At 44.5% G+C, this 110,084-nt stretch overlaps 1 protein-coding gene across 1 annotated transcript; it reads right to left on the bottom strand.

Moving 5' to 3' along the window:
- Positions 1-8,414: 8,414 nt before the first annotated feature.
- RABL6 (RAB, member RAS oncogene family like 6) lies at positions 8,415-107,568 on the bottom strand. Its single transcript, XM_073599958.1, has 16 exons — positions 107,432-107,568; positions 102,720-103,159; positions 80,158-80,292; positions 74,583-74,630; positions 68,606-68,661; positions 68,175-68,266; positions 64,127-64,267; positions 61,582-61,687; positions 52,106-52,209; positions 47,879-48,204; positions 44,029-44,182; positions 35,945-36,142; positions 24,234-24,453; positions 17,384-17,549; positions 13,738-13,793; positions 8,415-12,217 (listed from the first exon to the last, which is right to left on the bottom strand). The coding sequence occupies exons 2-16, from the start codon at positions 102,847-102,849 to the stop codon at positions 12,023-12,025; spliced, it is 2,127 nt and encodes a 708-aa protein (XP_073456059.1). The 5' UTR covers positions 102,850-103,159; positions 107,432-107,568; the 3' UTR covers positions 8,415-12,022.
- Between the last annotated feature and the right edge of the window lie 2,516 nt (positions 107,569-110,084).

Below are 110,084 nucleotides of genomic sequence, written 5' to 3' on the forward strand. Positions count from 1 at the left end.
AGGCGCCCCCCCTTCTGTCTTTTTTTTCTCCCCATCCATGAAGGATCATTTTAAAGACAGCTGACTTTGGAATAAACCATTTAGGGGCCTTTATTCCTTTACTTCCCACAAAGTGCAAGTGACCACTCTAGCGATAGGTGGTCAACATCTAGGGGTGAGTGTACATCCATATGGGGCACCTCTGTCTGAACACTGAGTATTGAAGCACAGATTATTTATCAGTAAGGCTGACTTTTTTTTTTCTTGATATATTACTGCAAAGGTTGAGGAAACGCAACATTTCAGTAAAAGACACACTAAAGTGAATTTTAGGACAAACAACACAATATTTATTTATTTATTTTTTATGTAGATAGCAGTTTTAGCACAGCACAGTGTTACACCTTCTGTTTGTTTGAGGCTACCATCACATATTATATCGAGGGCAGGAGATAAGCCCCCACTTAAGTAAATTGTAGCATGTTTGCACTTATGTATTAGAGCCTATTTTAGGATTAGCGCAGCACCATTCCCGCTTGTCAGCTTACGTCTATACCAGGGGCCAGGCTGGACCCCATTCGGTGCAAGCTGCTTTTCCGCCCTTACTATTTTTTACTACCACCGCATGGTAGCGCAGGAATAATATACTTTATATGGCAAACAACACAATAAACTAACAACATTTTTGGTAAAATATAAAAGACGACGTTGCACCGAGTAAATAGATACCAAACATGTAAAATCTTAAATTTGTGTGCACCCGTGAAATGGCGACATACTTCAGTACCCTATATTTTCTATAGGCAACACTTCAAAAGCCTCTATAGGTCATCAGTTTAGTGTTACGGAGGATATCTTATGCTAGAATTATTGCTCTCAATACGGTATGTGCGGCGATATGTAACATGTATATCACAATCAATGTTTTCACATGTAGGCACCCCCGCCCCCTGTGTTTACGTTCGTACATGCGTATATGTGGGGGCCCTCAAAAACGTTTTGGAGGGGGGGGGAATTAATGTGCTTGGGTGTAACTTTTTTTTTTTTTCATCACATAGGGGGCAATAAGTCCCCTATGTAATGATTTTTTGTTGACAGGTTCTCTGTAATGAGGCATGCAGGATCTAAAAGACCCTGCATGGTCTCCCCATGCGCCACTGAATGTATTGCAAATGCAGATGGCATTGCAATACATCCCTTCCCGGCTATGCTAGCTGGCTAAAATGACAGGGTGACCCTGACATGACATCATACACATCGCTTTCCGGGTCACAGCAAGAAGGGGAGGAGAGTGGATGTGTGTCTACTGTTCTCTCTCCCCTCCACTGCGGGGGTGCTGGTACCGGGGGGGGGGGGGGTGTGTGTAAGCAATCAGGTGTCAGCACAGTGCCCAAATGCTTCCACCTGACCCGACCTGCCTGTCAGTGTTACACACAATCTGGGGGCTGCAGCCCCCAGATTGCGTGTAAAACCCCCCACTGTTAGGTCTGTACAACGCAGGGAAAGGGTTTAAAAAAAACTCATACAGATGGGTGCCCCTCTAGGAAGGGTGCCTGTAGGCACATGCCTACAGTGCCTATTGGGGAATCAGACCCTGGCTGTACCCTCTGACACACCTGGTTAGAGAATGGGATGCTGCAGACACCTATGTGACCACAAGTATTAAGTGTCCTGCACACAACTATTGTATATTATGGTATCAGGAAACAGGAACCAGACTACTCAACGGTAAGTAAAGTATGTATGTAGTCACAGATTTGAGAGTAAATAGCAACATACACATCAATGAGTAGGTAAAAAAAAAAAAAAAAGTAAAAAGGACCAAATCAGCAAAAAGACATGAAGTCCTCAAGAAGGTACTGCCCATTGGAAGTAATGGGGCATGAACTTCAGTCCCCACCAAGCTTTTCTACAGGGAGAGCAGGAACATTGCTGGTCAAAATTCTAGTATAGAGTCAGTGCAGTCCAGGCAGAGACAGCGAGAGGACCATGCTGTGGGGTGCCATCCCACAAGAGAGAGACTCTGTGTGAAGGAAGGCAAGATGGTATAGAGCAGTGATTTTAGTGTGAAGGGAAGGAGCAACTGCCAGGATGCAGACTATGCTGTGTTGCCTACCGGAGTTGCTATGGGCAACCCAGGGTGAGCTGACACCTAGAGGGACCACTGCTGCCGTGTCGCAGGGTCTGGTGAGAGGGCCTTGTGGCCATTACTTACTTCTGCCACTAGAGACTGAAACCTTAGGAATTACCTAAACAGCTACTTTAGAGCTTCATAACTGCCTGCAGGCCTTACTGTCTACAAGCACACCAGCGGTTATTGGGCCCCAATGATTAGCCAGCTGAGAAGTTGGGACTAAGGACTGCCCCTTACTGGTTGCTACCCAGAGTCCTTTTGCCCCTTTTTACTTAATTGAAGAGGTACCTTTAACGGAGACGCAGCACCAACCTCAGCCAATCCCTTATAGAGTGCACTCTAATCCAGTTGTAGTATCCCAACCTACATTACAGTTAACTTTTACTTGCACTGCTTGTTGTTGATTTTCCTGATCCCCATATTGATCCCAGTTTAGTGGTATAGAACCCGATTACTTTGGTATAGTTATTTCTCTGTCCAAATTCACCCGCTGTGTGTTCATTTATGTTCAAACTGCCATTTATTCTACCTGATATGAATAGAAAAGGTGTATTTATCACTAAGGAAGTCTGTGTCTATTTTCTGGTAGTAACCCACAGCCAGGTTAAAGGTATTTATACTTGTGACTCGGCTTGCTCTTGAATGAAAAATATTTTATTACTGCAAGGTACAGAGTATATGCATTAGCTACCGAGTCGTCAGCCCTTCTGTTCTGAGCATTTACCTAGGGGAGTTGAAAGCCCTGGCTTGAGCACCAGACTCAAGTCTATGGGCTTAGATATCAGCAGTGGAGCTGGGGTAACCTCCTTTCCCTTTCTCTATTCATACTTGTGTCCTTATAAGTGCTTGCAGCGATTTTTATTCAACCAGCTGTGTCAAAGGGGCTGAGGTTGTCCTTTAAGTCAAGGTGCAGAACAGAGAACTCAAAATTACCAAGCTGCTCCTGGGTGGATAGGGCTAGCCTTATTTGAACATTTTTATGGAAGTGAATGATTTGTCCAGTACAGTGTACAGCAAATCCAGACTGACTACAGGGCACATCAGGCATTTGCCCAGTGGGTCAGGGCTGCATGTCCTGGCAGGAACTGCCTGTTGGTGACTGGGCCATGCGGCGGGAGGTGGGCACTTGCCATGGCTGCCGTAGGATACAGTAGTCTCTCGGCTCTCCTGCCCCGGAAATGGTGTCATCCTGTCGGTGGGGTGGGAGGAGCTGGAGATGTGCACAGAGAGCCGAACACGCAGGCTGAGTCATGCCTCTTCCCTGCCTAAGGTGTGACTGTGCAGGGGAGGCAAAGAGTGGGTGGGGTACCGTGGTTGGAGAGGGGGGCATGCTGCGGTGGGCACTGATTGCTGAGGACACTGTGGTGTAGGGGGCACTGTAATCATTGCGGTGCCCCTTTGCAGTATGGTCCCCTTTGTGTGGCAGTGCCCCTTTGCGTTGCAGTGGGTGTCCCATCGCTGGACGCCCTTCCCCCTTGGGTCCCAATCCAGGCCTGGTGTACAGAATAGGCGTATTGCCATGCTTGGGAGGCACAGGTGCACTAAACAAAGGAGGTCACAGTTATTGGATCTCCATAAACCTACATCTGTGGAGACTAGAATCATTTAGGTCAATTCAAAGGGGCAAGACGGATAAATGCACTATGTCTAGAAGAGCATTCATTCTTTAACCTCTTGTTTCCCACGTAATGCATATGTGCGGCAGAAAAAAGGGTTGGCCTTACCGCCTGTGTGTCAATGGACAGCTGAGGTCTTTGTGGTAAGCGCACCACTCACTGCATGCTCGCAGCACAGTGACCGAGCGGTCAGGGCTCCTTATCTCTAGAATGATTGAGAGTCGGCGAGACCGGTTCCTGATCAAGCGACCACTGTGACAGCCCACTATAGTCCCCCCCTGGGCCTAAAGACTCTGTTAAAGGGGACGCCCAGGAAGGGGTTGGAGGTGCAGGCTCTGGAACAGTATTTTGCTCTCTTTTTCAGAACTGCCCCATGCACGCGTGGGCTCATGGGGTGTTCCAACATCTGCTATACACTCTGTAGATGTACGGTCAGTGACAGGTTTGTGTGACGACCATAGCAGCAATTATATAGGTTACATCATTATTTAATAGGAAACCGATGTGTCTAATTACACCACGCACAGCTCCCAGCTAATTAGACACTTCCAGAAACTCTCGTCTTGTTCCTGGCCCTAGAGTGAAGCCGCTCAGAGCTATTGAATCAGCCCTTGTCGGGGGCTCGGTGGAATTGTCGATATTGTATAAAAACTAGTATTTTCCAGCGAAACTAAATTTAGAGACAGTGGAAGGAGGGGTGTTCCCAGACCGAGAGAGAATCCAATGTTTCCATAGCAACAGGTTCCTCCAGGCTGCCGCACAAATACATAAAGCAAACCATGCCTATTTATGAGGACAATCCTAGTGCATGGGGTCCCCGGCCAAGAGCGCCAAGGTGTCACCAGGCGGTAGAGAGACTCCATTTTAGTTCAGGGCAGAGCTGCGGAGCAAAGGATGCTGGGACACGTCCTTCACACCTGCATTCTGTAACATGGTTAATTAGGAGTAATGCTGTGTGAAAAAATCTTTTAGATGACTCACTAGAGTTAATAAGCAGAACAACCTATAAAGATAATCGGTTTTCTGCCACGTTATGCATTAGCTTTGTCCATGTAGCTACCCAATAAAGCTGAAAGCCAGGAATTACACTAAAAACACCCTGCACTAGGAGGGTTAAAGATCAGTTAAGTTTAGGGCAGCATTTCCAATCCTTTTTTTCAGTCACAAAACCCTTTAAGGCAGCGATTGTCAATTTACGAGCTAAAGGGGGCCCTAAATGCGGCCTCTGACATCACCAGAGGGCCACACATAATGTTCAATAGTTGTACTTGACAGGACTGACAGAAACAGCAGACCTAATGGAGAAATTGAAGATCAGAGAATGTGGGCATGCTACATTTTTGCTAAGAAATAAACACTCAACCACGGTGCTCCAGGAGATAAGGTGTACAATGCTTCTTCAGGTGCAGCCCTCCACCGATTGGGAAATCTATAATCAACTGCAAGGACACAACGCCTCGTGCATTACCACCATAAAATGTATTGAATTCTAAATAACAAACACAAAAGATCAGCTCTGAGGAAGGGGACTTGACTCCTGAAACGCGTTAGCTTTTCCATCTGGTGTTTTTGCACTGAGACTTACAAGCTTAATGATCTTTTGTGTTTGTGAGTATCCATTTGTTATTTAGTACATTTTTTGGTGGTAATGCACAAGGAGGTGTGGAGGTGTGTGTGTGTGTGTGTGTGTGTGTGTGTGTGTGTGTGTGTGTGTGTTTGTGTTTGTGTGTGTGTGTGTGTGTGTGTGTGTGTTTGTGTGTGTGTGTGTGTGTTTGTGTGTGTTTTATGCTACATTTTTTGCTGGGGATATGCTACAGCAGTCAATATGAAACAGGGAACCTGTTACATGAAGCTAGTACAGATCAACACTATTAACCTAATAAATGTTCCCACTACAGGCTGTGGAGGTCTGGGGGCAGCACAACATATACCAAAGGGCTGAATGCAGCCCTCGAGCCACAGGTTGTGCATCAGGGCTTTAAGGGATCTTTTACACTGCCATCATTACCACCCCTCTAAAAAAAAAAAAAAAAAAAAAAAATGATCAGCGGTAGATGACTTTTCAGAAGCATTTGACTGGGGTTTGGAGGTAATATGTCATCTCCTGGATGCCCGGTTTAACCCATTGAAAACATGCATGACTGCTTTGCAGGGGAGGGGTAGCGGCACAGTCCTGTTCACTTGAATGTATCCCAACTGCCAGTGGTGGTGCCAAACACAACCTATGGTATAATGTTTGCTGCGCCAAACCAAAATTGCAGCGGTGTATACAAAACCGGTAAAAGTATTCAAAAGCTTGAAGCAACCCGACCTAAAACATATGAATTGTACTTGTACTGTAACTCTAAACCTACTCTGATCTATCCAGCCCTGTAAAGAAAAAAAATCACTATACTTATCTGTTCTGCAGCTGCTCTGATCTAGTCCCAGGCTGAGCTGTTAGTGTGCAGGAGAGGCAGCCGACAATGAAAGCCCCATAGTAAGTCTATGGGTGACGTCACTTCCCAGCTGTTGTCGGCTTTCTCCTGCTCAAGACTGGACCAAGTCAGCTGTATAACAAGGAAGTATAGATTTTTTTTTTTTTTTACAGGGGTAGATAGATTAGGCTCAGAATGTGGGTGAGAGTAGGTTTAGAGCAGGGGTCCTCAAACTATGGCCCACGGGCCGAATACGGCCCGCCAAGGTCTTTTACCCGGCCCTCCCGGCCTTTCGGGCACTGGAGCCCCCACAACGGTCCGCCCAGAGAGATGCTTTCCCTGCAGACCCCGCTTCATAGGGGGAAACAGTACCAATTTCGGGCACTGTCCAGAGTGGGGGCGGAGACACAGAGAGCCTGCTCCAGCACGGGAAAGCTTCACAAGGATTCTCCTCGCGGCTGCCTGTTCATAGCGGTAAGTCCCGCGGTGCTCCTCTCACTAATCCCCATGCACTGGACAGGTCAGGCTGCATTACTTGGCACAGGTCAGGCTGCATAACTGGGCAATGGAGAGGCTGGCTGCATTACTGGGCGCAGGTCAGTCTGCATTACTGGACAATGGAGAGGCTGGCTGCATTACTGGGCGCAGGACAGGCTGCCTTGCTGGGCGCAGGACAGGCTGCCTTGCTGGGCGCAGGTCAGGCTGCCTTGCTGGGCGCAGGTCAGGCTGCCTTGCTGGGCGCAGGTCAGGCTGCCTTGCTGGGCGCAGGTCAGGCTGCCTTGCTGGGCGCAGGTCAGGCTGCCTTGCTGGGCGCAGGTCAGGCTGCCTTGCTGGGCGCAGGTCAGGCTGCCTTGCTGGGCGCAGGTCAGGCTGCCTTGCTGGGCGCAGGTCAGGCTGCCTTGCTGGGCGCAGGTCAGGCTGCCTTGCTGGGCGCAGGTCAGGCTGCCTTGCTGGGAGCAGGTCAGGCTGCCTTGCTGGGAGCAGGTCAGGCTGCCTTGCTGGGAGCAGGTCAGGCTGCCTTGCTGGGCGCAGGTCAGGCTGCCTTGCTGGGCGCAGGTCAGGGTGCCTAGCTGGGCACAGGTCAGGCTGCCTAGCTGGGCGCTGGTGAGGCTGCATTGATTCGGCCCCCCAACAATCTGAGGGACAGTGGACTGGCCCCCTGTTTAAAAAGTTTGAGGACCCCTGGTTTAGAGTAAGGTTTTGCTTTTACTTCCACTTTAATATCTAGCTAGACTGAGCTACTAAGAATTGCCATACAGCAGCTTTAGCCTCAGTTGAAATATTTTACCTGAAGCCCAATTTTGAAAAGAGCAACATTTTTGTTTGCTGCCTCATATTTGGGCTACTGGTCTTGGGTTCACTACCTGGAGATTCACTGACCTGGAATAAGGATGTAGGGCTGGAGTGCAAACATCACTAGGTGCGTGCATGTTCCAGGGCAATGGATTCTTGGGTAGGGCAGTCAGGATCATGATGAGCAACACCTATAAGTCTATCTTCACAAGCTCACTTTACTGTATAATTCTGTATAATTCTTTCCTTAAAGAAATATGGGGGGCAACTTCTGAAAATATTTGTAAATAGGTGTTACGAAGAAGCTCTGGGATCGTTTTCTTACTTTGTGAAGTTCCTGCACAGCGCGGCCATCTGAAGCCAGTGTCCTTTTTCCTGGATTCTGCGCATGCTGGCTACCCACAGCATGCACCTGCCGATCTCACGCATGTGCAGTACGGTGCAATCTTGGTCAGCTTGACGTGGCTCTGCTCCGGTAACATTTAACATTGGCGTCTATGGAGAATCTTGGTCAGCTTGACATGGCACTGCTCTAGTGCCATATCAAGTTGACCAAGATTTTCCTTAGAAGCCAATGTTAAATGTTATTGAAGCTGTGCCATGTCAAGCTGACCAAGATTGCACCGAACATGCATGAGATCAGCAGGTGCATGCTGGGTAGCCAGCATGCACAGAATACAGGAAAATGACACTGCGGCTTCAGATGTCCACACTGGAGATGGCCATGCTGTCCAGGAACTTCACAAAGTAAGGAAACCATGCGGCACAAATAGAAAACTGGGCATAGTTTTTAGCATACCTTTGTTACCCCTAGAATACTCATGCCTCGTGCAATGTATTTTCTTCTTAAAAGTCATATTTCGGCCAGAACTCCGCTTTAGGCGCTTGCCTTGTCACTTCTATGATCTGTACAGTTTTTTTTACTTGAAAACTATGGAATCAGATTTGAATAGTAAGAAAGAAAGACACCAGACATTACACACAATGTAGTTGATTTATTTTGCTCATTGCTCAATGACATACAGTTGCTTTGACACCCAGGACAGCTCTAGGCTGTGGATGCTGAAGCTATCAAAAGATGAACAAAATGGCTACCTTAACTCGATCCACGATTGCACCATGCCAAATCGCAACCATGGATCAAACCCTGGGACCAAATAAACTCAACTTTTTATGAAAATAGAACTCTCCTTTTCCACTGAGATTAATGCTATGTTCAGAATTCTGTATCAAGAACATTGTGAAAGGGAATACACACTTATACAGTCACCTGCCACCATCACCAGGGCCTGAAACATGTCTGAAGGAGAACAGTCTGTGCTGCCAAAAGTGACCAATCACAGGAAGGATCCAGTTGCTAGGGACAACACGTATATTTTCCTATCAGACCCTCTGACATAGGTTGCCCACTGTGCAGTTTTGCTAAGAGGTTTTGTTCCTCAAGCTGGGTCAATAAGACAGCATCAACTTCAATTGATAAAAAGCCTATAAACACAGCAATATGATAGGGGAACAACTGTCCAAAATGAACATAAAGAAGTGTAAAGAAGTCTCTGAGAGAAGGCGGAAGATATAGGAAAACTCTAGCCAGCTACAATAGGAAAAACATATTAAGGAATTGTTTAAAGGATTTGTATTACAGATATACCTGTCCCCTCCTCACCCATTGTAGAACATAAAGAGGGTGTCAACATTTTCAAAGCCCGCCGTTCTGTCGACTTCATGTCACTACCCCACCTTCTGCTTGCTTTTTGCACAACTAAGTAATGCCCAACCCAAAGTCTGTCTTGTGTTTGCCCATTTAAGTGCCCTTTCTTCCTGCCCATCAGCTTTAAAGCCACCATATACAGGCCTTTGATCACATGGGAGCTCCTTTTCTCCCTATATATGTCAACAGTAATGCAAAAGCAGCATAGGAGCTAAAACTCAGGGATAAAGCTCCTATGAAGGAACTCTAGTTAAACCACAGGGGTTGATTTATTAAAACTGTAGGGTGAAAAATCTGGTGCAGCTGTGCATGGCAGCCAATCAGCTTCTAATTTCACTTTTATTAAAACTGGAAGCTGATTGGCTTTTAAGCAGAGCTGCACCAGATTTTGCACTCTCCAGTTTTAGTAAATCAACCACTAAGAGCATTCCCAATGCAAGCAGAATCACCTGAAAGCCTGCTGCATTTGCCCAAGCCTTCACAAAGTGGCCACTTCCACTGCAAGACTGATTTTAACTTTCAGTTGGTGTGCAACATTTCAGACTATTTGTTATATGTCCCTGGAAGAGTTTGAGCAGGGACTTGATAATGGCCTGCATTACCTACAGTAAAACAAAATGAAGGTGCTGCCTGCACACAAGTCATCGCTCGAGAAGCTGAAAAGACTTCTAGTAGCTGAAGTCAAAACAAAGAGAAGTAGTAATGTGTGCCTCACACCTCTGTGATGGTGCCCTAATGAGCGCGAAATCGATTAAAAAAATGAGCTACATTCCATCCAATAATTCTGATATCCACAAGTGAGCAGTTTGGTCATTCTTCGCATATCTCCTGAATAGTAAGGGCTGCATGTAAAACCACGGACTGGCTGCAGCTTTTACAGATAGGCAGTGGCTACTATAACTGGCTGAAAATACTTTTATAACTCTTAATTTTTACAGCTCTTTAACAGAGGATGTGACAGCAAAGACAAATATGGAAAATTATATTAACTAAGGAATACCAGACTTCAGCAGTTTTGGAATGTTGGCTATTCTCCATAGACTCAAGCTGAAACGTGGATTACGGTTGAGTGGATTATGCCTTTAAATAGACTGATCTAATTTAAGTGGTTATAAAGTCTCTAGTTTCTTTACCTTCCTGCATTGTATGCAGGAAGGTAAAAAAAAAAAAAAAAAAAAATAACCTGTGTTCAGCAGCGCCCTCCCAGCCCCCCTAATACTTACCTGAGCCCCACCCTGATCCAGCGATGTGCACGAGAGCGGCGGCTCTCCTTGCTCTCTTCCTGCTCATTGGCTGCCACTACTATCAATCACGGCCAGCGAGCCAAAGAGAAGAGAGCTGGGGGTGGGGGGGTTAAAGACCACATGGAGAAGTTACTCAGGAGCGAGCCGTCTTGGGTGCCACCATAACAAGCTGGTTGCTTTGGGCACAGGAGAGCCAGCGTCAGACCTGAGAAGAGGATCAGTGCTGCTCTGTGTAAAACCACTGCACAGAGCAGATAAGCATGACATGTTTGTTTTTAAACCAAGCCTTTAATATCACTTTAAGGCCAGGGGATGCCCTGCTTATGGGCCAATAAGGGGCTATCATCTACTATGATTTGGGTTAAGAACAAGCAATGGTGGTAGTTTTAGATGGAAGAAAGACAATACCAGAACGCTAAGGAAACTGGAATGAGCTAACAATTTCAAACAACCGGAATGAACTTAAAAATTCAGGAAATGTTGTGGTTCTAAAAATTTAAATTTGGTCACCAGTAAAAGTATCACTTCAAACGCACATGAGGCGAAAACAGTCAAATGTAACAAGGGACAAACAACCACAGGACCGCACCACAAAAACAAAAATCGAGAGAAGGAAAAAAAGAAAAAAAACAAACACAACACAAAACCCTATAATTCAACGGCTATCCCACACCATTGTGAATTAAAAAAAAAAAAAAAAAAAAAAAAAAAAAACCAACCAATAACTCTCTGCCTCCCCCCCTTGAAATCTTCATCCAACTGGGAAGAGCCTGGAAATATTGGTGGCAGATAAAAATGTCTGCCCTTGATGTCAAGAAGAGTTAACGAGTACCGCCTGCAGAATGGTTCAGTCTCCGGATTTAAATGCACTTCCCTGGTGAAAAGAACAAAACAAAAAAATAAAAAAAGAATAACACCTAAATTAGGGAACGTAGGAGAACTGTGGCCTTAAAAAGAAAGGAGTGACCTACAGAAGTAAACTTGTTGCAATAAAAACTAATGTCAATTGTGGATATGCTGTGGTCGGACACATGCTGGTAAAAGTGACTTTGGCCCTTCCAAGGACCACCAAAGCTTAGAACTATTCAGAACCAGGCAAGTTCACTAGTGAGACCGCAGTGTTACATGGAAGTGCAAAGAGTTTTCAAGCAGCATGTAGTATAGTGCAGAACAGCCAATGTTGTGTTTTTGGTTTTTAAAAGTATATGATCACGGACAACCAACCATTGACTCCCATTAATAATCTCTGCTCCCACTGATGCCAACCATTACAGATCCAGGCAACGTTCTCATTGGTTTTGTCCATGAGAAGAAAGAGAATAAGGTCTTTTTGAGTGGGCAATAAAAATTGGTTCCTCCTGAGTGTGACTGCCACTCGAGCGTACACGTTCTTCTCATTAGCCGAGCTCTGGGTGAGGTGATATGATCCATGGAAGAGGAAGATGAGGAGAAGATGAAGCAGTCTGGTTGATAAAATGGTTCTTCTTCACCCATTAACTCTCGTACTCCCCACTGGGGGGTGCCATCATACAAAAGAACAAGGTTGTGCTTGCTCTAGAATAAGTATGTGGTGAGGGAGGCAGAGGATCAGGATCCATGAAGGAGCATGAGCACACATCTTGATGGACCACCTAGAGCTCCTCATATTCCCCACCTGAGCGTGGCAGACTTGGAGCTGCTCCACCAAGAAAGGCCTCCAGTTCATCAAAGTCATCTTTTTCCTTTGTCTTCTTAGATTTTTTCTTTTTCTCCTCTTTCCCCTCTTCTTTGTCTTTGCTTTTCTTGTGTTTACTTTTTTTCTTGCTAGATTTTTCCTCTTCTGGAGCCTGGTAATATAAAAAAAAAAAAAAAAAAAAAGGGATCTTTATTATTAGCAAAAGACTTGCTCCCCACGGTAATAAATGTAAAGAGAAATTTCAAACACCATTATAAAAAAAACAAAAAACGAATCTATAGATAAATGAATTGCAATTAGCCAATTATACAGTTGAAACACAAAACGGAATCTGTTTAAATTCTGCTCCAAGTAGTTGTAGTTCAGAAAACCCCTACCAGACACCACAGCAAAGTACTGCACTGCACAAGACCTCTGCAGACTACACTGCAGTTGGACAATATAACCTGGTCTAGGACCCACTCCAGCCTTTGATTGGGTAATCCATTCAAAGCAGCAGCACAGTGATGAGATTACCACTCTGTGCTCTTCTCCAGAGGACAGTGTTGCATGAAGATGTAGCACAGGAGTCTCCAAACTTTCAGAACAAAGGGCCAGTTTACTGTCCTTCAGACTTGGAGGGGGCCAGACTGTGGCCAGTGGGAATAGAAAATGCCCTGGTCTCAATGGGGTTAAAGAATACCCCATCACTGGTATTCGTGCGAGCAATATTACCCATAATCGGTGTCATTAGGAGGAATAGTGCCCCATTGTTGGTATTAGGGGAAGTGATAGTGCCCCATCATTAGTGTCAGTGAGAGAAAAAAAGGGCTCTGAAGTTGGTGTCAGTGGGAAGAAGTGTCCCCATCATTGGTGTCAGTGGGATGAATAGTGCCCCATTGTTGGTGTCACTTTTAGTAATAGCGCCCTGTTAGTATCAGTGACAGGAATTATGCCCCATTGTTGGTGTAGAAGGAATAATGCCCTGTATCAGTGGGAGGAATAATGTCCCAAGGTCCTGATAAATGCAAGCAAAGGGCCACATCCAGCCCCAGCCCCCCACCGGCCGCAGTTTGGAGACCACTGCTGTACAGTCCTAATTGCCTCACCCCTGCTAGACAGGAGTGGTCGGGCACAAGTCTGACTGCACAGAACTGATAATCTTTTGGTGAGTCAAACTGTTCATATATGTAGTACAAATTTCTATATATATATATATATGGTAGCAGTCCGAGGCTTGGCCAAAAGTGGGCCCGTCACTGTGGGCCCATTCTACCCAACAGCTTAGCCAAAATATTCACTCTCCTCAAAATGTTATATGTCCAAATCTAATTCTGTACATCCTAACTAAATAAACCACAGAAATCGTTCCACCAGACTATGATTTATATGGCTTTGTATAATTTTATGCTAAACAAGCACACAGGGATACTCTCATCCTGCCACTATATTTACGTCTGAAAATGGAGGGCTACATTTGGATGTAATTTATAGAATGAAATCTGCTTGGTCTAAATCGGAGTGGCAGGTCAGTAGAAGTTGATGACAGGTCTCAGTGATGGCAGCTTGTTAACTGTCTTCAGTCTTCCATAACAGTGACAAGAATCCCAGTAAGTGAAGGCAGCAAGCTGCTCCAGAGACATCATGATTTACTCAGAATGAATGCTCTATTTCATTATCAGGTTATATCACCTCTTTGCTCTTCTTCTTCTTTTTCTTTTTCTCTTTGCTTGTCTTACTCTCTTTATCTAGGAGAGAAGATTCAGACATGGATCAGCTCCACTATATATTTACTGTACATACACACACACAAACAAAATCTGTCATTTATTAAAATGTTCATTTGTAAAACCTATTTTTTTCCAAAGCTCTATGTGATCGCTAGATAGCAATGCAAACGCTGCTTGCTTTGCAGCACCCTTTGGCTTATTGAAACGGTTTGAGCTTTCTAATAAAGGATGAGTCACAGCTGTGGTGGCTCACTGAGTATTGTAAACTCTTAAACGAAGGAAGGATGATTTCAAATGTAAGGCCTAAAGCAGGGGTATGTAAGCATTTTGTCTGCTGTCATTTTTTGTATTTGGTACTAGCTGACTTGGCTTTTTGCTTATGTTTTTTTCCCTACCTCTTCAGTCTGGGTCCATGGGGTTTGGTTTGTTTGCGCTTGATGTCTGATGGTTTTGGGTATGTGGCTAAGAGGCTATGAATGCAGGTGGACAGGGTTGAGTGGCACTGTATTGTTTCATAAATGGGGTGTTTTGACTTTGCAAGTTTGGTGGCTGGGGTGTGGGCAAATGTGTATGTGTTGTGGTGTGTATGTATGTGCGTGGGTATGTGTATGCATGTACAGGAATGTAAAGGAATGTTGTGCGTGCAAGCGCATGTTTTATGTGTTGGTGTATATGTGGTTGCAGTGTGTATGTACGTGCAAATGTGTCTGATGGATGTTGGTGTGGGTGTTGTGGTTGGTGTGTGATAGTGCGGATTGTCACGAATGCATGTATGGGTGGTTTGGACATGGTCAGGATTATGTGGTTATTATGGGTGGTGGAGTATGGGGCATTTGAGATTTTGCTGGGTTGGATAGAAGGTAGGATATGCTTGGTAGAATTATAGTTTGGTGAGTGAAATTATGAGGAAGTTATGGTTGCATGCGGTACATGGTCTAAGTATGATGGAGTTTTTAGGGGGACACTGGGGAACCTGGTGTAATGCAGGCAACTCTGGGGACCCTGATGTAACGTGGAGAGACTCTGGGGACCCTGATTTAATGAGGGGCTTTGGAGACCCCAATGTAAGGGGGGACTCTGGTGATTGATGCAAGTCTGGGGAGCCTCTGGGGACCCTGATTTAATGGGGGGCTCTGGGGACCCTGATGTAATAGGGAGGCTCTGGAAAACATGGTGTTATGGGGGAGAACTCTTGGGACCCTGATGCAAGGGGGGGGGGGGGGGGGGGGGGGGCGACGACACTGAAGACCCTGGTGTAAGGGGGGGGGGGGGGGGCGACGACTTTCGGGACCCTGATGTGAAGGGGGACCCTGTTATAAGGGAGGGCTCTGGGGATTCTGATGTGAAGGGGAAAACTCTAGGGACCCTGATGTGCGGAGGAGAGGACCTCTGATGCAAGGGGGGGGGGGGGGGGATTTTGGAAACCCTATTATAAAAGCTTAGTCTGTATTTTCTAATAGTAGTAGTTAGTGAAGGTGCAGAAATTGGGGTGATCTGAGTTGGGAAGGTGCAGGAATAGGGGTGATCCAAGGTGTGCAGGTGCAGGAATTGGGGCTGATCTGAGGTGTGAACGTTCAAGAAATTGGAAGCAAAAAGCGAATGTAGGTGTGGCGCTGCTGGTTTAGGTTATTGTGTGTGTGTGTGTGTGAACCTAAAACATACAAACAAACAAACATGGTGCTAAAAATAACTTATAAGCAATCACACTTATTCAAAACATGGTATGTGAACAAATGAGAAAACTTAATAAAAGTATGAGGCCCGATATGTGATATAACCTTAAGAGTCCAATTAGTATTTGCTTTCAATTGTACTACACCCTCTGGTAGTTGTTTTGCCAGATAGTTATAAAATGGTGTAGATTGCTACTCTTAGGTGTTCTTCTGAATAGAATTGGTTAAATATACGAATGGAAATCGCAGTTTTATATCACATATCTATGCACCTAAGCTGAACATGAAAAAATATTTATGACTAAAGTGCTTTGTGCTAAATTAAATTATAAGTGGAAAGTTGTTTTTTTAGTGACATTCAATAGAAAACACAATCCTATATACATATATATATCATATACCGTTGCATTATAACTTCCAAGTGCAAAGAATGTGCTGATAATAAAGTGACTTGTGCTTAAAAATATTTGAACAAAGTGACTTGTGCTTCATAAACCCAGTGCTCGCTGGAAAAGACAATATATGCGTTTTCTTTAAGACGAAAAGTCTTTTTAAAATATAGTTCAAAGGGAGGTAACGTTGTTTTGTTTTTTAAAACCACTTTGTGACAGTGCTTCTAAACCGTGCTCTTATTATGCTTGCACTCACCGGATCAAAACACCCCAGCAGGGGTATAGGCAGTCACAGTGTCTGCCACTGTGCAGCAGCCCTGGATGTTCCCGGTCCGTGCTTTAAATGTTGGTTTACCGGCTTGGGGAACACAATGTTACTAAACAAGAAGGAACGGAACAGCGTATCCAGGTGGAAAAGGCTATAATGCACCCCCAGTTCAAGAAATTGGGACTGATCTGTGAAGGTGCAGGAATTGGGGTGATCCGAAGTGTGAAGGTGCAGGAATTGGGGTGATCCGAAGTGTGAAGGTGCAGAAATTGGGGTGATCTGCAGAAGTCCTTGGCTGGCATATTTATTTCAACCTTATCTTACATGCCTTGCAGCACACATCTTTTGAATCAAGGGTAAGTTATCATTAATCTTTGGATACTATTTTTCAAGTAATTTTTTCCTTTTGGTCATTGAGAGTGTGAAGTTGACTTTTATTTTTTGTTTTTTGTTTTTTTTTTATAACCAGCACTCTCAATTTTCTTTAAAATTTTTTTTTGGCACTGTGCTCAAAAGGTTGCCTACCCCTGGCCTAAAGCCTGGTACACACGGGCTGAACGTCAGCAGATTCAATAGAAACTGGCCGACATTTGGCCTGCGAGTATGGCAACCAGGTCGGCTTCTGTCAAAGTCTCATGACCAAAAAAAGTCTGCCAAACGGCTCCCGGCCAGCGCTCTCAGCCAAGGGCTAAGAGCGCTGACTGGAGTGTTCTGGCAGGGGGCTGTCCCCCTGTCAGAACACAATAGGTGAGGTAGCTGTACTAACATCGGATTGTTAGTACAGCAGCTCTGATTTGAGCTGTCAGGTTTTTTTTCGTTCAACCCAGTGTGGTGTGTACCAGGCTTAAAAGTTCACCTTTTGTGACATGTTACACCCATATTCAGGGTGTAACATGTACCATGTTACGAATGAACCGGCCCCTGCACCACCCTGATCTGACAACTAGTGGGGATCATCTATGAGCACTGTGGTAAGTCATTGAGTCCTCCTATCACAATGTATCAGCCTGCACATACGAGGTGCGAGCAAGCTGATACACTGACAGATTTGCATGAGATCTACTGTTAGCTGGTGCAATGCTTTACATGCTCCTGCAACAAATAATAATAAATGCACTTTTTTTGCTTGCAAAAAAACATGCATTATTTTTTGTGAAAAGGTTACCTCTTTAAGCCAAATGGCAGGTCTAATGAAATGTTTGTGGCACTTGATGCGGTCAGTTAGAATAAATGAAGGGCATGCATAATGCACGAAGCAAGCAGCTTCCATCTCACCTTCCTCGCTGTCCTTAGGCTCTTTGTCCTCAAACCCTAAACCAAACAGATCATCTTCTCTCATTTTAAAAGCGACTGTTGGAGGCTTTACTGGCTCAGAAGGACGAGAGGACATGGTCTCTTCATTGGAGCTGTCTGACATGTTATTCAGCACTGGGAATGAATCCTGAAGAAAAACACAAAGCCAATAATCAAACCTCTTTCTTTTCAATATCAAAGCTGAACAGAGATATATGAGATACAAATTTACATATATTTTCATTTATTTACTCACAAATATATTGATTTTTTTTTTTTTTTGTAAAACTAGTGCAAGTATCTCAATTTGTCATAATATTAGCCTCTTGCAATTCACTGTATTAATTTTATTACAGGTACTTATAGAGCGCCGTCAATTTATGCAGCGCTTTACATATTATACATTCACATCAGTCCCTGCCCTCAAGGAGCTTACAATCTAAGGTCCCCAACTCACATTCATACATACATATACTAGAACCAATTTACAGTGGCTTGCGAAAGTATTCGGCCCCCTTGAACTTTTCAACCTTTTGCCACATTTCAGGCTTCAAACATAAAGATATAAAATTTTTATTTTTTGTGAAGAATCACCAACAAGTGGGACACAATTGTGAAGTGGAACGAAATCTTTTGGACTTTTGAAACTTTTTTAACTAATAAAAAAATGAAAAGTGGGACGTGCAAAATTATTCGGCCCCCTTGCGTTAATACTTTGTAGAGCCACCTTTTTGCTGAGATTACAGCTGCAAGTCGCTTGGCGTATGTCTCTATCAGTTTTGCACATTGAGAGACTGAAATTCTTGCCCATTCTTCCTTGCAAAACAGCTCGAGCTCAGTGAGGTTGGATGGAGAGCGTTTGAACAGCAGTTTTCAGCTCTTTCCACAGATTCTCGATTGGATTCAGGTCTGGACTTTGACTCTTTGACTTGGCCATTCTAACACCTGGATATGTTTGTTTGTGAACCATTCCTTTGTAGATTTTACTGTATGTTTGGGATCATTGTCTTGTTGGAAGATAAATCTCCGTCCCAGTTTCAGGTCTTTTGCAGACTCCAACAGGTTTTCATCCAGAATGGTCCTGTATTTGGCTGCATCCATCTTCCCCTCAATTTTAACCATCTTCCCTATCCCTGCTGAAGAAAAGCAGGCCCAAACCATGATGCTGCCACCACCATGTTTGACAGTGGGGATGGTGTGTTGAGTGTGATGAGCTGTGTTGCTTTTACGCCAAACATATTGTTTTGCATTGTGGCCAAAAAGTTCGATTTTGGTTTCATCGGACCAGAGCACCTTCTTCAACATGTTTGGTGTGTCTCCCAGGTGGCTTGTGGCAAACTATAGACGAGACTTTTTATGGATATCTTTGAGAAATGGCTTTCTTCTTGCCACTATTCCATAAAGGCCAGATTTGTGCAGTGTACGACTGATTGTTGTCCTATGGACAGACTCTCCCACCTCAGCTGTAGTTCTCTGCAGTTCATCCAGAGTGATCATGGGCCTCTTGGCTGCATCTCTGATCAGTCTTCTCCTTGTCTGAGCTGAAAGTTTAGAGGGACAGCCAGGTCTTGGTAGCTGCAGTGGTCTGATACTCCTTCCATTTCAAAATGATCGCTTGCACAGTGCTCCTTGGGATGTTTAAAGCTTGAGAAATCTCTTTTTATCCAAATCCGGCTTTAAACTTCTCCACAACAGTATTACGGACCTGCCTGGTGTGTTCCTTGGTCTTCATGATGCTCTCTGCGCTTTCAACAGAACCCTGAGACTATCACAGAGCAGGTGCATTTATACAGAGACTTGATTACACACAGGTGGATTCTATTTATCACCATCAGTCATTTAGGACAACATTGGATCATTCAGAGATCCTCACTAAACTTCTGGAGTGAGTTTGCTGCACTGAAAGTAAAGGGGCCGAATAATTTTGCACGCACCACTTTTCAGTTTTTTTAATTGCTAAAAAAGTTTAAAAAATCCAATAGATTTCGTTCCACCTCACAATTGTGTCCCACTTGTTGGTGATTCTTTCCAAAAAATTAAAATTTTATATCTTTATGTTTGAAGCCTGAAATGTGGCAAAAGGTTGAAAAGTTCAAGGGGGCCGAATACTTTCGCAAGCCACTGTAGATATAGCGACAGACCAGATTGAAAGCCAATCATACGTGCTGCATGCAAATGTATTGACAAGGTAGTTATTAACTTTTGTATCACTTGCCCCTCTTTATTTGTGATGGAACTGTTCCCTTTCCCTTTATATTGTAAAGCATTGCACAAATTGTTGGGCACTATATAAGCACCTGTTCACACATAAACGTGCATTAAAATGCTCAAAAAATAGATGTATATTGCCTTCCACTGATGTGTGTTTACGTGCATGTTTATGTGCAATACATTGCTATGCATTTTGCAGGTTCCGTTTCTGATTTGTGGAATGAGAGAAGGAGTGAGGGAGGGAAAATGGAGAGAAAGATGAAGACATTTTCGTTTTGGAGAGGCATTGGCAAGCAGGATGTCCAGCACATAAAATTTTATTGAACCTAGTGTTCAAGCATATACAAAAGGTTGCATGATGTAGCATTCCACGATTTCCTTTCGGGCTCACAAGTGCACGCCCTTCATCAGAACACATGTGATCTGGAATGATACATCATGTGACGTTTTGTATATGCTTGAACAATCAGTTCAATAAAATTTTATGTGCAGCAATCCCTTGGATTTTTCTTTATATATGGTCAGTGGGATGCTTTCCTCATCTATGGTGAAGAAAAAAAAAATATATATATTATATATATATATATATATATATATATATATATATATATATACATATATATATACATATATACACACACACACACACACACACACACACACACACACACACACACATATAATCTCACAAAAGTGAGTACACCCCTCACATTTTTGTTATTTTATTCTATCTTTTCATGTGACAACACTGAAGAAATGACACTTTGCTACAATGTAAAGTAGTGAGTGTACAGCTTGTATAACAGTGTAAATTTACTGTCCCCTCAAAAAAACTCAGCACAGCAACAAAAGCGAGTACACCTTTAAGTGAAAATGTCACAATTAGCCATTTTACCTCTCCGGTGTCATATGATTCGTTAGTGTTACAAGGTCTCAGGTGTGAATGGAGAGCAGGCGTGTTAAATTTGGTGTTATCGCTCTCACTCTCTCATACTGGTCACTGGGAGTTCAACATGGCACCTCATGGCAAAGAACTCTCTGAGAATCTGAAAAAAAGAATTGTTGCTCTACATAAAGATGGCCTAGGCTATAAGATTGCCAAGAGCCTTAAACTCAGCTGCAGCACGGTGGCCAAGACCATACAGCTTTTTAACAGGACAGGTTCCACTCAGAACAGGCCTCGCCATGGTCGACCAAAGAAGTTGAGTGCACGTGCTCAGTGTCATATCCAGAGGTTGTCTTTGGGAAATAGACATATGAGTGCTGCCAGCATTGTTGCAGAGGTTGAAGGGGTGGGGGGGGGGGTCAGCCTGTCAGTGCTCAGACCATACGCTGCACACTGCATCAAATTGGTCTGCATGGTTGTCATCCCAGAAGGAAGCCTCTTCTAAAGATGATGCACAAGAAAGCCCGCAAACAGTTTGCTTAAGACAAGCAGACTAAGCACATGGTTTAAGATGAAACAAGAAAAGCCGCACCGGGTGAGCGAGTCTCTGGTTAATCCCCACACACACACTAGTCAGGTGCTAGCCCAGCTCGCATGCTGTGTAACATAATGAAAAAGATTCTGGATGGCTGCACTTTCAAAAATCCTTTTTTTGCAGCTTCATATGACAAGTGGTTGATAGATGGAGCAGGGGACAAAGAGGTAGACGCGTTTCGCGCAAATGTTAGCGATTAGTCATTACCTAGTGGAACTAGTTACCACAATCATCTATATACTGCTCTAATGTGTCATCATTAGGTTACAGGAGAACTAACCTAATTAAAATTAGTACTCAGCTGGTGTTACTTACACTCAAATCTGATGTAGAGAGTTTGGTACAAATCCAGTGCCAGAAAAAATCTGCTACATCAATTGAACTCGGAGCAAATTCGACACATCAGTCAAAATCATTGTATAGTAACAACATACACAAAATAATAGAAAACATGTATATATGTATACACACAATGAAGTTGATGTTGAGAACAAATGATTTTAAAAGCAAAGTGTTAGAACATCATGAGGACCGATACTGGCATATTCCCAAAGTATGGGAGATAAACGTATTTGGTTCAGATGGTGACAAGCGTGTGTGGCGGCAACCAGGTGAGGAGTACAAAGACAAGTGTGTCTTGCCTACAGTGAAGCATGGTGGTGGGAGTGTCATGGTCTGGGTGCTGCCTGCACTGGGGAGCTACAGTTCATTGAGGGAACTATGATGCCAACATGTAGTGTGATATACTGAAGCAGAGCATGATCCCATCCCTTCAGAGACTGGGCCTCAGGACAGTATTCTAACATGATAATGACCCCAAACACATCTACAAGACGACCACTGCTTTGCTAAAGAAGCTGAGGGTAAAGGTGATGGACTGGCCAAGCATGTCTCCAGACCTAAACCCTATTAAGCATCTGTGGGGCATCCTCAAACGGAAGGTGGAGGAGGGCAAGGTCTCTAACATCCACCAGCTCTGTGATGTCATCATGGAGGAGTGGAAGAGGACTCCAGTGGCAACCTGTGAAGCTCTGGTGAACTCCATGCCTAAGAGGGTTAAGGCAGTGCTAGAAAATAATGATGGCCACACAAAATATTGACACTTTGGGCCCAGTTTGGACATTTTCACTTAGGGGTGTACTCACTTTTGTCGCCAGTGGTTTAGACATTAATGGCTGTGTGTTGAGGTATTTTGAGGGGACAACAAATTTACATTGTTATACAAGCTGTACACTCACTACTTTACATTGTAGCAAAGTGTCATTTCTTCAGTGTTGTCACATGAAAAGATAGAATAAAATATTTACAAAAATGTGAGTTACTGTGTGTGTGTGTGTGTGTGTGTGTGTGTGTGTGTGTGTGTGTGTGTGTGTGTGTGTGTGTGTGTGTGTGTGTGTGTGTATATATATATATTCATTCTACCAGAGGCCCTATAGAATAAAATGATGGGTGTTGCAATTTTGTATGTCACACTGTATTTGCGCAGTGGTTTTTCAAACAATTTTTTTTTGGAAAAAATACACTTTAATAAATTAAAAAACAAACAAAAAAAAAAAAAACACAATATTTACCCCAGTTTTTTTTGTATAATGTGAAAGATGATGTTATGCTGAGTAAATAGATACCAAACATGTCACGCTTTCAAATTGCATCTGCCCGTGAAATGGCGGCAAACTATGGTGCTTAAAATTCTCCATAGATGACGCTTTAAGTGCCTTAAAGAGGAAGTAAACCCTGGTGGGTTTTACTTCCCTTTCTTCTTCCCTGCAAAGTAAAGGCATAATGTGCTTAGTATGCATTGCATACTAGCGCATTATGTGACACTTAAATGCAAATGAAGCATGTGTCGTCCCCGCTGCAGGCGAGGATTGCTATGGGGGCACCCGAGCCAAGTCACAGCTCCGTGTGTCCATTCAGACACCGAGCCCCGACCCCCCTCTCCCCTAATTGGCTAACTGACTTTGACAGCCGCAGGAGCCAATGGCGCCGCTGCTGTGTCTCAGGCAATCAGGAGGAGAGTCCCAGATTGCTAAGACACTCGTAGACATTGCTGGACAGAGAGGGACCTCAGGTAAGTAATTAGGGGGTACTGGGGAGGCTGTTACACACAAAAGGTTTATTATATTAATGCATAGAATGCATTAAGATAAAACAAAACTTCTGCCTTTACAGCTTCTTTAAGTTAACAACACTGAAAATCTTTTCACAATGGCATCTGAAAATCAGTGAGATATATTAGGCAGCAAGTAAACATGTCGTCCCTGAAGCTGATGTGTTAAAAGCAGCAAAAATGGGCATCTCAGTTTGTTGGTTATGGGGCTGCGTAGCTGCAGACCAGTCAGGGTACCCATACTGACCTGTGTCCACATCCACAAGCCTCTACAATGGTCACATGAGCATCACAACTGGACCACAGAGCAATGGAAGAAGGTGGCCTGGTCTGATGAAACATTTTTTTTTTTTTTTTTTTAACATGGTACCATGGGATATGTAGTCCTCGGCAATCAAACATAAACCAAAGGAATAAGCAGAGAAGAAGCTGCAAAGCATGCAGGGAATCCAGAAAATTGTGGAAAGAGACAACAAGCAGACAGGCAGCACTCACAATATAAAAGGAGATTTTTCAAGTAAGATTATAATGGGATTGTCAATTAAAACTATTGTTTGTATTGCTATTCCAATGCTGATAAAATTAGAATGTATGTTGTGACAGATCTTGTTTAAAGCTGAAAGCTAAACCAACAGAAATATGAAGGCTGCCTACCATACTGAAAATTATGCTAGAAGCCTCAACATTCCTCATTTGTAACTACCTCCTGAACGTAATGGTGATCCTCTGACTTCAAATGTACAACCCAGGACAAGTATGCAGCCTGTAAAGTCCAAACATTTGGTATACATAGTTCTGTGCCAGTCACTCAGTAAGTACTAAACCTACTGAAACTCTGACAACCAATCATTTCCAGACCAAATTACCAATGCCCCCCTTTTCCCCCCACATAATACATTTCAGGTGCTTTAAAACAAAAGGGTGTTTAAATTATTACAGTTAGTTTGCTTAAGAAAGTCTGTTCCCTGCCAGAATTCTGCAGAGATGGACCCTTGGAAGCAGTGGTTTAGCCATTCTGGCTCCATCTCACCTGAGATTTGGGAACATGATTTGAATCTTCACTATCAAAATCTGGGTCATCCATAACAAAGGAAAGCATTTGTGTGGCGATCGGACCCTCCTGGTCACTGTCTGAATCCTCTTGGACCTTGACTTTTGCTTTCTTGGATTTGCTAGATGCCGGTGCAAGGGTGAGGGCTGAGACGGGCTTCTCGGGGTAAGTCTGAGGTGCTGAGACTTTAGAGGGTTTCCTGAAATATAAAAGAATTGCACAATGACCAAGTGGCATAACAGCGAAGCTGAATCATTTTAGACAAAAAGAAAAAGAAAAAAAAAGAAAGAAGAAAAAAAAAAAAAAGTTGAGGAGATGGACAAAAATTGTTCCCCAAGGATTTTGAATGCAGACTCCCCTATTGGAGATCTTCGGCTCTCATCTCCTTGTGCCTTTGGCCCCTTTTGGACTTTGGCATACGGGAGGTAATGGAGTGGATTAAGATAGCCGTTTGCTGTTCTTGGGAGAATTAGAGACCTAAATACTAGCTTGTGTGTACTCTGCTCCTGTGATTTTCAAACCTATAGGTCTGCTTGTGTACTGGTTATTTAAGTACGCACCTCCAACTTATTTGATAGCATTTGTCGCAGACCTTTGTTTTTTTTCTCCTTGTTCGGTGACTTAATTTAATCAACCCCACTACCTTATAGGAACTGTTGATGTTGCATTTTAGATTTCATTGTGAAGTGGTACTATATTTGGAATTTCTCCATTGTGCATCCTTATTTGTCTACTAAAACGTTTGTGCAAAAAAATAAAAAAAATAAAATTGCTCCTCAGTTACAAAGCAATTAATCAGATCGAGGCACCTAGTTATCAGGACTAAAAAGAAAAAAAATTAACATTTTAAATAAAATATATTTATAAGTTGGGGGAAAATTCCATATTTTATATAACTTATGTATATATGAGATATCTCTCTCTATACACATACATATACACAGACATTTTTAGGAAGTTGATTCCAAGCCATTATAAATTTCCCTTTAATATAAATTGTTGTCCAGCTAATGTGCATGGTGAATAAATGTAGAATTCTGGATTGCTATAAGAGATCATTACTGCCATTTCCTGTGTCCAGTGAAGATTTAAGAGCCGACAAGATGTTGGTGCAGTAGTACAAGATATTACCAGCTGGCAGGACAAACGCAGCAATAAAATTCTTTTAGTGAATTACTATGATCAATACTGTACTACAATAAAGAATGCAGCTCAAAGGTTGTCCTAAAGAGACCTGCAGTCAATGCAGGAGGTTATGCTCTCTGTGTATCCATAGAGCTATTACTCCTCGATCGTGGCTGTGGATAGGAAGGGATGTGCAGATGCCTTTCACTGCAGAAAAGAAGGAAAAGCCATTCTGCAGAATAATGCTACAACAAATCAGTGAAGCGTCAAAAGTATATTGTACAATATTTTGAAGGCGTTTCTCCATAGCTGCAAACCTTTACTGTTTACAGATAAGTTGTTTCCTGAAGCATGAACAAGCTGTCTCTTAAAAATAGGATTTTTTATTACAGCTTACCTGTAAAATCCTTTTCTTGGAGTACATGGGACACAGAGCCATGATGTACTCCAAGAAAAGGATTTTACAGGTAAGCTGTAATAAAAATCCTATTTTCTTTATCATACATCATGGGACACAGAGCCTTAAGTAATTACTTAATGGGATGTCCCATAACAACGCCACATGAGGGGTGGGAGAAAACAACCCGCAGGGTACACCCAGACTTGAGGATCTATACTGCTGGCTGCAGCACACTGCGCCCGAAGGCGATATCCTCATACCTCCTTACAGTCACCTGATAAAACTTTGTGAATGTATGCACTGAAAACCAAGTTGCGGCCTTACAGATCTGAGCCATGGAGGCCTAGTGACGCACTGCCCAAGAAGCACTAACCGACCTGGTAGAGTGCGCCTTAACTTAAAACGGGGGAATCTTACCCCCTGAATCATAAGTTTGAATTATCACTTGCCGAATCCACTTAGCGACAGTGGATTTCAACGCTGCCTGTCCTTTTTTAGGACCCTCCGGCAGAATAAATAAGACATCAAGTCTTACGAATCTGAGCAGCAATAGATTTTCACTGCTCTTACCACATCAAGACAATGTAGTGATCTTTCTTCCCTGGAACATGGTTTTGAAAAAAACGATGGCAGGACAATATCTTGGTTCAGGTGAAAACCTGAAATTACTTTTGGCAAAAAACATGGACGAGGGCGTAACACCACTCTGTCCTCATGAAAAATCAAATATGGCTCTTTACAGGAAAGAGCAGCCAATTCTGAAACCCTCCTTGCTGAGGAAATAGCAACCAAAAATACCAACTTCCTTATCAGAAGGACTAAGGGAATATGTTGTATTGGTTCAAATGGCTGTTTTTGTAACACAGTCAAAACTAAGTTTAGGTCCCAAGGGTTCAAGGGAGGTTTGACGGGCGGATTAAGCCGCATCACCCCTTGTATAAAGCCCCGGACTAAAGAATGAGTAGCAAGTGGTCTTTGAAATAAGACGGATAAAGCTGAGATTTGGCCTTTAATAGTATTTAAGGTCAATTTCATTTCTACCCCTAATTGTAGAAAGGAAAGAATTTTTCCTATGATATATCTCCGAGGGTGCCAACCCTTGGATTCACACCAGGAAACATAAGCCTTCCAGACTCTATAATATATAATTCTGGCAGCTGGCTTCCTTGCATTGATCAGGGTAGAGAAAACTGACCCAGAAAGCCCACGTTTCTTTAGAATGTGGGTTTCAATAGCCAAGCCATTAAATTTAGAGACCGTAAGGAAGGGTGGAATATCGGTCCCTGAGAGAGCAGATCTGGCTGTAGTAGGAGGGACCATGGGCCCTCCACTGTCATCTTTACGATTTCTGCGTACCATGACCTTCTGGGTCATGCTGGTGCCACCAGAATTATCGGCTTTCTTTCCAGCTTGATCCTGCAAAGACGAGGCAGCAACTGAATAGGAGGGAATGCATGGATCAGTGAGAACTGATCCCATGGGGTCACCAACGCATGCGAATGGATCCCTTGTTCTGGCCACAAAGTTGACCAACTTCGTGTTGAACCTGGATGCTAGAAGATCCACGTCCGGAGTCCCCCATCTTTGACAAACGGGCCCGAAATATGTTGGGGTGAAGAGACCATTCCCCTGGGAATAACTGCTGGTGACTTAAGTAGTCCGCCTGTCAATTCTCTACTCCCGGAATGAAGATTGCCGAAAGGCATGGAACATTCCTTTCTGCCCAAGTTAGAATATGGCTCACCTCTCTCTGCGCTGAGAGACTTTTGGTGCCCCCTTGGTGATTAATATAGGCCACAGCTGTGGCATTGTCGGATTGAATCCTGACAGGCCAATCCCGTAACCTGAAAGTCCAGGCCTTTAGAGCTAGACGTACTGCCCGAATCTCTAGGATATTGATGGGCAAGATTCTTTCGGTTCTTGACCACTGTCCTTGGACAGTTGTCTTTTCTAGTACTGCTCCCCAGCCGGAAAGGCTGGCGTCTGTCGTTACTACTTTCCAGATGACTGGTCTGAAGGATTTTCCATTCAGCAGATTCTGGGTTAATGACCACCAAGTGAGGCTTTGTGCCACTCTTGGGGACAGCCACATTGGTAAGACTAAAGCTTGAATTGTTTGTTCCAAGCAGACAGGATACTGTTTCGCAACAGTCTTGAATGGAACTGGGCATAGGGAACTGCTTCGAATGAAGCTACCATGGTTCCTAGCAACCTGCAGAAGCGAATGGAGGGATTGCCATTTGACCTGACCCTCCGCACCAGCTCTCTTATGGAATTGATCTTAGCTTGAGGCAAGAACACCCTTTCCTGGGCTGTGTCTATGATTAGACCCAAGTACTCCAGCCTTTTTAGCACTATTAAGGAAGATTTCTCTAGGTTGAGAATCCAACCCAAACTTTTCAGATAGTTGGTTGTAGTGCGTACGCTTTGCTCCAAACGAGACGATTGATTTATAAGTAATAGATCGTCTAGGTACGCTACAAATGTTATGCCCTGTGCCCTTAACCTGGCTAGAGGTGGAGCCAGCACTTTGGTGAACACCCGAGGCGCTGTGGCTAGCCCGTAGGGCAGGGCTACAAACTGGAAATTCTGCTGTTCTAACTCGAACTGCAGAAACTTTTGATGAGCAGGAAATACAGGGACATGCAGATATGCATCCCTGATGTAGACGGACGCCAGAAGTCTCTTCCTAGAAGGATAGAAACTACCAACTTGATTGTCTCGATGCGAAAGGAGCGGATCTTCTGGAATTGATTTAGCTTTCTTAGATCTAGAATGGGTCTGACGTCTCCATTTGGTTTTGGTACCATGAAAAGATTTGAATAAAACCCCAGACCTTGCTCTTTTGTGGGTATCTGTATGATCACCCCTTGAGATAATAATCGGTCTAATGCCTGAAACAGAGATTGTTTTTGCTCTGGATCTTTGGGAATGCTTGATCTTAGGAAACAAGACGGTGGAAAGTCCCGAAATTCCAGCTTGTACCCCAGTGTTACTGTGGAGATGACCCATCTGTCCTGAATTTCCTTTTTTCAGACTTCTGAAAATTGCAGCCCAAATACTTGTACCCCAAGTATTTCCTCTAGAGCCTGACTGTGGAGGCCGTCGCTACTGCCTAGAGGCGGAAACCCCTGGCGCAGGGGAAAGAGCACATTTAAATGAATGGCGTTTATATTTCTTTTGACTGGTAAAAAAGTACTTTTCCCAGCAGAAATTGTCTTGATATATTTATCCAAGTCTTCTCCAAATAGTCGCTCCCCATGAATGAGGAACCCAGTTAGGAGGTTTTTACATGGTGTTTCAGCTGACCAATTTTTCAACCACAGGATTCTGCGCATATGTACAAGCATAAGCGTAAGGTGGGATGCCTGGTGAATAGTCTTTAATGGCATCTATGGCAAAACATAATGCCTTAGGTAGTTCAGCCAAATTCTGAGCTTGTTGTGTAGGAAGCTCTCTAAGGGCCTGTTTTTTTTTTTTGTAAATATTTTATTATCTTTTTATGTGACAACACTGAAGAAATGACACTTTGCTATGATGTAAAGTGGTGAGTGTACAGCTTGTTACACAACAGTGTAAATGAACTGAAAACGCATGAAAAATGCACTGGACCTCAGTATAGTGACACAAAAAAACAAACACACACCTGGAAACGCATCAAAAACACACCGGAACGTCAAAAACACGTTAAAAACGCGCATGCAGAAAAGCATCTGGAACGGATCCGGAGTGTGTTTTTGTGGGGTGAACCAGCCCTAAACCAGTAGTAAACCGCAGCATTGGGGGGGGGGGTCCCCTGCAAGGCAATTACATAATGTGCTAGTATGCATGGAATACTAGCACATTATGAAATACCTTAGAACGAAGCCCTCCATTGGTGCGCAGTCGCTGCTGAGGGTTCCATCTCCAACCGGGCTTCCTTCCGGGTTAGCAGGCTACGGCAGCTTGAATGGTCGAGCCACGGGTATGCTGTTCCTTCGGAGCGCATATAACGATGACATCACCGGCTGCTGCACACTGTTCATCCATGCAGCGCAACTGCCACATCCACGATGCATTATACAGGAAAGGTCATCATTCGGGCTGTAGCTCTCAGCATGGTATGCCAGCGTCCGGGTCATCAATTTGTGCCGGTTAATGGAGCACATCCTAAAGAAATGTTTCACTTTCTCAGCTACCTGCCTATTTGCTGTGACAGCATGCTGGCTTTTTCTCAAGTCTCAGCGGAGGAGTTCTCAGTCTCCATGTAACAAGTAGTCAATAGACGGATGCAGAGCTCATTGGGAGTCGTAGTCACGTAGGATTCATTACCAACTATCTGACATCACGCAGCAATTCTTCATCAGTCATTGAAACAATGAAGTCAAAGAAAGGTTTAAGCCCAGCTCTGTGTCCAGGAGAGTTCTCTTGCACCTGCAGGCTGGGGGAGGAGAAATACGAATCTTCTCTTCAGGTGCCGCTACTCCGGTCAGCGTACTTTGGAAACTCGTCTAAGGGCCTGTTTAAATTGGTCCTTTAGGGATTGGCAGATGCCTATTGTGGCGACTGCGGGATGAGTGACAGCACCTGCTATGGAAAAAGCAGATTTTAGCAGGCATTCCAACTTCTTATCTGTTGGATCCTTAAGCATCTGTGCATTGTCTACAGGACAAGTTAAGTTATTATTCACATTGGAAATCGCAGCGTCAATTGCTGGTACTTTCCATCTTTTGGAGAATTTCTCCTCCAGAGGATAGAGAATTGAAAACCTCTTAGGAGGGAGAAAATGTTTATCCAGTTTATCCCCAAAAATAAGCTGTTCAAGTAATGCATGTGCAGGAAATGCATGCAAAGGATGGGAAGGTTTTAAAGAATTTAAGGAAGAAGCCAAGTTTTCATGAGACTCTGTTAGAGGCAGCATGAAAGTGGAACGAACCATTTCTATAGGAGATTGTATCCTCTGCAGAAGAATCATCGGTTTGTTTCTCTTCCTAATCGATTGAGGGTAAATGTAAGAGAACTATTAGTTCCCGTTCGGTGCACACTCGCGCACATACGGACGTCTGCAGATGCCTGTGCCTATCAATGTGCATGCGCGGCGGACTGCGTGCACACGCAGGAGCGCACCCATAACGCCAATTGGCGCCAGACAGCCTATTTAAAGAAGTGCTCTGACCCCAGACCGTTGCGGACTGGTCTTCAGCTGTTCTCTGATATCTGAATCCTGCTATTATACTGCTTGATACCTGTTGATGAACCTGGCTTGCCTAGACCCTGCTTCTGGATCCTGTTCCTGATCCTAGCTTCCCACTGGACTCTGCTTCTGCCTGCTGCCTTGTACCTCACTGCCCGCCTGTTACTGGACTCGGCTACCTTTGAGACCCTGCTCCTGCCTCTGGTGTTCCCCCTCATCATTCTTCAAGTGTCTGCAACCACGGTCCTGCGACCCGCTGCGACCTCTTGCTGCAAGTCTACCAGGAACCTTACATCAACTAACGTTCCAGTACCACTGTTCCAGCAGAGTGCCTCTTTAATCCCAGCTGATCCTTGGTGCAAGACTACCTATCCTGATCTGACGGTTCTCCTGCTCGTCCAAGATCGCATCCTCTGCCACAAGTCTCCGGGTCCACATCTGCAGGCAATCGTGTTCCTCCTGGCCCTCGGTTCCCTCTGTTCCACTTCCAGCGGGACCTGGGCTGGAGATACAAGAGAGGCCGACCTCGTCATTTCAGTCTCCACCCAGGTACGTGACAGTAAAATCTCATCATGTGCCCACTGTTCCCCTTGCAAAGCTGAAGCGGGGAAGGGGGACCTAGTACGCTTCCTATCCATCTGAATGGAGGATGCGATTAAAGCCGCTAATCTTTCTTTCAGACCCTGAAGGGAGGAGGAAAAGGCATCTTTAGTCATGTATACAGGTGCTGAGATGTGAGACGCAGCAGCACCATCAATTTGCTCCAATGGCTCACCCTGAGTTGCCATAATTGGTAATTCAAATGACAGCATGGAAATACAGCTAGAAATCCCAATGCCTGGGGGTGAAACCTTTACGCTTTTGTGGTGTCTTTTTTGGCAGGCATAGTCCTAAGTACAAAAACAGAGGCGCTATACACATTGCACTAAATCGCTGAAAATAGTCATGACTTTCAAAGCTGCTATAAAGTTCAGCCTAGTGCTGGAAAAAGAGTGTCCTTCCTGTATGAGGAATGCCAGTTTTGCAACCCATACGTGTCCCACAGCTCGTGTGTCCCTGTGTGCAGGCAGCTAGTTTTCTCCTCATCAGCAGAGAGACTGACACAGCTGTATTTATCTGCTATTAGCCTGCCGTGCGTCCTAGTGGACGTTTCACGGCACCTGTGTTGGGCCCCGCCCCCTCCGAAAAAATTCTGCCCCCTTTTTTATTTAAAATGTTTCCGGTGCCTGAGGGGGCAGGAGGGGCGGCAGAGCCTCCTGCAGTGAGGCACAGACATGTGTAAAAATACAGCCACAGTAGCAAACCTTAGCAGTAAAATAGCGGGACCCTCCGCATCCCCCCTTCTGGATGGATCTGGCTTCTTTTTATGGAGGAATTTACATCCAGCATGGATCCCTCCTGGAGCTCCTCAGAGCACTTCTTCACTCGAGACCAACACCTTAGACACTGTCGAAAAAACTGATCTGCTCCTGGAAGGAGGAAGGGTTATATAGGGGAGTAAACTTCCTTTGATTGGGTTTACCAATGTCAACACCTGAAGGTGGCCTATAACCCATTAAGTAATTACTTAAGGCTCTGTGTCCCATGATGTACGATAAAGAAATAACAATAATTGCTTTCCACTTCCAGTTCAACATACACTCCCAGAATGTGTAAGTTGCATAAATATGAAGCCGGGTACCAGGATGATACAGTGATGGAAAAAAGTATTTGGTCCCCTGCTGATTTTGTACGTTTGTCACTGACATAGAAATGATCAGTCTATAATTTTAATGGTAGGTTTATTTTAACAGTAAGAGACAGAACAAAAATATCCAGAAAAACTAATTTAAAAAAGTTAGAAATTGATTTGAATTTTAATGAGTGAAATAAGTATTTGACCTTTTCGCAAAACATGACTTAGTACTTGGTGGCAAAACCCTTGTTGGCAATCACAGAGGTCAGACGTTTCTTGTACTATGCCACCAGGTTTGCAAACCTCTCAGGAGGGATTTTGTCGCACTCCTCGTTGCAGATCCTCTCCAAGTCATTAAGGTTTCGAGGCTGACGTTTGGTAAGTCGAACCTTCAGCTCCCTCCACATATTTTCTATGGGCTTAAGGTCTGGAGAGTGTCTAGGCCACTCCAGGACCTTAATGTGCTTTTTCTTGAGCCACTTCTTTGTTGCCTTGGCTGTGTGTTTTGGGTCATTGTCATGCTGGAATACCCATCCACGACCCATTTTCAATGCCCTGGCTGAAGGAAGGAAGTTCTCACCCAAGATTTGACAGTACATGGCCCTGTCCATCGTCCCTTTGATGCGGTGAAGTTGTCCTGTCCCCTTAGCAGAAAAACACCTCCAAAAGCAGAATGTTTCCACCTCCATGTTTGATGGTGAATGGTGTTTGGGTAATAGGCAGCATTCCTCCTCCTCCAAACACGTTGAGATGATGCCAGAGAGCTCGATTTTGATCTCATCTGACTAGAACACTTTCACCCAGTTCTCCTCTGAATCAGATGTTCATTAGCAAACTTCAGACAGGCCTGTACATGCTTTCTTGAGCAGGGGGACCTTGCGAGCGCTGCAGGATTTCAGTCCTTCACGGCGTAGTGTTACCAATTGTTTTCTTGGCGACTATGATTCCAGCTGTCTTGAGATCATTGACAAGATTCTCCCATGTAGTTCTGGGCTGATTCCTCACCGTTATCATGATCAATGAAACTCCACAAAGGTGAGACCTTGCATGGAGCCCCAGATCGAGGGCGAGATTGACAGTTATTTTGTGTTTCTTCCATTTGCACCAACTGTTGTTACCCTCTCAGCAAGCTGTTTGGTGATGGTCTTGTAGCCCATTCCAGCTTTGTGTAGGTCTACAATCTTGTCCCTGACATCCTTGGACAGCTCTTTGGTCTTGGCCATAGTGGAGAGATTGGAATCTGTGGACAGGTGTCTTTTATACAGGTAACAAGCTGAGATTAGCAGTGCTCCTAATCTCAGCCCTTTACCTGTATAGGAGACACCTGGGGGCCAGAATCTTGCTGATTGATAGGGGATCAAATACTTATTTCACTCATTAAAACGCAAATCAATTTATAACTTTTTTGAAATGTGTTTTTCTGGATATTTTTGTTGTTATTCTGTCTCTCACTGTTAAAATAAACCCACCATTAAAAATTATAGACTGATCATTTCTTTGTCAGTGGGCAAATGTACAAAATCAGCAGGGGATCAAATACTTTTTCCCCCTGACTGTATAACTCCAGGGTGCATTTGCAGGAGTAAACATTATTAGAAGCCATCCGAAGACCAGGAAAGAAGTCTCTGGACTCAGAAGTGCCAGAGAGGATGACAGCAACTGAGAGGAGAGGGAATGTTGACCTGACACTGCTGGAGGAAAGCAGACTAAATTTTGTTGACAGCCTCAGCTCAGTTTGTGTGAGCTGTGTGAGTGGGGGGGTGTGTCCCTTCCCTCCAATCAGAGATCTGCAGTGTGTGACTTCAGCTTCTCACCCCCCCACTTTTCAGAGCCGAGTATGCTGCACTTTGAATGGCTGTAGAAAAGAGAAGGCTATAGATAAACAAGTACAACCTATGTAGAAGAATTTGTTATATGTCTGTGTATCACTTGAGGTCAGTCACGTCACTGGGAATATGTAAGTGTTTACAACCACTTTAAACTCAGTAGTCTTCTGGCTGATCATGTGACATCACCACTTGTCTTCCTCATCTGGGGTGGGTGGTCCTTACCCCAGCAGAGAACTTGCAGCAGAACTGCAACCTTGGTTTCTTGGGTCTGCTTTTTCCAGCGACATGATTCTCTCAGGAATTAAAAGAGAAGACTGAGGGGAGATGCAGCAAAAGATGACCAGCCAGTGCACACACATTTGAAACACTGGATTATCAATCCCTTGCACCTGGAAACAGCACATGCCATACTGTATACCTGAACTTGGAGGGAGTACAACATCGCTCTAGAAGGTAGTTAAATCAATTTTTTTTTGCCTGGACTTGAGCTGTAATCCAAGTCCTCAGAGCTGCAATTTAACGTCATTATACTGCGGCAGGTCGGCACGTTCCCACGAACCGTCGTAGCTGTACGTTGGCCCCTTTTAAGCGGGGATAGCAGTCGCGTGCCCGCTGCACTGCGGGGGTGCCAATGCGCGTGGCTGGCGGTCGTGATGGCCACTGGCCACGTGCAATCGCAGGCACGAGAGGCAGAACAGGGACGTGTGTGTGTAAACACACAAATCCCTGTTCTGTGAGGAGATACAGATCGTGTGTTCCTACTAGCTAGGAACAACGATCTGTCATCTCCTCTAGTCAGTCCTTTCCCCCTACAGTTAGAACACCCCTAGTGTTAACCCCTTCCCTGCCAGTGACATTTACACAGTAATTAGTGCATTTTTATAGCACTGATCGCTGTATAATTGTCAATGGTCCCAAAAATGTGTCAAAAGTGTCCGGTCTGCTGTAATGTTGCAGTCCCAATAAAAATCGCTAATCATTGCCATTATCAGTAAAAAATAATTATAATAAAAATGCCATAAATCTTTCACCTATTTTGTAAACACTAACTTTTGCGCAAACCAATCAATATACGATTATTGCGATTTTTATTACCAAAAATAAGTAAAAGAATACATATCGGCCTAAACTGAGGTAAAAATTAGCTTTAAAAAAAAAAAAATTGGGGATATTTATTATAGCAAAAAGTACAAAATATTGTGTTTTTTTCAAAATTGTCGCTCTTTTTTTGTTTATAGCGCAAAAAATAAAAACCGCAGAGATGATCAAATACCACCAAAAGAAATGTCTATTTGTGGTGAAAAAAAAAAAGTACATCAATTTTGTTTGGGTACAGCGTCGCACGACAGCGCAATTGTCAGTTAAAGTGATGCAGTGCCGTATCGCAAAAAGTGGCCTGGTCATTGAGCAGACAAATCTTCCGGGGCTGAAGTAGTTAACATTTCCAATTAGCCACCATGCAATGAGATCTCACACAAAACAACTCACCAAGAAGATAGCTCAGCGTCTATGTCTTCGTCTCCAGCTATTTGCACAGAGGGAATGGATCCTTCCTCGTCACTGGACAGAGTGATGGTCTTGCTGGGGATGACAGGTAAAGTAGATTTCGGGGCTACTCTATCATCAGGATCCAAATCATCCTGAAAGCCAGCCACCATGGGATTTGAGCCCGGTACATCCGCATCACTGTACAGAGATAAAGAAGTTTCAGAGCAGGGAAAGACACTTGGTAAAATATGGAAGGTGTCAGTCACCCACCACGATGGGGTAAAAGGGTGACATGAGAAGGGACAAACTTCACATGACCTAAAAAACCAAATATATGTTATTGCAACCAGTATTCACAATTTTTGCTATCAACCGATTCATTCAGCAATAGCTTTGACATTACTTATGTTATTGATGTGAAAAACGCATGACTTTTGCACTATAGTTTTTGCGGCACAAAAGAAATAAACGAGAAAGGAGTCAATAAGGGAGAAGGTAACAAAATGTAAACATGAAGGCCCTCCGCGCTACCTATTGGATCAATGTGAATAATAAAGTGTGAAAAACTTGGCAATCAATGATTGTACCCAGCTGCAAAATCTAGAGTGTTCACAATAGACATAATAGTAAATAAAAAGTAATCTCACGCAGTAATAAACTGTCACAGATAATTAAATAAGTACAATGATCATGCATCACCATTGTACTTATTTCATTGTCTGACAGTTTATTACTGCGCGAGATCACTTTTTATTTATAAAATAAGGGAGAAGGGTTATAGTTTACTATGAGTTGTAAAAAGGAGTTTATAAAAAAATAAATAAAACAAAAATATTTTTTTCACTTTGTAGCACATCACAACATGTCACGGGCATAAGAGCTTGCAATTACAGCATCTACAATATAATAAAGCAGCTATATTGTATCAATGATTAATATAGCAAGCCAACACGGTTACTATTGACAAAATACAGACATAGACCTTGGCTATCAAACGTGGACACGTGGAAGAGAATGCAGAAGTGGAGATACTGCAGGATGTGTAGCCTATGGTCTTAAAGTGGATCTATGGCTTACGATTAAAAAACAAAAAACAAAATGTGTACTGCACTTTTCCTTAAAACCACTTCAATACCGCACGCCATCATATGACGTCCTTGACTTTGTGCGGGGATATCTGAATGATGCCTGCAGCTACAGGCATCATTCAGATATCATTATTTGCAGGTGGCGATTCTGTGCACGATAAGAAATGATCATAGCGGCAGTTCTGCCATATGATCGTTCTTACAGGCGACGGGAGGCCGCCCCCCCCCCCCCCCCGCCACCATCCGGTGCTTCTCTGGGCTCTCCCGTGCCATTGGGGGCCCGGAGAAAGAATCGGACGCCACCGGATGACAACCATAGAGATTTCCGGTGACCAGATGGTCACCAGTCATCTCTATGAAAGTCAGAGGCCGGGGGCGACGTTACCCTGGTCTAATGCTTTACAGCCTAGAGGAGATGTGGGGTCTTATTGACCCCGCTTTTCTCCATAAAGAGGACCTATCACTATAGATTCCTATTACAAGGGATATTTGCATTCCTTGTAATAGGAATAAAAGTGATCAAAAAAAGTAAATGTAAAAAAGAAAAAAAAAAAACAAAAAAAAAGTAAAATAATTAAAAAAAAACAAAAAAAAGCCCCTGTCCCCGGTAGCTCGCGCTCAGAAGCGAACACACACGTATGACCCGCCCACATATGTAAACGCTGTTTAAACCACACATGTGAGGTATTGCCGCGTGTGTTAGAGCGAGAATAACAATTCTAGCACTATACCTCCTCTAACCCTAAACTGGTAAAAAAATTTTACAGCATCGCCTATGGAGATTTTTAAGTACCGAAGTTTGGCACCATTCCGTGAGTGTGCGCAATTTTAAAGCGTGACATTTTGGGTATCTATTTACTCGGCATAACATTATCTTTCACATTATACAAAAAAATTGGGCTAACTTTACTGTTTTGTTATTTTTTAATTCATGAAACTATTTTTTTTTCCAAAAAAAAAAGGCGTTTGAAAAATTATTGCGCAAATACCGTGCGAGATAAAAAGTTGCAATGGCCGCCATTGTATTCCCTAGGGTGTCTGCTAAAAAACACATATAATGTTTGGGGATTCTAAATAATTTTCTAGCAAAATAATTATGATTTTTACATGTAGGAGAGGAGTGCTAGAATAGGCCCGGTGTTGAAGTGGTGCACCTGCAAAAGCTTGCAAAATAACTGTTGATCTGACCAGTGAAGTCCATCTAAGGCTGGCCATACATTATATAATTGTCTTGTACAAATTTTCCTTTAGATTTACTAAAACCATATAATATGAAGTCAAACCTAAACATTTTCAATGTGTATGCAATAGGGCAGGCCCTTGCACTACATGGTTGAGGGAAAATCTAAAGGAAATTGAATAAGAAAATTGTATGTATTGCCAGCCTTACACAGCTTCCTGTGATGGTGCGACAATGCTGCTGCATTGCTCCCAATTTCAAAGCAGTGTAGTCACTAATGTGGGCTGTGCCTGCTTGCACTACAGAGGAATGAGAGGCTGTTACAAGGATGTTGTGGCTGCTGAATCTCAAACCTGTGGCTTGTCAATCAGTATCTGGCCACACCTAGTCCTGTCCACTGTTTTCAGGACTGACAGACCCTGCCTCTGCAGCTCAAACCCTCCCACTGTGAGCTGCAGTGTCAGAGTGGGAGCGTGGGAAACACAAATGAAGGAGAATTAAACTCATGGAAGCTAAGTGAATATTAAATTGGAGTTTGGACCTATTTTGACTGTCAGAAAGGAGTCTTGAGATATATTTTTTTAACTGAAGCCCTAGTACACCCATAGTGCAGAAGTGGTTAATAAACACCTCCCCCAGATTAAATGAATACATTAAAACAATGACAGACCAATAACCCTATGCAAATGGTGAAAAGTTGGCACGATACATTCTCCCTAGTCGGCACCTTCTTTGCATATTTTACTCTGCATTAACAAAATATGCTTCTCTTATTGATGCAGATAACATTCATCTGTCTGTCAGTGTTGAACAGAAACATCAGCTCATATCATTCTCCAAGCCATTTTGCAATTTAGTGGTGACTCACAAAGCCATCACCTGATATCCATCTATACTAATCTGTGTCTTACCACTGAGGTCTCCGAAATGTTACCGAATCCCTCAGTCGGCACATTGAGACCAATTCAAATATCAATTTCTGGTTCTATCCTTGAGTATTTCCTTTTTGCTGTGCAATGTCTAACACAAACACCACATAAATCACATGTAATATCTATCAACGTTGCTAAAGGAAAAATCTATTTCTAAAGCCATGAATCAAAGGGGTGAACATTTATCACTATTCTCGTAATAAATGAAGATTCCTGAGGTGAACTAAAGAGGAGCAGCTAACAAACCCTCTGAGAAAAGTGGGTGGAAGGCTGATCTGCGGTCTTGCCACATGTAATCTGTTAAAAAAAACAAAACATTTAATACACGGTGCTTCTGTGACATCATGTTTGCACTGCCTGCAACCTTTCTGACTGCCATGGTTGAAAGGGTAAGTTCACCTTTTCTGAAAAAATTAAAAGGTGAACAGTGTACACCCTCCCCGCTACCCCAGTCCCCGCTGTACTTACCTCAGTGGACAATGAGCTGTCTGTGCCCACGCAGCTGATACAGAGGCCTGGGGATTTGAAATGCCTTCTCTTCTACCTTCTCTTTCTGAAGCGCTTCTGGGACAGATCAGAGCGATCCTCAATGGTCAGCGCCAGCACAGAGCATCGCTGAGATCCTGTGGGAAGCACTGCAGAATGAAGAGAGAAGAGCGGGGTTTCAAATGCCAGGACCGCTGCACCAGCTATGTGGGTACTGACAGCTCATCACCCACAGAGGTAAATACAGTCACACACGGGGGTGGGAAGGATGTAGAGCGTTCATTTACCTTTTTATTATAAAAAAGTGAACCCTTTAAATTATAAATCCTTGATGCATATTTTATATATAAAAACAAGCACAAACATTTTGAGGTTTGGCAATCTATACTTTACCAACCTCAACAAGACAGAACTAAGCTAAATGCTTCCATTAAACCCAGTTATATATAATGTAAGTGACCCAGTTAGTCGCATACAAAAAACCACTAGAGGTCTACATGAACCTCATACCTCCAACCTAAAGTCTTTCACCTGCAGATTCCCATAGACTTCTATTAGGTCAGGTAATGAAAACAGTGGGTACAGTGCGCTGCGGGGAAGCCCCAGACGGGCAGCGTGAAAGTGCCCTTACTCTACAAAAGCCACATCTGACCTCAATATTACGATTGAAGAAGATGACTGGAACACACATGGACAGTAAAATTCTGCTTTTTGAGTGTTGCTGCCATAGAACTCAATTTTAAAAAAGTACCATTCTACTGTTATCTGGTTACACCCCTATTGATTCAAAGGATACAATGAACTGGACATTCCCACACATATATGGTGGAAAGGCTTAATTCTGGACCAAGGTTTTCCACATTCAGAAATCAGAGGAGGTGCTACCCCTACAGGGCCCTGCAAAGCACTCTTAAATAAAAAGGTCTGCCAGACATTAATATGCCCAATTCAGGAATTTTTTACATGTCCTCTCAGCAGATAAACAATCACTGGGCATGGAAAAGTGACAATGAAAAGATTAAAGCCACACTGGCGGACAGAATACCCAAGTACACCTAAGTGTAGCAACCTTGGGTGAAAATAGCTTCCGACTGACAGGCTTTGACAGTATTCTCCTGGAGCCCTAAGGCAGAATTCAAGCCTAAAGCCGGCTACACATCAGCCCAGCTGGCTGTACAAAAAAAAAAAACCTGACAGAACGCTGTACTAACACAAGCTATGTTAGTACAGCGATGTCCCCTACTGACTGGACTATCTAGAACAGATCGTCCAGGTAAACCATAATTGTTACCTTGGACCCTTAAAATGGCTAGAAGAGGGGCCAGAACCTTTGTAAACACTCAAGGTGCAGTAGCTAGACCGGAAAGCAGAGCTACACACTGAAAATTAAGATTTTCCACCTTGAAAAGTAGATATTACTAGTGAGCAAGGAAAAAGGCACATGGAGGTATGCATCTTTGACGTCGATTGACGCCAGAAGTTCTCCTCCTTGTAGGATGGAGATAACTAATTGGATTGACTCCATGCGAAAAAAGAGTGGTTATATTCAGGAATTGAATTTAGATTTTTGAGATCCAGAATGTCCATTTGGATTTAACCAAACCCCAACCTCTGCTCTTACATGGGGACCACCATGATCACTTTTTGCCAAAAGAAGGTCCAAGGCTTGAGAGAAAGACTTCTTTTCTCTGGATCCTTAGGAACGTTTGATCTGTGAAAACGAGGAGACGGGAACTCTTGGAACTCCAGTTTGTACCTTGGAGCTATTGAGGAAGTCCCCTATTCGTCTTGATACTCTTCCTGCCAGATCCTTAAGAACTGCAGAAGAATCCCCCCTATTGAGCGAGCGGGGGGCCTCCTCATAAGGAGGCTTCAGTATCTTGTAGTTTTCCTCCCCCAAGACCTCTTTTGTCCCTGGGGTTAACCCTGAGGATTACCTTTTGAACCTGATTGCAGAAGCCGTCGTGACTGCCTGGAGGCTGATGCCCCTGGCACAGAAGGTGCTTTAAAAATGAAAATACATTTACTCCTTTTCTTAAATGGCAAAAGGAGTACTTTTTCCACTAGAATTTCTTTGGATGTAATATCCAAAACATCCTCAAATAGCTGTTTCACCGGAAAAAGGAAGACTAGCCAGGAGCTTCTGCATGGTGCTTAGCGAAGAGCGCAAGGCCTGAAGGATAGAATCTCTCAAAGCAACTATTGCAAACATAAAGCTGCCAGATCCTGGGCCTGCTGAGCAGGATAACCTTGAACACCTGTTTAAACTGGTCTCTCAACGATTAGGCAATTACTATCAGTGCAGGCTGAGACACTCAATCTGCCAGAGAAAAAAAAGTGTTACTATTTATTTATTTATTTAATTTAAATAGGAATTCCAACTTTTTATCCGTTGGATCCCTAAGCATTTGAGCATTGTCTGCTGGACAAGTCAAACTCTTATTCACATAGGATATATAGCAGCGTAAATTGCTGGTATACCCTACTTAGTAAATTTCCTCCACCATAGGATAAAGTGTGAAAACTTTTTAGGAGGGAAATAATGCTTATCTGGGTGATCCTCTCAGATACAGATACATAAAAGCTTTTCCAACAATGAATGGACAGGAAAAGGCATGCACAGCTTGAGGAGGCTTTAGCAGACCCAAACACTCAGTTAAGGGTACATAAATGTGGAGCGGACCATTCAGCATGAAATTGCATCATCAATCTTAAGATTGAAACAGCTGATTCTCCAGCATTTGACACCTCAGAAGAGGAGTCATCAGCCTCACCACAGTCCCCTGAGGGGATTCGTCTTCTCCCGCCCCTAGTTCCTCAGTTTGAGGGTCCTGGGCAATAGAAGAGAACCTGTCGCATTTTGACCCATACTGGGATGCGATTAAAGTCGCTAAACTTTTTTTTAAAAAAACCTATCATGGCTGAGGAAAAAAAAATCTTTTTGGTAAAATAAACAGGGGCTGCAGTGTTGAAAACAGTTGCAAACATTTCATGGCCCCGATACTCACTCTGACCAGCCACCCTCTCTCAGGGGAGGATGCCATTTGTAGAGATGAGTAGGCTTTCCAGAGCTTGAGGGAGACCCTTTTAGCTCTTTTTTGGGGGTGTTTCAACCCCCCCTTCTGACCTTAGCCTGATGCACAAAGCAGAGGTACTACCAGAAGAAATCGCTTCCACTGCTTGAGCAATAGTCCAGCCACTGCCGCTGCTATTAATGCTCAGCCCGATGCAAATAATAAATGTGTCAAATAGGAAATGCCTGTGTCACCAAAACCTTTCATGCTCCTCTTTGTTCTTATGTCTCTGACAATTTTGCAGCCAGCACAAATGGAGTTTTTTTTTTAAAAACACACTCCCGCACTGGAGGACGCCAATGCAGCGCTAAGCCCCGCCCCCACCCTCGCATCGTGCCCCCCTCCTTTCTTTAAAAAAAAAAAAAAATCCCGCGCAAGCACGGGCCCCCAATTCAACAGGATCGGCTGAGTGAGGGAAGGATGGTGTGGAGAAGACCTGGAAGCCGCCGCCGAGTAGGGACGGTGAAAGAAAACGGCATTGCCTATCGTTTTCAGTTCTCCCTTATACTCAGTCTCTTGAAGAGAGGGAAGAGTTCAGCCCAGGTGGGGGTGTCTGGAGGAAGCAAAACCCCCCCAAACTTACCGGAGGTCTGCCTGCTAGCCGGAGGAAAAATGTCTGCTGCTTCTGTGACACAGCATGATCTCTGAGCAAAGCATGAGAAGGTACGTGCTCCATACAGCCCCCAGTGGTGACACTTAGGCATGACAACATTTACTTTAAAAGGAGACATTTCATAAGAAAATTAAAAAATTCCTTAGAAAACTCCACTTACCTTTCCCGCCGCAGAGTTTTCTGTGGTAAAACCAACAGGCCCAATCTTCACCCTTCACGGTGGGTTCCGTTAACAAGCCTTCAGGAAGCGGGGACCCTTGGGGGAACCCACAATCCTGGACCTGTAACAGCACCCCGCCAGTAAAATTTTATGGCCTTGATACCAAAAGTACTGGATCCCGGAGTCCAGCTCTCTAAAAAGAGAAGCGTTTACAAGCAAAGACCTAATTTCTTCGGACACGAGGCCCGGGTACTATTTAATTTGGCCTAAGAGACACTTTGAATGGATCCGGCTGCATAGCTAGCCCCAGCAAGGATTGCTCCAGTGGAGCTCAGCACAGCACATCTTTACTCGTGACCAACACCTTGACACTGGCGAAAAAACTGACATGCTCCTGGTATGGGAGGGGTTATATAGGGAGGCAACTTCCTGTTTAGGGTGTGCCAGTGTCCAGCACCTGAAGGTGGACTATAACCCACATAATTACTATGGCTCTGTGTCCCATGATGTACGATTAAAGAAATGTGGGTTAGTATGGCATAGCCACCTACCTATCGCTGTCTCTCCTGTCTCGAGGAGGGGGTCTTTCTGGTTGATTTGGAGTTGCGCTGTCCTCCAGGAAGCTGCGATCTAAGCTCTCATCAGGAACGAAGTCCTCCACACTCTGGACTTTCACTAGCTGCTCAGCATGCGTTGGAGTCTCCGCTGGCATAGGGGAGCAAAAGATTAAGGGTAATGAAACAAAGCACAATAATAAAGCTTCAAAAATACCTTTTTTCTTTACTTATAGGATTTGTAAGTAATTCATAGGCGATATTTCCATGAGTAGCGACCTCTGTAAAATGCTAACTCAAAAATCCCACCAGTTCCTAATTAATCATTAGACCTCGTTCTCACCTTGCAAAATGGCTGCTTAACATTACTAGTTCCTCAAAAATGTACAGGCTGCTTTCTCCCCACAAAACCACTATCACAGAAAAGCTCCTAATGACTTCAGGACCTTCCTTCTCTTTTGGCTGTCTGAAGGATGTCACTAAAACTTAACAGCGATACATGCTTTAGATCATCCTTTTTCAACCAGGGTGCCTTCAGGTTTCTTCAGGGGTGCCTTGGCAAAATGCCTAAAATTTACCCAAAAAGTCAGCAGGTGGATCAAGCCTACCTTTTAGTTACACAAAGTCACAGGTTCTCATTGTGCACCATTACAACTTTTCAGCCAATGGTGTCCTAACAACCAATGACATCAGTTTATAAGGAGGACGTCGGACCCCTACACAGTATGCTTGTTTGGCCCTCTCCATCAGCACTGGGGTCACATTAGCTGAGCGAGGGAGAGAAACCTTGCAATACTAGTCAATATCAGCGTGCAAAGGTGTATTGGAAGAATAAATCACGGGTGACCCATGTGTGTGATGTTGCTGTGTTATGTAAAAATATTAGTTTTTTTACATTTTAGAATGGGGCCTGATATTATGCATCATTTTAAAGAGTGCCTTGACTGAAAAAAAGTTGAGAAAGACTGCTTTAGATTCATCACACAAAAGCCCTCCCTGAGATACCTTCCTTCTATACGTCCAGCTAAGTACCTCCCCTTTTGGCTCGAGGCCTAAATAGCGGTCTCTCCCCTTGCAAGCATGATTTCAGCAAGTGAACTGCAAATCCGGGAAAAAAAAAGAAAAAAGGAGTTTTGAAAATACAAGTAAATGCCATATCTTAGGAGTTCAGTGCAAGACACGGACAAAGTATTCATAGGATTAATCAGTAGAACTGTACGTAAAATGTGGAAAATTGATGTGCCCGTTCTATTGATGTTTGTATATTGCTGTTTTCCTGCCTCTTTGCAAATAAAGAATTTAAAAAAAAAAAAAAAAAAAAGTATTCATAGACTCTGGGTTATACGATTATATGATTCTGTGTCCTCTAGGACTGGCATAGCAGGGTTCGACTCCGGTTCAGAAACGGGAGTAGAAGAGTCAGGTAGGCTGGCTGTTGCACACCTGAAATGGCCCTAAAATTGGATACTGAGGTTGGAGTTAGAACCAGTTCTTGCTTCGGTGCAAGAGGCGCATCGTGACTCTAAGGTTGAGTGTTGCACAGACCTTCGGCAGAGCAATGTTCACCTGCTGATTTGAATTGGGTCAGTTTCCCCTGGTCTCCACCATAATTACAACTGAGGGCATTTCCCTGTGGTGTAGTTACCAATTAGCAGTCAGAGATTAATGTCCATGAGGCTGCACTACAAAGTCCAATCTTGCCTGTAATTGTGGGCATACCCCCAAAGGGGGGGGGGGGACTCGTGTAGTGGGGTAGGATTCTAGATGGTTCTAGGGGAGGAGGCCTGGGGGTTTGTCCTTAAAAGCCTGGCAGCGTCCAACCACCTGAATGCACATGCGTAAAATCTGTGGTGTATGAACAAGTTGCCTGTGTCCTATACTATACAATTAAGAAATAATGGGTTCCATTCACAAAAGCATATTTAGATGTCCAGTCACATTTTGTCTAAATATCACATGTGATCCTGAAACTGTCAATTAACGCAAAACGCTTGTTAAATAGCACATGAACAGGCATTAAACAGGCATTAAATTCAATTCACAGAAAGATATAAATAATTAAATGGATGCGGTAATTAAGTAGTGGTCCAGGCATGTGGCATCTAAGGAATGTGTATGATTTACTTGGAGCAGGCAGCCATCATGTCCTTAACAACCGGGAAAGTCACCCGCTGAATATAAAGAAAAGAATTGCTGGCATTGAAAAAAACAAAACAAAACAACAATGGGAATAAAACAGCGTGCCCCCCCCCCCCCCACCCCCCCAATCAATAGCAGGCCCTTCAAGTCTGGTATGGATTTTGAGGTAAACCCCCACGCCAACATTTTTTTTTTTAAACGGCGTGGGGTCACCCTCAAAATACCAGACCCTTATCCGAGCATGCAGCCTGGCAGGTCAGGAAAGGGGGGGGGGGGCGAGCGCCCAATGCTGGCTCCCGCCGTCTGACAGATATGTCGTTAAGTAAATGAGGGGGTGGGGCCACCTGGTGGCCTCACTGGGTGGCCCCGCCCCCTTGTGAAATCGCCGACCAGGGCATGCTGGGTCGATGATATTAGCGGGTGGCCCTGCCCCTTAGTTTATTTAGCAACAAGAGGCGGCGGAGCGGTCAAGACAGCGGGAGCCAGCATCGGGGTAGACCTCTTTGTTTTTGCGGGCGGTGGCAGCAGTCATCATGACCTGCCTGGCTGCATGCTTGGATAAGGATTTTAGGGGGAACCCCAAAACTTTTTTTTTTGGCGTAGGGTTCCCCTCAAAACCCATCCCATACCGGAAGGGCCTGGTATGTATTGAGGGGAAGCATCACGCTCTTTCTTCACAATTTTTAATTGCCGGAAAATCTTTTGGTTACATTCAGCTGTCAGTGGGGAACTCCGCTGACAGCTGATGACTCATTGGTTGTTAAAGACGCGGCGGCCACCAGCTCTTTAACAACCAGCAATTGCCTAATGGTTCAATTACCACAAGCTTTCACTACTAAAATACCTCATAAAATAGCGCATGTGGTACCTTAGTAGCTTTTCGTGAATGCCAAAAGATTATTTAAAAAACGCTAAGCATATTTTACCACTTTGTGAATGGAGCCCTATATTATTCTTTGCCAGTCATATGCAAAAACACACAAAGTTAGCTCCAAACAGATCTGAAAAACACCTAATAATACAATTATGTATTCATAAAAAATATATATTTAAACATATATTTAAATTCAGCTAATGCACTTGGGTATACTCTTGTAATCAATCCTCCATAAAGCAGCACTCAGAGCCAATCAGATTGCTGCATGCACATCTGCTGACCAGAAATATGGTACGCGGATGAGAGAGCAAAGGAAGGGGGTCTTTACCATGCAAATTAACTTTCACTTTCCAATCACAGATTGGAGGAAGGGAGGTGGATCAGGTTTAATGCCCAATCTCAATCTAGAAAAATCCAGTCACAAACCTGGCTGTGAAGTAATAGGGTTGTGCACATCTCAGGCCTGGAAGGACAGAAATACAAATTCTTTTGCAAGTTAAAGTTTTTTAATACATGAAATTCAATTGTGCATTTAGCTACTTGTCTAGCGTTCAGCTTTTAACTATACCTGTCATGAGAGAAATACAAGGGCTGAAATTGCTTGAAATGTGGATTTTCTCCTCTGTGTCTTGCCTCAAATATGACAGTCAAAAACCCAGAAGTCAGAATATCTTATTATATTTGTTCCAGATCAGTAAGTCTTTGCACCAGTATGATAGTCAGGCAACTAGGATTTTTAGAAAGGAAGGAAGGGAATATCTGTCTACATACTTGCATGACAGTTTTCCTTTTACAAGAGACATTGGGCTTCCTGCTGGTCTAGGGACCCACCTGGTTTGGCTGGTGGACTCTCTGCTGTGGAAGATCCAAAGAGCCTTGACATAAAGCCACGCTTCTGCTGAGACTGCTGGGACAGCGGCGGAGAGGACACTGTAGATGGAGATGTGCCAGATGTGTCAGAAACCTCAGCTGCTGGAGGTGGTGGAGAAGCAACCAGGGTAGGAGTGGGCATCTGAAGTGGAGTGCCAGCGCCGGAGCTGTCAGGAGACCCAGAGGTGATGGGGACCACAGGAGACTGTGAGCCCGAAGACGGACTCTGCCCATTGGTTGCTACTGGAGACGCTAGACGCTTATTATTCTCTAACATCTCTAGAAATCTGTGGGGAACATACAGAAAATATTGAACATTTATCTGACAGATTGTGCAAATCTCAAAGACGTCATCAGATTCTCAATAACTAAACGGAACTGATGGAGAGAGAAGATCATCTCGCTAATGAGGCCGGTGTGAGTGGGAGGACGTGGCGCATGCCTGAAGATGCCAGATTGGCTAAAAACACGCAGAAAAGTAGAACAAATGCAGAACATTTACACACATCTATAATAATTAAGCCCCATACACCCAGGCGTCAAAAGGTTACCACATGCTACCAAATGCTTAGAATTGGAAGAGGACAGAGCTACATGACTAATGATAAAGGAAACCTTATTTTTATCTTTTAAAGGATAAGCACATATTTTAAGTTATTGCTGCAGTTGTAAGGGGGAAGTGCTAAAGTGCTGCCTTTTTTTTCCCCCCTGACCTGCAAAGTAAAGGCATAATGTGCTAGTATGCATCGCATACTAGCACATTATGTGAAACGTGCCTGCAAATGACGCCCTCGTGGTCACCACTGGAGGCCTCATCCATCTTCGCCCATCTTCCTTTCGGGTCCGCGGACTCGGGCTGTGCGACTGGCCGGAGCCCCAATGACGTCACTCCTGTGCATGTGCGCTGCAGCCGCCAGTCATGGCACAGCGCTCTGAAGAAACAGCACGGGTGGCCGTTTCTTCAGAGCGCATATGCCGATGAGGTCATCAGCTGCATATGCAGTAAATATCTCCTAAAGGGTGCACGTTAAAGAGATATTTACAGTACCTATAGATAAGCTATAGGCTTACCTTTAGGTACAAATAATCCATAGAAGTTTACTTCCACTTTAACCATACACTCATTCATTTTTTACTTTTGACAATTACTGTTATTATATTACATGAAAACATTTGTAGATTACGCACAGATTAGCTAATACTCTGATTAACAACAGTTTAGGTACTAAAAAAGAAGTTCGGGATTAGAAAAAAACAAAAAAACACTGTACTCACCTAGATTGATGCAGCATCAGTCTGATGCTGCATCTTTTCCCCGCTGCCTCTAGACTTAGAACCTAGCAATCAGAGACCACTGATCGCTCAGTTCCCTGTCTTTAGTGAGCAGAGAGCTGATGACTGTCAATCAGTCTCTGCCCTCCAGCACTGGGTTGTACAGGGGGTGGGAGCCGCTTGCTCAGGCTCTCAGTGGTCTGCTAAGAAGTGGAGCCAGTTGCAGGTCCAGGCATCTGGGTGGATCCCGACAATAAAGTCGGGATCTCTCCAGAGCCTGGACCAGCTGAGTGATGTCAGATGACAGCAGGTTTTAGCCAACTTTTGACTAAATACAGGTCACAGGAGTGCAGAACAAAGTGCTCTTCTGTGATCCCCAGGAGAAGAAGGGCCGAAAGAGCTTTGGTCCTACTTCTCCTTTAACCACATAGGTAGTGCATTATTTTCAGTGACTCAGCAGATTACTAGACTTGTATTGTGAGAAGTTGCTCTGCTCTCCTGCAGCTCTGTTTGTCTGTTGGAGCTTTTGGAAATATCCAGTGCTTCCAGTTATGGAGGAGCATATGGCCTTCTTTCCTTTCTCCCACGCAGCAGTGATGGGGTCTAAGAATGGGGGAAAAGGTAAACCATCCTGTGTTAATTCAGACACAGACAATACAGAGCTTACAACAGGGATTCGATTAGAGATCCAGCAGGTGAACAGGGGGGCACAGGAAAGGTAAGAGGGTGAGGAGGGCTGTCTGTGTGCTTGCTGGCAGCATGGTTACAACTAAATCCAGGCATAGGTTGAATTTAAAAAATCTAACAGATTCCCCCAACCATGCTAAACAGGGGGGGGGATAAATCTCCCACTGAGGTTATTGAACTGACAGAATACAGTGGGAGCTGTAGAACAGTAAATGCAGCCAATTGGCTGCTGTCAGTGTTCAAACAAAATTCATCTGCCTGGTTCCGTCAATTTTCAGATGGATGGATGTTGGGCATTAGGGCACAATAAGGGCCACCCACTACTAAAATTCCAAACAATTCATCAGAAACCAAAGGAAATAGAATCAGTGATCCCATCTCTGCTCAATAAAAGCAGGATGTGTTCCCTCTTCAATCTCTTTAACCTGATCTCTATCAGGTCCATTTCTAAACGCAGGTGCCAAACAGCCTGCCAAAGGCTGCTGTTGCTGCTAGGAGTACCTGTTGAATGCAAGTGGTAAACATTAAACTGCTCATATGTATTAATTTAGATTCAGTTGACTGAGAAAAAAAAAATAAAGATTTAATTTCATAAATTAAAATAGAAACAGAAAATGTATACTGTACATGCAAAAAAAAAAAAAACCTATACAATTTTGGCATTTTGAGAGTATCTAGTAAGCAAACCCAGCAAAAAAAGTGAAAAGGCTTTACGCAAAGAAAACTATTACTTGTCCCGCTGCCCACACTCTGCTACACTTGCAGAAAGTTCTTTAACATCTTGCTTCCGGTTGTATAGGATGCTGGCTATACGCTGCCACTGTGCTCTGTGGTTTCTTTTGCACAAAGGTGCTGGCAGAAAAACAGAGTGCGTTGTGGAAAGCCAGGATCTGAAATGTTGAATGCTGAACATTGAGAAAGCTTAGAGCTTCAATGCAATAGAGTTTGGTAGCATGGGCAGCGGGACGGATAAGGAATGACTGCTTTGTTTGTAGGCATGCCTTTTTGTTTTTTAAATGTTTCCACCTGCTTCACTTCATCATGGTGCCATATTGTTAGTTCAAGAGAAAAGGGTTCCATGTTACATGCCATACACTTACAAATAGAAAAATTAGCATGAATGTGAATGAACAAATTTGATTAGAAGGTAAAAAGGTACAGGTGCCGCATACCAAACCCAGCTAGTGTGAAACACAGTAAAATACAGCTTCTATCTCCTCTTGGCCACACCCCCCTCTGACATGTTTTACCTCACTCAGCTTAATCGTAGAGGTCCTCTATGATTAAGACCCGTAGGTGGGGGTGAAACGCGTCAGTGGTGTGACCAGGAGCTAGATTGAAGCCGTAATCTACACTGCATTGCACACTAGCTGGGTTGGGTGTGCGGCATCTCTACCTTTTGTTTTCTGATATGTCTCCAGCAGCTTAGATGAGCTTTTCTCAATGCTGGCATCCGACAGCGCTATGGATCACAGAGGAAAGTTTGTAGTACTTTTTTGAGCGGCCCTCTAAGCTCATTTGCATGGAGGTCACAGTGAACAGGTTTAATGTTTAGTTTGCAAATGTTGTCAGCACATTATCCAGTGTCTTAAAAGCTTCATTATCACGGTCTAAATGCAAACAACTCAACCTGCCACATGGAGGACCCAAACATCTCTTTTGCAACACCCCATCAAGGACCTGTCCTGACGATGTCTGAGCCTCAGCAAAGGGACCGCAAATAGCTCCAAAACGCTGCTTGTTTTTGGACATCTGAAGAAATTTCTGAAAATCTTGGACAAACATGCTAGCGACCTTTGTTCAGTATTTTGTTAGTTCAGACAGTCTCATCTACAAAAAAGTCAATTAAATTCTTTGCTAGCAATAAGGAATAAGCTAAAATATAACCCAGTATCCATCATTTTCCGAAAAAGTGAGGTTGATTTACTAATATTGGAGAGTGCAAAATCTGGTGCAGCTCTACATAGAAACCAATCAGTTTCCAGGTTATGTTTGCCAAAGCTTAATTGAACAAGCTGAAGTTAGAAGCGGATTGGCTACAATGCACAGGTGCACCAGATTTTGCACTCTCCAGTTTTAGTAAATCAACCCCACTGTGTCCAAGGAAGGAAACAGGGAATGCCCCCATTGCATCATGGGAAGTCCTTCCCCCTTCCTCTAATGTTCCGTGTTATTCAAATACAACATACGGCAGAAAACTCTTGAAACAGCCCGTGAAAGTTAACCTACATTTCGTAATTCTGATCCTCCGTTTCTTGTTGCACATTCAGCTCTTCCAGGGTAGCATCAATGTCCAGCTGATTTGTCTCTAACTGTCGTAACAAGGTTTCTCTCTGCAAGATGCAAGTCAAATGTTCAGAATCAGGATGCCTGTAGAGCTTACCGCCAGTAACCCTTCCTGAATAATACAAGCGCACAATGCTATACCACAGCAACACAGCTGTTTTGTCATATAACTGGAATTAGACCCCCTCCCTACATTGGCATTATGAATGAGGACACCTTTGACCCCTTCCTGTCCAGAAGGGAAAGAGATGGAATTCTGTAACATTTTGTTACAGAATTCTAGCCACACAAGGGTTAAGAGTGTCGGATTCCAACCACATATTAATAAGTAAGCTAGAGCATGTATCACTTCTTTAGAGGATGATCGTTTTACAAAGCCACTTACAGCCACTGCACAAGTAACTAGCTAGGTAACTCCATACAAGGAGCAGATCTCAGGTGTACACAGTATAAACACCAGTCACTTGTCTATCTGCAAAATCAATTACATGTGGGCTTAATTCTAAAACCCAGCATAGAGAAACATAGGTATGCTGTCCCAATGTCTGCCATTGTTTAAATAAAAGCAAACATCTGTAATTGCACAGTCATCAAATGGGAATTAAGGTGGAGGAGTAAAGGGGAAGAAAGAGTAAAGGAAGGAAGGAAAGGATATGGAGACATGAGAATTGAAATAAAAAAGGTAAGAGCGAAGGAATGATGAGAAACAGAAAGCGAAAACGTGAGATAAGTTAAATAAGGGCTCCATCTTTCCACCGCTTGGGCCAAGCTGGCACAACCGACATGTCCCTCGGTAACATGAGGCCATTGGATGTGTGCGGTATAAACTGTATGTAGCTGAGGCTACATACAGCATACCGCACTGTGTTTTCTGGGTGCGAGCCGAGACTTCCTTTCTCATACCATAAACACAGACGAGTCTACCGCAGCGGTACTCAATGTATTCTAGCAATGAATACAAAGCTTCACCTGATTGGCTGAGTCAGAGGTGGGCTGATGTTACAACCTCTGACTCACCCAATCAGAGGAAGCTTTGTATTCATTGCTAGAATACATTGCTTGCTCTGAGCGGCTGAGCGCCACTGCAGTAGACTCTTCTGTGTTCCAGGTATGAGACAAAAAGTTTTGGCTCGCACCTGGAACACAGTACGGTATACTGTATGTAGCATGCAGTTTATACCACACATCCATCGGCCTCAGAGGTTAGTGAAGGGACACAGTTGGCACAAACTATTACACAAACATATTTAAACACTATCTCATCTCAAGCAGTTACTTCATAGTGTCTGTATGCACTTTTAATTCTCAGAATTCTTTCATCCCAGGGGTGTTAAGCTTCAGTTATCTGCTCTGATCAACACAGGCTCAACATAAGGGCACATAGAAAACAACTGTGTTATATGTGCCCTGTTCACAGCATACATATGCGTTGAGAGTGCGTTGTGGAACAATGGATCACGTCTGCATTTTTAGACAGTGCAACACAAGTTTTTGCATGTCAACTCACCACACTGTCACAGCATGCCAAGCTGCATTAGGCTGAATGGAGTGTTTGTTAAAAGGTCAATACAATTAAAGTGGTTGTAAAGGCAGAAGATTTTTTATCCAAATGCATTCTATGCATTAAGATAAAAAGCCTTCTGTGTGCAGAAGCCCTTCCTAATACTTTTTTTTTTTTAACAGAGAAAGTTTATTTAAGTTGAACAAATGAACAAAGGTATGCAGTGATACAATCTTGTCGACCAAGCATAAATCACCCGGATGTAATACAGTACAATCTATTCCAATAGAGCATGTTGATGGCATCAAAGCAAGAGAGAAAAATCTATCAACAGAGATACCTCAGGGTAGAGCTGTGAGCATAGTAGACAGGAGGGGGAAGAAGTTCCAGACATGAAATGGGGCGGACAGGGGGAGAGAAAGGAGGGAGGGGGTGTGGGCGATCGGGTGGGGGGGGGGGGGGGGGAGATGAGTCAAGAGGATGACAAAAGGTTCCTCCAGCGTCGTTTCAGATTTGTACCCATGTTGTATCGCTTCCTATACAAACCTGGCCTTGTGCTGCTGTCCGAGTCCTAATCCAGAGGCAGCCTCTGCTCGCGTACCCATGCTGCCCATAGTTTGTCAAACTTTTTGGGGCAGTTGCGTCCCATGTATGTCAGTTTATATAGTGGCAGCGCCAGGTCTATCAGGGTTTGCCATTGTTGTACCGTGGGAGGAATGCAGCATGATTGTTTTCCTAGCGTAGAAGGCCGCGTAAAATACAAAGAGTTTTTTGGATTGTGGGACCTCCAGTGTGTCACAGACACCTAGTGACAGTGGTAATGGATCACAGGGGACTCTCAATCTGCCTACAGAGTTTATCACCCCCACAACGCCCATCCAGAAGGGCCTAATCTGCGGGCACGACCATACTACATGGAAAAAGGATCCAACCTCAGTATTGCATCTGTGGCATGTTGGTCGTATATCAGGGTAGATTCTAGCAAGCCTCTCCGGGAGTAGTAGACATGGTGTAGAAACTTCAGCCAAGTTAAGCGGTCTCTGGCCAAGATCATTAATGGGATGTACTGCTGGATGCCCTCCTCCCAGTCATCGTCAGCCATCTCCAGGATGTCCGATTGCCACACCGAAAACAGCTGTGAGACCTTAGAGGTGTCTAGGCTTGCCAAGATAGAGTATAGAGTGGAGAGAATGGACCTGTTCCCGGGGCTCTCAGCGAAGCCTCAATTGCATGTACCCCCAAATTTATAGCACGCGGGAATTGGGCTTGAAAGGCATGACGTAGCTACAAGTATCTAAAGAACATACGGTTAGGCAAAGTCCGGGTTCTTTTAAGGTCATCAAAGCTGAGCAGCCTTCCGTCAGACACAATTTCGCCCAGGGTTTTAATTTCATACCGTGCCCAGATCACTGGGTCAGGGATGGTTTTGAAATGGGACAGTCTAGGGTTTCCCCATAGTGGGGTGTGTGAGGACCAGGTGTCAGGCTTTTCTACCCTGGATTGCACAGCGTCCCACACCTTTAGCGTGGTACCCATAGGGGCAGTGATGCGAGGGTTGGACCGGGGTCCCCGGTGTACCAGGTTCTTTAGCTCGGCATAAGAGCCCAAGAGAGCTGCTTCAAGAGTGGTCGCCGGGTTGGCTGGCTCCTCAGAGCGCCACCAGTGGACCGTGACCAGGACCGCAGCCCAATAGTATTTAACAAAGCAGGACAGGGCCAGGCCACCCAGGGACATTGGGAGTTGTAGGGTCGTTTTTGCTATTCTTGGCATATTACCTTGCCAGAAAAATGACATAATTATGCTGTTCAGTTTTTTAAAGAAGGCTAGCGGTATGGGAACTGGGGTTTGCCTAAAAAGGTATAAAAATTTTTGAAGAATCGTCATTTTAATTAGGTTGACCCTACCAACTAGTGTGAGGGGCAGCGTTTTCCAGGCATTGCATCTCCTGGACAAGGAAGAGATCACCGGGGTCAGGTTAAGAGTAATATACTTTGACAAGTCTTTTTGGATGTTGACACCCAGGTATTTAAACTGGGAAACTATCTGTAGTGGTGTGTTAGTCTAGCTAAGTCTGCGGGGGATAGTGGGAACAGAACATACTTTCCCCAGTTGATACATATCCCCGAAAATCTGCCAAACGTGTCTACTATGGATAAAGCCATGCCCAGGGAGTCTGTCGTTCCTCAGAAACAAAAGGGTATCGTCGGCGTAGAGAGAGATCTTCTCCTGTAACGGGCCCATGGGGATTCCCTCCACTGCCTCTGAATAGTGAAAAAAGAATCGGCTCAATAACCAGCGCAAAGAGGGTCGGAGACAGGGGACAACCCTATCTCGTGCCTCTACATAATTGGAAGGGTGGGGATAGGGTGGACCCAGGTTCTCAATCTGGCCTTTGGAGAGCTGTACAGGGCCCAGATCCACGAGACGAAGTTGGGCCCAAAGCCAAATCTACGCAGGACCTCCCACAGATAAACCCACTCCACCGAATCAAATGCCTTTTCAGCATCAAGGGAGGCCACTACATTTGATGGAATGAGAGAATCTGCCAAGGCCAGGACCGCATACAGTCTCCTGAGGTTAATATCTGTCCCTTTACCAGGCATGAACCCTGATTGATCCTCATGAACCAGAGTGAGAATGACCTCGTTTGGCCTACCGGTCAAGACCTTAGCAAGTAGCTTAATGTCAACATTAAGTAAGGATATGAGCCGGTAGGATGTGCACAGCTCTGGGTCTATGTCAGGCTTGGAGATTACCACAATGATAGCCTCAGCCATAGAGGCCAGGAGAGCTCCCCCCTCCAAGGCCCGAGACACCATGTCATGTAATTTAGGTAGCAGTTGTTCGCCGTACTGATGGTAGAATTCGGTTGGTAGCCCATCAGTCCCGGGGGTCTTTCCTGCCTGTAGGGTGCCCAAAGCCTGCTGTATCTCCTTGAGTGTAATCGGTCCATCCAGTCTGTCTCTGTCTGCGTCCGTGAATTTGGGAAAGGTAATTTGGTCCAAGTAGCAACTCAGTTCCTCAGTGGTGTATGTCGTTCTAGAGGAGTATAGGGATTTGAAGTAAGAGGTAAAGCGAGCATTGATGGCCTGGGGGTCCGTCATCACCGCCCCCATTTTGTCTTTGATGCAGACTATACTGGTAACTTGCTGTTGTTCTCTAGCCTGCCATGCCAGGAGCCTGCCAGTCTTTTCCCCTGCTCAAAAATGCGCTGTGTTTGCGCCAATTGGCGTTTTTTGGCCTTGGTAACTCTCAGTAGGGCCACCTCCCAATAGGCAGCCTGCATATCCAGACAGTTGATCGGGTTTTTGGTTAGGACATACTGGGACTCAAGGGAGCCAGCTTTAGACTCAGCTTCTTCTATAGTCACAGCTGCGTCCCGGCGTGCTCTCGAGATGGAGGACTGGGAGCAGCCTCGGACATATGCCTTAAATGCATCCCAGACTCCCTCAGGAGAAGCCGTGCGGTCATTCAGCAGCCAGAACTCAGAGATATGTTTGGCTATTTCAAAGTCTATGGTTGGGTCAGAAATCCAGTATCGGGAGAGTTGCCACACCCTCTCAGACGCTGAGGTTAGCGTCCGGAGGCAGCAGCGTAGGGGAGCATGATAAGATATGTCTCATGGAAGCATCTCAACCTTGCATACCCTCGACAAGATCCCAGGGCCACCTCTCCTGCGACCAGCTCCACACTCTCCCCAGCCCCCCCGCCCACCAACCAAATCCCAGGTACGTCATGCATCATCAAAAAAAGAGGTACCACTGCATTTACCAAACAGAACCAGCAACAAAAAAAAAGGACAAAAAACAGAACAAAAAAAGAAAAAGCACGCAACCAAACCCCCCCCACCCCGCACTGCCATTGAAAAAGAAAACATGGAGTGCTCAATCCCCACAACCTTACCAACACATTAATAGTCCCCACTCAATATAGGAAGTTCTCCTATAGGAACAGTGAGATGAACTGGCAACTGAAAAATTATTACTTAGTAACCATGTGATCCAAGAGTCCGCAGGCCGTAGCCTAGGTTACCTGAATGGATATTTTAACAGAAATCTCGAGATTGCATGTGATGCAGAATGAAAGTTAATATAACCGGCAATAAAATAGCAAAAAAAAAAAAAAAGGGGAAAAAAAGTTTGTTTTTTTTGTTTAACTTGCAAACTAAGCTCAAGCTGTGCCCTACGGGTGTAGGCTGAGTTGCTTGAAATGCCATCAGCTGTTAAAAGAAGATGATGATCCAGCCCGTCTGCAGTGTATGTGATGCTGAGCATTTGTAAGAGACAGAGAGGTTGCTGCTCCTGGGCAATCCATCCTGGGGTAGACCACAACCGTGCAGGGCCACAGGGAGTCAACAGGGCCCCCACGCTGCCACTGTGGCAATGGGCATGAAGTTAAATTCCTCCACGGGCCGGGTGGAGGAGTATTCCCATTACAGGATGCAGCATGTGGAGGGCGGCCATGATGTGGGTTGGGTGGCCCTCTCAGGGTATATAGCAGTTCTTCGGGGGCCCCGGGGCACCCGGCCAGTACCGAAGCATGCATCCTGTGGAAAGACGAACAGCCAGGGAGCCCCTAACGTCTCAGAAGTGTCAGAGCAGGGTGTTATTTAGGGACAGGAGGCAACCGTGGAGCATGATCAGGCATATAGCCGGTGAAGCGCGCCAAATGAACATTGCGGGCCCCACCATGATAAAGACATTTCCCCGACATAGGCACAACTGGAGCATTGCTTTAAACAGTGTGTGTAACATATAGGGCAAAAGCAAAGGGGAGACAGTTACCCCACTCTGGGTAGATTGTCAAGTGATTGCGAGACATCTTCCAGAGAAGTGAAATACTTAGTAGACTCGCCATCAATGACTCGGAGGCGTGCGGGAAACAGCATGCTGTATTTCATCCCTCTCATGCGCCGCATGGTCTTGACGTGATCGAAAGTGCGTTGGAGCCTCTATGTTTCTATGGAATAATCCGGGAAGATCATTAGTTTGGTGTTCTCAAACCGGAGCTCGTCAATTTTCCGTGCCTCGCGGAGAACCAGGTCCCATTCACAGAAGTTCAAGAGCCTGAATATGAAAGTGCGTGGAGGAGATCCCTGTGGGCCACGGACAGCCGGCATTCTGTGGGCTCTCTCCACAACAAAGTGCGGGGAGAACTGCGCTCTGGGTAGCAAGGTGTGCAGGAGCTGTTCTGTAAAGGTAGTAGGATCATGGCCCTCCGCTCCCTCCGGCAATCCACCACTCTTAGGTTGTTCCTCCTGCTCCTGTTTTCGTTGTCTTCAGCTCGGGATTCCAGCGCTCTCACTTTGACCTGCAGGGTGTGGATGGACTCCTGGTGGTCTCGCGTGCCGTCCTCCACCTCACCCACCCGGCGCTCCGCCTCGCCGTGTCGTTCACGGAACCTGTCCATAACTTTCCGCATAAGCCCCACGTCTGTCTGGAGAAGATCAATCTTTTCCGTAAGGGTAGTCTTGCAGCTGGTGATGGCCTGCATAAGGGCTGTAAAGCGGTCTTCCTCCAGAGTGGAAGGGTCTGCAGGCGCCATCTGTGTCACCATGTTTGAGCTGCACGTGGAGGCCTGCTTCTATTGCTTCGGAGAGGCTTTAGGAGCTGCGGCACCTCGTAGTCCTGACCCAGTCTTCCCTTTTCTCATACCCTGAAGTCTCCCTGGGTACGTGGTACACTGCAGGCTTTGAAGATAGGTTCAGCCCTCCTAATACTTACCTAAGCCCCATCTAGATCCAGCAATTTTGCAGGAGTGCCTTGGCTGCCCGGAACTCCCCTCTGCATTTGCTGAGACAGCAGCGTGGCGTCATTGGCTCCCACTGCTGTCAAAGTCAGTCAGCCAATGAGGAGAGAAAGGGGGTGGGGCCGGGCCACGGCTCCTTGTCTGAATGGACACAGGGAGCTGTGGCTTGGCTCAGGTGCCCCCATAGCAAGCTGCTTGCTGTGGGGGCACTCAACAGGAGGGAGGGGCCAGGAGAAGCAAAGAGGGACCCAAGAAGAGGAGGATCTGGGCTGCTTTGTGCAAAACCACTTCACAGGGGAGGTAAGTATAATATGTTATTTTTGAAGATAAAAAAAACGAGACTTTAGTATCAGTTTAAAAATAGTAAACACTACAATGTTGCAGTTAACTAAAAGGGTAAACACTATAACAGAGCTAGTGTGTTAGAATGCAACACAGTGCAAGGGCATAAAGCACACCAGCAGGCGTAAACAAGCCTTTAGGCAGAGCTTCTTTTGCACACACTTGGGTGCACATGTAGTCTGACCTCCATAATTTAGCTCTAAGTTGAAACTCTGATATCCAGAAACGCAATGGGGGAGATTTACTAAGGGCCAATTCGCATTAAATGTGGTGACAGATGTTTCACCGCATGGTAAAATGTCTGTCACCGCAAGGACACAGAGGAAACAGTTGTTTCCTCTGTGTCCCATTCACTCTGCAACATGCTGCCTTTTATCACAGCGCACCGGCCCGAATCGCACTGCAACATCAGGCAGCACATCGCCCGACATCGCAGTGAATGAAGTATATGCTTTGTACACTTCAAATAAAGATTGTACAATTGTGCTAAATGATGCACCACCCTGACCCATAACCAGCCGGCAACGCAGAGCGCTGAATTGCCCCGGTTGCTCTGTGATTTGGATGCACTACTTTCCAAAACTCATTGCAACAGCACTACATGGCAGTTCAGTACCATGCAATTTGGTGCAGGCAAAACACACTGCGTTTGGGGTGTCATTAACGTAATATTGACACCCACTCCAGATTGCAACTGCAGTGTGTTCTGAACATGGTGCGGAAATTGAGCACGTTCTAGTGTGAACTGGCCCTTAAAGTGTTTTGTTAAATCTCTTTGATTAGAGCAAAGAAAAACCTCCCAGAAATCCAGGGAACTGATGACTTCTTTGGCTCCATGCCTGTGTTACTTCAAGCAGCTTTATCATTCCTGCTCAGATAACCTCTGAACTACAGAACACCCCTTCCAATGTTATGTAGATAAGGAGAGTGGGAGGTGTTCTGAAGTTGTAACACTTTCTGTCCTAATATGACAACACTGGCCCTCCAAAGATGCATTACAGTGAGTGGAGCCACAGCAGGACAAAAAGTGTGCTAATGGATGGATCACTGGGTGAAAATTATGGAAAAAAAAAAAAAGTCTGAAAACAGAAAAACGAACACAGCCACCACATCTAGGGCAGTGGTCTCCAAACTGCGGGCACGGGGGGACAGTAGTGGCCCTTTGCCTGCCTTTGTCTGGCCCTTGGGGCACCATTCCACCAACTGACACAAATGATGGAGCTCTGACCCCCCTGCTATCAATGGGGCACTATTCTATTGATATCAACAACGGGGCACTATTCCTCCCATTAAAACCAATAATGGGGCATTGATGCTGAGGCATTTTCTACCCCCACTGACCAGTCTGGCCCCCCTAAAGCCTGAAGGACAGTAAACTGGCCCTTTGCTTACAAAGTCCCACTCCCTCTTCTGCCCTCCCTGCCCCTAAACACTTACCTGTCTCCTCTCACCGACCCAGCGCTGTCGTCAGCTGCAGAAACAAGTCTCTCTCTTCCTGGTCTCACGGGAGACACAGGCAGCAGCAGGAGCCATAGGCTCCTGATGCTGTCAGTTAAAACCTGTGAGGAGGGAGCAGGGGTGTGTTTATGGACACACACAACCTGGCTTGTGAGCATTGGTGCCCCCTTTTTAGCCGGCTCTCTGAGGGGGCACTCTGAGGAGGTAAGACTGCTCTGTGCAGTATTGCTGCACAGAGCAGGTAAATATAACTTTTTTTAATTATTTTAAAGCAAAAAAAATTCCTTTGTTTTTAATATTAACTTAAGTTTGAAAAAGCAGAGAATGAAGCCTAAGGGGTTAAAGTAATTTAGGTATCAGAGGGTCTCACCTGGAGCTGGAGGAAAGGGATGTTAAAAAATTTGTGCAAATATTTCAGCCCAAAGCTGTTCTTCAGGGAAGACTCAGCATAGCGAATGTAGGAAGAGCCAGGCCGTCTGTACAGAGAAGCAGAGGACAAGGGAGAGGATGGTCATCCAATGCAGCAATCTCCAATGGCAGGATAATCAAGAAATAAAACTTAGTACCTGATAACATAGCAGACAGTAAACAAGATCAGACAAAGGAAAAGAACAACTTAAAAACAGGAATTACAAAAGGCAGTCATGTCAGAGTCCTAACCTGGAATGCTTGAGCTCAAAGCACATGGCAGTGGGGTTGGGAAGGGCTTGTACATGCTTCTATTCAACAATAAGGCTTTGGAATTGTTCTGAAAAGGAACCTGTCTAGCAGGAATAGGGATGTGCTGATCCTTTTGGAAGGTTCAGTCTCTGGGGCAGCCATTAATTTCTGTTTCACTACCTACTCAATGTAACTGACCTAGAACAAGCCTGTGCAAATCAGGGTACCAACATTTGTTACTCACAAGTGACCCAAGCATAAATATGACAGCTTAGGAGCTCGCAGATGCAAAAACAAGTTGACGGTCATATTTTTTGACAGGCTGTTAAGTCCGTACTTGCAAAAGAAAAAGAAAGTCAATGGGCAACCCTAGAGAGTGAAATCGATCTATGAATATGCCATTTGGAAAAAACTGTGAATGCACTAATTCTATCACAAAGAAAAATAAATATATGCTGATGGGTACAAAGACCAGGCAACTACATGGGCACCTACTGACTGCAGCTTTTAGTCCCTACACTATATTGAAATTTTGGGTCATTCTTTCTTGGTAGCGTCAAAGTTTGCCCGACGTGCTCCACCATATTACTATTGGCCTGTGACTTTAAAGGATAAGTTCACCTTTTGTAACGTTACATGTTCCATCCGTATTTAGGCTATTTAAAAGCTGGGGATAGACTGCAGCTTTTAAAAGTATTTTAAAGCTGCAGTCTATCCCCCTCCCCCCCTTTGTGACAGTGGGCGGCATCTTCTCTGGGCAACCGCTGTCACCGTTTGAAAATAACATGGTCGTGCAGGGCTCTGGTCATCTGGCCACATCATTGATTCACAGTCCTCTGTGAATGGGAAACTACAAAATCACAACAGACTTTGCAGCTATCGACTTGTATATTCAATGAACTACCATGCCGCTGTTGAATGCTGTGGTAGTTCATTGTCTCTTCCTGTCAGTGTGTATCTGTCTGCCCGTAGGAGCAGACAGATACACTGAGAAATCTGCAGGAGTCCTGCATGGTACCGGAGATCTGCTGATCGTGGGTGCAATGCTTTCCAGGCTCCAAGAAAAAAAAAAGGAAATGCACATTTTTATTACCTGCAAATTGCGCTGTGCATTTATTTATTTTTAAAAAAGTGAACTTATCCTTTAAAAGAGGACTATGCTTCCAGATTTGCAGTGCTACACAAAGATTGTGCTTTACTGCACTTTATCAAGTCTGAGCAGTCAACTGACTCGCTGAAAAAAATGCATTCCTTGTGTGAAAAGAAAAGAAAGGAAAGAAAACTTGTAGTGGGATAAATGCATGGGATGCTATTGTTGGTCTTTTCTTGAAAATACTAGATGTTGGATTGTTGGCTTGGCACTTGGGAGTCGATGCCCTATATAGCATGCATACTCATTCTGAGGCAGCAACAAAGAAAATACTTAAGCCACACATACTGTACCTATAAATTTTGTAGGCACTTAGGACTAGAACACACTATTCGTTTTTTTCATTAAACCCAGCAGGCTGAACGAAAAAAAAAACAAAAAAACAAAAAAACAGGGGCTGGAGAGGAGCCGCTATACTAACTATGCAATGTTAGTACAGCGATCTCCCCCACTGAGCTATTTTGTTTTGACAGGGGGTTGCCCAGCCCTCCCCCTGCCAGTGCTCTCAGCCATTAGCTAAGAGCACTGATTGGATACCAAATTGGCAGACTTTTTTTGGTGATGCCTCTTCGACAGAAGATGGTCGAAAGGCTGGCTTCTGTTGGACCGGCTGCCGTACATACAGGCCGAACGTCGGCCAATTTCTATTGAACAGGCGAAGCCGCCTGATATTTGGCCCATGTATACAGTCCTTTAATGTGTGTGCTACTTATCTTACTAGATCTTTATTAATGTTATACTCTTTAATATGTACCAATGCTGTTTTACTGCTTAGAACTGGTATCCCATGCCCGATTATTCTTTTGTTATAATAAAGAACCTAACTAAACCATTTGTAAAGGAAAACACTTTATACGACAGGCTGGGACCAGTTTGAGAGATTAACAATGTCATCATCGATTCTTACTCACTTCTTTGATTAGAGAGGCAGAATACATGCACCGAACAACAAAGTTGCTTTTAGTGGTTAATCAACAAAAATCTGTATTTATAATGCAGTAACAAAAACATGGAAACACCTACCAAGAAAAACATAATATATAATAATTAATACTTGCAGAATATGGCAAAAACATTTTTTGCAACATCACACAACTCCTCTCACCTGTTAAGGCCCTGGATACAATCCCGCACATCATCGGGCAAAATGACGCGGTGTTCCCCCATGTCACGATAATTGCCAAGAACACACACTGGCACATGGCTTGGTACCTTGGGGAGCTCCCTCATGATGTAGTTAAATGTCCTGAAAACCCAACAGGGCAGAGAATCATGTCCGAGTAAAAATAAGTATTATCCACAATGCTCCTCTATGGTAGATGTCAATGAGGTGCAGCATCTTTACAGCAACAAACCACTGATGGGATTCCTATCACAGGTCAGTGGGGACCCCACACCTTCCTGATACACCAATTCTAAGGCCAACTGGTCATATGGAAACGGAATAATTAAAGCGGAGTTCCACCCAAATTTTGAACAATATCTGTATGTATTCTCTTCCTTGCCTAGATGCTGATATGCCGTTTAAAAAAATTTAAATCGCCATAATTACCTTTTATTTGTCTATTCTTCTTTGCACTTCCTGGTTCTCCTCCCGTGGGGGTAGGCGTGTTTCTAGCCTCTCCCAGACTCCTGGGAGCTAGTCTCAGGCTTCCCAGGATGCCACTGAGCACGTGCGGGAACGAGCGGTGAATGCTGGGAGCACAGCATTCACCACATCCAGGAAATAAATGCTTGTGGGCTTCAAATGCCCACAATGAAGATGGAAACCGCCTGCAGTGAATAATATAAGTTATTCTGTCTGACGAAATCTGACACAGGCGGACATATTACACACAATATGTGAGTATGTAATGCTGAGAAGAAAAGTTTGTGAAAGAACTCAAAAAAAAAAAAAAAAACGATAGACAGGTGGACCCCCGCTTTAAGCTGTGACATGTGGTTTCTCTACTTCTGTATTATCGCTGTACTAAGCTAGCCTTAGCATAATTTTCACTCACATAATAAGGCCCATATTGGACTATTACAGGTGCTAGGTCCTTGAAAAGCAGTGGAATCTTAAAGCAGAGCTCTAGTCAAATGTTAATAGAAAGATATGTTAAAGGGTTAGTTCACCTTTTTACCAACCCCCCCCCCCCCCCAAAAAAAAAAAAAACTGCCTATGCAGATAAAGGATGTCTGAAGATGAAAACAAGCTGTGCAGTTTTGACCAAAATTGAATGATGCCCTTGCTATAGGTGTAGGCCATTTGTGTACCTATTTGTGTAGGCAATTTGTGTATTCTGAAAACTCCCAGAATGTTGATAGGATGTTATCGATTACCGTTCCTCTTCACAGTAATGCAGTAGCTCTGAGCTTACACCTGTGATTGTCAAATGGGCCCCCCAACAAAAGACAGTATTGTAGTGGCAGGAGTCAGTGCAGTGCAACCTATTAGAATGTTATATGTACAGAGCTTGTACTTTCTCCCTATGTTTGTGGACGCCCTCCAGATACTCTAATTTCCTCCTATGATCTAAAACAGGGCTAGGCAACATTTGGGAGGTGGAGGATCTACCTGAGCAAAATGGAAGAGATCAAAGATCACCAGTGTGTAACAACCTTTATCCCCCCCCCCCCGTTTAAACTAGCAAGGCCCCAATAAAAACGATGGCATGAAGAAAACGTATAAACATATAAACAAGCGTCACTGTAAATAAAAATAAATATATACTTTATAGGCTGAATATACTTACGTATTTTCAGCCTGTCCCGGTCTGGTGATGTGATCTTCCCTGTATCAGCCAGTGGTGGCTGCAGAGGAGAGAGCGATTGAAAGCGGCTAAAACCTGGAGTGGTGACATCACACATAGGTTCCCATGTCCCAGCCGTTGGTGCTCCCTCCTCTCCCCAGCATAGACCACCGAGTCACACAGGTGAGAGAATGTCACCAGATTGGAGCGGCCTGAAAACAGGTTAGTTAGCATAGGTGTTAGAAGGGGCATTTTAAAGGTTAGTTAGGTTGAAGCTGGAATTCTACTTTACCCCCTTCCCGACTGGGGCACGCCGATGTACAGCGGCAGAATGGCACGGCTGGGCAAATGGACTTACAGGTACGTCCACTTGAATTCCCCGCCGTGCCATTGCGTGCGTGCGCCGGCCGGGAGCTCCGTGAGTTGGGTCGCGGATCCCGCGGACTCGATCGCCGCAGGGATACCCGCGATCGCCTCACGGAGAGGACGAACGGGGAGATGCTGATGTAAACAGCATCTCCCCGTTCTGCCTAGTGACAAATGTCACTGATCACAGCTCCCTGTCATCGGGATCAGTGATCAGAGTAATGACACACACAGCCCCTCCCCCCTACAGTTAGTAATCATTCCCCTAGGACACACTTAACCCCTCCCCGCCCCCTAATGGTTAACCCCTTCACTGCCAGTGTCATTTACACAGTAATCAGTGCATTTTGAATCGCACTGATCGCTGTATAAATGACAATGGTCCCAAAAATGTGTAAAAAATGTCCGACATGTCCGCCATAACGTCGCAGTCACAATAAAAATCGCTGATCGCCGCCATTACTAGTAAAAAAAAAATTTATAAAAATGCCATAAAACTATCCCCTATTTTGTAAATGCTATAACTTTTGCGCAAACCAATCAAACGCTTATTGCAAGTTTTTTTTACCAAAAATATGTAGAAGAATACGATCGGCCTAAACTGAGGGGAAAAAAATTTTTTTTTATATATTTTTGGGGGATATTTATTATAGCAAAATGTAAAAAACAATGCGTTTTTTTTCAAAATTGTCGCTCTTATTTTGTTTATAGCGCAAAAAATAAAAATCGCAGAGGTGATCAAATACCACAAAAGATAGCTCTATTTGTGGGAAAAAAAGGACGTCAATTTTGTTTGAGAGCCACGTCGCACGACCGCGCAATTGTCAGTTAAAGCGACGCAGTGCCGAATCGCAAAAAGTGCTCTGGTCAGGAAGGGGGTAAAATCTTCCGGAGCTGAAGCAGTTAACCACTTTAAGGCTCTGTTCACATCTTGGCGTATCGGGTGACAATCGCAGTAAAATCGCAAAAACAGAACCACGGGACGCCTGTCGCCCAAAAGAAGCTCTTGTACTTCTTTTGAGGGACAGGCGTCCCGCAATTCGGTTTGCGCGATTTTATATAGGGCCGCATTTGGGGGTGCTATTGAAAAGTGACAGGGAATGCACGGGCGTCCCCGCGATTTGCGGCTATTTTGAATCACTGTGCCTCTCTGCATTGATGGTAAGTGATAGTGTTATTTCAAACAACCCACCCTATTGGTGGGAAATGGCAGTTAGTTAATCCCTTTGTGATGCATTAGTGACCAATGTCAGTGTTTATTAACCCCTCCATGCTGCAGCATAAAGGGGGTAATTAACACTGACACTGGTGCCACTAATGGCGCAGAGGGGTTAATTAACTGCCACTGGTCACTAATGCATCAATGATCAGTGGCAGCACATTCACCCCTTCATGCTGCATACTATGTCATTATTAACCCCTTTACCACCCCCCACTGTAACAATCATTACCCCTTGTTATTACTTGCATTCATGTTGCTCCCTCACAGTGCCGGCTCCACTCTCCGAATGACAGGAAGTCAGAGGCTGGGACTAGAAATCATCTATCGGGTGGAGATTACTCCGCCTGACAGAATGTATTCCTTCTGCACAAGTACCAGGTGCAAGTGCACACTCGGCACCCCGCTGCAGCATGTGTGCTGCATGATCTGATCTTGGCAGCGGCTAAGCTGTTTTTGTAGATTGCCGCTCTGAGGTTGGCAAACTCAATCAGAAGCTAGGAGCATGTCAGGTCGCGATCTACCTGTCAGATGGCCGCGATTGACAAGTGGCTGACCCCTGATCTAAAACATATTGAAAGGTTCTTAGAATGTAAATGTGTGTAACTTCTTGTCTGTAATTGAGATATAAATGAGATATAAAACAGTAAGTTGTTCTAGATATAATAAAGTTGTTCTAGAGCAGACATTAAAAGATTCCCATTCTCTGTAGTGCTATATAGTAAGTTGACAAATTATAAATTTAGAAAAGTAATAAACTAGAATGACACAGTATGTACTTGAAAAAGGGATAAGGGTAAAGGATAAATCAGAGCATTTCTTATTGATATACATACCACTGCTTGGTAATGTCAAACATCATGATCACCCCATTGCAGTTTTTGTAAACATCCAAAAACTCTGCATCCAGCGCCAGGTCAGCATCCCCCTGGATAGAGAAAAGCACAAACCATTGACCTTCAGATACACACGCCTTCTTCAAATGTAGAACACATGACAGTACCCCAAGTCAAGTGACTTCTATTTCTACCAAGCATTGTAAAACAAAGGTCCTGTTACCTCTTTTATATCAGAAACGTAATAACGCCAGGGCAGCAGGCTGCAAGAAACAGTTACACAAGCCCTGGATATCTCATGTACTGCACAGGTGTGTATCTTGATGGTCAGATTTTTATAAATTATCAGCTGCTCTTTGACAAAATATATATTTTTTTGTCTACAGTGGATATAAACTGAAAACAGAAACCGTGACCACTGAGTCCCTCACCTCTTGAGGCTCATTTTCCAACTTCAGTCCACCTTCTCCTCGCTTCTTGCCTTTCCCTGGACAATAAAAACAAAATATATAAACCCTTACACAGATACAGAAGACATCTATATCATCCTGTTTTTCTATATAGCTCCACCTGAAAAAAAATGTTTTGAAAAAATGGATTCCTTGTGTAACATCTCCCCTGCCAGTCTTGTACCCTCACAAAATTGAATGGAGACGGTGGCATACATAGCCGGACCTGGAAGTGAAGATTCTGACTAGAGGGGTTTGGCGTGCAGAGCAGGCTGCAAAGTTAAAAGAGAAGTATGGGTTTCTGTTTTTTTCCAGAATCATACTTACCTAGGTGAATGCAGCATCGGTCCCCCAGCGCCTCTACACTGATAATCCGAGCGGTGGAACACCGCCGATCGCTTGGTTCTCACAGCTCCGTGAGCTGCCGTCAGTCACAGCTCTCTGCTTTGCCCCCTCCTCGCTCACTGGAGTGCTGGGCTGTAACTTTTGCACAAACCAATCAATATATGCTTATTGCGATTTTTTTACCAAAAATATGTAGAAGTTCCATACATCCCGTCTGACCTTTCACGTACATATGATCTCAACTTCCCGCCTCTATTAGCTAAAACCCGTATTCTTCTAGAGAACTGGCATAACGGCATACACTCCTGGTTTGGCAGATACAACCTGATCAAAATGTGCATCCTGCCAAAATACCTCTATCTGCTCCAGGCCCTGTCCATACACATACCACTCTCTTTTCTCAAGCAAGTACAAGCCATCTTCACCTGCTTTGTCTTGGCACACAAAAAACCCTGCCTTCTTCAGACCCAAATGTCCCTATCAAAACAGATATTAAGAAGTATTACCAGGCTACCCATCTGGACAGAGTACTTGATTGGCGGCGTCATGCTATATCCAAACTCTGGGTGCATACCGAACAATCTCAATCCAAAATAACCTTGAAGAGTGCTCTCTGGTGCTATGACTCTCTACCTCGAGAGATGAAATTAAGGCAAAGCTCCCAAGTCGCCCTGCAAGCTTCTCTTACGACGAAACAATCAAACCACAAACCACTATCCCGATTCTCAGACACCCAGAATTCCCACCAGGCCTTCATCCTGCAGAATTTGTGGCCTTGGGTAACGCAGGATGTGACCATGCCTCTAAGTTCGTTACTGCAGGGTGGCGGCCCCCCATCCCGGAGTTAGTCAACTCTGCGGGTCCCTACCAACTTTTATTTTGGAAAATGGTGCAATTACACACTCTATTCCTGACCCTCAGAAATACCTTTGAAGAATATTGTTCTGGAACTGAGCCTTTGCTCCAAGTTCTCTCTAAAACATATTCCCTTTTGAACATACCCCTGGAACAACCACGTCTATCCTGTCAGAAGAGATGGGAGATGGATCTTAACCACAAGTTCTCTGTGACACAAAAGCATTCATAAGATTTTCCCTTAAATCATCCTTGTGCACCAAAATTCAGGAAACAAATTTCAAAATAGTGACCAGATGGTACCTCACGCCCTCCAGATTACACAGGTGCTTCCCTGCCACTTCGGATCGATGTTGGCTATGTGGGGGGGGGACGTGGGGTCACTACTGCACATCTTCTGGTCGTGTCCCAGATTGGAGAATTTCTGGGGAGACGTCCGACGCATCATGCAGAATTTACCTCTTTACTGGAAACGGCAATGCCAACCGACAACCGCAAGTTGGCTGCAGAAAGTAGATATGAACAGGATGGAGGATTTGGTCCTGACTGTGCAACATAACCATGAGAAATACACAAAGACCTGGAGTCTTTGGAACATTTTTATTCTCTCCGATGAGGGGAAAACCCTCCTTGGATCATAACTTCCCCATGAGCTACTGCTACGTTCCTGAGCCATAGTCGTCCCCTTACTTGCTTCCCTTCACTCTCCCCTCTTCTTCCTCCGCACTATTCCTTGACTATTTATTTCTACCTTGCTGTTATAAGAAAAGAGTGAAAAGAGATTGGGGAGACCCTGTTACCCCCTTGTACTTACAGGAATGCCATGTCACGCTTGTTTTTTCCGAGCAAACTAACTGCAAACTTTAACTTGTTCTGTACCAATAAGTAATGTGACAATGTGATATGTTCATTGATTTATGTGAATCAAACTTCATGTTTACAACCTTAATTATCTTTTTACCACTGTTGTATCAATGGCCCCTTTTAACCACTTACCAACCGGCCCATAGCCTAATAACGGCTACAGGGCGGTTCGATAACTCTGGGAGGGTGTACTATGACATCCTCCCAGAATCCCGCTCTCGCGCACCCGAGAACATCCGTGACCAGGCGCGTCACGGATCACAGTAAACGCCCGCTGATAGCGGCCGTTTACCACGTGACCATCACTCAGTCAAATGACGGAGTGATCACTTGTAAACAAACCGGCGTCACATCCGGTTTCTCTCTCCCCTCCCCGTACCTATTGGTACAGTGAGAGGGGAGAGATCGGTGGCAGCAGTGCTGTGGGCTGGATGTGTAGTGCCCACAGCACTGATATGTGCACGTTCCAGCCAGCCATCCATACCCATCCATCCATGCTCAGCATACCCATCCATCCATACTCAGCATACTCATCCATTCATGCTCACACTGCCATCCTCATCCATGCTCACCCATCCTCAGCCATCCATACTGAGCATACTCATCCATCCATCCTCAGCCATCCATACTCATCCATCCATCCATGCTCAGCCATCCATTTTCAGCATACTCATCCATCCATGCTCAGCCATCCATACTCTGCATACTCATCCATCCATCCACAGCCATCCATACTCTGCATACTCATCCATGCACAGCCATCCATACTCTGCATACTCATCCATCCATGCTCAGCCAGCCATCCATCCTCAGCAATACTCATCCATCCATCCTCAGCCATCCCATCCACCCCCATCCATAATTAGTCGTACCCAGCCACCCTCAGCCATGCCCACCCAAGTGTAATAGGTAGTCAAATTAGATTTGAAACTTATGTCCCTAGAACACCTGATGGTTCTCCCTGCATGTTGATCCTCTGTATTTGGCCACGTTGTGGAAAAGTCTCACACATGTGGTATCGCTGTACTCAGGAGTAGGAGAATCTATTTTGGGGTTTAATTTTTGGTATGTACATGCTATGTGTTAGAAACATTGTGTAAATGGACAACGTTGTGTAAAAAAAAAAAAAAATGCGTTTTCATTTTCTTTACACATTTTCCAAAAACTTGTAGAAAAAAATGACATGTTCAAAAGACTCGATACGCCTCATTGATTATACATTGGGCTGTTTTCTTTCCAAAATGGGGTCATTTTTGGGGTGTTTCCATTGCCCTGGTTCTCCAGGGCCTTCAAAATTGTAAGAGGTAGTCAAGAAATTATATGTGTAATTTATGCTCCAAGAACACCTGATGGCGCTCCCTGCATGTTGGGCCTCTGTATGTGGCCATGGTGTGTAAAAGTCTCACACATGTGGTATCGCCATACTCAGGAGGAATAGTGGAATGTGTTTTGGGGTGTAATTTGTGATATGCATATGCTTGTGTGTGAGAAATAACCTGCTAATATAACAATTTTGCAAAAAAAAAAAAAAAAAATCTTGATTTTGCAAAGAATTGTGGGAAAAAAATTACAACTTCAAAAAACTCACCATGCCTCTTACTAAATATCTTGGAATATCTACTTTCCAAAAAGGGGTCATTTGGGGGGTATTTGTACTTTCCTGGCTTGTTAGGGTCTCAAGAAATGAGATAGGCCGTCAGTACTTCAGGTGTGATCAATTTTCAGATTGGCACCATAGCTTGTGGACTCTATAACTTTCACAAGGACCAAATAATATCCACCGATTTGGGTTATTTTTACCAAAGATATGTAGCGGTATAATTTTTGGCCAAAACATATGAAGAAAAATTACTAATTTGCAAAATTTTATAACAGAAACAAAGAAAAGTGCATTTTTTTACAGAATTTTCTGTCTTTTTTCTTTTATAGCGCAAAAAATAAAAAACCCAGCGGTGATTAAATACCACTAAAAGAAAGCTTTATTTATGTGAAAAAAAGGACAAAAATTTCATATAGGTACAGTGTTGCATGACTGAGTAATTGTCATTCAAAATGTGAGAGCACCGAAAGGTGAAAATTGGTCTGGTTAGGAAGGGGGTTTAAGTGCCCTGTGGGTAAGTGGTTAATATATTTTTTGGGGATATTTATTATAGCAAAAAGTAAAAAAAATCCAGTCCTGAGCCTTGCAAATTCACATCAGAACCACATCAAGAACGCATCTGAATCAATGAACAAATGCTTTATTTATTTGATTTGAAAACTGACATACGATTTGCACTGGACATGTATGAACTCAGTCTAATGGTTTTACACAGATCAGCCCCGATCCTCTTCTTTTTGGATCCACCCCGCCGGCGGTCCTCAGAGTGCCCCCAAATAGCAAGCCTCTTGCTATGAGGGCACTCAAACAGGCTAGCTCCCGAGCCACACACCTGTGTGTCCATTCACACACAAAGCGTGGCTTGGACCTGCTCTCTCTCTCTCCTCATTGGCTCACTAGCTATGATTGACAGCAGCAGGAGCCAAATGGTGCCAGCTGCTGTGCGAGCTAATGATGAGAGAGAGGCCCGGTAGAGCCGCTGCTCTTGGGCACATCGCTGGATCGAGGATAGGGATCAGGTAAGTATAAGGTGGGGGGGGGGGGGTTGACCAGAGGGTTTTTGCACCTTAATGCAAGTAATGCATTAAGGTAAAAAACCTTGAGCCTTTACAACCACTTTAAAGCATTTTTTTACCTTAGCACATTCCCTACATTAAGGTAACAAAATGCCTCACTACCTCCCCAACCCCCCCATTCTCACTGCTCCAGCGCTGTCCCAGCTGCAGCACCACTCTGCTCAGGTCTTGGTCCCCAATGGAGACACTGAGAGCAGCAGGAGCCATAGGTTCCTGCAGATGTCAGTCAAACACGTGAGGGAGAGCAGGGGTTTGACTTACCAGTGCTGTGTTTGTGGCTTGGCAGCACGCGCGCACGGATGCTCCGAGGAGGAAGAAGTCTGAAGGTGACTACCCAAAAGGAGGTAAGGGACTGCTTGCTCTGTGCAATATCATTGCACAGAGCGAGTAAGTAGAACATCTTTTTTATTTTAAACACAAAAATTGTTTAAAATCACTTTTAAAAAAAAAAAATCTTTTCACAGTAGGCAACATAATAGGTTCACACTGAAGCAGGCAGAATAAGAATTTTGCAAGCATTCCCTGGCAGAGCCCCAAGGCTATGCATGCGCCCCCCCACCGCCTCATTGCATACTATACTAATGGTTTGTATTTCCCCATACCCCATTGCCAGTCTGTGTCATCAAGAGAATATAAGCAAGGTGCTCTTTAATCAGCCTGCTCTGCTATAAAGTCAACCTGTTACTTTACCTAGTGTGGGTAACTCCACTTTTGTTGAGAAAAAAAAAAAAAAAAAAAACACTCTCCTTTAGTTGATCAATGTGCATTTCAGGGATTTTAACAAACTTTGTTGCAGATTCCTCCCCCTCTTCATGTGCCCTGTGAATCTAATGGGAGTGTTTTTATAATTATCAGTCAGTTGCTGCACCTGCAGGGCTCTGCGGAACATGTCAGGGTTTGCAGCCCTTTATAAAGCGATTTTTTTTCCTTAGGGAGTATTTTGGCAAAAATTACATTTCTGTTGGAGGGGATGCCAAAAATCTGACTAGTATCTTAGAGCAAACATCTGGTAAACTCAGTGAGCCAATCAAATAAGCAGGAAATAATGTTTCAATATTGCATTGTATTTTACAGCGCTGCAGATTGAAAAGGAAAGGTCATTTTTTGTTTATGCCATTTTTTTTTTTTGCTATTTTTTTTCCAACAAAAGTGGAGTTACCCTTTAAGAAAAACTTCATTGCCTACAATAAACATGTTACCTAGTAAAATATGAACTCACCTTTATCGACCACATCCCAAACCTCTACTTTCACTATGTCATCAGTGGCTGAAAATAAAAATAAATGCACAGAGTATGAGAAAACAAAACTAAGTAAACCCAAGCACTAAAACCTTATAAAGGGCAGAACATGTAATTTTAAAAGTTGTGCTTAATCCAGTCTTTCTGCAGCTTTTAAAACAAGAATAACTAGTGATCCTCTAAGGAAGGTCCTTGTTCAGGTACTTCCAGATTCAGGGTGACATCATTCTGTTCCCGTTTCCCAACTGTGGTTCTGGGTTGTCACTCTGTCACACGCATGCCTGGTGGAGACTAGAAGCAGCAGTTCCAACACACATTGTGCAAGCACAGCCAACCCTTATCAATATCAGGACACCGGGCCTGAGATTTTCCATAGAGCAGGCATTACTAAATGGCGGACTATGGTCCAGATCTGGAACTGAATCTTTGTCCCATCTGGACTGCAGTGGTCACCACTAAGGAGCCAGCTCTTTACCCCAGCCTCTGCCACTGTAATTTTCACAGTAGAGTGTAGGGCAGGAGCTGGCAATGTTAACTTTTAAAGTTAACTATAGATGACTGGTTGCTAGGACACAGGTTGTTCCTGGCAACCAATCAACAGCTTCCTAATATCCAGTGCTGCTATGTCTATGCCTCCCACCCTCTGTTCTGCTGTGTGAGGTAAGAGAATGAAGAAGCTAGGACATGGCTGTAATAGATGGGGGGGGGGGGGTTTGTGGTAACAGGAGGACAAGGCTGTGGGGAAGGGGGAGGGGGTAAAGGAGGGCAACTGTGGAGGGGGTGGGGGTTGACAGAGCAGAGTAGGAGGTGAAGGGAGACAAAGGTAGGTCACTCCTATGGGAGGGTGTATGGGGGCAGAGGATACCACTGCTGTGGAGGGAGAAGGGAGGGCAAAGGGGTACACTGCTGGGGAGAGATGAGGGCAAGAGGACGACACTACTCTCGGGGCTTGGGATGATGTGAATGTGGCAGAGGGGGCCTTTATGTGAAGGAGGTTGGGGACAAAGCTGTGAATGAAGTGAAGAAGGTTCAGAAGACTACTGTAAAGAACAGCTGAGAACACTACTATGATGTGAAGTGAGGGGCTATGATTTGGGATGGGGGGGGGGTTGATATGTAGGGGGGGGGGGACAGCGGACACCGATTTAGAGGGTGAAGGGGGAAAGAGGACGACACTACTGTGGGGGTGGGATAACAGGGGCAGAAGAGGCCTTGAAGAGAAGGGGGTTGAGGATACTACTGTGAATGGGGGGGGGGGGTAATTTGAAGGAGATTCAGAAGACTACTGTGAAGAAGAGCTGAGAACACTACTGTGAAGGGGGAACTGTGAAGTAAAGTGAGGGGTTGTGATTTAAAGGGGGGGGGGGGGAATTGTGGACACTGGTGTAAGAACGGGATTGAGGTATAAGAGGAGGGGGCTGTGATGTGAAGGATCTGAGTCATTGCACAAATGTGCGATTCAGACCTCTGAGTTCATGTAGACGGGACATGACAGCACCAAAATGCAAGAAAGGATGGAAAAACAGGAAAACAAGTATTTGTGAAAAAAAAAAAAAGCAAGCTGAATATCATTCAGATATGGGTTTACATTTACTTTAAAAGGGCAACATTAACTGGAGATTTCACACCTCCTCTAAATTATGGGTACCCCTCCAGTAGACTATGGCAGGCCGTAATCTATCCTACGCACCGTGGGTCCCTCAGAGCGATAGGGGCTTATCAGATTGGGTATCCCCACTAATAACACATGTCCTCAAAGTTTGGGACAGGCTAAATAGGTCCCTAGCCCCCCCAACATCACCACTAACATCTGTTGGTGGTTTTCCGTTGTTTCCTCCTGGGGAGACATTTTCCTTTTTTGGTCCCTGGATAACTAATGGGGGTAATTAGCCTGTCCCGCTTCCTGGAGGGTCACAGCCTAATTTTGCTAGGCACCCTCAGGAAGCAGTATGGTAGTTTCCCCTTTGACTTTTGGAGATATCGTCAACTCACTGATTTTGTCTCCTCACGGCGCCACCTATCCCCGATTAGGCCTACCCTTACAGAGTTTGAACGTATATGGACAGCTGAAGAACCTCTACCGCATATGATCTCAGCTCTTTATAAGTTACTTGATTTGGCTCCCCCTAACCCTAAACCATTCTTCATTGGGGAATAGAGGAAGGATCTCGGTGTGAGTTCACTGAGGAACAACTGCGCCACTTGTACCTTCTCACACACTCTAGCTCAGTAGACTCTAAAACACAAGAAAATAACTATAAGTTGCTGTCCCAGTGGTACCAAGTGCCCACCTCCCTTGCTAGAATTTACCCATCAGTCTCTGAGTTGTGTTGGAGGGGATGCGGGCAGAGGTGAACACTCCTCCATATTTGGTTGGACTGTCCGTTGGTTTCACCCTTTTGGTCTGCTGTCTGCAGACGCATATCGGATAGTCTAGGTATAGATGTGCCTTTTTCACCAAAGCACTTTCTGCTTCACATCCCCCCATCCCCTCTTTCATTATAAACGCAGTGCTCACCCTCATCTCCTCAATGTCGCAAAGCACCTTATACCAATTCACTGGAAGAGCCCACAAGCCCTGAGTGAGTTGGACTGGCTTGGGAAGGTGACGGAGATGATGGAAGCAGAGGAACGGGTGGCCACGTGCAAGGGAACTTGTGAGCGCTTCGACTCAATCTGGGCTTCATGGCGGAGCCATACCTCTGGACAAGCCCCAGTCTCCTCTAGTCTAGATGTTGCCTTGTTAACTTTGGCGGATCCTGCCTTCGGGCAACTTGTCCAGGTGGACTGCACCCTGAATCAGGTTCAGAACCAGACAGGGGCGGATCCAGGGGGGGGGGGGGGCAACGGGGCAATTGCCCCCTCCGAGAAATGCAGGTGAGTGACTGTCACTGTGAGAGAGAGAGAGCCGCTGGGCGGCTCCGTGAGAGAGAGACGCTGGGCAGCTCCGTGAGTAAAAGAGGCGCTGGGCGGCTCCGTGAGAGAGAGAGCCGCTGGGCGGCTCCGTGAGAGAGAGAGCCGCTGGGCGGCACCGTGAGTAAAAGAGCCACTGGGCGGCTCCGTGAGAGAGACAGAGATGCTGGGCGGCTCCGTGAGTAAAAGAGCCGCCGGGTGGCTCCGTGAGTGAAAGAGCCGCCGGGCGGCTCCGTGAGAGAGAGAGCCGCCGGGCGGCTCCGTGAGAGAGAGAGCCGCCGGGTGGCTCCGTGAGAGAGAGAGCCGCCGGGCGGCTCCGTGAGAGAGAGAGCCGCTGGGCGGCTCCGTGAGAGAGAGAGCCGCCGGGCGGCTCCATAGGTGAGAGAGCTGCCGCTCGATGTATTTGTGAGCGGCTGCTGGCCAATCAGGGAGCAGGCGGGCGGGGGAGCAGAGAGATGACATCATCTCTCACCGCCCGGCGCCCGCCCTACATCCCTTCAGTTCCCCCCCACCATGCAGGCAGCTGTAGCAGCAGAGAGATTACATCATCTCTCTGCTGCCTGTCTCTGGGACACAAGAGACCACCTTAGCAGGTGGCAAGTGACAATCTGCATCTGGTGACAGGCGACATGGCAAGTGACAAACCGCAACATGTGGCAGGCGACGTGGCAAGTGACATGGCAAGTGACAATCCGCAACGTGGCAGGCAACGTGGCAAGTGACAATCTGCATCTGGTGACAGGCAACATGGCAAGTGACAATCCGCAACATGTGGCAGGCGACGTGGCAAGTGACAATCTGCATCTGGTGACAGGTGACGTGGCAAGTGACAATCCGCAACATGTGGCAGGCGAAGTGGCAAGTGACATGGCAAGTGACAATCCGCAACGTGGCAAGTGACAATCTGCATCTGATGACAGGCGACGTGGCAAGTGACAATCCGCAACATGTGGCAGGCGACGTGGCAAGTGACAATCTGCATCTGGTGACAGGCGACGTGGCAAGTGACAATCCGCAACATGTGGCAGGCGACGTGGCAAGTGACAATATGCATCTGGTGACAGGTGACGTGGCAAGTGACACACTCGGGGCTCCCACTGATTCTTCATTATGGTGAGTTAAACTATTTAATTTTTTATAACAATGTAATAATAGTAATAATGCGCTTCAATCATCCTGACACCATAACAACCATGGTGCCGTGATGATTGAAGCGCCAACACCAGCCATTTCCCCGATAGATGTACCCCAAAAAAATATATTTTCTGGCAGTGCCCCTCCCGAGACTAGACTCTGGATCCGCCCCTGGAACCAGATGCAGAATTATCATTGATGTTCCTAGTGTAGATATACCCCATCAGCCGATGAGCCAGGTGTGTTTGCCGATTTATAAAGGCCTTAGCGGTACTTGTATATAATTTTCTTTTCCTTTTGTATATATTTTTTTCATGTCTTCTATGTTCCTACTTTGCCTAAGATGCTGTAAGGTATCTGCTTTGATTTATTGAGCGAGCCCTCTCTCCTTCCCCCAAAGTGTGAGGGCACTTAGATCGAAAATCTAGGCCAGGGAGGGGCTCGTACTAGCAATAATTATACTCATAGTGTAATGTATTATGGCACTACCGATATCAGTTATTGCCCTTGAGGTGCATTTTGTCTTCCCTTTCCCTTACCTTTTTGTCTGTACACGGTTTTGTATGGCTTAAAATGTAAAATAAAATAAAGATTATATATTAAAAAAAAAGGGGGGGGCAACATTAATCCATGCATTATATTTGGTTGGTGAAGTCACAAAAAACAAACAAAAAAAAAAACGCTAGAAACATGAAGTCAGTGGCCTTTCTGAATTCTTACACTGTAACAACCGTGCAGTTACTGGAGATGGCACAGGGTGGTCATTTTTTCTATAATGGATGTATTTGTTATGCTATCATGTCCTTGGATAAAAATGATAATTATCCAAGGACATGATAGCATAACAAATACATCCATTATAGAAAAAATGACCACCCTGTGCCATCTCCAGTAACTGCAGACTGTGTGGATCTGTAGCACTGTGATCAGGCATGCTTGAATAAGCCTTGTCACATCATTCAGTCAGTGTGTGGGAGGACGAGCCATAGGGGCTCAGTGTAAGGGTGAAGGCATCATGGGAGATGCTAGTGAAGAGCTAGGAGTACAGGAGACAGAGAGAAATGCATAAAGGGAGGGGGCGTAAAACAATACCAGGATAAGCAATCCAACTGTATATTATATGGAGACAATGAGGACAGAGAATGGGAAAGACAAGTTCTAGCCTGTGGCCATAGGAGATAAACCAGAGCAAAAAAAGACCGTGGGAGGACAAAAGTCAGAAGAAAAACAAGAGGCAAGAAAGAAAAAAGAAATTAAAAATAGTGGAATAAAAGAAAAACAAAACAAAACGGGGAAAAAAAGAACAAAGTAAAGCAAGTGTATGCGCTGAAGAGCAATAGAAAGGAAAGGAGAGAGAAAGAAAAACTAAAACTACAAAAATATCCAAATGGAGGAAAAGAGGTGATGAAAGAGTTACCAAGTTAATGTAACTAATACTAGTGAAATGCAAGAGTCCTTCAAAGGAGCACATGACAGAGGCACAAGATGGGCAGGACACAGCACTTACTCTTGTAGTTCCAATGTATGCTGGTGACCTGGATCTCCTGAGTGGGAATATACTCTTCTACAAACTTCTTTCCTTGCAGCCGATGCCAAAGAGTGGTCTTTCCGGTGTTCCTGTCCCCTCGAATCACTATCTTCACTAGAAGACAAGAGAAGCAAATAATTATACACCCAACATTCCAAAAACAGTTAAATGCACAGCCACACACACAAACATATTATTTAAAAGGAGAAGTATAGCCAAAGCTTTTTTGGTTTCAGTTCCCCTGTGTGTCATAGGAGTGCAGTTGATTCTAGTGACCCGGTTTCAGCCGACAGTGGACTAAAGTCCGCTGTCAGCTGACGTTACAGACCCAGTCCAGGCTCTGAAAGATCCCATTCAAATGGGTGGGATCCACCCAGAAGCCTGGACCGGCACCTGGCTCAGCCTCTCAGTGAGTCCCTGAGAGCCTAAGCAAGCTGCTCCTGCCCCCTGCACAGCCCAGAGCACCAGTGAACGCTGGAGGGGCAGAGCAGAGCTCTCTGCAGGCTGAAAATTGAGAAATGAGCAATCAGTGGTATTTGATCTCAGCCTTATAGACGGCGGGGAAAGTTGCAGCTGGGACCAGTGCTGCAGCCATCTAGACGTGTTTTTTTAGATTTCTGAACATTTAATTTGAATATACAATCACCGACCACTTTATTAGGTACACCTTGCTGGCATAGATTCAACAAGGTGTTGGAAACATTCTTCAGAGCTTTTCGTCCATACTGACATGATAGCATCACGCAGTTGCTGCAGATTTGTCTGCTGCACACTGCAAATCTCCCGTTCCACCACATCCCAAAGGTGCTCTTTTGGATTGAGATCTGGTGAATGTGGCGACCATTGGAGTACAGTGAATTCATTGTTATGTTCAAGAAACCAGTGGTAAGATGATTTGAGCTTTGTGACATGGTGCATTATCCTGGTGGAAGGAGCCATCAGAAGATGGGTACACTGTAGTCATAAAGGGATGGACATGGTCAGCAACAATACTCAGGTAAGCTGTACCATTTAACCACCTCCCACTGCACATATACGGCTGGGTGGGAGCTTCCTCCTCCTGAGTGGACGTTCAGGAACGTCCCTCAGAAGGAGGGGGATCGTGCCCGCGTGCCCTCGCAGAGGCACGATCCCGATGCGCTTGTGTCACCTGGACATGGCGCATCTCCAATCGGCAGGAGGGCTCTGTGATTGGCCCTCCTGATCACATGACTGTGTCCAATCACAGCTGTCATGTGATGTAAATAGAGAGCTGGTTGCTAGGCGATCAGCTCTCCTCTTCTCACACGGAAGTTGAGGAGAGGAGATCACTGCAGCCAGCCAGTGATCAGTGAGTATGAGCTGTTTTTTACAGCTTTTTACACACTGATCACCGACCCAGTGTCCCCACACAGTGTTTAATCACAATGTCCCCAAAATAGCGTCCCCACACAGTAAAAACACCTGTCCCACATATGTAACAGTAAAATCACATGTCCCAATGATCATCTGCATACATGTCTGTGATCATCTGTGCACATATGTCCGTGATCACACAAACCAATTATTATACACTAAACGGGATTTTTGTAGAGGGGGAGACATGTAGCAGAATACATTTTGGCTTAAATTTAATGACAAAATTTGATTTTATTGGATTTCTTTTAAAACAGCAAGTAGAAAATATTGCTTTTTTTTTTTTTAATTTCCGCTCTTTTTTCGCTTATATCACAAAAAATAAACTGATTTGTGAATAAATACCACCAAAAAAGGTCTATTTGTGTGAACAAAATGATAAAAATTTCATTTGGGTACAGTGTTGCATGACAGCGCAATTCTTATTAGAAGTGCAAGAGCACTGAAAGCTGAAAATTGGCCTGGAAAGGAAGGGGGTGAAAGCGCCCAGTATTGAAGTGGTTAAACAATGCTCAATTGGTACTAAGGGGCCCAAAGTGTGCCAAGAAAATATCCAGGATGGATCCATGCTTTCAAGTTGTTTACGCCAAATTTTGACCCTACCATCTGATGTCACAGCTGAAATCAAGATTCATCAGACCAGGCAATGTTTTTCCAATCTCATATTGTCTAATTTTGGTGAGCCTGTGCAAATTGAAGCCTCAGTTTCCTGTTTTTAGCTGATAGAAGTGGCACCCAGTGTGGTCTTCTGCTGCTGTAGCCTCAAGGTTCAATGTGTTGTGCGTTTAGAGATGGTATTCTGCATACCTTGGTTGTAATGAGTGGTTATTTGAGTTATTGTTGCCTTTCTAGAATCTCAAACTAGTCTACCCATTCTCCTCTGACATCAACAAGGCATTTTCGTCCACACAACTGCCACTCACTGGATATTTTCTCCTTCTGACCATTCTCTGTAAACCCTAGAGATGGATGTATGTGAAATTCCCAGATGATCAGCAGTTTTGGAAATACCAACAACCATGCAACATTTAAAGTCACTTAAATCAGCATCACCACGTCTAGATGCCTAAATGAATTAAGTCGCTGCCATGCGATTGGCTGATTAGCAATTTGTGTTACCAAGCAATTGAACAGGTGTACCTAATAAAGCTATATATATAATATATATGTGTGCGTGTGTGTGTATCTCTATCTATCTATATACACATATACATATATACACACACACACACACACACACACACACACTATCTATTCAGGAGAAAGAGAGAAGAGATTCAGAAAACCTATAGCTTTATTGTGGGGAATTATGCAGTTAATTGTCCCAACAAAGTTAAAAAAAAATAGCTTTGACTGAATGATACAATGTCTGAACAAAACTTCATTACTCAAGTTGTGTCACCAGTGATTCATGAAGAAAATGTTTACACTCTCCTATCCAATTAAACTTATCACTGAGGGCTGTGAAATTCCTTGCTCTACTATGCTAAACTCTGCAGCCAGAGGGAAACTTTATGGACATAGAATTTGCCCAACCAATACTATCCAAATGAGAAACAAACTTGCCAGTATTGATGTGGCGACTGTTAACGGTTCACCTTTATCGTCGGGATCCATGAGTAGAGATGGGCTGGACACACCCCTGTTCAGTTGGCACCAGAACTCCAGAACAGAGAAAAAGTTCTGACCCGAAAAAGTAAACATTAATAAAGTCTATGTAAACCAAACTTGAAAAATCAAAAGTCCCCATTTTGAAGGCTTATATGCAAGTAATTGGCCATAAAAAGAGTATGGGGGTCCGGATACTGCGCTAGGGGACATGTATGTATGCAAACATTTTTTTAAAAAAGATCGTTTTTTCAGGAGCAGTGATTTTAATGATGCTTAACCACTTCAGCCCCGGACCATTTGGCTGGCCAAAGACCATAGCACTTTTTGCGATTCGCCACTGCATCGTTTTAACTGACAATTGCATGGTAGTGCGACATGGCTCCCAAACAAAATTGACGTCCTTTTTTCCCCACAAATAGAGATTTCTTTTGGTAGCATTTGATCACCTCTGCGGTTTTTATTTTTTAAGCTATAAACAAAAAAATAGCGACAATTTTGAAAACAAAAGCAATATTTTTTACTTTTTGCTATGATAAATATCCCCAAAAAATACATTAAAAAAATTTTTTTTCTTCAGTTTAGACCGATACGTATTCTTCTACATATATTTGGTAAAATCGCAATAAGCGTTTATTGATTGGTTTGCGCAAAAGTTATAGCGTCTACAAAATAGGGGACAGTTTTATGGCATTTTTATTAATTTTTTTTTTTACTAGTAATGGCAGCAATCAGCGATTTTTATCGTGACTGCGACATTATGGCAGACAGATCGGACACTTCTGGCGATATTTTGGGACCATACACATTTATACAGCGATCAGTGCAATTAAAAATGCACTGATTACTGTGTAAATGTGACTGGCAGGGAAGGGGTTAACCAGTAGGGGGCGCTGCAGGGGTAAAGTGTGTCCTAGGGATGTGTTCTAACCGGTGGGGGGGATGGGTTACGTGTGTCATGACACTGATCACTGCTCCCAATCACAGGGAGCTGTGATCAGTGTCCTGTCACTAGGAAGAATGAGGAAATGCTTGTTTACATCAGCATTTCCTTGTTCTTCCTCTCCGCGAGACGATCGCGGGTATCCCTGCGGACATAGAGTCCGCGGGACCCCCGATAACACTCACGACCTTGCGGCACGCACCCACAATGCAGCGTCTTAAAAGGCAACGTAAAGGTACGTTAATATGCCTGTACGTGCCATTCTGCCGACGTAAATCGGCGTAAGCCGGTCGGCAAGTGGTTAAAGTGCAACAATAAAAAAATTACAAATTTCTTTAAATATAGTGTCGGGGGGGGGGGTGTCCCCTTATTCTGCCTGCGAAGTGGCGCATCTGTAGAATGTATAGAACATGCTACAGCAAAAATTACATTAAAAAAGACAGACATTTAAAATTGCCGGCAATAGGAAAAGGTTTTAAAAAAATAAAACGCATGAGGTGCCACCAGGTGACGTTGCCCCTTACCTATATAAGAACTGTCAAATGGCAAGCCAAGCGATGGAGAGTCGAGATGTGGTAGATTTATCCAAGACCAGGGTTTATTGCCGCTGGCCACATTGAGAATACAGTACGGATCTTTCCCCATGGACGAATGGCGCTATAGACAGCGCCAACATTTTGTCTGTAGCCTACCCCACGGTATCCACTCCCCTACCACGGCATCTCCCTTTGAACGGCTCTGTATGTCTACCTCAGCTATTCCACACACTATATCTGTATTATATGAGTTACTACAGTTGTTGGAAAGTGGAGGGAAGCCTGGATACACAAGGGAGTGGGAGAGAGAGACCTTCAGCATGTCTTTACTGAAACTCAGTTGGACCACCTTTACCGTCTCACGCATACGAGCTCAATGGACACGAAAATGCAGGAAAATAGTTTTAAGGTACTTACCTGATGTTATAGAGTTCCCTCTAAGTTTGCCAGGATATACTCATCTGTATCCAACGCTTGCTGGAGCGAATGCGGCCTCAGAGGCTCATTCCTTCACATCTGATGGAAATGCCCCAAGATACGGCCCTTCTGGTTAGATATAAGAGCCCAGATTAAGGACATTCTAGACCTCGAGCTCCCCAATTCCCCTTTGGAATCCTTGCTACATGTCCCTACCACTCCTCTCAGCCAAAATCGCAAGTCTGTACTGCCTCATTTACTCAACGCGGCCAGAAGGTTAATTTTGATATACTGGAAGAGACCACAAATTCCTACATGCACTGAATGGATTACTTTAGTGAAAAACATCATGGCTGCAGAGGAGTGGATGGCAAAATGTAAAGACCGTTATGAAAAGTTTTATACTATATGTGCCACTTGGATGCACTATACTAGTAAAGTCACACCAGGTTCTCAGGGGTCCCCGCATTCAGCAGCCCCTCCTGTGGAAGAGGCTGGACTGTAGGGGCCCCCGATCCATACACAAACCAGCATGGAATGATGCCTTAATGTGTTTTGTTCTGTTTGGATTCTCTCTGTACGTTTTTACTCCTCTTTGTATGTTTTGTTCTGTCTTTTGTATGTTGTATAATACAAAAATTTTCAAATAAAGATTACATAAAAAAAAAAAAAAAAAAAAAAAAAAAGCAAGCCAGGCAGTCAGCGGTTTGCCTTAGTTGAAGGTGGAGCGTTTTTCTTCCCCGGATCTGGCGGTGGAGGTGTCGTGATGGACAATGGATCTACATTGGGGGGGGGGGGGGCACTGTTTTTTTATTCTTTAATAAAGGAATTGTCAAAATCCGTCTGTGTTTTTATTACTTTTTGACTCTTCTTGATACTATGTACCCCGTACTCATTCACATGGGGGGCAGGATCTGGGGGCCCCCACAACCACAGCCCAGGGTTGTGGGGATGAGGCCCTTGGTTCAGGAGGTGGTGGGGGGGTGGCGCTGGCTCGTTCACCTACCCCCTTTCCCAACAAGGGTCTGGTATGGATTTTGAGGGGGGCCGCGCATCGTTTTTTTTTTAATATTGGTGTGGTGTTACCCTTAAAATTCACACTTTACAAGAATTCTCCAATCTCTTCCACTTATTGAGGTGCAAGGTGAGGAAGAATTTGTAGTTGAGAAAATTCTCGATTACAGGATCTTTAGGAACAAATTACGATGTCTGATTCAATGGGAAGGATATGGGCCAGAACAAAGATCTTGGGAATCCGAGAAGAACATCCATGCCCCTAGATTGACAAGAGAATTTCATCAGAGTTTTCCTCAAAACCTGGTCCTAAATTGTCCAGGGGCCATTCTGGTAGGAGGGGAGTACAGTCAGGATCTGGATCTGAACCCAGGATTTCTATTGCGTCTGGCAGTAGCTCTTTTCACTGTTCCACTTGAAATGCTGGACAGCTCCCTGCCTGATCCCTTAGAAAACCTTACTTTAAATCTTATATCTGATAAGCCTTGAACTTCTTGCTCCTTCCATGAACCTCCTACTTAATCAATTTCTCTACAATTCCTTTTTTTGCTCTGCTCCAGCAAATATCTTACTCCTTGAGTTCCTACTGTTGTCTGTATCTCCACTACCAAGCATTGCCAGCCTTTGGCTTATCAACTACGCTTTCACTTGACCCCAACTTGAAACCGCTCATTACAAACCTTTGACTTGCTTCTGCCTGATCCCAACCTGCTACATCTGTCACAAGACTACAAGACACCAGCTTGCTCATCTTATGGTTGGGAAATCCTGAGGACAGCAGCCTGGCTCCAGCATGCTCTGGAATATATCAGAAGCTTTACCAGTTGGTTCTTAGATTCTGTTCTTCGGATTAGCGCCCATCACCTGCCAGGGGGACCTACTTGCATACGTCTGATTAGGGATTGACCAATTATCGGGGTGGCCGATATTCACTTTTTTTTAGAAGTATTGTATCAATCAAAAAAACTGACTGATATTACTTCAAGGGGTTTTACCGGGGTGATGCATGCAGCTGCCAGTACCGTTCTCTAGAGCGGACGGTCGGCTTTATTGTGATGACAACTGATACGGCTCAGCAGCTGCTCGGCTGTTATTACAAGCAGCGGGAGGGGACATCATCCCCCCCCCACCGTCTTATCCCATCCCACAGGGAGGCCCGAGCAACCGGCCGGCCGAAGACCGATGCTTCGTTCGGGTCCCGGATCTAGTAATCTGGAAGCGATGTCATGACATCACTTCAAAATTACTATCATCTTAAAGGCGCAAGTTAAAAAAAAAAAAAAGTATTCAAAAAACGCAGATTTTGACATTTTGAATACTTTGAAGTGCAGAGGAGGGGTTTGGGGTCTTATAGACCCCCGACCTCTCCATAAAGAGTGCCTCTCACATGCCTATTAGTGTCACAAGGGATGTTTACATTCCTTGTGACAGCAATAACAGTTATAAAAAAAAAAAATTTTTTAAAAAAGGAAGAAGGAAATTGACGGTGTAAAAAACACATTTTTAAATGTACAAAATATTGGCAAAAAATATGGGCTATCGGCCGGAGAGGTGGCCGAAATATCGGTATCGTATCGGCACTGAAAAACAATAACAGTCGATCCCTACTACCGATGCAGTTTTCTGTGTGAACCTTACTACTGGAAATAACTACTGGCCTGCGAGCCTGACCCCTGACTGACAACAAGGCAAACACAGGAGCCAGCATCTTGGTAAAAATCCAATTTGCAGAAGACAGGCCAAATGTCAGGGTCATAAACTGGGAGGTACAGATAGCCCACACCAAAGAAGAAAAAAAGCACAGATGTGCTGGAAAAATAGGGACATGCAAGTATACATTCTTGATATCTATCAAGGCTGAGGCTGAAAGAAAAAAATGTAGGGCCTTAAGATCCAAGATTGGGTGGATACACCCTTTTGGCTTGAGGTCTGCAAACAGATTGAAGTAAAAAGCCCCAAGACTTGTTCCACCACAGAGAATGGGGTAACAGCTGCTTCAGAACACATGCAAGGACTGCCTGGAGATCTGCTAATCTTTAGTGACACAGGTAGGTTGGAAGTAATGAATAGGGGAAGGGGCTGGTAGAGAAATTGTAGCTTTTAGCCCCTGGAAACAACCTGCCACACCCAAGTATCAGAGATGCTGGTTGCCCAAATGTCCACAAAATGGAACATACGTCTCACCATTTTGGAAAAAGGGGGGGGCACACTCTCATGCTGAGGAAGACTTATCTAGGGGGTTTGGGGAACTGGAAGTCCACTGTCTTTGAAGTTAGAGGCCTGCAAGTAAAAGAAAAGGGCTCTTCTTGGTCTTAGATGAGAAGCGGGCATTTCCATGCTGAGCCCTATGCTTTTTTGTTAAAGATGATGGGTACTCTTACCCACAGTGACATCCATGCTGAGGGTATCCAAGGTGACTCTGAAGAGACATTGCACTGGGAAGAACATGCAAAACAGATGCTTTCTGTGCAAGGGTCTCACAGCCTAACACTTCAGCGAGAGATTTTTTCCCCATGTTCACGGAGAGGAGGCCCATCCTGGAGATGTAACTGGAAACTTAATCATTAAACACTAATTCAAAGCTGTGGACTTGAGCACCAGACACTCTAAAGTTAAGTGATCCACTGCCATGGTGATCAGGTCTCTTCTACTGGCCTTAGCCCAATAAGTTATGGTCTGACAGACTAAGGTCATGGCCAGGACAAGTCATACTGCAGGATTGGTCAAAGAGAGCTGAGCTCTAAAAAGGGGCATGAGAGACTCGGAAGAAGGGACAACATATAGAAACATGTCAGTCTTTAGTGTGGATAGTATTACAACCCAGAATACAATTTTGGTCTCCTCTCAGCAACAGCTTGGGATGTCTTTGTACTTTCATTCTTTTGGCTCTGCCAGTAATCTCAGTGCTCCCAGTTACCGCAGAGAATCCATCTTGGCTAATATACTCTACTATTACCAGTTACCCTGTGAGAGTTCCAGCATCTGTTGGTGTTAGCGAGCATTTCCTTGAATGATTAGTCTTGGTGATATGCCCTGATCAATTCATTTAAATGCAAGTTCCATTTTGTTTTTTTAAGTCTTAAAGTAGTTTTACATGCCCTATCCGGCATACCCTGTCTCTACTTTACCTGGAAAGGATATTAATAGCATGTGGAAAGAGGGAGGCAGCAATGGTTAATATGTTAACAAATGTAGTAACTCTTTATGCTCATTTCCATAGAGTTCATGTTAAAAAGAGAAGTCCAGCCCATTTGGCGGGGCTTCTCCTAAGGGTCACAGGAGTGCACCCCATTTGCACTCCTGTGACCCGTTTTCAGCAGAGAGCGGTCTGAAGTCTGCTCTCTGCTGACGTCACACAGATCAGTCGAGGCACCGCGTCATCCCGACTCTGGGAGTCTGGATCCACCAGGTGCCTGGACTGATGGCCGTCTCAGCGAACCGCTGAGAAGGCCGCTCACCATCCTTTCACAGCTTAGTTCTCCAATGAGCGTGGAGGAGCAGAGCAGGAGAGCTGCTGATTGACAGGCAGCAGCTCTCTGCTTAAGGAGCCAAGAGAACTGAGCCATCGGCGGTGTTCGTTGGCTCAGGTCTCAGGTGCAGAGGCGGCAGGGGGACAGATGCAGTATCGGACGATGATGCATCCACCTAGGTTAAGTATGAATTTGTAAAAAAAAAAGCCAAACCCATACTTCTCTTTTAAAGCTAATCTCCAGATAAACAGGCATATAAAAGAACATATTTACCTGACAAAAATATTGTAACAGCTAGTTTTTGGATCTCTCTGCAGACTGCAATACAGCCTGGTCTTGGATGCACTCCTGCCCGTGATTTAGCAATGAAAGGACAGCAGTCCACTGACAAGATCGTTACTCTACCCTCTACTTTCAGGAAGCTCTCAGGCTGGATTCACACCAATGCAGTTTTAGTGCTTTTTGCATTTTGCAGATTTGCACTACAGAACATTTAACATTGTTTCCTATGGAACATGTTCTGTAGTGCAAATCTGCAAAATGCAAAAAGCACTAAAAATGCATAGGTGTGAATGGAGCCTCAATGTTTTTCAAGTGCAGAAAGACCTATCACCCAAACAGGTTTTCCCAACTTGCCAGGAAACAGTTTATAAATAACTCTTACAGGCTTTAAGAAACAAATATCGTCAAGAGGAATGGATCCTGAGGAAGTGACTTGATCGTGAAGCGCATTGATCTATAGTGCCTTGCAAAAGTATTCACCCCCTTGGTATTTTTCGTGTTTTGTTGCCTCACAACCTGAAATTAACATGGATCGTTTGAGAATTTGCATCATTTAATTTACAGAACATGCCCAACTTTGAAGATGTTTTATTTTTTTTTTTTTAATTGTGAAGCAAGCAACAAATAGGACAAAATAACAGAAAAAGGCATAACTATTCACCCCTCTAAAGTGAATACTTTGTAGAGCCACTTTTTGCGACTATCACAGCTCCAAGTCGCTTTGGATAAGTCTCTATGAGCTTGCCACATCTTACCACTGGGAGTTTTGCCCATTCCTCCTTGCAAAACTGCTCCAGCTACTTCAAGTTGGATGGTTTGCGCTTGTGAACAGCAATCTAAGTCTGACCACAGATTTTCTATTGGATTGAGGTCTGGCCTTTGACTAGCCCATTCCAACACATTTACATGTTTCCCCTTAAACCACTCAAGTGTTGCTTTAGCAGTGTGTTTGGGGTCATTGTCCTGCTGGAAGGTGAACCTCTGTCCTAGCGTCAAATCACACACAGAGGGGTACATGTTTTGCTCAAGAATATCCCTGTATTTAGCACCATCCATCTTTCTCTCAACCCTGACCAGTTTCCCAGTCCCGACTGCTGAAAAAAACATCCCCACAGCATGATGCTGCCACCACCATGTTTCACAGTGGGGATGGTGTTCTTTGGGTGATGTGATGTGTTAGGTTTGTGCAAGAAATAGCATTTTCTTTGATGGCCAAAAAGTTCAATTTTAGTCTCATCAGACCAGAGCACCTTCCTCCATACATTTTGGGAGTCTCCCACATGCCTTTTCGCAAACTCAAAACGTGCCATTTTGTTTTTTGATGAAAGCAATGCCTTTCTTCTGGCCACTCTGCCATAAAGCCCAACTCTATGGAGCGTACGGCTTATTGTCGTCCTATGTACAGATACTCCAGTCTCTGCTGTGGAACTCTGCAGCTCCTCCAGGGTTAACTTAGGTCTCTGTGCTGCCTCTCTGATTAATGCCCTCCTTGCCCGGTCCTTGAGTTTTGGTGTATGGTCGTCTCTTGGCAGGTTTGCTCTTGTGCCATGTTCTTTCCGTTTGGTTAAGATAGATTTGATGGTGCTCCTAGGGATCATCAAAGATTTGGATATTTTTTTATAACCTAACCCCAACTTGTACTTCTCAACAACATTGTCCCTTAATTGTTTGGAGAGTTCCTTGGTCTTCATGACAGTGTTTGGTTAGTGGTGCCTCTTGCTTAGGTGCTGCAGCCTCTGGGGCCTTTCAAAAAGGTGTGTATATGTAATGACAGATCATGTGACACTTAGATTGCACACAGGTGGACATCATTTCACTAATTATGTGACTTCTGAAGGTAATTGGTTGCACCAGAGCTTTTTATGGGCTTCATAACCAAGGGGGTGAATACATACGCACATGCCAATTATCAGTTTATTTCTAAAAAATAGTTTTATTTTTATATTTTTCTAATTTTACTTCACCAACTTAGACTATTGTGTAGTGATCCATCACATAGAATTCAGATTTAAAAAAAACATTGAACTAAAGGCTGTAATGTAACAAAATAGGTAAAAAGCCAAGGGGGGTGAATACTTTTGCAAGGCACTGTATTGTACACCACATATACACACACTCTATATATATTTATTCATATTCTATATCTAAAACAAATGGGGGGGGGGGGGGTGTATGTCCACGCACCAATGGCCAATAAGCGAGGAGAGGGTGGAACCTTTTTGCTCTCCTACAGAATCAATATGCTTTCCATCCACTAAGTATATGCACACGTACACTCATTTGCTTTTTCTTTCTTTTCATTATATGTTCCATAATCTACAAAGGTTGATTCTTTTCTCTCTTATTGGCCATTGGTGCGTGGACATGCACACCGCCATTTCTATTTTTTTCAGAAGAATTACTTGCCAGTTTAAATGAGTTTGTACATTATAGTGGGCAATTTGTTAAGTAGCCATATATAGTATCTCACAAAAGTGAGTACACCCCTCACATTTTTGTAAATATTTTATCTTTTCATGTGACAACCCTGAAGAAATGACACTTTGCTACAATGTAAGGTAGTGAGGGTACAGCTTGTATAACAGTGTAAATTTGCTGTTCCCTCAAAATAACGCAACACAGCCATTAATGTCTAAACCTTTAGCAACAAAAGTGAATACACCCCTAAGTGAAAATGTCCAAATTGGGCCCAATTGGCCATTTTCCCTCCCCGGTGTCATGTGACTCGTTAGTGTTACAAGGTCTCACGTGTGAATGGGGAGCAGGTGTGTTAAATTTGGTGTTATCACTCTCACATACTGGTCACCGGAAGTTCAACTTGGCACCTCATGGCGAAGAACTCTGAGGATCTGAAAAAAAGAATTGTTGCTCTAAAGTTCGCCATGTCTATAAGAAGATTGCCAAAACCCTGAAACTGAGCTGCAGCATGGTGGCCAAAGACCATACAGCGGTTTAACAGGACAGGTTCGACTCAGAACAGGCCTCGCCATGGTCGACCAAAGAAGTTGAGTGCACATGCTCAGCGTCATATCCAGAGGTTGTCTTTGGGAAATAGACGTATGACTGCTGCCAGCATTACTGCAGATGTTGAAGGGGTGGGGGGGGGTCAGCCTGTCTCCAGACCTAAACCCTATTGAGCATCTGTGGGGCTTCCTCAAAAGGAAGGTGGAGGAGCGCAAAGTCTCTAACATTCACCAGCTCCGTGATGTCATCATGGAGGAGTGGAAGAGAACTACAGTGACAACCTGTGAAACGCTGGTGAACTCCATGCCCATGAGGGTTAAGGCTGGGTTCACACTATACTACACGACAGTAGTATGACTTTCATCCTACTTTGCTCTGCGACATCAGTCCTACATTGGTCCTACATTGATCCTACATTGGTCCTACATCCATCTGACTTTCATGAACAGGATACTACTTTGATCCGACTTTTCAGATAGTACACTTGTCCTTTGACCAATCAAAACTAACACACAATGGGAGGGGCTACAGCAGGGGCAGGAAATAACACAATGTCGGATGCCAAAGTCGGTTGGTTAGGACAAGGATCCGACTTTGATCTGACTTCAATGATAGTCAATGGGCTGAAGTAGGATCAAAGTCGGACCAAAGTAGTACAGGGAGCATTTTTAAAGTCGGACCGACATGTGTCGGAATAGTTAAGACGGCTCCCATAGGGAAACGTTGATTTTCACACGTCATGCGACATGAGCTCCCAATGTCGGAGCGTTTGTCAGACCAGTGTGAACCCAGCCTAAAGCAGTCCTGGAAAATAATTGTGGTCACACAAAATATTGACACTTTAGGCCCAATTTGGACATTTTCACTTAGGGGTGTACTCACTTTTGTTGCCAGAGGTTTAGACATTAATGGCTGTGTAAAGTGTGTAATAACAATCAGTGCCAAAAAATCTTTCTAAAGTGCAAAAATTATTATGGAATATATAAAAAAAACCCACAGCTGCTGTGACACTCACAGTGATTCACCACACAAATGTAAACAATTATATTCTTATAGTGCAGCGCTGTATAACCTATAAATCATTCTATGAAACACCAATGAATAAAATTAAAACAAACTAAATGCAATATTCCCTACAATATATTCTTATATAAGTGATTAAAACCACAGTGCAAACAGTCCATATATATAAAAAATGTCATGTGTTAAATAAGATCAGTATTGAACCAGTTCATATCAAATAGTGTGTGAAACAATCCACTGCTGTGCTCTTCTGTCCACACTGGGACCAGTATCCCACCAGCCAAATTGCCTGCTCACCTCACAGATGAGTTTACAAAACTAAAATAATGGTCACTTTTTGCTCCTTCACGGTCTCTCTCATCCACGCCAAAACACCTGATCCTCCTACGCTCTCCCAGCTGAATGCTTGCGCTGATAACTTCACACAGGTTTAATTCAGGAAACTCTTTCCTCCTACAGCTCAGCTCCGCTTCTCGCAAATCGGTTATTAACATGTAATCACAAACAGACTCCATAGTGCTCTCTGTTGCTTTATTAAAAGAGCCGCAAAATAGTCACACTTACAAGATCAAATATTTAAAACAGCATGTGTATATGCGTCCGCTCGCTCACCACTGACATACACTCACAGTGGCTGCGTGATGTCACGGGCTCGGCTCCTCCCCTCTATAAGCGTGTCGCCCTCTGATTGGGCGGGCCACCTACCCTGAGCACATTATATATATATATATATATATATATATATATATATATATATATATATATATATATATATATATATATATTATACACACACATACATACTAGTGTTGCCTAGGCAAAGCTCCAGGCTTCGCCACGGCCGTCAGCTGCGTCTGCAGACACTCCCATTTCCTGTGGACCACGGGACACAGATTTCGTAGAACTGGATAGTTTGTCACCGTGCATGGGTCCGCTCAGTAAACTAAATACAGAGTGTCATATTACAGCATCGCTACTGACCCCCACTGCAACCTCCCGTTACAATCTAAACAGGAACTTATTAACATTTATACCTTCATTTACTTATTCACAATCTAAAAAACATTAATATTTATATGTCCTATACCATTTTATATTTTCAACCAAACTTAAATATCCTTTAGGTTAAAAATCCTTATTTATTTATTAATATTAATCAAAAAGGGCTCCTTATTAAAACCTCAGTTAAAGTGGTTGTACAACGTGTACAACCACTTTTACCTACAGGTAAGCCTATATTAAGGCTTACCTGTAGGTGCTGGAAAGATCTCCTAAACTTCAACGGTTTAGGAGATATTTACAAAAAATTTGTGCGCTGATGACTACGGTGCATGCGCACTTTAGAAAGGGCACATCGTGCCGTTTCTAATAGGGGTCATGCCGTGACTGGCAGCTTCCACGCGCATGCGGGAGAATGACGTCATGCGACTCCGGCCAGTCACAGAGCCAGAATTAGCGGCCACGGAAGGAAGAGGGGTGAAGATGGACGCTGGCTGCTAGTGGGGACAGCGTTGACATCGCTGCTATGCGATGCATAGTAGCCCATTATGCTTTACCTTTGCAGGGAAATAAAGAGGAAGTAAAACCCACCAAGGTTTACTTCCTCTTTAAAAATCTTATAAAATTATATTTCAAAATACCTACTGATTACTCACTCTGCCTTTAAAACTACATTTTTACCTATTTAAACCATTGTAAATAATGCAATTTAAGTCGAAGTCGATGTTGAGCCCCCTAGGTGCTAGAACCTGGGTCTCATATCCAGGCTGACTTACGTTGACTAAGATATCTTTTAAAGTTGCCCCGCCTCCAATGATGACTGGCCTCCTCAACCGCCCAGAGTTTTAAACCTTTCGGGTTCCTATTGTGGACCTCTCTAAAGTGTTTAGAAACACTATGCTCCTACATCCCTTTTTTATTAATTATCAAGATGTTCACATACCCTTACCAGCAGAGGTTTGGCGGTCCTACCTACATACTGGAGCTCGCACGAGCATTCTAACACATACACCACCCCCTCAGATGAACACATGATGAATTCTTTTATTTTATGAACCCTTCCTGTTGCCGAAGCCACAAACTCGTTCATCTTTTTAACATTACTTCCTTTGGTGGTTTTACATGCTAGACACCTTCCCACAAGCATAAAAGCCTGTTAGAAAAGGTGACAGTGTTCCCATCTTCTTACTAGGGGGGTCCAGAACTCCAGAGGCTGTGTGTTGAGGGGACAGTAAATTTACACTGTTATACAAGCTGTACACTCACTACTTTACATTGTAGCAAAGTGTAATTTCTTCAGTGTTGTCACATGAAAAGATATATTAAAATATTTACAAAAATGTGAGGGGTGTACTCACTTTTGTGAGATACTGTATAATAGATATATATATAAAAAAAATTATTTGATGATATGGGCAGATGGCACTGGATATGTAGCATTTTATTGTGCTTTAAGCTGCGTTAATAAAAAGACTTACGTTTTACATTTAAATTGACTGTATTCTCTCTGGTGGCACATTTAAAGTCCTATTTTATCTCTCTGTCCCCTCCTACCTCCTTGGTAGAGGTGATGGGGGAAATTTTCTAGTTGTTTTCACAGTAGGGGTGGTGCTCCATAGAGACAATTGAATATATACACAATGAGGGTCCCACCACTACTAGTACTTTATTGCTTTCAGAAACGACTACACAAAAGAGAAGCACATGAGTTGTCATTGAGGCCCTACTGAATATCTCCAATGCCTGGCTAACTCTGGCTTCAATACATTTCGAGTAACAGCCTGAACTAACAGAATTTTGCTTGCTTCAGAACTACGTATCGCTTAATACAAGTCAATAAGGTTGCAAAACAACTTGATGTAGTCAATTCAAATGGACCAGGTTAAAGTGGTTGTATACCCATTTTTTAAATTTTTACCTACAGGTAAGCCTATAATAAAGGCTTATCTGTAGGTAAAATAAATAGTGTGGCTGCATCCATTTTAACTGTGGGCAGCTGAAGCTGCTGCCTGTTCACTTCCTGGATTTACACAGAGGCACTGCAGCTCTCATTGGCCCTCTTAGGACTCATCTCCACTCCCTTCCTGGCAAACTAGAGAGCTGTGCATGATGTCATAAGCCCAGGCTTTTTACCAGACAAGAAACAGGAAGTGGGCTGTATAAGGCAATTACTGTAGGCAGAAATTTTTTTTTTTTACTATTCAAAGTTAAAACAAAAAGGGCAGAAGATTTAATAGATGGAAAGATTAAAAATTAGTTAAGTTCCACTTTGGCTTCATGCACACTAGACATTATAAAAAAAAGCCAGTAGCGTTAGCTGTAGAAAACGTTTTCCAGCGGTTTTTAGCTTTTTTTTAACAAAATTATACTCCCACAAAAGCTTATGGCTCAAAAACGCTGATAAAAACACAGAGTAGCCGCGTTTTTAAGCATTTTTCAGAGTTAGAGCGTTTTTATAGCTGAAAAAATCCTCTCAAAACCCACCAGTTTTGGGGGTTTTTTCCAGCCAGAAAAGGCCCTTGCCAAAAACTGTGCATGGACACATAGGATAACATGATGGAGAGTTTACTGGCTGCAGAAAAAAACGTCTGAAGCCAAAAACAACAGCTGTAAAAATGTCCAGTGTGCATGAGGCCTAAGACATGGACTATGTTTGTTCTTTAAGGTGGAGTATCTTGAACTAGATGTCATTCATTTCATCCTTGCACAGACAGGTCAAAGTTTTCCATCTCTAATCTCACGCTGTGTGCGCTATCTTTATTTACTTGCAAGGGCGAGGAGCTTTTTCTGAACCTCAAATCAATTTAAATAACCTGTAGTAAAAAAGTATGGAAGCTGCCATTGCTAACCTCACCTGAAAATGTTGGATGCCTGGGTGTCATGCTATTCCAATAGCCTCAGTACTTTGGCATACTGGCCTACAAGTATGCAGACAGGGAAGTTCTAACTTCAGTCTGGGCTTCAAATCTGAATGCTCGCCTTGGATCAGTGACTCAAAGCATTAAAGCCAGAGCCTCCAGAACTCCAGATATTCTTTTTTGCTGAATGGGATCTAGTGAAAAGTCCTGCTAGATATTTATTTGGGTTTTTGACTCAAATAGAGAAATTTTCCTTCACATCTGAAGTGATGCTCATACAAGAAGTGGGCGGAATGGTTGGCCTCACAAGAGGAGAACATAGCGTTCATATCATGGCGAGGTTTGCATTTTTTTGTTTTCCCATTATTCACACCAATTACTGTCCTGACAAGAAGTGAAGGGACACCTTTCCAGTAGAGATACAAACAGCAATATAAATCTGACCACGCTTTTATCAAAGAAAAAAAAAAAAAAAGTTTGGTAAAAGTTGATCGTAAAGCCCCCCCCCCCCAAAAAAAATAAATACAATTATATATATTTAGAAAAATCAGGGTGGATATAAATCAACAATTTAAAAAAGAAAAATTTTTTAAATCGTATTTTTTTATTTTTATCAATTTTTTTTTATTCTAATAAGATGCTTTTCTATTTAAGATACATTAATAATTTAGTTTATTCAGCATGAAATGGAGCTTAGTTATGGAGCATGAGGCTGTATATTCTGCAATATATACATTTTTGGAAAACCCATTCAATGAATGCAAGCGGAGATAACATGCACTGCATTGATGCGTTCCTTTATCCCATTGTTTTGCAAATCTATGTACACTACAAACTATATGATTGAATCCGGTTCTGATATTGTTGTTTTATTAACCTGACAGCTTATTATTCTAAATAGGAAACCTCATTTTGTTTGCAAATATTAACGATTCTAACTACCAGCAAGAATAAGTCCCTACATTTAAAGAGCACCTGTCATTTCAGACCCATCATGGCAGGGCCTGTTAGCGGGCATCCACTCACCTGCTGCTGCAACGTCCCTCACCTTGTTGTGTCACTGCCGCATCACCAGCCATCCCATTAAAGTGAATGGGACTGTCGGTGAGTCAACAGTGGGTCAGAGGAGGAGCTAATGCGGGACAGAGATTACAGTACTCTTTAAAAATGATTTAAATCAAGTTGATTTAAATCAAATCCACCCTGGGCAGCAGAGCTTTATGACCTCACACTGCAGGAATATACCTACGAGGCAGTAGGCACAGAAGTTTTCCATTTTGCAGAAGGAATTCAAGACACAAAAGGTAAATCTTTTTAGATTACTGCTTAGGCACAATGTACATTCCTAGATGTTCCCTATAAAATATCAAATCTTCACTTTTTTAGTTCGGGTACAATTTACCAGGGGGCCTGACGCTTTATTGTGATAAGCTGGATACAAAAAAATGAATTTGAGATTTTAGCTGGCAAAACTGTATAAAGAAAATTTAAGAGTCTTGGGAGAAAACAGATTGTACTGTGCTTTAAAGGCATCCTACAAAACAGACATAACCATTGCAGACTTCCTTCTGAAAATACCAGTCGCCTCAGTAATGTTTTTCACAATGGCTTCAGTACTGGGCTAGAATAAACAAGCAGATGAGGAAAATTTACAATACTGATCTACACACTTTTACTGGACCAGTGACTTATAGAGGGATTTACTAAAACTGGTGCACACAGAATCTAGTGCAGCTGTGCACAGGAACCAATCAGCTTCTAGGTTTCATTGTCAAAACTTAAAGTATAAGTTCAGCCTAAAACTAACTCTTATGCCCTGTACACACGAGCGGACTTTTCTATCAGACTGGTCCGATGGACCGAGTCCAGCGGACAATCCGATTGCGTGTGGGCTTCATCGGACCTTCAGCGGACTTTTCCAGTGGAAAATCTGACGGACTTTAGATTTGGAACATAATTCAAATCTTTACGTCGTAACGCCGCCGGACCCAGAAATCCGCTCGTCTGTATGCTAGTCTGATGGACAAAAACGACGCTAGGGCAGCTACTGGCTATCAACTTCCTTATTTTAGTCCGGTGTACGTCATCACGTACGAATCCGTCGGACTTTGGTGTGATCATGTGTAGGCAAGTCCGTTCGTTAAAAAGTCAGTCGAAAGTCCATCAGACCAGTCCATCCGTGTTTTCGCGGCCTTAGTTCACACTTATGCAAATTGGATGTGGTTTTCTCCGCATCCAATTCGCATGAAAGGAGAGTATGACCGGTTCTCAATGGAGCCAGTTCATACATCTCTGGGATGCCCGTGGAGTGAATAGCAGAAGAGTTGTGTGTGTCTTTGGCTCTGTTTCAGGTCTGAATTCAGGCAAAAAATTTGGACCTGAAACGGTGAACAGGGACGCACCGGACCCCCTTCTGTTCCCCATGCCGCACATAGTGTGACCCCAGCCTAAATCTACTGCCAGCCACATTCTAAGACTAATTCATCTAGCCCTGTAAAGCAAAGATCACTATACATACCTTTTCTGCAGCAGACTTCTCTGTGTAGGTGTGTGCACAGGAGGTAGCCCACAATGGAAGCCCCATAATAAGTCTATTGGTGATGCCACTTCCTAGTCATTGTCAGCTGTCTCTTCCACACAGCATCCACTGCTGGAGACGGAACCAGATCGGCTGCAGGTACGTATAGTGATTTTTGCTTTACAGGGTTGGATAGATTAGTTATAGAATGTGGCTGGCAGTAGATTTAGAGTTAGTATTAGGCAGAACTTTTACGTTAACTGAACAAGCTGAAGTTAGAAGCTGATTGGTTACTATGCACTGCTGCACCAGATTCGATGTACCAGTTTTGGTAACTCTCCCCTATATTCTCAGGAAGGCACTGGATTAATATGACAGGCATGGAACTTGTATTTTCAATATGAAAGGTCAGCAAAAATGAACTGTAGAACCTGTGTTGATTCCATTATCACTTTTCACAAGTGCAGGTAAACTAAATAACTTTTTGTTTATGGACAACACCCCAATTTGCCTACTGTTTTAGTCTTTTATAATGACTGTAGGGAATATTTGCAATCAGGACATACTTTGTGCGCTGTCAAAAAAAAAATTCCATTGCTGCACAGTCACATGCAACTCATAAGACATCCATAGTCAATGCTTCCTTTCAAAAATAGTCATGCTATTTTTTTGTCCTAAGCTCCGTAAATTACAAGAACACTGGGCAAGATGTTCACTGCATTTGTTATTGTACCTGACTATCACAGAGACCTTCTGGTATGACTTTCTGAGTCCTTAATTCAGAACATATCAGGAAAGGCAAAGGTACCACTCTGTATAATTATTCTGGGTCATTCAGCAGCCAGGAAATTAGCATTTGTAAATGGATGAAGCTAGACAGAGTGGGCAACTAGTAAAGTTAAAGATCAATCTTATAAAGGATATGTTTACTTAAAAAAAAAAAAAAAAATTATAAACGCGTTTGCAGGTAAGAAAAAAAAAATAGTGCATTTATTTATGTTTTTTTTTTTTTTGGAGCCTGTAAAGCACTGCCCCAGCGATCAGCAGATTGTTGGTGCCATGTAGGTCTCCTGCAGATCTTACATCCTGTATGGGCAAGTAGGTACACTGACAGGAAGAATTAATGAACTACCACGGCGCTCCACAGCACCGTGAGAGTTCATTGAGAACTACAATCTGACAGCCGCTAAGGAGCTGTGTGGGTGGAGCCCTGCATGGCTGCGCTGATTTCAAAAAGTGACAGCTAGTACGGGGAACTTCTCCCTGTACTGCTGTCACGGGAGGAATCAAGCAGCGGCTGCAGCAGTAGAAACACGTTACATGTTCCACCCAAAAAAAACAGTGTAACATGTTCCCAAAGGTGAACTTATCCTTTAAAGGGGTTGTAAAGGTAAAAATTTTTTCACCTTAATGCATTCTATGCATTAAGGTGAAAAAACTTTTGACAGTACCGCCGCCCCCAGCCCCCCCGTTTTACTTACCTGACGCCTCGAATCTTCGCTGCACGTCCTCGTCATCTTCGCTGCAGCTCAGCCTGGTCGCTGATTGGCTGCAGTGGATGGATTGAAAGCAGCGCAGCCATTGGCTCGCGCTGCTGTCAATCACATCCGATGACGCGGCGCGCCGGGGGGCGGGGCCGAGTGATACAGCGAGCGGCTATAGCCGCCGGCTGTATCACGGGAGCGCGCCCGCAAGCACTCACCACCATGCGAGGGAGCTCGCATTAAGGTGGTGAATGCTTGCGGGGAGGAGCTGAAACAGCCGCCGAGGGACCCCAGAAGACTAGGTTCGGGGCCACTCTGTGCAGAACGAGCTGCACAGTGAAGGTAAGTATGATATGTTTGTTATTTTTTTTTTAAAAAAAAATTACCTTTACAACCGCTTTAACTCCAGGAAAGCAGCTACCAACTAAAGGATCTATTAACTTAGGTGATTCAGACTTCTTATTATTCAGATATCAATGGTGAAAATGCAGCTGAATAACTGCAATGCAGATGTATCAAAGCCAGACACCTGCCTTCTGAATGAACCAATGTGGTCACCCTCTGCTCTTGTCAGCCTGTTCACTAACCGGCGGGCCCCATTGGGAGCACCGAGAAGCTGACCGCTCCCACAGCTAATTGCGGCTGCTTGCATGTAATCGCTCAAGCACCTGTAACTGACCAGTCCTGGGCACAGACAGTCTGCATCCAGTGCCGATCACTCTCAGGTAACCGCTCAATGAGCATTACATGTGAGTGGCCGCGATTAGCTACAGGAGCTGTCAGACTCCCAGTGCTTTTAGTAGGGCTTCCACCCTAAGCTAATCAACTATATCCCCCATTGGGTCTCCAACATGTAAGCGCTAATGGCCCCAATTTGCAAGTGTAAATGGGGCTTATATAAGGCTGATACTAAGACACATTCAGGTACCTGCACTAGTTAAATTCTGTTGAGTATGATGTTCATATCTGCCTGGCGTTCAAATATAAAAACAAAAGAAATGTGGTTCAGAAAATAGTATAGGCCTCTTACTATTATATTGTACTCCTTTGGCGAACCGCCTCTGTAGCACCTGGTTCATGGACTGAAGTCCAGCGGGGATATTCTTATCTTTAATGGCTGTTACATCCGACCCCACGAGTTTCTTTAAAGCTGAAAACATCTTCTCTTTTGTCGATGGGGCGAGCCCGCAAGATCAATGCAAGATTACTGTGAAATGTATTTAGAGATCTCACTCCAAAATGTCAAATACTAAAAAAATCTGCTGGAAGGAAATAGCAGAAGAAAACCTAACAGCAGATACCAGATATTACAAGATGTGGGTAGCCATGGTTTAAGGATGCTTTAGATTTTTTTCTTTGCTCACAGCTTAACTATGTTCAAGTTGCCAAGCAGTTGAAAAGTGTAACAGTCAGCAGGAAGATGATGGCCGCAGGATTTCCAGGTCACCGCTCATATTTGACCCATAGCTCCTAAAATTGTGAACAGAAAATAAAAATTAGTGAATGTTATAGTTAAGGAGGAATGAGGAGTTATTAGGACTAATTCACACAGATGGCAGCCGTTGCTGCCCCTCTGAAAAGTGATCCATGGTGGATGGCTTTTTAGAAGGCGGGAAAATGCAGCTGCCAGGCATTCAGGAAGCGATCCTGAATGCCTATTTTTTTTAACAGCCAAATGGGGATATATATATATATATATATATATATAGATATATATATATATATATATATATATATATATATATATATATATATAAACACCCCCACTGTGAGCCAAGTGTTTGACTTGTGGTTGCAGCGCCGCCTCATTCACTTGAAAGGGTCTCGTTTGTCAGCACTATAATTTTTGGCAGTGTGTACAGCCCTGAGCTGCTGTATGTCCTCCTATAGGCTGGTTTTTATGAACCCCAGAGAAGACACACACAGCAATATAAACCTGACATGTTCTAACCCTTCAACTTCATATCTAAAAACTATAAGAAATGAGTGTCGGCTTTACATCAAAACTTTAAGGGCCTATTATTCGCGTTTCTTACACCATGTGTAGTAGTGCCTTTGTACACAGTTACATTATGTGAGGAGGACCAGGAATTGGGAGAGAGGGGGGAGCTATACACATGATGGAGGAGTGAGGGACATACAGAAGATACAGTATGGAAGGAGGGGGCACAGGAGAAAAGATATGGGTGAAGGAAGGTGAGTAAACACACAGGAGGTCAGGTATGGGAGAAGGTGACACACAGGAGATCAGACATGCGTGGAGGGGGTAATACACTGGGGATCAAGTATGGATGGAGGGAGTGGGGGTGATACACTGGGAACAAGGTATGGAAGGGGGTGGGTCCGAGGATCAGGTATGGATGGAGGGGGTGGAATAGAAACACAGAGGTTAAGGAATGGATGGAGAGTAGGAGATAACATGCAGGGAATTAGGTATGGAAAGGGGGGGATAACACGCAGGGAATCAGGTATGGAAGGGCAATAACATGCAGGGAATCAGGTATGGAAGGGGGGGGATAACACGCAGGGAATCAGGTATGGAAGGGCAATAACATGCAGGGAATCAGGTATGGAAGGGCAATAACATGCAGGGAATCAGGTATGGAAGGGGGGATATAACACGCAGGGAATCAGGTATGGAAGGGGGGGGGGGGAAATCACGCAGGGAATCAGGTATGGAGGGGGGATAACTCGCAGGGAATCAGGTATGGAAGGGGGGGGGGATAACACGCAGGGAATCAGGTATGGAAGGGGGGGGGGATAACATGCAGGGAATCAGGTAAGGGGGGGGGGGGATAACACGCAGGGAATCAGGTATGGAAGGGGGGGGGGGAATAACACGCAGGGAATCAGGTATGGAAGGGGGGGGGGGGGAATAACACGCAGGGAATCAGGTATGGAAGGGGGGGGGAATAACACACAGGGAATCAGGTATGGAAGGGGGGGGGAATAACACACAGGGAATCAGGTATGGAAGGGGGGGGGGGGGAATAACACGCAGGGAATCAGGTATGGAAGGGGGGGGGGGGATAACACGCAGGGAATCAGGTATGGAAGGGGGGGGGGGAAATAACACGCAGGGAATCAGGTATGGAAGGAGGGGGGGTATAACACGCACGGAATCCGGTATGGAAAGGGGGGGGGATAACACGCAGGGAATCCGGTATGGAAAGGGGGGGGGATAACACGCAGGGAATCCGGTATGGAAAGGGGGGGGGATAACACGCAGGGAATCAGGTATGGAAGGGCAATAACATGCAGGGAATCAGGTATGGAAGGGGGGGATAACCCACAGGGAATCAGGTATGGAAGAGGGGATATAACACGCAGGGAATCAGGTATGGAAGGGGGGGGGGGGGAATCACGCAGGGAATCAGGTATGGAGGGGGGATAACTCGCAGGGAATCAGGTATGGAAGGGGGGGGGATAACACGCAGGGAATCAGGTATGGAAGGGGGGGGGGGGATAACATGCAGGGAATCAGGTAAGGGGGGGGGGATAACACGCAGGGAATCAGGTATGGAAGGGGGGGGGGGAATAACACGCAGGGAATCAGGTATGGAAGGGGGGGGGGGAATAACACGCAGGGAATCAGGTATGGAAGGAGGGGGGGTATAACACGCACGGAATCCGGTATGGAAAGGGGGGGGGGAATAACACGCAGGGAATCAGGTATGGAAGGGGGGGGGGAATAACACGCAGGGAATCAGGTATGGAAGGGGGGGGGGGGGAATAACACGCAGGGAATCAGGTATGGAAGGGGGGGGGGGGATAACACGCAGGGAATCAGGTATGGAAGGGGGGGGGGGAATAACACGCAGGGAATCAGGTATGGAAGGGGGGGGGGGGGAATAACACGCAGGGAATCAGGTATGGAAGGGGGGGGGAATAACACACAGGGAATCAGGTATGGAAGGGGGGGGGAATAACACACAGGGAATCAGGTATGGAAGGGGGGGGGGGGAATAACACGCAGGGAATCAGGTATGGAAGGGGGGGGGGGGATAACACGCAGGGAATCAGGTATGGAAGGGGGGGGGGGGGAAATAACACGCAGGGAATCAGGTATGGAAGGAGGGGGGGTATAACACGCACGGAATCCGGTATGGAAAGGGGGGGGGATAACACGCAGGGAATCCGGTATGGAAAGGGGGGGGGATAACACGCAGGGAATCCGGTATGGAAAGGGGGGGGGGATAACACGCAGGGAATCAGGTATGGAAGGGCAATAACATGCAGGGAATCAGGTATGGAAGGGGGGGATAACCCACAGGGAATCAGGTATGGAAGAGGGGATATAACACGCAGGGAATCAGGTATGGAAGGGGGGGGGGGGGAATCACGCAGGGAATCAGGTATGGAGGGGGGATAACTCGCAGGGAATCAGGTATGGAAGGGGGGGGGATAACACGCAGGGAATCAGGTATGGAAGGGGGGGGGGGATAACATGCAGGGAATCAGGTAAGGGGGGGGGGATAACACGCAGGGAATCAGGTATGGAAGGGGGGGGGGGGAATAACACGCAGGGAATCAGGTATGGAAGGGGGGGGGGGAATAACACGCAGGGAATCAGGTATGGAAGGAGGGGGGGGTATAACACGCACGGAATCCGGTATGGAAAGGGGGGGGGGGAATAACACGCAGGGAATCCGGTATGGAAAGGGGGGGGGATAACACGCAGGGAATCCGGTATGGAAAGGGGGGGGGATAACACGCAGGGAATCAGGTATGGAAGGGCAATAACATGCAGGGAATCAGGTATGGAAGGGGGGGGATAACCCACAGGGAATCAGGTATGGAAGAGGGGATATAACACGCAGGGAATCAGGTATGGAAGGGGGGGGGGGGGGAATCACGCAGGGAATCAGGTATGGAGGGGGGATAACTCGCAGGGAATCAGGTATGGAAGGGGGGGGGATAACACGCAGGGAATCAGGTATGGAAGGGGGGGGGGGGATAACATGCAGGGAATCAGGTAAGGGGGGGGGGGATAACACGCAGGGAATCAGGTATGGAAAGGGGGGGGGGAATAACACACAGGGAATCAGGTATGGAAGGGGGGGGGGGAATAACACGCAGGGAATCAGGTATGGAAGGGGGGGGGGGGAATAACACGCAGGGAATCAGGTATGGAAGGGGGGGGGGGGAATAACACGCAGGGAATCAGGTATGGAAGGGGGGGGGGGAATAACACGCACGGAATCCGGTATGGAAAGGGGGGGGGGGATAACACGCAGGGAATCCGGTATGAAAGGGGGGGGATAACACGCACGGAATCCGGTATGGAAAGGGGGGGGGGGTAACACGCAGGGAATCCGGTATGGAAAGGGGGGGGGAATAACACGCAGGGAATCAGGTATGGAAGGGGGGGGGGTGTTATACACAGGGGATCAGATATGGATTGGGGGTGTTATACACAGGGGATCAGTTACTAACTAGAGAAGAAGAGGTGACACATATAATATACACAGAGGATCAGGTATGGAGGGGGGGGGGGGGGGGGTTATACACAGGAGATGAGGTGTGGTCGGTGTGGAGGGTGATGTGTACATGTGGGGGAGGGGGACACCTATATTGTGGAATGTGACAGCTGGGTGATCACGTGGTACAGCTGGTGATGCTGGCAGTCATGGTCGCCCCTCTCAGCTCTCCGTCTCTGTGTCCTCCTTACACCCGGACAAGATGTCTATTCCGGCCCAGCCCGCCACCCCCTCACCCTGCTCCCCCGAGCGGCTCTCTTACTCTGTGCTTTCTTCTGCCAGCCCAAGCCGCCGCTCCGCCATCTTTCTTCCTCCTCTCCGGAGCATCGGCTGGGCGGAGTCACTGCAGCTGCTACAGAGGCCGGGGAGGTCACAGCTCCGCAGAAAGCGAAGCCAGATGTGTACAGTGCGCCTGCGCAGTCGTGCCGCAAAGCTCCTGTCTCATGAGTAGATTCCTTCATCTGCAGAATGCAAAGATATCCAGAAGTAGCTGAGGAGGATGTGTTGTGATTCCCACCGCAGCATGTCCTACTTCCCCGGACACCAGGCCAATGAGCCGGGGAATAATGAGCCACCAACCACTGACAGAGCTCATGTCTGTGTGGGGCTTGGTCTGGATGTTGAGCTTTATATGAATAAAATCATTATAGGCCGGTAACCCCTAAACTAATCCTAGAACGATAAATAAAGACCACGTATATTTACATTTCTGGTTGTCTGGGCTTTCTAATGTCCCCACTTTGCTGCTTCCCATCTTCTGTCTGTGTTCTATGCTCCCAGGAGGGAGTACACTTTCCCCTGTACAGAGGGGCCACACACTTCTTTTGACACACCAGGAAGTGTCAGACTTCTCAGCTCACCACACCGGTGTTCTGTCAAATTAGCCAACTCATCAGTGACTCCAACCACGTCACTTCCAGTTTCTTTAACCCAGTGTTTCTTAACGCCAGTCCTCAAGGAGCCCCAACAGGTCATGTTTTCAGGCTCTCCATTAATTTGCACAGGTGATTTGATCAGTTTCACTGCCTAATGCCCGGTACACACGATCCGATTATCGGACGTATGATCATCCATTTTTTATTTTGCGTGCTAATCTCACGTCGAATCTGATGAGTTTACTAAAGTCACGAAAATTCCCGTACGACAGCATAAAAATTCGGAAGTGATGTCATGTGTTGTAATGCATTTGTATTGCATTTTCGAACGATAGGTGTACTGATTAAAAGAAAATCATACGATCTGGCATCATACGAAAAAAAATTCCATGCATGTCCGATAGAATAATATCGGATGAACTGTCCTGATCAGCTCTCGAAAGCTCTGTACTAACGTTCCGATTATCGTACGATCGATTTGAATGCGGCATTTTTCGTACGGTTTTCGGATCGTGTGTACAGGGCTTTAGTAATTACCACAGCCGTTTCATCTGAGGGAAATCTTGAAAACATGACCTGTTGGGGCGCCTTGAGGACTGGAGTTGAGAAACACCGCTTTAACCACTTAAAGAGGAAGTAAACCCTGATGGTTTTTACTTCCTCTGTCGTTCCCTGCAAAGTAAAAGCATAATGGGTTAGTATGCATCGCATACCAGACATCCCAATCTGCAAAAACTCATTTCCGGGAGGTGGGCGTAGCTTAAACCGTGCTACATATTGAGTGTGGCTTAAATGGGGTGTGGCATAGCTTCCAACTGTCCCTGATTTCGAGGGACTGTCCCTGATTTGGAACAATGTCCCTCTGTCCCTCTTTCCTCCATATTTGTCCCTCATTTCGGTCGGATCCATAAAGTTTATAAAATTCTCTTTTTACCTTTCAAAAAGTGTTTGCCAGTGCTGAACCTTTCATCGAATTTCTAAATTGCTGCATTTGTACGTTTTAAAAGCCAATATAAAGGAATTGTAGTGGTTAAAAAAAAACACTTGTGGATTAAATTAACCTTTTTTTGGTTAACTCTCCTTTAAGGGGGTGTGGCAGGGGGGCATGTCCTATGCCTACATATGTTTGTTAGTAGGTGTCCCCTCATTCCTATCTCAAGATGTTGGGAGGTATGGTGTGGGTTTTATAGAGTCTGAGATGACTTACATAGTGCAGAATGTAGTAATGTTAAATAGGGAATGTACAGTGCGGAGTGTATGGCGGTGGTAGTTTGTTCAGGAGAGCAGGGCGGAGTGTATGTAAGTGGGTATGATGTGCATGTGAGTAGTATGTGCAGGATGGTGTCAGTAGGGCAGTGGATGGTGTCAGTAGTTCTTTTTTATTATTATTATTTTTTACAATTTTATTTTTTTAAAATATTTTTTACAATTTATTTTTTTATTTTTTGTTTTTCACAATGATTGGTGGTGGGGGTAGTGGACAGTGTCAATGGGAGCAGTGTGTCAGTACTTTTTTATTTTATTTTTTTCTCTATTATTTTTTACAATTTTGTTGTTTATTATTTTCTTTAACCACTGGGCACTTAAACCCCCCTCGTGACCTGACCAATTTTCAGCTTTCAGTGGTCTCACACTTTGAATGACAATTACTCAGTCATGTAATACTGTACCCAAATGAATTTCTTGTCCTTTTTTTCATACAAATAGAGCTTTCTTTTGGTGGTATTTGATCACCTCTGGGTTTTTTATTTTTTGCGCTATAAATGAAAAAAGACTGAAAATTTTGAAAAAAAAACACATTTTTCTTAGTTTCTGTGATAAAAGTTTGCAAATTATTTTTCTTCATAAATTTTGGCCACAGTTTATACTGCTACATATCGTTGGTATAAATAACCCAAATTAGTGGATATTATTTGTGAAAGTTAGAGAGTCTACAAGCTATGGTGCAAATCATAAAAAATTGATCACACCTGATGTACTGGTAATGTCTTGAACAAGCCAGGAAAGTACAAATACCCCCCCCCCCCCCCATGACCCCTT

This window comes from Aquarana catesbeiana, linkage group LG09 (assembly GCF_042186555.1).
Source record: "Aquarana catesbeiana isolate 2022-GZ linkage group LG09, ASM4218655v1, whole genome shotgun sequence".
NCBI lineage: Eukaryota > Metazoa > Chordata > Amphibia > Anura > Ranidae > Aquarana > Aquarana catesbeiana.

What these genes read in the sequence shown, in the direction of transcription:
- RABL6 (XM_073599958.1), bottom strand. Translation starts at nt 102,849, where the DNA reads ATGTTTTCAGCTTTAAAGAAACTCGTGGGGTCGGATGTAACAGCCATT. An exon ending in CATACATTGGAACTACAAGA is followed by an intron (nt 74,631 to 80,157) that starts GTAAGTGCTGTG and finishes TTTTATTTTCAG; the next exon opens with CCACTGATGACATAGTGAAA. An exon ending in GAGGATCAGAATTACGAAAT is followed by an intron (nt 48,205 to 52,105) that starts GTAGGTTAACTT and finishes TGTTCCCCACAG; the next exon opens with ATTTCTAGAGATGTTAGAGA.